Here is a 143,197-nt window from a genome sequence, read left to right on the forward strand (position 1 = left end):
TAGGAGACATTGGGGGTGGGGCCAGGAGCAAAGTTGAGACAAGCACAATTGAACTCCAAAGGGAGTTCTGGCCATCACATTGAAAGGGATTAATAGGAAGCAGAGAGTGAGTATAAACGGGCAGTCTTCGCAGTAGAGGATGGTAAGCAGTGGGGTGCCACAGGGTTCAGTACTGGGTCCCATGCTCTTTCACTTGTTCATTAATGATTTGGAGTTGGGAGTAAGCAGTGAAGTGGCCAAGTTTGCAAATTACACTAAATTGTTCCGGGTGGTGAGAACCAGAGAGGATTGTGAGGCACTCCAAAGGGATCTGTTGAGGCTGGGTGAGTGGGCGTCAACATGGCAGATGAGGTTCAATGTGGCCAAGTGCAAAGTAATGCACATTGGGGCCAAGAATCCCAGCTACAAATACAAGTTGATGGTGTGTGAACTGGCAGAGACTGACCAAGAGAGAGATCTTGGGGTCATGGTAGATAACTCACTGAAAATGTCAAGACAGTGTGCGATTGCAATAAAAAATGCCAACGCCATGCTGGGAATTATTAGGAAGGGAATTGAAAACAAATCAGCCAGTATAATAATGCCCCTGTATAAATCAATGGTGCGGTCTCATTTGGAATACTGTGTACAATTTTGGTCACCGCACCTCAAAAAGGATATTATAGCACTGGAAAAAGTCCAGAAAAGGGCAACTACAATGATTAAAGGTTTGGAACACTTTCCCTATGAAGAAAGGTTAAAACGCTTGGGGCTCTTTAGCTTGGAGAAATGTCAACTGTGGGGTGACATGATAGACGTTTACAAGATTATGCATGGGATGGAGAAAGTAGAGAATGAAGTACTTTTCTCCCTTTCTCACAATACAAGAACTCGTGGGCATTCAATAAAATTGCTGAGCAGTCAGGTTAGAATGGATAAAAGGAAGTCCTTCTTCACCCAAAGGGTGATTAACATGTGGAATTCACTGCCACAGGAGGTGGCGGCGGCTACAAGCATAGACAACTTCAAGAGGGGATTGGATAAAAATATGGAGCAGAGGTCCATCAGTGGCTGTTAGCCCTAGTACATTATTGGAACTGTCCGGGGGCAGTGATGCTCTGTATTCTTGGTGCTTGACGGCGGGGGGGGGGGCAAAGTGGAAGGGCTTCTAGCCCCACTTGTGAACCTTCTGATGGCACTAGGGTTTGTTTGTTTTTTTGCCATTGTGTGACACAAAGTGTTGGACGATGGGCCATTGGCCTGATCCAACATGGCTTCTCTTATGTTCTCTTATGTTCTCGTGACTGCACTCCTTTAAAATGCCTTCCCTCCACTGGAAATAATGAAGGATAGGGGCACCTTCTTTTGAGGCTCATAGAATTGGACCCCCTGGCCCAATCGTTTTGAAATTTGGGGGTTGTTTTGAGAAGAGGCACTGGATACTATGCTGCAAATTTGGTGCCTCTACCTCAAAGAACACCCCCACAGATCCTCAGAAACCCACGGATCAATTCTCCATTATTCCCTATGGGAATCAGTCTCCATAGAGAATAATGGTGTGCTCAGCAGACATTTCTCTCTCCCCCTCCCCACTTTCTGATGACCCTGAAGTGGGGGAAGGGCCTTCAAACTGGGGGATCCCCTGCCCCCACCGGGGATTGGCAACCCTAAGCAGTAGAACAAAGCAGGAGTCAAGTGGCACCTTTACAGCCGACCAAGTTGTATTCAGAATGGAAGCTTCCGTGTGCATGCAGGCTTCTTCAGACGAGGGAATGTGGGGCAACTCAGTGAAGCTGATTTAGCAGTAAAGGACAAGGCAAAAGGGCGTCGTTCATCAAGCAAGCAGGACTTAGCGCCACGAGATGGAGCTGATGGCCACCAGCCTTGATAGCTTTAAAAGAGGACTAGATAAATTCATGGAGGGCCGACAGCTATTAGCCGTGGCAGATAAATGAAACCTCTAGGTATAGAAGCAGTCTATCTGTGAACGCTGGTTGCTGAGAGAGGCCTGCCCTGATTTTTCTGTCCGTGGGCCTTCCAGGGGCATCTGTTTGGTTACTGTGTGAAGACCACGGGTGGCCAAACTGCAGCTTAGGGGCCACGTGTGGCTCTTCCACACATATTGTGTGGCTCTTGAAGCCCCCACCACCCCGTTGGCTGGCTTGGAGAAATCATTTCACTCTTTAAATTACATAGCCAAGCCAAGTCAGCCGGCAGCTTGAGGAATGCATTTAAAGTTGCTTTCTTTCTACTTCTCCCTCCCCAAATCTATTTTCCTTCCTTCCTTCCTTCCTTCCTTCCTTCCTTCCTTCCTTCCTTCCTTCCTTCCTTCCTTCCTTCCTTCCTTCCTTCCTTCCTTCCTTCCTTCCATGCAGCTCTTAGATATCTAGCATTTATGTCTTGTGCCTCTCAAACATTTCTTCTATGTGGCTCTTAGGTTAAGCAAATTTGGCTACTCCTGGATTAGATAGACCACTGGTTTCATTTGTTAAGGTAGGGATACCTCCCTGTTTCTCTCTTAAAGCTCATTGTGTAGAAATGGGATGTATTTTAGAGGGAGGGGGATGAAAACCGCAGTTACTTGACTGTGTGTCTTGATTCACAGAGGAGATTGCTGGCCGGTCATTCCCCATTTCTACCTCTTCCCCCCATACAGACCGTCCTGTTCTTCTCTCTGTCCCGCCACGGATTCTGTTCATTACTGCTGAGCTGCTGAAATCTTACCTGGCTTGCCTGTCATCTCCCTGGGCGTGTGAAATGTGTCAGGCTGGCAAGTCCCCGAGCAGATTGCGGCAACCCCTCAATATTTTATTACTCCTTCATTAGCGAATGTTCATGCAGATTCCGTCCCCTCCCCTGGTCTCACTGAGCGCAACGAAAAATCACTGTGAAGAGGCAACGGGGGCGGAGGGGCAGAGCTCTTCGTGCCCCGCTTGGCTGCCTGTCAGCTGTCACCCAAAGGCCCACAAAGGCTGTGCCACCTCCTCCGCCAGGGAGCAAGTTAGAAAAAGCTCTTGGGAAGGTTCTGCCCAGGCAGAGCACAGCTGGCCAGCTGGGAAGCCAAGTGATACAATCAGAGGACCTCTAAGCAAGGCCCATAGCACCCCATGGGGCCCAAAGCACCCAGCCTCCTGGTGGATTTTATGGGCCCCCTCCCCAAGCCTTGGCTCCCCCCAATCCCCTCAGCACATGCAGCAGGTAGCAGCACTGGCAAGCTCTCCCCTGAAGCACTCTGAGCAGTGTTGGGTTTGGGCAGAGTCTGAAAGTTGGGTGGGTAGGTGGGCAGCCAGCCCCACCCCCTGCTCCCAGCAGCCCTGAAGAGCTGGGGGCTCCATTGCTGCCTTGTTTTCCACCCCCATGAGCCTGAACGGTCAGTTCTTGGGTGGGTGGGAGGAGAGGCCCCTCGATTGCACTGGCTGCAAGGGCAGCTGGAGTCCTTTCCGGGTGGGGAGGGAGGGAGGAGGCGGCCAGTGTGTATAAGCTGTGCATGTTCCCTGCTGCTCCCGGTTGGGGAAGGGCACAGGGCAGCAGGGAAATGGGGAGGGAGCGCAGAGCTACAAATCAGCCTTCTTTTGAACTTCGGAACTGGAAGCTGCTCACTGCAGGCTGAGCTCCAGGAAAGGCAGAAGGGGAATCATGGAAGCTGACATGCAATTGAAATCACACTGGAGGGGGGAGGGAGAGGGGTGGGCTCTGGCCTCTCCATAGGGTTGAAAAGTCCAATCCAAGAAATATCTGGGGACTTTGGGGGTGGAGCCAGGAGACTTTGGGGGTGGAGCCAGGAGGCATTAGGGGTGGAGCCAAGATCAAGGCTGTGACAAGCATAATTGAACTCCAAAGGGAGTTCTGGCCATCACATTTAAAGGGACAGCACACCTTTTCAATGCCTTCCTTCCATAGGAAATCATGTAGGATAGGGGCACCTTCTTTTGGGGCTCATAGAATTGGACCCCCTGGTCCAATCTTTTTGAAACTTGGTGGGTATTTTGGGGAGAGGCACTAGATGCTATACTGAAAATTTGGTACCTCTATCCCAAAAAACAGCCCCCCCCCCAGAGCCCCAGATACCCACGGATCAATTCTCCATGATTTTCTATGGGAATAAATCTCTATAGAGAATAACAGAGTTCCTAGCAGACATTTCCCTCCCTTCCCCCCGCTTTCTGACGACCCTGAAGCAGGGGGAGGGCCTCCAAACCGGGGGATCCCCTGCCCCCACCTGGGGATTGGCAACCCTACCTCTCCACCTTCTTGCTCTCACCCCCATGGCCCCCCTCCTACGCCCCCCACCCCCGTGGCCCCCTCCTTCTTTGGCTCTTAGCGGGGCTGCCTCTGAGCAGGTTCAGGCTGCTTCCCTCCTGCTGCTATCTCACAACATTCAGAGGTTCCTCCTGCCAGGAAATATTCTGAACCGTTGCAACCTTTCCGTAATGCTCCCAAGAGAGTTGCCAAGTCCAATTCAAGAATCATCTGGGGACTTTGGGGGTGGGGCCAGGAGACTTTGGGGGCGAAGCCGGGGGCAAGGTTGTGACAAGCATGATTGAACTCCAAAGGGAGTTCTGGCCATCGCATTTAAAGGGACCGCACACCTTTTCAATGCCTTCCCTCCACTGGAAATAATGAAGGATAGGGGGCATCTTCTTCTGGGGCTCATAGAATTGGGCCCCCCCTCCGGTCCAATCCTTTTGAAACTTGGGCAGTATTTTGGGGAGAGGCACTGGATGCTACGCCGCAAACTTGGTATCTCTACATCAAAAAACAGCCCTCACAGAGCCCCAGATACCCATGGATCAAATCTCCATTTTACCCTATGGGAATCGGCCTCCACAGGGAATAGTGGAGTGCCTGGCAGACATTTACCCTCCTCCCTGCTTTTCTGATGACCCTAAACTGGGAGGAAGGCCTCCAAACGGGGGGATCCCCTGCCCCCACCTGGGGATTGGTAACCCTAGCTCGCAAGCTGCTCTGGGACACGCTTCGGTGCTTGGCTGTGCTGTTGTCCGGGCCAGCGTGGTCCAGTCAGCCAGCTGAGGGGCAGCAAGAAAAGCTTCTTGCAGGCTGTTCCAGTCGTCCTTGTGTGTGCAGCCTCTCCTCTCCTCCTTTTGGAATGGCTTGCATCCTCCCCTCTCTGGGCTTCTTCAGGGAAGAACATTTGCAACTGGAGTCTATAGTGCCTCTGAACTCGCATAGAATGCCTTTCTGTCACCATTGTTCAGCTGCAGTCTGCCCCGTCCGCAGTGGGGTTCAAACTGAGCCACATATGGGGTGGCTCTCGAAGCCCCACTGCCCTGTCGGCCAGCTTGGAGAAGGCTTTTCTCCCTTTAAATCGATTGTCCAAGCCAAGAGGCTTGGAGAATGCATTTAAAGTTGCTTTTTTCCATCTCTCCCTCCCTATCTATATTCCTCCCTCCCTCCCTCAAACCTCTGATGTTCATGTCTTATGGCTCTCAAAATGTTGACATATATTCTATATGGCGCTTATATGAAACAAGTTTGGCCACCTCTGGATTTAAGGAACACAAAGCGCAAAGGCTTCTCTGTTGATCTGAGCCCTGGAATCTCTTGGCTCCATGGCATCAGCGCTGTGTACATCCCCTCGTTCCTGCCCAGGTTTACCTGCCCTCCCAGGTGCTTCTGGCCAGAGAACACAGCTCCCATTTCAGGTCTACCACCTTCTTTCCAAGCAGGGCTCGGATGCCTTTTATCAGCTGTCAGGCAGAAATCCAACTGATCTGCCTTTCCTCCTCATTTCTGCCCTCCCATCTGTATAGCTGCTTGTTCTTCTCCTGCTAAAGAGAGCCAGTTTGGTGTAGTGGTTAAGTGTGCAGACTCTTATCTGGGAGAACCGGGTTTGATTCCCCACTCTTCCACTTGCACCTGCTGTAATGAGCCAGTTTGGTGTACTGGCTAAGTGTGCAGACTCTTATCTGGGAGAACCGAGTTTGATTTCCCCGCTCCTCCATTTACAGCTGCTGGAATGGCCTTGGGTCAGTCATAGCTATTGTAGGAGTTGTCCTTGAAGGGGCAGCTGCTGTTAGAGCTCTCTCAGGCCCACCCACCTCACAGAGTGTCTGTTATGGGGGGAGAAGATATAGGAGACTGTAAGCCGCTCAGAGTCTCTGATTCAGAGAGAAGAGCGGGGTATAAATCTGCAATTCTTCTTCTTCTAGAGAGCCAGTTTGGTGTAGTGGTTAAGTGTGCGGACTCTTATCTGGGAGAACTGGGTTTGATTCCCCACTCCTCCACATGCACCTGCTGGAATGGCCTTGGGTCAGCCAGAGCTCTGGCAGAGGTAGTCCTTGAAAGGGCAGCTTCTGTCAGAGCTCTCTCAGCCCCATTCACTTCACAAGGTGTCTGTTGTGGGGGAGGAAGATAAAGGAGATTGTGAGTCACTTTGAGACTCTGAGATTGGGAGTGGAGGAAGGGATATAAATCCAATATCTTCTTCTTCTAAAGCTACAGAAGTCGGGGGGGGGATGCCTTTTAGTGCATCAAGAAAAGAGCAAAAAAAAAACAAAAACCCTCCACCCCTCCCAGCATGAAATGTCATCCCTGGACTGTCGCCTTCACAGTGCAGGGAAGAGGGAAAAGAGCAGTGTATGTGTGTGTGTTGGGGGGGGGACTGGCTTCCCCTTCCCCTTCTGCAGGATTCTGTTTCATTGATTTGACTCATTGGAAAAACAGCAAACAAACAAACAAAGGCAGATTGACGAACAGACGGCAGGAACAGCCGAAAAGACGGCCGATGAATCAAAGCCGGCTCTCCCAGGGCAGGCTGGAGCAGCCAGGCGCGAGGCGAAAGTCAGCCATTGCCAGTTCCTGAGGAGGGGCCGGTGGGCTGGCACCGCAGAGGGATGCCCTTGGCTTTTGGCTGCCAGCTCTGGCTTCCAAAGGGGCCCTTCTGTCCCAGAGCGAGCGCAGGGATAGCAGCATTCACCCCACTGCCTGAGCAAAATCCCAGCTCCCTGGGAAAGGGCCGTGCGGATGAAGAGGGCCAGGGCTTCCGTGCAGCCCCTCCCACTGGGGCCTTTCTCATGCTCAGCCGTCAGGGACCCGCTTTGTGTGGTGGCAGGCAGGGCTTCACTCTCGCATCCAGGACACTTGGAGTCAAATCTCTCTTCAGACTTGAGCAGACTTGCTGAGCAGCACCAGACCACTTCTTCTTCCTCTCTTTCCTTTCAACTTAGCCTACCTCGCAAGGCTGTTGTCAAGACAAAGCAGGGTCATCTTTAGGCATCCTGCCCTGAGCTCTGTGTTTAATAAGAAGTGTTTAATAAATCAATGCTGGAGACTCTGGAGAGCCAACCTAAGTCCTTTCCCCCCCTCCAATTAAAAGATTTATTGAGAATGAGCCTGGCATTCTTCCTCTGTTTGAGGAGGAGGAGGAAAAGGAGAAGAAGAACATAGATTTATACCCCGCCCTTCTCTCTGAAGCAAAGTCTCAGAGTGGCTTACAATCTCCTTTATCTTTCCCCCCCACAACAGCCACCATGTGAAGTAGGAGAGGCTGAGAGAGCTCTCCCAGAAGCTGCCCTTTCAAGGACAACTCTTGCGACAGCTACGGCTGAGCCAAGGTCATTCCAGCAGCTGCAAGTGGAGGAGTGGGGAATCAAACCCGGTTCTCCCAGATAAGAGTCGCACACTTAACCACTACACCAAACTGGCTCTCAGGAGAAGTTCCCAGTGGGCTGTGCCCCCAAGGGCTGGAGCTGCCAGTCCCCTCTGCTCCTTCTCTTGAACACATAAGAACATAAGAGAAGCCATGTTGGATTGGGCCAATGGTCCATCCAGTCCAACACTCTGTGTCACATAAGAACATAAGAGAAGCCCTGTTGGATCAGGCCAGTGGCCCATCCAGTCCAACACTCTGTATCACATAAGAACATAAGAGAAGCCCTGTTGGATCAGGCCAGTGGCCCATCCAGTCCAGCACTCTGTGTCACATAAGAACATCAGAAAAACCATGTTGGATCAGGCCAGTGGCCCATCCAGTCCAGCACTCTGTGTCACATAAGAACATCAGAGAAGCCATGTTGGATCAGGCCAGTGGCCCATCCAGTCCAACACTCTGTGTCACATAAGAACATAAGAGAAGCCATGTTGGATCAGGCCAGTGGCCCATCCAGTCCGACACTCTGTGTCACATAAGAACATCAGAGAAGCCATGCTGGATCAGGCCAGTGACCCATCCAGTCCAACACTCTGTGTCACATCAGAGAAGCCATGTTGGATCAGGCCAATGGCCCATCCAGTCCAACACTCTGGGTCACACAGTGGCCAAAACAAAAACAAAAACCCAAGCGCCATCAGGAGGTTCACAAGTGGGGCTAGAAGTCTTTTCACTTTGCCCCACGCCCCCAAGCACCAAGAATACAGAGCATCACTACCCCAGACAGACCCAACAATATTCTGCGGCTAATAGCCACTGACGGACCTCTGCTCCATATGTTGATCCAATCCCCTCTTGAAGCTGTCTACGCATGTAGCTGCCACCACCACCTCCTGTGGCAGTGAATTCCACATGTTAATCACCCTTTGGGTGTAGAAGGACCTCATTTTATCCGTTCTAACCCGACTGCTCTGCAATTTCATTGAGTGCTTACGAGTTCTCGTATTGTGAGAAAGGGAGAAAAGTGCCTTTAAAGGGGCACTTGACAAATCCACTTCTCTGTCCAGGCTGTGGGTCTCTGTTTCCCCTAGAGGCAGAGCAGCTTTGGAGGCAGACTCCAGCCATTCCCCCTCCCACACACAGATGAACACAGATGAAGCTGCCTTATACTCAATCTCAGACCATCAGTCCATCCATCAAAGTCAGCACTATCCACGCAGACTGGCAGCCGCTCTCCAGGGTCTCAGGCAGAGAGAGGTCTTTCCCATCCCTTCCCGCCTGGTCCTTTGAACCAGACCTACCCGGGATTCAACCTGGGACCTTCTGCACGCCAAGCAGAGGCTCTGCCAGTGAATAAAACATGTATACCTGAATACCTAAAACTGCCTTCTAGTGAATCAGACCCTTGTCCACCAAAGTCCGTCTTGTCTACTCCGACTGGCAGCAGCTCTTCAGGGTCTCAGGTTGAGAAGGGTCATTCACATCACCGCCTGCCCGATGCTGATACGACTGGAGATGCTGCTGGGGATTGAACCTTTGCCTTCCTGCATGCCACTGAGCCACTGCCCCCTCCCCTAGCTCTTAACAGCACCCAGAAGACCCCTTTCCTGGAGCCAGGGCTGCTGTTGTGGTTGGAGGGGAGAGACCAAGCACCAGCGGATCAAAAGGGACTTTGTGGCTAGTGCAAATGCCCCTCCCTCCCACAGCCTCTGCAGTCTAAGCACAAACAACGTGGAAATCACAGCCAGCCGGAGTAGGTCAGGATGAAGCCTGGGGTCAACAGCTTTAAGAGAACATAAGAGAAGCCATGTTGGATCAGGCCAGTGGCCCCTCCAGTCCAACACTCTGTGTCACACAGTGACCAAAAAACCCCAGGTGCCATCAAGAGGTCAATCAGTGGGGCCAGGACACCAGAAGCCCTCCCACTGTGCCCCCCCAGCACCAAGAATACAGAGCATCACTGCCCCAGACATAAGAACATAAGAGAAGCCATAAGAGAAGACATGATAGAGGTTTACAAGATAATGCATGGGATGGAGAAAGTAGAGAAAGAAGTACTTTTCTCCCTTTCTCACAATACAAGAACTCATGGGCGTTCGATGAAATTGCTGAGCAGACAGGTTAAAACGGATAAAAGGAAGTACTTCTTCACCCAAAGGGTGATTAACATGTGGAATTCACTGCCACAGGAGGTGGTGGCGGCCACAAGTATAGCCACCTTCAAGAGGGGTTTAGATAAAAATATGGAGCACAGGTCCATCAGTGGCTATTAGCCACAGTGTATGTGTGTATATAAAATTTTTTGCCACTGTGTGACACAGAGTGTTGGACTTGATGGGCTGTTGGCCTGATCCAACATGGCTTCTCTTATGTTCTTATGGATCTGGTCAATGGCCCATCCGGGCCAACACTCTGTGTTGCACAGTGGCCAAAACCACCCAGGTGCCATCAGGAGGTCCATCAATGGGGCCAGGACACCAGAAGCCCTCCCACTGTGCCCCCCAGCACCAAGAATAAAGAGCATCACTGCCCTAGACATAAGAATGTAAGAGAAGCCATGTGAGATCAGATCAATGGCCCATCCAGGCCAACACTCTGTACACACAGTGGCCAAAAAACCCAGGTGCCATCAGGAGGTCCATCAGTGGGGCCAGGACACCAGAAACCCTCCCATTGTACTCCCCCACAGCACCACGAATACAGAGCATCACTGCCCCAGACAGAGAGTTCCATTTACACCCTGTGGCTAAGAGCCACTGATGGACCTCTGCTCCATATAGATAGATAGAGGTGGGCAGCCTCTGCTCCAGATGTTTATCTAATCCCCTCTTGGAGCTGTCTATGCTTGCAGCTGCCCCCACCTCCTGTGGCAGTAAATTCTGTGTGTTAATCACCTTTTGGGTGAAGAAGGACTTCCTTTTATCTGTTCTAACCCGACTGCTCAGCAATTTCACTGAGTGCCCACGAGTTCTCGTATTGTGAGAAAGGGAGGAAAGCACCTTTAAAGGGGCATTTGACCGATCCATTTCTCTGTCCAGACTGCAGGTACTGTATCTGTTTCCTCTAGAGACAGAGCAGCTCTGGAGTCAGACTCCGGCAGCCCCAACCCCGCTCTCTTCCTTATCCAAACACAGCTGTCTCTGGGCCCTGCCCCCCCCCATCTTCAGGAACATCCCAGGCCCCTGCTTGTGCCCCATCCAGAGGCAGCCGGTAGGCCGGATGTTAGGGTTGCCAACCTCCAGGTGGGCCCTGGAGTTCTCCAGGCTACAGAGAGCATTTCCCCTGGAGAATATGGTAGTTTTGGAGGGCAGTGTTTATGGCATTACATCCTCCCAAGGTCTCTTTCCTCCTCACACCTGGCAGGCAGTCCCCCGGCTCCTCACACCTGGCAGGCAGTCCCCCGGTTCAGAAATTTCCCAGCCTGGAATTGACAAGCCTAGCTTGGGTTAGAAACCCCCTCCTCTTGCCCAGGTGGGCTCTTCTGATGCTCCAGTTCTCGAGTGCCCAAGGATGAATGTGGGGGGGGGGGGTGAATTACTGACCTGTTCTGGACAGGTACTCTAGGGTTCTCCCGCTGCCAATAAATACACCTGGTGGTGGTTTTGCCATGCGAGATAACAGATCGGGTAGCTTTCCAGGACGGCACAATTCATTTTTATATAGGAGCTTCATTGTCAGGATGGTAAAAAATATTTCACAGCGAAGTCCATCATTCACAAAGGTGTGTGTGTGTGGGGGGGCGGTTTAGAGAGAGAACAAAGGCGGATTTCAAGGGGAGGATGTTTTATGGGTGCTTCAGGTGAGCGAGATCTGCAAACATGACAGCCCTTTTATCTCATAGGAAACCATTTGGGCCGTTATCAATTTACTGCGCGGTGTAAATAATGTTGCTGGGGAAAGGCCAGGCAGGGCTGAGCCAATGAAGTTTTCCTGCATCAACTTTTCAGTGACAAAACTTGGAACCAGAGGTGGGAGAGTGGTGGCACAAACGGCTTTTTCTGAGCATCGCAATGTTTGTTCCAGAAATTCGTGCTCTTGTATTAGAATAGTCCTCACTCCATTCAGGGTCGGTGCTAGGGTTTTTGGTGCCCTAGGTGAGCTGCCCACTAGTGCCCCCCTCAAATTTAAAAAAACCCCAGAGAATTGTAGGTGAAATGAAGAAACATGAATATTTTGTATTGGACTAGATGACCCTGGAGGATCCTGGAGAGCAGTTTGGTGTAGTGGTGAAGTGCGCAGACTCTTATCTGGGAGAACCAGGTTTGATTCCCCACTCCTCCGTTTACAGCTGCTGGAATGGCCTTGGGTCAGCCATAGCTCTTGCAGAGGTTGTCCTTGGAAGGGCAGCTACTGTGAGAGCCCTCTCAGACTCACCCACCTCACAGGGTGTTGTGTGTGTTTGTGGGGGGGTGGGAGGAAGGTAGAGATTGTGACTGCTCTGAGACTCTGAGATTCAGACTATAGGGCAGGATATAAATCCAATATCTTGTTGGTGTAGTGGTTAAGTGTGCAGACTCTTATCTGAGAGAACCGGGTTTGATTCCCCACTCCTCCACTTGCACCTGCTGAGATGGCCTTGGTTCAGCCATAGCTCTTGCAGGAGTTGTCCTTGAAAGGGCAGCTGCTGTAAAAGCACTCTCAGCCCCACCTACCTCACAGGGTGTTTGTTGTAGGGGGGGAAGGTAAAGGAGACTCTGAGATTCCGAGTATAGGGCGGGATATAAATCCAAAATCTTCTTCCAACTCTATGATTCTATTTACATTTTTAATTTACAGGATTTTTTATTTTAAATTTTATTTTTTAAAAAATATATATATCGTGAGATTAAGCATTAAAAATTGTGAGACTGCTACTTGATCCTTTTAGCTGGAGGCGCCAGGGACGAGACCTTCACATGGTCATTTCAATGTGATCCTTTGAGTTGGAGGTGCCGGGGCCAAGACCTTGTGCATGCGAGACCGATGCGCCCCCACTGAGCTAGGGCTCCCACCCCACGGCTCTGTGAAGATAGATGATAGATAGATGAATTTATTGTCATTGTTCTCAACAAAAAGAGAGCAACGAAATGAGGTGCTCTTCCACAAACATACCAACACATCAAACACACATATTCATAAACCATTTAAATACATCTGAAACCATTAAACCATTTAAACCATTAAAACCATTTAAATACATCTAAAACGGATAAACATTCATAAAACCATTAAAACCATTTAAACCCTTAAATAAACATTCATAAAACCATTAAACATTCATAAAACCATTAAAACCATTTAAACCATTAAATACATCTAAAACAGATAATCCTTCATAACCCTGCATTTAACCTAACCACAGCACTTGGATAGAAACTGTCCTTAAATCTGTTTGTCCTAGCCTTCAACACTCTATATCGTCTACCTGACGGTAAGATCTCAAAAAGCAAATGGCCCAGATGTGTATGGTCCCTTAGGATCATTTGTATCTTCCTTTTACATGCCATATTATACAGATCCACCAATGAGGGGAGAGAACATCCACAAATCTTTTGTGCTCTTCTCGTCACTCTTTGGAGCACCCTTCTCTCTGCTTCCGTGCAGCTCCCAAACCACGCGCAGAGGCAATAAGATAAAATGCTCTCAATGGAACTACGATAAAAGGCAACCAGCAGACTCCCTGACAGTTGTAGTGATCTTAAGAGTCTTAAGTAGTATAGTCGTTGCTGGGCCTTTTTCTCTAGAGCTAAAGTATTTGCCCCCCATGTTAGATCCTGTTTCATGGTAATTCCCAGAAACTTCCATTCTGTCACCTGTTCTACCATAACACCATCAATAAACAACGGCTGGGTGTCCAAACTACTCTTCCTGTAATCCACTATAATTTCCTTCGTCTTATTTATATTTAAAATAAGATTATTTACTTTACACCAAAGGGACAGCTGTTGAACTTCCCTCCTGTACGCAGACTCATCATCTTCAGAGATGAGCCCTACCAACGAGCAGGAAAGTCGAGCAGGAAGGACGAGTGGCCGCAGACAATGGCAACAGGAGCCAAGTTTTAGAAACTGTCATTGGCTCTTCTTCAGCTTTTGCAATTGGTTAATTTATCCTTGCCGGGCTCCAAGGGGCACGCCGCGCAGACCCGGGGGACGCAAAACCAGCCAGGCAGCGTCTGCACTCCTTGCAGCCTGCTTTCTATTGGAGAATGCAGCCTCCAAGGAGTACACACGCTGCACGCTGGGGGAGGGGGCACCTGGCACCCTACGCAGCTGCCTACCTGGCTTGCTCCCACGCACCAGCCATGGTTCCACTTAATAATTCTAGGAAGCCAGCTTGGAATGAGTCAGACACCAAATGCTCTCTCTCAGTGCTGGCCCTTCTGCCTGGCAGTGGAGACTCCAGAGCTTGGGGCAGAGAAAGGTCCGTCTCACCTGCTTGCTGTGATCCCGGGAGATGCCGGAGGCAGGCTGGCACCTGGCTCTGCTGGATTCCTAAGCCAGAGTCCCTCCCCTTGGCTCCTCCCCACTCACTGTCCTCGTCATGGTTACAAGTAGGGTTGCCAGCCAGCTCTGGGTTGGGAAATCCCTGGAGATTTTTTCGGGAGGGGGGAAGTCTGGGGAAGGTGGGGTTTGAGGAAGGACCACAGTGGGGTCTGATGCCCCGCAGCCCCCCTTCCGAAGCAGACATGGTCTCTAGGGGCAGAACTGTCTCTTGCCTGCTGCAGACATTGTCTCCAGAGGCCAAGGGGCGCAGCCGATCGTGACAGAGGGAGGGAGGCACCCCTGTGGGAGCCGGCGCCCTAGGCTGTCGCCTAGTTCACCAACTCCCACGCACCGGCCCTGAGCATAAGTTAGCTGTAACCAAATTTTAAAGTATCCTGGTGCGGGGAATTTCACACACTCCCCTCCGTGGCCAACTGTGCCCTTCTCTCCTTCTTTCCTACAAACGCCAAAGTGGCACATGAACCCAAAGGTACGCGGCTCTTGCCCCATACTTTTCCACAGGGCCGGCACAGGCAAACTTCCCCTGGGGATTGTGTCCAGCGCTGCCAATTCAACACGTGCTGTCAGCATCTCTCCTGTTCTACGGAGACATGAAAAAGAGAGAGGTCTGTGTGCGTTTGTCGTTGTCCAGTCACACAGTCAAGTCTGACTTTTTGCGACCCCCTGGACCAAGTCATGCCAGGCCCTCCTGTCTTCCGCCATCCTGCGAAGTCTGCTCAGATTCATGTTAGTTCCATCAGTAATGCGGTCCGGCCATCTGGACAACTGGAGAGCCAGTTTGGTATAGTGGTTAAGTGTGCAGACTCTTATCTGGGAGAACCGGGATTGATTCCCCACTCCTCCACTTGCACCTGCTGGAATGGCCTTGGGTCAGCCATAGCTCTGGCAGAGGTTGTCCTTGAACGGGCAGCTGCTGTGAGATCCCTCTCCAGCCCCACCCACCTCACAGGGTGTCTGTTGTGGGGGAGGAAGGTAAAGGAGATTGTGAGCCGCTCTGAGACTCTTCGGAGTGGAGGGCGGGATATAAATCCAATATCTTCATCTACCTCACAGGGTGCCTGTTGTGGGAGAGGAAGGGAAAGGAGATTGTGAGCCCCTTTGAGACTCTTCGGAGTGGAGGGCGGGATATAAATCCAATATCTTCATCCACCTCACAGGATGTCTGTTGTGGGGGAGGAAGGGAAGGGAGATTGTGAGCCGCTCTGAGACTCTTTGGAGTGGAGGGCGGGATATAAATCCAATATCTTCATCTCATCTTTTGCCGTCCCCTTCTTCTTTGGCCTTCTGTCTTTCCCAGCATCAGGATTGGCATGTGGATTGCTGGCCCTATAATGGAAGAGACGCCACACACACACACACACACACACACCCTGTGCACTCCCTGAATTGATATTCAAGCCCTTGTTTTGCATTAGGCTGAGATGAGTGCTGGTCAAATAGAATTACATTCTATTTGCTTCTGTTTGAAGAGAGTCGATCATAAAATGAGCTTCCAGAAACGCCCTCCTGGGTGGGTGCAAAGATGACCCCCCCTTCCTTTCCAGTCTGTTAGGAGGGCTGCCTCTTCTGCTAGCAGACAAGCCACTGGAGCCAGGGAAGCAGCCGGCTGAACTCTGGTTTCACATTCCAGATTGGCTGTGCTGCAAAGAGGGTTGCCAGCTCCAGGGTGGGAGATCCCTGGAGATTTGGGGGTGAAGCCTGCAGGAGGGCAGGGTTTGAGGCGTGGGGAGAACTCAGCGGGGGATAAAAATGCCATGGAGGGCATGTGCCAAAGAGACCATTGTCTGCAGGGGAATTGATCTCTGTTGCCTGGAGAGAAGTTCTAATTCCAGGAGATCTCCTGGCCCCACCTGGGGGTTGGCAGCCATAAGTGAAAATGAAGGGCCTGAACAGTGCAAGCCTGTCACGTGACAGATCTAAATTTGCCAAAAGGGTCCATGTTCAGCGGCATATTGGGTGGACACTATTGAACATATGAACATATGAAGCTGCGTTATACTGAATCAGACCCCCCTGGGTCCATCAAAGTCAGTCTTTTCTACTCAGACTGGCAGCAGCTCTCCAGGGTCTCAAGCTGAGGTTTTTCACACCTATTTGCCTGGACCCTTTTTAGTTGAAGATGCCGGGGAATGAACCTGGGACCTTCTGCTTACCAAGCAGATTCTCTACCACTGAGCCACACAGCCCTTCCCCATGAAGCTGCCTTCTACTGAATCAGACCCTCCTTGTTCCATCAAAGTCAGTATTGTCTACTCAGACTGGCAGGGGCTCTCCAGGGTCTCAAGCTGAGGTTTTTCACGCCTACTTGCCTGGATCCTTTATAGTTGGAGATGCCGGGGATTGAACCTGGGACCTTCTGCTTACCAAGCAGATGCTCTACCACTGAGCCACCGTCCTTTTCACTGTTGTGTATGAGGACTCATGCTTATGTTCCTTTACCAGTGTAAAGTGGAGCCTTTTGGACTGAGCTTGGGGACTCAAGAACAATGAGCAGTAGGATCCAAATCCCTGCTGCCCTGGTCCAATCAGAAGCCCCCCGCTGGTTCAAACGATCCAATGATGTCCTGGCACAGGAACCCAGGACTGTATATACTTGGCCCCATTGGCCAAGTTCAGCAGTCTTCTAATCCAGTGATTAAAAAAGGTCAAGGTAGTCCCCTGTGCAAGCACCAGTCATTTCCGACTCTGGGGTGACGTTGCATCATGACGCTTTCATGGCAGACTTTTTACGGGGTGGTTTGTCCTTGCCTTCCCCAGTCATCTACGCTTCCCCCCCAGCAAGCTTTTACCGACCTCGGAAGGATGAAAGGCTGAGTCAACCTCGAACCGGCTACCTGAAAACCCAGCTTCCGCCGGGATCAAACTCAGGTCCGTGGCACGAGGCTCTAAAGGTCATGGTAGTCCCCTGTGCAAGCACCAGTCGTTTCCGACTCTGAGGTGACGCCGCATCACGATATTTTCATGGCAGGCTTTTTATGGGGTGGTTTGCCATTGCTTTCCCCAATCCAGTGGTCACTATGCTGCAATCGATAAAGAGAGCTACGATCGCCGCAACCGCGTCTCCTTCATGCATTGAACCCACTATATGATAGACACGTACTGCAAACCGGGGTTTGTGGCACCAGAATGTGTGAAAGGGTACTTACTGATGCACCATGAGACATGTTAATCACCCAAAGGGTGATTAACATGTGGAATTCACTGCCACAGGAGGTGGTGGCAGCCACAAGTATAGCCACCTTCAAGAGGGGTTTAGATAAAAATATGGAGCACAGGTCCATCAGTGGCTATTAGCCACAGTGTGTGTGTATATATAATTTTTTTTGCCACTGTGTGACACAGAGTGTTGGACTGGATGGGCCGTTGGCCTGATCCAACATGGCTTCTCTTATGTTCTTATGTGACACAGAGTGTTGGACTGGATGGGCCGTTGGCCTGATCCAACATGGCTTCTCTTATGTTCTTATGTGACACAGAGTGCTGGACTGGATGGGCCGTTGGCCTGATCCAACATGGCTTCTCTTATGTTCTTATGTGACACAGAGTGTTGGACTGGATGGGCCGTTGGCCTGATCCAACATGGCTTCTCTTATGTTCTTATGTGACACAGAGTGCTGGACTGGATGGGCCGTTGGCGTGATCCAACATGGCTTCTCTTATGTTCTTATGTTCTTAATATCGGCGTTCCTGCAGATATTGAAAAGTCAGGCCTAAGAACCACAGTTCCAGGCCAAGGGTCAGTTCTGGGAAAGGAAGAGCTATTCAGACAGAGTGACCGGCCACAAATAAAAACTTGCTAGTCTTTAATAATAATAATTAAAAAAAATATTTATACCTCGCCCTCCCTGCCTAGGCAGGCTCAGGGCGGCTTACAGGACATGGTATAAACCATGTTATAACAATAAAAACAAGATAATACAATTACAATACAATTCATAAATTAATATTATTAAATAAATAATCTAAAACCAGTATAACTTAATTGTGCCACAATCTCAATATATACAAAGATGGCTTGATGTTACTACCAGGTTCTATTTTAGAAAGCTAGTTGGAAGAGGGTGGTTTTACAAGCCCTAAGGAACTGATTGAGATTCTGCAGGGCCTGTACCTCCTCCGGTAGCTGGTTCCACCGTTGGGGTGCCTGTATCGAGAAGGCCTGCTCTCTAGTTGTTTTTAATTTGGCCTCCTTTGGCCCAGGGATTTCCAGAAGATTTTGTGAACTAGATCGCAGTGCTCTCTGGGGAAGATATGGGGAGAGGCGGTCCCTAAGGTAGGCAGGTCCTCGGCCATATAGGAACTCCGCTGTCCCTCGTGGCTTGAGCTAACCTGATCTCATCGGATCTCAGAAGCGAAACAGTGGATGGGACGTCACCAAGGAAGGCAATGGCAAACCGTCTCCATAAGTCTCTTGCCTTCAAAACCCTACATCAGGGGTGTCTTCTTCTCTCACTGGGTAGCATCCTTTGAATCTATTCTGGTGAAGGTGGTGCTTTGCCCTGACATGAAAGGCAAATAAAGGCTTGTTGCACAAAGGGAATGTGCCCCTGTTACCAGAACAAATCTGTGGGATCCATCCCATCATATCGGGAGTGGGGGGGTGGGAATGAATTATGTTGCTTTGGGGGAACAGTAGGGATGTGGCCAAATTTCATGATAAAAGTTCAAAAGTTCTGGTTTTGTTTTGGGTCTCTCCGGACTCAGCATGAATCCACAACCAAATCCTACTAATAAAATCCAGGAGAAATACTGGCATTAAAATGGTCACCGGCAGGTTGCATATAAATAGTGTTAAGACGGTATTAAAAAAGGGCATATTGTATAGAGATGGCATAATGTAAATGAATGAAAACGGAAGACTTGCGGGAGAAAATAATTGGAGCAAAACTAGCCTTGCTAGCCATGCATTCAAATTAAAAGGGATTGACCCCTCCTCCACATTTCTGTATCGTGGTAAGCGCAGTCAAAAGAAACCACTTTATCATCCAACGTATAATTAACGCTGAGAGTTCATGACTGCCAGTGGCGGTGGCAGCCATTCGCTTAGTGGCTTTTCAGGAAAGGTAAGACAAACTCATTAGACATTTGGTCAACCAGGGGCTCTTACCTGGAACAACCAAAGTGGCACCTTATTGGGCCAAAACAGTGTGATTCCCCACTCCTCCTCCACTTGCAGCTGCTGGAATGGCCTTGGGTCAGCCATAGCTCTGGAAGAAGTTGTCCTTTTTTAGTTTTAAAACAATGTTATTGGTAACATATGGTAATAAATCTATATCTTACATCTTTTAAAAAACCTTCTTTTATCTACCCCATATATTACTTTCTACCCACCCCTCCCCCCGTTACTTGACCCCCGCTGGTGTTATTTACTTAAAATGCAAATATTTAAAGGTACCCTTAACTTTTTAAAAAAACTTAAAACTTCTTTTTAAAACTTAATCATTATCAAAGATTGTCCAATGTCCTTTTATTTTCCACTCTTTTTCTACATATCTTCTAAATTTTTTCCATTCCATCTTAAAAACTTCTAAATCATAGTCTCTTAATATTCTTGTTAATTTGTCCATTTCACTCCATGTCATAACTTTTATAATCCAATCCCATTTCTCTGGTATTTTTTCTTGCTTCCACAACTGCGCATACAATGTCCTAGCGGCTGAGAGCAAGTATCAGATTAAAGTTCTATCTTCTTTTGGAAATTTTTTTATTTGTAATCCCAACAGAAAAGTCTCTGCAACTTTGTTAAACTCATATCCCAAGATCTTAGAAATCTCTTGCTGAATCATCTGCCAAAACATTTTAGCTCTTTCACAAGTCCACCACACATGGTAGAAAGAACCTTCATGCTTTTTGCATTTCCAACATCTGTCTGACATCTTGGTATTCATCTTTGCCAATTTTTTAGGAGTCATATACCATCTATACATCATCTTAAAACAGTTTTCTTTACTACTTTGACATGTTGAAAGTTTCATAGAGTTCTTCCACAAATATTCCCACGTTTCCATCTGTATTTCTTTATTTACATTAATTGCCCATTTAATCATTTGCAATTTCACTACTTCGTCTTCTGTAGACCATTGTAGAAGTAATTTATATACTCTTGAAATTAATTTATCATTGTCTCCAAGCAGAACTTTTTCCAATTCTGTTTGCTCTTTCCTTATTCCTTCAGTTCTAATATCATTCTCCACCAAGCTCTTTATTTGTTGCATTTGAAACCAATCATATGTAGCTCTTTATGGTCAGGGACCTGCATATCTATGGGACCGCCTTTCCCCGCATATCCCCCAGAGAGCACTGCGTTCAGGGGCAAAAAACCTACTCTCGGTCCCCGGACCAAAAGAAGCCAGGCTATGCAAGACAAGATCTAGGGCTTTTTCAGTGGCAGCACCAGAGCTTTGGAATGCTCTTCCAGAAGCCATACGGGCCCTGCGGGATCTGTCTGCGTTCCGCAGGGCCTGTAAGACCGAGTTGTTCAAGCAGGCCTTTGATGCTTGACGAAAAGATGGCTGCCACCGGACATCACACAGAAAGCCGGTGATCACTGCTTGGAATTTAACGCCGCTTATAATATATGGATTCAGCACTATATAATGGTTTTAAAATTTGTAATTGTAATATGCTTTTAAACTGGAAAATGTAAATTATGGTTTTATATATTTTATTGGTTTAATTGTGTAGATAATACTGTGAGCCGCCCTGAGTCCGCTTGCGGAGAGGGCGGGGTATAAGTCAAATGTAATAAATAATAAATAAATAAATTTATGATTAAACTCTTCAGCAGTTTTCAGTTCTATTTTGCCACTTTGTATTTTTAAAAATTGATTATATGACAACCACTTTTCTTCGCCTCTCTCAGCCGTTATTTTTATTACTTCAGCTGGCACTATCCATAACAGTCTTCTCTCATCTCCATATTTCTTGTATTTAATCCATGTATTTAGCAAATTATTTCTTATATAATGGTGAGAGAAAAAACCGTCCATCTTCTTTTTTCCATAATACAAATACGCGTGCCAGCCAAATTTATTTCCTGGAAGAAGTTGTCCTTGAAAGGACAGCTTCTAGGAGAGCTCTCTCAGGCCCATCCACCTCATAGGCAGCCTGTTGTGGGGAAGGAAAGTAAAGGTGATTGTCAGCCGCTCTGAGTCTCTGAGATTCATAGTGAAGGGTGGGGTATAAATCCAATATCTTCATCTTCTTCTCCTTCTCTACCTGGAGAAGAGCACTAAAAGTGTTTCAAATAACTTTACTGAGAGCCAGTTTGATGTAGTGGTTAAGTGTGCAGACTCTTATCTGGGAGAACCAGGTCTGATTCACCACTCCTCTGCTTGCAGCTGCTGGAATGGGTCAGCCATAGCTCTAGCAGAGCTATCCTTGAAAGGGCAGCTGCTGTAAGAGCTCTCTCAGCCCCACCCCCCTCACAGGGTGTCTGTTGTAGGGGAGGAAGGGAAAGGAGATTGTGAGCTGCTCTGAGACTCTGAAAGGCAGGGTATAAATTCAATCTCCTCCTCCTTCTTCCATGCTGGATGCAAATGAGAGGAGATAGACAGAATCTCTTTGCTTAAGAACATGCCTCAAACATCCAGCTGTTCCTGAGAAAATGTCAAACTTAGCACCTTGGACCTGATCCAGCAAAGGACCTTCCCATAGGTTTCCTCATCACAGAGCAATCCTGGCACATCTGGGATTGACATCTTCCTTGTAGACCCTTGGACCACTGATTTGTTAATTAATGTCACCAAGCATAATAAAAACATTCAGGTTTTTTTTTTTTTAAATAGTCCTATTCTTACGAAAATTATACCTTGTGCTCAATGGGAACACCTTTTCCTATAAAAGGCCATGTTGTCAGGGGCCAGCATACGATAAAGCCTCCTGTTCCTTTTCCAAAAATAAGAATTATGGTGGTCGTCATACATTCTGTGACCAGTTGGCTTTCCCAGAACGTTGAGCTCAATATTTCAGAAAGAATTGTGGGAAGTCTGATGTGAGTGAACACATTAAACCGCAATATGCATTAGTAATAAGAGCCTCAAAAATGAACGGTACTTATCATTTATGGATGGAATAATTAAAGATAACGGACTTCAATGTGTTACAGGGTGCTTTTTTAAAAAGCAGAGCCTTGTAAATTGCAGTCAACGGGAAGAGAGGGGTGCCCCACATTTCATGAGTCCGCCTGGGAAGCGTCTAATGGGAAACTCCTTGTCTCTTTTAGTAGAAATTCTTGACGGCACTGACTCTTGGATGGACACCAGACTGTGGGAGGTTTTCATTGGGGGAGCCACAATGAAACAGAAGGGCCCCACTGCCCCCTGCAAAGCCCTGGCGAAAATGACCTGTTAGGAAGAAGGGTTGGGGAACAGTGGCTCTCCAGATGTTTTTTGCCTGGCCAATGGCTGGGGCTGATGGGAGTTGTAGGCAAAAAAACATCTGGAGAGCCACTGTTCCCCCCCCCCTTGGGGGCATGGAACCAGAGAAGTTGAGCTGGAGGCTGCAAGTACAGTAACAGGCCAGCAGAGGGAGCCGAGAGGCTGCATTCTGCCACACTGCCCAGGGTCGCAGGTGGTGCACCTGAGTACCCAATCAGCTCTAGAGGAGTCAGGTGACACAAAAGGCCAATAGGGTTCCACATGGTCCTATAAAGCTGGAGAAACTGGGCCGATTCCCCAGATTGCTCTGTGTCTGCTTGTTGTGGAGGTTTTCTGCTTGGCTTTTCAAAAGTATTCATGGGCTCTTTGGTTCTTGTTTTTGGTTTTGTAGCTTTTCTTTTTTTACTGCATGGGTTGGATCTTGCTTTGAACCTACCTGGCCATTAAGATAATCTCTAGGGACCCTTTGTCAGGTGGCCTTATTGTCTGAGTCTAGAAAGGTAGCAGCAGCCTGAGGAATGGTCTTCTCAGCTGTGGCCCCAGTATTATGGAATTTGTACCCAAACTGTGTAGTGGTTAGAGTGTCGAGGTTCTAGAGAAGGGGTGTCAAACTCATTTGTTATGAGGGCCAGATCTGACATAAATGAGACCTTGTTGGGCTGAGCCATGTCAGGCCAGGTCATGTGTGTACCTATTTAAGATTAGGTAGCAAAGATATAAACTTTATAAAGGACACAAACAAACATAATTGAATATTTTTTTAAAAAAACCCTTAAAATAAAACATGCTTAAAACATTAGTACTCATTGGTCTTATAGGTGCTTCTTTGTATTTCTCCCATGGCATTCAGGGAACTGGGCAATGGAAGCTCTGGCTCTTTCCCTCGCCCAAGAGACCAGGAGTGGGGAACCTCAGCCAACAGAAGGAAGAGAGGCTTGGCTCAGTAGCTTTGCTATGTGATTGAGAGAGCCTGGTAAAGCAAGCTCTGCCATCCCTCCTCCTCCTCCCCCCCAAGTGAGGAGCCTCAGACAATGGAGAAAATAGAGGTTTTGCTCTTTAGCTCCTGTGCGATTGAGCAAGCCTGGCCAAGCAAGCTGTGATGCAGAAGGAAGCAAGAGAGAGGGAGAAGGAAGCAGGTGACAGCCAGTTACTTGGGGGCCTGACAGGAGCCTTCCAATGGCCTCATTCGGCCCCCGGGCTGCATGTTTGACACCCCTGTTCTAGAGGACCCTGGTTCAAGTCTCCAGTCTGTCATGCAAGCTTGCTGGGTGACCCTGGGCCACTCCACCTAACCTACCTCACAGGGTTGGTGTGACTATGAAATAGAGGAGAGAAGGAAGCTGTTTTGTTTCTTTCTTGTGGCGAAAGCTGGGCTGTAAGTGAAGTGAATAACAAAAATGGCTGGAGATGGGGAGGCAGCTAAAAGGCAGGCTAGGTGGTAGATGGGGAAGAGAGCAAGAAGCAAGGAGAGGTGAGGCAAGAGGGCTTGCCAGCGGGAGCAAAGGAGGACATAGAGGGGGGAAGGGAAGGGGAGCTGCCTCCACAAGTCCTTGTGGGTAACTGAGCATGGCCTGGGAGTTGTCACAAAGAAAAAGGAACTAAAATATAGCTATGCACATAGTGCTAATGTACAAAATATCATATATAATTTACTTATACAATCAAAAGTGCTAAAATATCATTTAAAAACCACAATCCCATGAGTCTGCATTTGAGTACCTAATTCTAATATAAAGACAAATGTCTAACCTTGTAAGTGCAGGTTAAAAGGTACAAATTATATCCATGTACAAGAACCGAAACCAAATGCATTACACCTAAAAGCCTTCCTCAGTGGTAAAATTCAAACTGAGCACCCCATAAATTTAACAAAAATAGACATAAAACTCAACACTCTTCACAGCAAATCTGACTTTTGAAGAAAAGATTCTTCTGGATCTTCATGTTGGAGACTCTGGTGTCAAGAGGTCTGACGGAAGAAATTGATTGGCCGTGTGTCTGATGGACTTGGCTGCTCTTTGGCTCGAGAGGTGCAAAGAGGCTAATGCAATTTTCTTCTCCCAGGTGTTGCTGATTCCCTCTGGGTCATTCTCTCTCTCTCTCTCTTATTGCATCACATTTTCCCCATCCTCATCTTTTCCATATATTCGGGGGAGGGGGGGGACTCCAGGTCTCTCACCCTGGAGTTGCCTAAAGTTCTAAAAAATGTCCACCCTTGTTTTCACGCCAGTCTCCTAAAATGCGACCCTGGGCCCTTGTCTTGGCATCCCCCATCGAACCCTCTGCCTCCGACCTTAGTACGGGGACAGATTCACCATGAGGTTCAAGCCATCCTCGACTCCAAGTGGAAAAGGAGCAAACGGTACTACCTGGTGAAACGGTCGCATTTCCCAATCAGCCAGGTGGAATGGGTGAGAGCCACAAGGTCACCGTAAGTCAGAAGTGGAAAAGAAAGCATGACTGTTCCTGCAACTGAACATTTGAACACATGAAGCTGCCTTCTACTGAAACAGACCCCCCTGGGGCCATCAAAGTCAGTCTTGTCTCCTCAGACTGGCAGCGGGTCTCCAGGGTCTCAGCTGAGGTTTTTCACCCCTACTTGCCTGGACCCTTTTTAGTTGGAGATGCTGGGGATTGAACCTGGGACCTTCTGCTTACCAAGCAGATAATCTACCACTGAGCCACCGTCCCTCCCCAGCATATATGAACATATGAAGCTGCCTTCTGCTGAATCAGACCCTCCTTGGTCCATCAAAGTCAGTCTTGACTCCTCAGACTGGCAGCAGCTCTCCACCTACTTGCCTGGACCCTCTTTAGTTGGAGATGCCAGGGATTGAACCTGGGACCTTCTGCTTACCAAGCAGATGCTCCACCACTGAGCCACTGTCCCTCCCCATATATATGAATGTATGAAGCTGCCTTTTACTGAATCAGACCCTGGGTCCATCAAAGTCAATATTGTCTACTCGGACTGGCAGCGGCTCTCCAGGGTCTCAAGCTGAAGTTTTTCACACCTACTTGCCTGGACCCTCTTTAGTTGAAGATGCCGGGGGTTGAACCTGGGACCTTCTGCTTACCAAGCAGATGCTCTACCCCTGAGCCACAATCCCTCCCCTAACTGGCAGCGGCTCTCTAGGGTCTCAAGTTCAGGTTTTTCACACCTATTTGCCTGGATCCTTTTTAGTTGGAGATGCCGGGGATTGAACCTGGGACCTTCTGCTCAGCAAAGCAGATGCTCTACCACTGAGCTACAGCCCCATTCATGGCTCTCCAGGGTCTCAAGCCGAGGTTCTTCAGGCCTACTTGCCTGGACCCTTTTTAGTTGGAGATGCCGGGGATTGAACCTGGGACCTTCTAATTAGCAAGCAGATGCTCTACCACTGAGCCATCACCCTGTCCCAACCACGTCCCTCCCCTACTGTGACGGGCCGGGATGATCCAGTTCAGATAGGATCAAATCTGTGGTTCCCGGCTGGCACGTGTGAATGCAACAGTAGACTCCAGGCTGACTCCCATAAGGCTAATCTGGTTCCAGTGCAGACAGGAAGGGGCACTGGGAGGCCTGGTGCGTGCGCATTTAAAGAACAGCACAACTGTGAACTCGACAGCAAGGAGCATCTTCCCGGATTGCCCCCTCTTCCTCTGAAATGCTGTCGGCATGGCAACCGGGCAGGTGAGACTTGTTCAACCTAATCCTCGAATTAAGAACTACCTCTCCAATTGCTGTAATTGCTTCGGGGACTCAGTTAACCTCTCATTACAAGCACAGGACCATTTTCTTCTCTTTGGCTGGCTGTGTTGCCTCCCGCCCTCTTCCAGCTCCCTCTCTAAGCCAAAGGCACAAGTGCTGTTCGCTCCGACGGGCCCGGCAATCCCCCCTTTCGCTCTGAGGCCGGGCCTCCTCTTCCGCTCAGGCACCCTCGCATCCCCACCATGAAAGCAAGGACGGTTGCCATGGCAATTAATCATTCAATCCCACATCAGCAATTTTTGCCAAATGTCACCCTGCTCTTGATCAAATGGGGGAGAATGAAATGAAAGGAAGCCTTTCAACGCCCTGGCTGGCATCTCTGTGTTGGTGAGGCTTCTCCCTCTGAAAACTTCGATGCTCCACGATCCCAAATCCACACACATCAGACCCTCTAGTGGTTCACAGGTGAAAAGAGGGGTGTACTTGAAACACCCCCTGTTCTCATGCATGAGCGCCTCTGCCCCGTCCCCCTCTCCCCTGACACAGTGCTGAAGAAAGTAGGAGTCCGGGAGTACCTTTAAGACCAACACTGTGCAGGGGGTTGGACTAGATGACCCTAGAGGTCCCTTCCAACTCTATGATTCTAAGATCCTGTGAATTTAGGCAGACCTATTTGTGAGTTTCCTGCATTGTGCAGGGGGTTGGACTAGATGACCCTGGAGGTCCCTTCCAACTCTATGATTCTAAGATCCAGTGAATTTAGGGGGAGGTGTTTGTGAGTTTCCTGCATTGTGCAGGGGGTTGGACTAGATGACTCTAGAGGTCCCTTTCAACTCTATGATTCTAAGATCCTGTGAATTTAGGGAGAGGTGTTTGTGAGTTTCCTGCATTGTGCAGGGGGTTGGACTAGATGACCCTGTAGGTCCCTTCCAACTCTAGGATTCTAAGATCCTGTGAATTTAGGCAGAGCTATTTGTGAGTTTCCTGCATGGTGCAGGGGGTTGGACTAGAAGACCCTGGAGGTCCCTTCCAACTCTAGGATTCTATGAAGTTTTATTCAGAACGTCAGCTTTCGTATGCATGCAGACGTCTTCAGACGAAGGAATGGGGTACAGTGAGTAGAGCTACAGAGAGCTGGTGGGCAGTGGTTTAGAATGCAAAATTGTACAAATGTAAAATCCAATGGCAAAACAGTGTAATTAACAAGCTGAAAGAACATTTTGTCTGGACAGCATTTGGTCTGGATAGCATTTGCGTGGGAAAGTAATAAAAGGTAGACCCAGGTGGGCAGCCGTGTTGGTCTGAAGCAATGGAACAAAGTAGGAGTCCAGGAGCACCTTGAAGACCAACCAAGTTTTATTCAGACCGGAAGCTTCTGTACACATGCATGCTTCTTCAGACACTGCTGAAAAGTTTGTGCCTTCCTGAGTTTTGGTGCATGCCTAGACTCAACAGTAAGTTGTCTTCTGCTTTTGAAGGCTTGTGGGGGGGGTGGGGGGAATGTTCTTTGGTTTGAAGGACAGAATTGTCCTGCAGTGGTTCAAAACGATCCGCTGCAGCTCCTTGGTGTAAAATGGCAGGGTGTGCATGTGCCATGCCTCAGAATTCGCACCTGCGCATTGACAGGCCTGTGTGCTCCAGGTGAGAGAGACTGCAGCTGTTCCCAATTTGGGATTAAACAGCTAGCCATGTGTGCCAACTGGATCTTAAGAAGGCATCCTCAAAAGGCAACAACGGGGACACAACAGATGAAGTTAAATTCCCAGTTCCTTATTTTCACGTCTCTATGATTCTACCCTGGCTGGACAAAGGGAATCAGAACATCCTGGCCCCTGTTGAGGACACACCCATGGTTTTGGCAATGGAAGCAAAGGTACTCAGCCTGCGACAGGCAGAACTCATCCAAAAATAAAACATTTGAAAGCCAGCCACCCAAATCAGGATGATCTTGAAAGTTGCAGTGCCAAAAATGAAGGGAACCGGGGCATCCTGGACCAGATTATCTCCAGAGAATCTCAGTGCTCTTTGCAAGGGATGCAAAAGTTTACTTGGGAGTAGCCAGTAAGGTGAAGGCAGTAGAGACAGGAAGGCCTCCTCCTCTTAAAGTGAGGGGAGAGTTAAAACTTCTCTGAGCTGTCAGTGTGATCGAGGAGGGGAGCTAGATTTCAGTCCTGAAGCTTCTGGGATACCAACAAGATTTTCATCATAAAAACTTTAGACAGTGAAGGGTCCCTCCATCAGAAACATGTCAGAATGATAATCTCCAAGTTCTTCTCTCCCGGTCAGGAGGTGGGAAGGCCAAGAGGAGCTCAGGATCCAGAGGTATGAAGATTAAAACACTGGGGGAAGCTTCACCCTATATTTGTTTGTTTGTTTGTTCGTCCGTCCGTCCGTCCATCCATCCATTCATTCTTTCAAATTTATATCTCACCCTCCTCTAACAGGCTCAGGGCAGCTCACAACCTCTAAAAACAGACATAAAATTTTAAAACAAGCTGTACTGTGAAATCATTTCCAAACATTTTACAATCGTTACGTCCAAGATGCACGTTGAAATTCTGATTGTTCCCATGTTTCTGGTTTCAGTTCTTTCAATTCAGTGCGATTGCCAGCGATATGGAATAGTAGCCGCCTCTCCTTAACTGTTGAAAGCAAGTTTAAACAATTTGGTCTGACAGGCCCTGCGGAACTTTGGCAGGTCCTGTCTTCGGGGCGGGCGTTCCACAGACCAGGGGCTGGTTCTGGTGACAGATAATCGAGCTTCTTTCGGCCTGGCAATCTTAAAAGAATTTTGGGACCCTGACCGTAGTGCTCTCTGGGGTACATATGGGGAAAGGGTCCTGAAGATAGACAGGCCCCAGGCCTCATAGAGCTTTAAAGGTTATAACCAGCACCTTGAAACAAATCCAGAATCGCTTGGGACTCTTTAGCTTGGAGAAACGTCGACTGCGGGGTGACATGATAGAGGTTTACAAGATAATGCATGGGATGGAGAAAGTAGAGAGAGAAGTACTTTTCTCCCTTTCGCACAATACAAGAACTCGTGGGCATTCAATGAAATTGCTGAGCAGACAGGTTAAAACGGATAAAAGGAAGTACTTCTTCACCCAAAGGGTGATTAACATGTGGAATTCACTGCCACAGGAGGTGGTGGCGGCCACAAGCATGGCCACCTTCAAGAAGGGTTTAGATAAAAATATGGAGCACAGGTCCATCAGTGGCTATTAGCCACAGTGTATGTGTGTATATACAATTTTTTGCCACTGTGTGACACAGAGTGTTGGACTGGATGGGCCGTTGGCCTGATCCAACATGGCTTCTCTTATGTTCTTATGTTCAGAATGCCACAAAATAACCTTTGGCTCACCCTGAATTGCACACCCCAAACTGCGGAGACTGCCCCCCCCCCCAGGAGAACATGCCCAGGTGTCCAGAAAGAAATAAGTGGGGATAAGGAGCTGGGAAGCCCCCTTCAGCCTCCCGTGCAGTTAGTGCACAATGTGGGACAAGCAGGTCTCTCCCAAGGGCCACATCTAGACCAGGGGTGGCCAACGGTAGCTCTCCAGATGTTTTTTGCCTACAATTCCCATCAGCCCCAGCCATTGGCCATGCTAGCTGGGGCTGATGGGAGTTGTAGGCAAAAAACATCTGGAGAACTACTGTTGGCCACCTCTGCTCTAGACCATGAGAGCTTCTCTTCCAGCCCTGAAGCTGCTCCGTAATGTGTGGGGAGCACTGGCCCACCAGACCACAGGCTCAGCCTGTCTAATACATCCATGGGCATTTGGGGCGGCGGAATGGAAAAGGGCGTTCAGCTGCTTGCGGGAGCTCCAGACTGGATGCCAGCTCTTCCTCTTGGCAGTGCCCCCTGGAATCCTGAGAAGTGGGGCCAGTCCCAGGGCAGAAAGGTTTGGCCAGCTCTGGTTGACATTCACCACTGTGGAGAGAGGCCCGGCTGTTCACTTCTACAGGCTCAGGAAAGGAAAGGAAAGGAAAGGAAAGGAAAGGAAAGGAAAGGAAAGGAAAGGAAAGGAAAGGAAAGGAAAGGAAAGGAAAGGAAAGGAAAGGAAAGGAAAGGAAAGGAAAGGAAAGGAAAGGAAAGGAAAGGAAAGGAAAGGTCCCCTGTGCAAGCACCAGTCGTTTCCGACTCTGGGGTGACGTTGCTTTCACAACGTTTTCACAGCAGACTTTTGATGGGGTGGTTTGCCCTTGCCTTCCCCAGTCTTTTACAGGCTCAGACTCTGCATCAAATTGGGCTCCTGGTCTGCAAAATTACTACACTGGACTGATGCAGGTGGGCAGCCGTGTTGGTCTGAAGCAGTAGAACAAAGCAGGAGTCAAGTTTCACCTTTAAGTCCAAAATAAAAGTTTGTTGGCCTTAAAGGTGCCACTTGACTCCTGCTTTGTTCTACTGGACAGAAACATAAAGGCGCTCTTATAGGTGTTGCAGTACTTATTCTGTTAATTATTTGGAGGTGGAAATCGGGAAAATACAGTTGTTACGGATGGGTTTGTTTTCTTTGCAAAGAATTCTTCTATCGCCACGCCAGCAGTTCAGGCTTGCTCGAAGGACCTCCTTGTGGTTCCCTTCCATCCTCTGATTTATCGTCGGCCATCCTTTTCAGAAGATACCACAGAATCCCCCGCAATCTTAGACGATGCCCTTGTAGTCAAGGAGTCATCAAAACGGTCCCTCATGTTCTTTTGGACTGCCCTTTTTATAGCAGTCCACGTGCAAGATATCTAGATGCACTGTTTTCTGACCATCAAGACCTTTCTGACAATGCCAAGGTTCGTTTTTTACTCCACAGGAAACACAACTTTGTCACTACTTACGTTGCTTGCTTTTTACAGGTTGCGATCCAAATCAGAGAGGCTTTTACTCATGCATAGCCTACTGCTATTTTATGTCATTTAACTTTTGCTGGTTTTTTAAGGTTTTATTATGTTCTATAGTGTCACTGTTGGTTTTAAAGTATACTGTATTCTTGCATTAATGCCAATAAAGGTCTACGGTATGGTGATTTATCTGCGCATGGATGTTCCCTTCCCTTGCACTCTTCAAAATCTTCTCCTCCTCTCTTTGGAATGCTGTGTTTGGTGTTAACACCCAAAGCGATATATTTGGAAGTGCCGCTGACTTCACGGCTTGATACATTCCGTATGTGTTTGACGGCAGGGACGCTGCAGTCGCCCCCCTCCCCCCCCGCCTGGTTGCAAGTGGGCTTGTCATTTGGGGAGAGGGGAGAAGGGAGGTACGAAACCCCCTTCCTCCTCTGAGGTCAGCTGCTCCCACCCAGGCACCGAAGTCTCAGGGCTACTGGGTGCCTTGCCTTTATAGGGTGAGGCATAGCTGGGTGAATATTAAATATGATTTGGGAAAGCAACTGAGTTCCTGTGCGCTCCTGCTGGGGGGAAAAAGGTCCTGGTTACCTGGAGAAATCATAGCCGTGATACTGACTTCATTCAGGGACTGATATAAAGCTTTCCAACCAACCTGGAGAATGTTGCTTTGTCTGGACCAATCAGGGCCTGTGGGAATGGATGCTGGACCAACGGGGATGGGCTTGGGGAGGTCCCTTATGCTATTTTGCCAGGTCAGCATCTCTCCCTAGGGAGTGGGAGACTGGAGGGTGGACAGCTGCCCAGTTGTGACCCCAGACTTTTGTGGTGGGGGAGGGGAGAGGGCCATTTCTTCGGCAGAAGGCCACGGGCAAGAAGTGTGGCTGGTGTTGCTGCTCCTAGCCAGAGAGCCTTGTGCCCTCCTGGGGGTGTCCTTTGTATTCAAGACCTTCTCTCTGGCAGTAGCTGCAAGCCGGAGCAGAGTTGATCTTGTTCCACATAATTACCAGGGAAAGAGGGGGGGGGGAGTTACACAGCGACTCAATTACAGGAAATTGTAGAATTGCATTAGGGAAGGTGGTGTTTAAAGGCTGATGCGTTTGGACACTTGGTCTCTTTCTGGCTCTGGGGAATTGATTAGCCATCAGCTGCCTTTCCAGGATGGGCCTCTCCCCCCCCCCACACTTTCCCCTGATATTTGGGTCAGCCACAGCCTTTGCGGATCCAAGGCAGGAGGGGTGGCTTCGGTGATGACAGAAATGTATTTATTTATTTAAAGTGCTTTGTGGAAGGACACAAAGCAGGTGACAGCCTGACAATCCACACTAAATCATAGGTACATTAAAAGCAGATTGAAAGACAGAGCAAAAAAGGAACGTCCTATGGAATAGGAAGAAAATATTTATTGAGTGGGCACGCCAACCGCCAGGCAGGCTGCTACCAATGCCCCAGGAGGGGGGGGGTGTCCTGCCATCCCTGAGTCTTCCTCTTCTTCCCCCCCTCCACTGATGGGGTGAGGCGGGGGGGTGCAGCTAGGTTCCCCTCCTCATCCTGTGGCCCAGGGAAATTCCTTGCGGGTGGGGGGAGCCTTGCACCAATAGAATCCTACAGTTGGAAGGGACCTCCAGAGTCATCTAGTCCAACCCCCTGCACAATGCAGGAAACTCACAAATACCTTCCCCTAAATTCACAGGATCTTCATTGCTGTCAGATGGCCATCTAGCTTCTGTTTCAAAACCTCCAAGGAAGGAGAGCCCACCACCTCCCGAGGAGGAAGCCTGTTCCACTGTGGAACCGCTCGAACAATCAGGAAGTTCTTCTAATGTTGTGCCGGAAATCCTTTTGATTTAATTTCAACTCACTGGTTCTGGTCCTACCTTCTAGGGCCACAGAAAACAATTCCACAGCATCCTCTATAGGTCAGCCCTTCAAGGACTTGAAGATGGTGATCCTATCACCTCTCAGCCACCACCTCTCCAGCTAAACATCCCAGCTCTTTCAACCTTTCTTCATAGATCTTGGTCTCCAGACCCCTCACCATCTTCGTCACCCTCCTCTTAACCCGTTCCAGCTTGTCTATATCCTTCTTAAAATGGGGTGCCCAAAACTGAACACAATACTCCAGGTGAGGTCTTACCAGAGCAGAGCAAAGCGATACCATCACTTCACATGATCCAGACACTAGACTTGTTACCTCTTGCTGTTACTTTTCTACTTGCAAGGAATTCTTCTTCTAAGGAACAATTTTTTAAAAAAATACTTGCTCCCATGGACCGCTTGCAGTCCTTCATTCCACTTTACAGCCTCAGGAATTCTCTCGCTTCATTCTGCTTCCTTTATACACCACGGAAGAGTGTCTGCATAACCAAAGGATCTTCCAAAAGGAAGTTGGGGGGGGATGGATTGATGGTGCTGAGAGACACACACACCTCCAGCCTAGTGCCAGCATGACCCTCACCCACCCGCTACCACCTTGATTAATGTCCAGAAGTTTGCAGGGCAAATTGGAGTAATCAGAGCGACTATTGCTAATGACAGACTTCACATTTCTGGGATCCAAGATCACTGCAGATGGTGACTGTAACCATGAAATTAAAAGACGCTTGCTCCTTGGGAGAAGAAGAAGACATTGGATTTATATTCCGCCCTCCACTCAAGAGTCTCAGAGCGGCTCACAATCTCCTTTACCTTCCTCCCCCACAACAGACACCCTGTGAGGTGGGTGAGGCTGAGAGGACTCTCACAGTAGCTGCCCTTTCAAGGACAACCTCTTCCAGAGCTATGGCTGACCCAAGGCCATTCCAGCAGGTGCAAGTGGAGGAGTGGGGAATCAAACACGGTTCTCCCAGATAAGAGTCTGCACACTTAACCACTACACCAAACTGGCTCTCTGGGAGGACAGCTATGGGGAACCTGGGCAGTATAATAAAAAAGTAGAGACATCACCCTGCCAACAAAAGTCCGTATAGTCAAAGTGATGGTATTCCCAGTAGTAATTTATGGCTGTGAGAGCTGGACCATAAGGTAGGCCGAGCGCAGAAGAATAGATGCTTTTGAGATATGGTGCTGGAGAAGACTCTTGAGAGTCCCTTGGACTGCAAGAAGATCCAATCAGTCAGTCCTAAGGGAAATCAACCCAGACTGTTCCCTGGAAGGTCAGATGCTGAAGCTGAAGCTCAAATCCTTTGGCCACCCAATGAGAACGGAGCACTCCCTGGAGAAGACCCTGATGCTGGGAAAGACAGAAGGCAAAAGAAGAAGGGGACGGCAAAAGAGGAGATGGCTGGACAGCGTCACTGATGGAACTAACGTGAATTTGAGCAGACTTCGGAGGATGGTGGAAGACAGGAGGGCCTGGCGTGACTCGGTCCAGAGGGTTGCAAAGACAATTAGAAAAATTTCCAAAAGAAGACAGGACTCTAATTTGGTACCTGCTATCAGCTGCTAGGACATTATACGCGCAGCTTTGGAAGCAAGAAAAAGTACCGGAGAAATGGGACTGGACCATGAAAGTTTTATCGTGGTGTGAAATGGACAAACTAACTAGAACACTAAGAGACTATGATTTAGAGATATTCAAAAGGGAGTGGAGAAAATTTAAAGGATATATGGAGAAAACTTGGAAAGTAAAGAAACATTGGACAATTTTTTAGTAGTAAGAATATATACATTGAACTTTGAGCAGTTAGAAGTGCCTTTAATATTGATTTTGAATTTATAACCTCGGGGAAGTCAACATTGGAGGGAGGGGGGATGGAAATGTCATATGGGTTAATGCGGGAAAAAAAATTAAGAAATAGTTAAGTTTTGTAACCATATGCTACCAATAAATTGTTTAAACACGCAAAGAGTCAGACTTGACTGTGCTTAACAACTACAACAACAATACTAATTGGGGCATAGCATGCTGACAGATTGATTTCTTTGAGTGAATTTGAGGCCATTCCTGGCCACTAGGAGGGTGTGACCAGCAGCCCCTGGAGCTCAGGAGGGGAATGGGGATGTTTAGCCTGGAGAGGAGGTGGCTGAGAGGTGATAGGATCACCATCTTCAAATACGTGAAGGGCTTTCCTATAGAGGAGGGTGCGGAATTGTTTTCTGTGGCCCCAGAAGGTAGAACCAGAACCAAGGGGTTGAAATTAAATCAAAAGAGTTTCTTGCTCAACATTAGGAAGAATTTCCTGACCGTTAGAGCGATTTCTCAGTGGAACAGGCTTCCTCGGGAGGTGGTGGGCTCTCCTTCCTTGGAGGTTTTTAAACAGAGGCTAGATGGCCATCTGACAGCACTGAAGATCCTGTGAATTTAGGGGGAGGTATTTGTGAGTTTCCTGCATTATGCAGGGGGTTGGACTAGATGACCCTGGAGGTTCCTTCCAACTCTGTGATTCTATGAACTTCCTGAGCGTTAGAGCGATTCCTCAGTGGAACAGGCTTCCTCGGGAGGTGGTTGGCTTTCCTTCCTTGGAGGTTTTTAAAAAGAGGCCAGATGGCCATCTGACGGCAATGAGGATCCGGTGAATTTAGGGGGAGGGGTTTGTGAGTTTCCTGCATTGTGCAGAGGGTTGGGCTAGAGGTCCCTTCCAACTCTATAATTCTATGAACATTGGGGTGACCTTGGGCAGGGCCAGGGTTCTGGAATAGCTCTTGCAAACCTGGAAAGCGGCAGAGAGTGCCTCTGAGTATCTGGTGACGGCTTCTCTTTTGAGTCATTGCTGGTTTGTTACTTAGACATGAGAAGCTCCTCAGTCACGGAATCCCAGAGCCATCTAGTCCAATGCCCCTTGCTTCACGAAGGATCCGCTTAAACATCCCTGTTGAGTGTTTGTTCAGCCACTGAATGAAGACTGCTAGTGTGTGTGGGGAGGGGGGGGGAGCTCACCACCTCCCTGGAACCCCAAGTGAGCCCCTTTTCAAATGCCTTGCCTGTCCCTTCTGCCCCCTCCCATTTGGATGGCACCCTGGGTTACCATCTCAGAGGTAGGAAATTCCTGGAGACTTGGGGGTGGAAGCTGTGGAGGGGGAAGGACCTCGGGTGGGGGGGGTATAAAGCCACCATGTCCACTCTCCAAAGCAGCCACTTCCTCCAGGAGAACTGATACCTGGCAGCTGGAGATCTGTTGCAATCCCAGGAGCTTGCCAGACTCCACCTGGAGGTTGGCACCTATCTGTGCTGTAACATTAATCATCCCTCAGGGCCCATTTACTATGCCCCGGTCCAAACAGGGAGCGTCATCAGACCACAGCAGCCGGAATCGCCACCATCCATCAAAGCAGGAATTTACAGGCCCCCTTGTGGATTTTACAGGCCCCCTCCCCAGGCCTTGGCTCCCCCCTCCCCCTTGGGATCCCTCACCCCGATCGCCTCAGCACATGAAACAGGCAGCAGCACCGGCAAGCTCTCCCCTGAAGCACTTTGAGCAGAGTTGTGTGGGCGGGTAGAGTCTGAAAGCTGGGTGCGGAGATGGGCAGCCAGCCCCACCCCCTGCTCCCAGCAGCCCTGAAGAGCTGGGGGCGCCATTGCTGCCTTGTTTTCCACCCCCATGAGCCTGAAGGGTCAGTTCTTGGGTGGGTGGGAGGAGAGGCCCCTCGATTGCACTGGCTGCAAGGGCAGCTGGAGTGCCTTCCGGGTGAGGAGACAGGAGGGTGTCCAGGCCATGTCTCCCCCCAGCCAGCGTGTACAAGCCCTGTGCGTTCCCTGCTGCGCCCGGCTGGGGAAGGGCACAGGAAAGCAGGGGAGTGGGGAGGGAGCCCAGAGATACAAATCAGCCTTCTGATTTGTCAGAGCCAGTCTGGTGTAGTGGTTAAGTGTGTAGACTCTTATCTGGGAGAACCAAGTTTGATTCCCCATTCCCCCACTTGCAGCTGCTGGAATGGCCTTGGGTCAGCCACAGCTCTCACAGAGCTGTCCTTGAAAGGGCAGCTTCTGGGAGAGCTCTCTCAGCCCCACCAGTTTGGTGTAGTGACTAAGTGAGCAGACTCTTATCTCGGAGAACCGGGTTTGATTCCCCACTCCTCCACTTGCACCTGCTGAGATGGCCTTGGGTCAGCCATAGCCCTGGCGGAGGTTGTCCTTGAAAGGGCAGCTGCTGTGAGAGCCCTCTCCAGCCCCACCCACCTCACAGGGTGTCTGTTGTGGGGGAGGAAGGGAAAGGAGATTGTGAGCCGCCCTGAGACTCTTCGGAGTGGAGGGCGGGATATAAATCCAATATCTTCTTCTTCTTTTGAACTTTGGAATTAGAAGCTGATCACTGCAGGCTGAGCTTGAGTATGTTTCCTCATGGTCTGAATAGTAATTGGGATTTGACATGTTTTTTATAAAATATACTGTTGGCATGTGCTTTGGATATCTGCTCATAATAAGTTCTTAGCATTACTGTAGCTGGGCACTCTGTAACTTTAAGGAACATTTTGAATGGTTGCACCTGCTGCATATAAGCCATTTAGCGTGATTCAATGTAGCACCTTGTAGGTGTTTGTTTAAATATGCTGGCTGCTTGGCCTAATACTTAAGAGCAATTGCTAAGAGGTTTGCTGATTTTATTCAGGGTTTAAAATGTTTTTATGGCTTGCGCGCACACGGTGTTATTGTATATTATTGTGTATTATTTATGCCATTTAGGATTGTTGCAGCTTGAAGAAATTCACTTGCTAAGAGGATTATTGCAGCTTGAAGAAGCTCATGCGAAACAAGGGTTGAGTACGGCCTTGTCCTTGGAAACTTGGATTATTGGCTGCATTTTTTTGACAAACATTAAACATCTGGAGTACGACACCAGGGTTTCATGGAATGAGATGGGAAGTTTTACCACAGGATGAAAAGAAGGACTCTTGGTGCTATTGCTTCCTTTTGCATTAAGGACTAAAAGTTATGGTTGTTTTGTCATTTATGAGGGTGGAATTTATATGAACATAAGAACATAAGAGAAGCCATGTTAGATCAGGCCAATGGCCCATCCAGTCCAACACTCTGTGTCACACAGTGGCAAAAAAAAATTGTATATATATATATATATATATACACACACACACACACACACACACACACTGTGGCTAATAGCCACTGATGGACCTCTGCTCCATATTTTTATCTAAACCCCTCTTGAAGGTGGCTATGCTTGTGGCTGCCACCACCTCCTGTGGCAGTGAATTCCACATGTTAATCACCCTTTGGGTGAAGAAGTACTTCCTTTTATCCGTTTTAACCTGCCTGCTATGAGTATGTTTATTTTTGTTGACTTTGTATAATTCAATAATAGAAGCTGGTTTTCACGGTGGGTTATGTACCTTTATTTTTTTGAGCTCCAGGAAAGGGAGAAGGAGCATCATGGGAGCTGACATGCAATTGAAATCACACTGGAGGGGGGAGGGAGAGGGGTGGGCCCTGGCCTCTTGCTCTCACCCCCATGGCCCCCCTCCTATGCCTCCCTCCCTCTGTGGCTCTTAGCTATGGGTCTGCATCAAAGACTTGGCAACGAAGGCCTCCTGGTCCCTGCTTCGGTGGGGCAGGCCATGGCCTCCCTCTGTTCCTTCCCCTGGTCTGATGCTTTTAGGCTCTTTGAGGCCGTGCTCTTCAATTAGACAGCTGTGGATAATGGATGCTTCAGACAGAGCACACACTCCTCTGTTCCCAGAATGCTCACTGAAAACAGGCGTATTTTCTCCTCTTGCGACAAAATTAAAACAAATAAAACAGAGTTAATTGCAACAGCTCTCCCCCTTTGCCCCACATTTCCACATAGATGCTAAAAGCATGGGCACTGAAACTGGGAGGGGGGAGAAATCCCACAATCCTCTTTGCTCGCTTGAAGTGGGAGAAAAAATGGAGAAAATTAGGGACAGCCGTAATTACTGTCATCAAGCTAATCATCGGCTGGGGAAGGGAGGGCTTCAAAGCCCTTTCCCTCTTCACCTGAGAAGGCTTTTAGGCTAAATATTTTGCCCTTCTCTTCATGGGCACAAGAGCTGCAGGGGTGACTGGGGAAGTGGGGCGGAGGGAAGAAGGCTTGAGAGCGGAGGCTGGGGAGCAGAGTGCAGGGGTTTCCCTGTGAAAAGTGGTGGGGAGCAGAAAGCAGGACTTTAAATGGCTCTGAACCATTTAAACCCCTACTTTCTACTCTTCTCAAATTGCCACAGCAGTTTGTGGCAATCTGTGGAATCTTGAAATCTGTGGAAGTTCCTGGCGGCTCTTCAGTTCGTGAACTTTGGTTCGTGAACCACAAACTGGCCAAAATTCATCACGAGCTTACATTCCTGAGCTGGTTCATGCCCATTATAAGAACATAAGAGAAGCCATGTTGGATCAGGCCAATGGCCCATCCATTCCAACACTCTGTGTCACACAGTGGCCAAAAACCCCCCCAGGTGCCATCAGGAGGTCCACCAGTGGGGCCAGGACACTAGAAGCCCTCCCACTGTTGCCCCCCCCTAACACCAAGAAAACAGAGCATCACTGCCCCAGACAGAGAGTTCCAATAATACAGTGTGGCTAATAGCCACTGATGGACCTTTGCTCCATGTGTTAATCCAATCCCCTCTTGAAGCTGACTATGCTTGTAGCCACTACCACCTCCTGTGGCAGCAAATTCCACATGTTAATCACCATTTGGTTGAAGAAGGACTTCCTTTTATCCGTTCTAACCCGACTGCTCAGCAATTTCATTGAATGCCCACGAGTTCTTGTATTGTGAGAAAGGGAGAAAAGTCCTTCTTTCTCTACCTTCTCTATCCCATGCATAATCTTGTAAACCTCTATCATGTCACCCCTCAGCCGACGTTCCTCCAAGCTAAAGAGCCCCAAGCATTTTAACCTTTCTTCATAGGGAAAGTGTTCCAACCCTTGAATCATTCTAGTTGCCCTTTTCTGCACTTTTTCCAAAGCTATAATATCTTTTTTGAGGTGCGGTGACCAGAATTGTACACGGTACTCCAAATGCAGCCGCACCATCGATTTATACAGGGGCATTATGATATACCCTACTCGTGACATTTCCACATACCCTTAAGAGTGGCACAAGCTCGTGGCACATCATTTTGTCTGCCGCTGTCCCTGGCCTGTCAGGTCCCAACATCTCTCTTCATGCGATGATGTCCCACAGTTGTTGAGGCCCTGCCTTCCGGAGAAGTCCCCTCGACCAACCTGATGCTCGTGCTGTCAGCATCCAAGTGCACTCTGGGGTCTGCCTCTGCTGTTTCTGAGTTGTTGACAGCACTGTAAGCTTTGTCAGAACTGGCTAGCTCAAGCTGACCCATGACACTCCAGGTTCGAATTGCATGCATCTGTTTGCCAGGTGCACTTGAACATTGGGAGTTAAGCCAAAGGTTCCAAAGAAGAGGTGGATTTTAAGGGAGGAGCATGATGCTCCATTCCCATGCAGCATGCAGAAGGCCCTGGCATCTCCCATCACAAGGAGCTGAGGGTCACTGAAGAAAGATGAAGATGAAGATATTGGATTTATATCCCGCCCTCCACTCTGAAGAGTCTCAGAGCGGCTCACAACCTCCTTTCCCTTCCTCCCCCACAACAGACACCCTGTTGTGGGGGAGGAAGGGAAAGGAGATTGTGAGCTGCTCTGAGACTCTTCAGAGTGGAGGGCGGGATATAAATCCAATCTCTTCAACTACCTCACAGGGTGTCTGTTGTGGAGGAAGAAGGGAAAGGAGATTGTGAGCTGCTCTGAGACTCTTCGGAGTGGAGGGCGGGATATTAATCCAATCTCTTCATCTACTTCAAAGGGTGTCTGTTGTGGAGAAGGAAGGGAAAGGAGATTGTGAGCCGCTCTGAGACTCTTCGGAGTGGAGGGCGGGATATAAATCCAATATCTTCATCTACCTCACAGGGTGTCTGTTGTGGGGGAGGAAGGGAAAGGAGATTGTGAGCCACTCTGAGACTCTTCGGAGTGGAGGGCAGGATATAAATCCAATATCTTCATCTACCTCACAGGGTGTCTGTTGTGGAGGAAGAAGGGAAAGGAGATTGTGAGCCGCTCTGAGACTCTTCGGAGTGGAGGGTAGGATATAAATCCAATCTCTTCAACTACCTCACAGGGTGTCTGTTGTGGAGGAAGAAGGGAAAGGAGATTGTGAGCTGCTCTGAGACTCTTCGGAGTGGAGGGCGGGATATAAATCCAATCTCTTCATCTACTTCAAAGGGTGTCTGTTGTGGAGGAGGAAGGGAAAGGAGATTGTGAGCCGCTCTGAGACTCTTCGGAGTGGAGGGCGGGATATAAATCCAATATCTTCATCTACTTCACAGGGTGTCTGTTGTGGAGGAAGAAGGGAAAGGAGATTGTGAGCTGCTCTGAGACTCTTCGGAGTGGAGGGCGGGATATAAATATACCTCACAGGGTGTCTGTTGTGGAGGAGGAAGGGAAAGGAGATTGTGAGCCGCTCTGAGACTCTTCGGAGTGGAGGGCGGAATATAAATCCAACATCTTCATCTTCTTCTAACCACAATCTGGCAACCCTGCCTCCAGTGGCTGGGGGTGGGGGGCTGACAATCTGAAAGCTCAGCCTTGAGATATAGCAGCTTCAAGTATGGAGTTGGCATCCCATCGATGTTCTAGGAGGGGGATTCCAGGGGGCACCACAAGGGAAAGTGGGAGGAGCATGTTCAGAGAATAGAGGATTTGGGGGCAGCTGAGTTCAGAGGGCACGAAAACCTGCAAAGTCCACACTTGCCTGCCCCAAAGAAATCCCTGCCCTTGTTTCTGTGCCCAGGGAGCCCTGGATCCTGCAGCCGTTTGCTTCCGACTTGGCCTCGTTTCTTCTCCTTCCAAGAACTGCCAGCGTGTTTGCAGTCTCCATCTGGGATTTTCGCAACAACATGACTATTTCAGAAACAGGCAAGATCCCGGTGGAAATCCCGCCAGGCCCTTCTGGAGCTGGCTCCCCTTCTTCTCTCTCAGCCCCACCCCCCCAACCGTGAAGGTGCTTTCCGAAGGAAGGAGGAATCAGCGGCACAAATGAGGCTGGTGTTAAAATATACATGGCTTCCTGGGCCGTGTAAATATTCAATTGGAGGAGCAAAATGCCACAAGAACGACACGAGAATGGCATTAGCAATATTTGGGTCAAACTGCTGTGCGGGGAATTCTGACTTTCAGGAGCTGGGAAGGGGGGGGGGGGAGTTGCCAGGATTGCTGGTGAACAAAGGAAGGAGCCTCCTGCCAGGGTCTTGCTTTTGTCCCGGCTGGAGGCACCAGTTTGGTGTAGTGGTTAAGTGTGCGAACTCTTATCTGGGAGAACCGGGTTTGATTCCCCACTCTTCCACTTGCACCTCCTGGAATGGCCTTGGGTCAGCCATAGCTCTGGCAGAGGTTGTCCTTGAAAGGGCAGCTGCTGTGAGAGCCCTCTCAGCCCCACCCACCTCACAGGGTGCCTGTTGTGGGGGAGGAAGGGAAAGGAGATTGTGAGCCGCTCTGAGACTCTTTGGAGTGGAGGGCGGGATATAAATCCAATATCTTCTTCTTCTTCCATAGTCCAGGGTGTCCTTCAACTGTGCAAACTGAGTTGTATATCACTGGAGGCCAAACCTGGGACTTTCTGCCCTCAGGCCCTCTGTGCTCTGCCCCCCCCTTCCCTCTGTAACTGGCCCTAGCCTTTCCCCAGTGAAGGGGCCTTCCTTCACTAAAGCCCCCTTAATTTGTGTGCCCCCTCCCACCTGTGGAGCTCCCTCCTTCCTTGGCTGGGGACAGGCTGCTGCTGGGGCTTGCAACAGGCTGGGATGTCAGAGTGATTGATGGGGTGGGGCAGAATGGCCCCTGGGGGGTCCAAGGGTCTGCACTGATGCTCAGATAGGGTTGCCAGCCTCCAGCTGAGGACAGGAGATCTTCTGGAATTAGAACTGATCTTCAGGAAACAGACATCAGTTTCTCTAGAGACAATGCCAGCTTTGGAGAACATCGGAAGAGCACTGCTGGGTCAGACGAGTGAGGGTCCATCCAGTCCAGCCTCCTGTCTCACACCGTGGCCAACCAGCTCCTCCGGAGGGCCAGCAACAGGGCAGAGAGGCCAGGGCCTTCCCCTGAGAAGAACATCAGAAGAGCCCTGCTGGGTCAGACCAGTGAGGGTCCATCCAGTCCAGCCTCCTGTCTCACACCGTGGCCAACCAGCTCCTCTGGAGGGCCAACAACAGGGCAGAGAGGCCGAGGCCTTCCCCTGAGAAGACCCTCAGAAGAGCCCTGCTGGATCAGAGCAGTGAGGGTCCATCCAGTCCAGCCTCCTGTCTCACACAGTGGCCAACCAGCTCCTCTGGAGGGCCAACAACAGGGCAGAGAGGCCGAGGCCTTCCCCTGAGAAGACCCTCAGAAGAGCCCTGCTGGATCAGACCAGTGAGGGTCCATCCAGTCCAGCCTCCTGTCTCACACCGTGGCCAACCAGCTCCTCTGGAGGGCCAACAACAGGGCAGAGAGGCCGAGGCCTTCCCCTGAGAAGACCCTCAGAAGAGCCCTGCTGGATCAGACCAGTGAGGGTCCATCCAGTCCAGCCTCCTGTCTCACACCGTGGCCAACCAGCTCCTCTGGAGGGCCAACAACAGGGCAGAGAGGCCAAGGCCTTCCCCTCATGTTGTTTCCCGGATCTGTGATTCAGAGGATTAGTGCCTCTGAATGTGGCTAGTAATAATAATAATAATAATAATAATCTTTAATTTGTATCCCGCCCTCCCCGCCGAAGCAGGCTCAGGGTGGCTAACAAGACATGGTTTCCCATGATTTACATAAGACAATTTTAAAATACAATTGATACATACATTTAAAAACAGTTACATAAGGTTAAAACTACATAAAAGTTAAACTACCATAAATTAGGTGCTATTCAGTAGATATTTTTCGATGGCAAGGTATCGTTTTCAGGACTCCTTATATGCTTGCATAAAGAGGGTAGTTTTGCAAGCCCCGCAGAACTGACTAAAGTCCCACAGGGCTCGCACTTCCTCCGGTAATTGATTCCACCAGTGGGGGGCCATTACGGAGAAGGCCTGCTCTCTTGTTACTTTCAGTTTGGCCTCCTTTGGTCCAGGGATCCTTAAAAGGCCTTGGGAGCTAGATCTTAGTGCTCTCTGGGGAACATGTGGGGAGAGGCGGTCCCTAAGGTAGACAGGGCCTCGGCCATATAGGGCTTTAAAGGTAATAACCAGCACCTTGTAGCGAACTCGGAATATAATTGGCCACTGGTAGACCTCTCCTCCATGAATCTGTCAAATCCTCTTTCAATTGTCTATGCCTGTGGCCTTCACTACATCCTTTGCAGCGAATTCCACATTTTAATCACTCTCTGTGTCAAGCAGTGTTTCCTTTTGTCTGTTCTGGATCTCCTGCCCATCAGCTTCGATGGATGCCCTTCAGTTCTAGTATTTTGGGAGAGGAAGAAAATTTCTCTTGAAACGAAGGCAGTGCAGGGATTATTAGAGGAATGGACAAGGAGGCCTATATGTGAGATTAACAGGTCAAATCAGCCATTGTTCCTCAGCAGAATTCATGGGTGGGGGGGAGGGGGCAGATGAATTTCATCAGGCGCATTTCACTCTGGCAGCTGCTTTAGATTTAGCCCAATATCGTCGGATCTCAGGAGCTAGGCAGGGTCAACCGTGGTTAATGTTGGGATGGGAGACCACCAAGGAAGTGCAGGGTCGCTATGCAGAGGCAGGCAATGGCAGAATTACCTCTGAGCACCTCTTGCCTCGGAAACCCTCCCCGGTTGCATTAGGTTGGCAGTGACTTGAAGCAGTTTTCCACCACCTGCCCTGACACGGGGGGCTCAGGATAACCCTGGAAGCCCAGCAGGGTAACCCCAACTAGAACTCTCTTGGATGGGAGAGACCATGGAGAAAGTCCAGGGTTCCTGCATAGCTACCTTTGCACTTGGCCACATTGAACTGCATCTGCCATGTTGACGCCCACTCACCCAGCCTCAACAGATCCCTTTGGAGTTCCTCACAATCCTCTCTGGTTCTCACCACCCTGAACAATTTAGTGTCATCCGCAAACTTGGCCACTTCACTGCTCACTCCCAACTCTAATCAAAGCGATGGTATTCCGAGTAGTAATGTATGGCTGTGAGAGCTGGACCATAAGGAAGGCCGAGCACAGAAGAATAGATGCTTTTGAGATGTGGTGCTGGAGAAGACTCTTGAGAGTCCCTTGGACTGCAAGAAGATCCAATCAGTCAGTCCTAAGGGAAATCAACCCAGACTGTTCCCTGGAAGGTCAGATGCTGAAGCTGAAGCTCAAATACGCCAAATGAGAAGGGAGCACTCACTGGAGAAGAGAAGATCCTGATGCTGGGAAAGAGAGAAGGTCAAAAAAGAAGGGGACGGCAAAAGTTGAGATGTCTGGACAGCGTTACTGATGTAACAAACACGAATTTGAGCAGACTTCGGAGGATGGTGGAAGACAGGAGGGCCTGGCGTGACTTGGTCCATGGGGTTGCAAAGACTTGGACTCCAAGCCAGTTTGGTGTAGTGGTTAAGTGTGCGGACTCTTATCTGGGAGAACCGGGTTTGATTCCCCACTCCTCCACTTGCACCTGCTGGCATGGCCTTGGGTCCGCCATAGCTCTGGCAGAGGTTGTCCTTGAAAGGGCAGCTGCTGTGAGAGCCCTCTCAGCCCCACCCACCTCACAGGGTGTCTGTTGTGGGGGAGGAAGGTAAAGGAGATTGTGAGCCGCTCTGAGACTCTTCGGAGTGGAGGGCGGGATATAAATCCAATATCTTCTTAACTGTGCGACTACATAACAACAAATAGATGGAACTCTCTATCTGGGGCAGTGATGCTCTGTATTCTTGGTGCTTGGGAGAGGCAACAGTTAGGAGGGCTTCTAGTGTTCTGGCCCCACTGATGGACCTCCTGATAGCGCTTGGGGTTTTTGGCCACTGTGTGTACAGAGTGTTGGACTAGATGGGTCATTGGCCTGATCCAACATGGCTTCTCTTATGTTCTTATGAAGTCCAGGGCTGCTATGCAAAGGCAGGCTATGGCAAATCACCATAGTTCATCTCTTGCCTTGAAAACCCTATGGGATCGCCATAACCCTATGGGAGAGCCAGCCTGGTGTAGCGGTTAAATGTGCAGGAGAACTGGGTTTGATTCCCCACTCCTTCACATGCACCTGCTGGAATGACTTTGGGCCAGTCATAACTCTTTCAGAGGTGTTCTGCTCAAAAGCAGCTTCTGTCATAGCTCTCTCAGACCCACCTACCTTACAGGGTGTCTGTCGTAGGGAGCCAATCTGAGACTCCTTTGGGTAGTGAAGGGTAGGGTTTAAATCCAATCTCCTCTTCCTCCTTCTCCTCTCTTCTTCTTCTTTGTTGGGAAATACGATTGAATTCAGAGGTGTGGAGTGGCAGTAATTGGAGATGAGGCTTAAGTTTAGCAAAAGAAATAAAGTTTACTAGAAAAACATCAGGAAAAGGTACTTGGGAGAAAAGAAATACAACTTAGCTTACTAGAATGGCATGTAGGAATCCTACATACTACTTCTTCTTCTTCTTCTTCTTCTTCTTCTTCTTCTTCTTCTTCTTCTTCTTCTTCTTCTTCTTCTTCTTCTTCTTCTTCTTCTTCTTCTTCTTCTGTCTGAGGGCACTTTCTACCACTGCTTGGGGTGTGTGGAGGAGTTCTGAGGCACTTTATAGACCAGCAAATGGCTCCTCTGTTTCTACAACAAGAACAGGTGCCCCAAGGCCTCCTCCTTTGTTTCAGAGGTGTTTGGAAGGGGCTCGCCCTGAGGCCAGCCGCCCATAAAACAGTCTTCAAAGTCTGGCCGGAACTCCCCTTTGTGTTTTGGCAGGAAACTTCAAAGACCCCCTCCCCATCAAAGAGCACATAAAGCTGATTGGGGCTGCTCGGCTTTATGGCCACACAGGAGGTGAGAAGCACTCGACGGAAGCGATGGAGTCGGCCACCACCACCACACTCGCTTTTATCCCTTGGACCTCTTGAGTTGATTGGCAGAGACCCAGCAGGGCGTTTTTCTGTCTTCCCATCCAACAGAATTGAACTGGGAATTCTGGGGATAGCACCTGAGAGCCAGACACAAAGCATTTTGTAAAAAAGGAAAAAAAGAGAAAAAGCTAAAGGTAGTCCCCTGTGCAAGCACCAGTCTTTTCCGACTGTTGCTTTCACAGTGTTTTCACAGCAGACTTTTTACTGGGTGGCTTGCCATTGCCTTCCAACAACGGAGCTGTGGTGCTGGAGAAGACTCTTGAGAGTCCCTTGGACTGCAAGAAGATCCAATCAGTCAGTCCTAAGGGAAATCAACCCAGACTGTTCCCTGGAAGGTCAGACGCTGAAGCTGAAGCTCAAATACTTTGGCCACCAAATGAGAAGGGAGCACTCGCTGGAGAAGACCCTGATGCTGGGAAAGACAGAAGGCAAAAGAAGAAGGGGACGGCAAAAGAGGAGATGGCTGGACAGTGTTACTGATGTAACAAACATGAATCTGAGCAGACTTTGGAGGATGGTGGAAGACAGGAGGGCCTGGCGTGACTTTGTCCAGGGGGTTGCAAAGAGTCGGACTCGACTGTGTGATTGAACAACAAATTGCCATTGCCTTCTCCAGCCATCTACACTTCCCCCCAGCAAGCTGGGTACTCATTTAACTGACTTGGGAAGGATGGAAGGCTGTGTCAACCTGGAGCCGGCTACCTGAACCCAGCTTCTGCTGGGATTGAACTCAGGTTGTGAGCAGAGAGTTCAGACTGCAGTACTGCAGCTTTACCACTCTGCGCCACGGGGCTCTTAATTTCTGTAAAAAGCTGCCTCTATTTGGAGGCCAAGCGAGTTCCAAACCAAGGGGTTGGTTTTCAGGAAGATGCAGGCAACGGCTTCCTCCTCCCCTGCCACAGTAGTGCCCTTTCCAGCTTCTAACAGCTGGATCTCATAGGCTGGGCACACACAGGGCAGGGTCCAGTGGTGGCTGTTCACACCTCCCTGAGGAGGAGAGCAACAGTGAGCAAGCTTCCTCAAAGGGCCATTTGGCCGCAACAGGGAATCTTTGCCATCAGGGTGCATTGGAAGGACACCCTGATTTCCTGCACTGAGAGGCCCAACAGCATGGAACAATGCCTGAAAATGGGCTTGTGCCTCTGTTCCAACCCAAAGGGGTCCCAGGGTGACCTCAGCATACAACATAGGAGGAACCCTGTTAGATGGGACCACGTAGTTCCCCAGCATTCTGTTTCTGGAGAGCCAGTTTGGTGTAGTGGTGAAGTGTGCGGACTCTTATCTGGGAGAACCAGGTTTGATTCCCCACTCCTCCACTTGCACCTGCTGGAATGGGCTTGGGTCAGCCAGAGCTCTCTTATCTGGGAGAACCAGGTTTGATTCCCCACTCCTCCACTTGCACCTGCTGGAATGGCCTTGGGTCAGCCAGAGCTCTCTTATCTGGGAGAACCGGGTTTGATTCCCCACTCCTCCACTTGCACCTGCTGGAATGGCCTTGGGTCAGCCAGAGCTCTCTTATCGGGGAGAACCGGGTTTGATTCCCCACTCCTCCACTTGCAGCTGCTGGAATGGCCTTGGGTCAGCCAGAGCTCTCTTATCGGGGAGAACCGGGTTTGATTCCCCACTCCTCCACTTGCAGCTGCTGGAATGGCCTTGGGTCAGTCATAGCTCTCTTATCTGGGAGAACTGGGTTTGATTCCCCCCTCCTCCACTTGCAGCTGCTGGAATGGCCTTGGGTCAGTCATAGCTCTTTTATCTGGGAGAACTGGGTTTGATTCCCCACTCCTCCACTTGCACCTGCTGGAATGGCCTTGGGTCAGCCAGAGCTCTCTTATCTGGGAGAACCGGGTTTGATTCCCCACTTCTCCACTTGCACCTGCTGGAATGGCCTTGGGTCAGTCATAGCTCTCTTATCTGGGAGAACTGGGTTTGATTCCCCCCTCCTCCACTTGCAGCTGGTAGAATGGGTCAGCCAGAGCTCTCTTATCTGGGAGAACCGGGTTTGATTCCCCACTTGCACCTGCTGGAATGGCCTTGAGTCAACCAGAGCTCTCTTATCTGGGAGAACCGGGTTTGATTCCCCCCTCCTTCACTTGCACCTGCTGAAATGGCCTTGGGTCAGCCATGGCTCTCTTATCTGGGAGAACCGGGTTTGATTCCCCACTCCTCCACTTGCACCTGCTGGAATGGCCTTGGGTCAGCCATGGCTTTCTTATCTGGGAGAACCGTGTTTGATTCCCCCCTCCTCCACTTGCACCTGCTGGAATGGCCTTCAGTCAGCCATAGCTCTGGCAGAGGTTGTCCTTGGAAGGGCAGCTGCTGTGAGAGCCCTCTCAGCCTCACCCACGTCATAGGGTGTTTTTTGTGGGGGGGGGGGGGGAAGGTAGAGACTGTGACTGCTCTGAGATTCAGAGTATAGGGTGGGATATAAATCCAATATCTTCTTGGTGTAGTGGTTAAATGTGCAGACTCTTATCTGGGAGAACCGGGTTTGATTCCCCACTCCTCCACTTGCGCCTGCTGGAATGGCCTTGGGTCAGCCATGGCTCTGGCAGAGGTTGTCCTTGAAAGAGCAGCTGCTGTGAGGGCCCTTTCAGCCCCACCCACCTCGCAGGGTGTTTGCTGTGAAGGGAGAAGATAGAGGAGATTGTAAGCCGCTCTGAGTCTCTGATTCAGAAAGAAGGGCGGGGTATAAATCTGCAATTACTACTTCTTGTCCTTCTTCCATGAGTGCCCAGCAGGGCTGGCCCTAAACTGTTTTGGCACCCCCTTCTGCACTGATAACATCACTCAATCACATGGGGGTGCCCAGTTTGTACCCCCAGAAGGCTGGTGCCCTAGACAATCACCTAGTTTACCCAGGCACATGCCTCTGAGGCGGGGGGGGGGGTCCACAAAACCTTTCCCCATAGTTAGGGCATATCAGTGGTAGACTGTGACTGCATTTGGAGGCTCCATTTAGCTAACCTAACTAATCGCCATCAGAATATACTTATCCTCTCTGAATGTGCTTTATCCTTGTTTTTAGAGCCCTTTTCGCTAGCAGTCATCACCCGGGCTTCGTAACAGTGGATGTACCAGGGTTCTGGTGCTGTACTGACCGAATGACAAATGATATCAGGGATCCATAATTAGATCCCTAGACAGGTGTCTACTTATTCAAAATGTTTATATGCCTTTTTACCACTGTCAAATGGCGTCGTGTAATTGCAGTCAGCAGTAGACGGTGGCTAGGAAAGGGGCAGAGGAAGGCTGCCTTGGGAAATGGTCCCTTCAGCCTGCTTTTAGCCCCTGCACAGAAAACCAGCAAGCAGTAAGGTTAAGTTGGGTCACCCCATTGGTCTGAAGTAAACAGAACTAAGTCTGAGATCAGTGGGAAAGTTTTATTCTGGATATAAGCTTCCATATGCATGCCCACTTCTTTTGTGCACGCACACAAAAGCTTATACCCAGAATTAAACTGTATTGGTCAGGAGTGGCTAAACTGTGGCTCGGGAGCCACATGTGACTCTTTCACACATACTGTGTGCCTCCATAGGCTGGCATGGAGAAGGTGACTGCCCCATTAAATCACTTCTCCATGCCAAGCCAGCTGGTAGCTTGGAGGATGCATTTCGACCTCTCCCTTCCAGCCCCATCGATTTTCCTTCCTTCCTTACTTCCTGAGAGCCAGTTTGGTGTAGTGGTTAAGTGCGCGGACTGTTATCTGGGAGAACCAGGTTTGATTCCCCCACTCCTCCACTTGCAGCTGCTGGAATGGCCTTGGGTCAGCCAGAGCTCTCTTATCTGGGAGAACTGGGTTGGATTCCCCACTCCTCCACTTGCAGCTGCTGGAATGGCCTTGAGTCAGCCATAGCTCTCTTATCTGGGAGAACCAGGAGAAAGGTTGTGACACTCATAATTGAACTCCAAAGGGAGTTCTGGCCATCACATTTAAAGGGACCGCACACCTTTTAAATGCCTTCCCTCCACTGGAAATAATGAAGGATAGGGGCACTTTCTTTAGGGGCTCATAGAATTGGATCCTGCAGTCCAATCTTTTTGAAACTTGGAGGGTGCTTTGAGGAGAGGGACTGGATGATATGCTAAGATTTTGGTGCCTCTACGTCAAAAACCAGGCCCCCCAGAGCCCCAGATACCTGTGGATCAATTCTTCATTACACCCTATGGGAATTGGTTTCAATAGGGAATGATGGAATGCCCAGCAGACATCTCCCCCCGCCCCCGCTTTCTGATGACTCTGAAGCAGGGGGAGGGTCTCCAAACTGGGAGTTCCCCTGCCCCCACCTGGGGATTGGCAACCCTAGAAATCACCCGTCTGAGGGTCTGGCCATAAATACACAGCTTGAGTTTCCTCCTCCCAGCCCCACCCACATTTCCGCCATGCCATGAGAAGAAGAAGATATTGGATTTATATCCCGCCCTCCACTCTGAATCTCAGAGTCTCAAAGTGGCTCACAATCTCCTTTATCTTCCTCCCCCACAACAGACACCTTGTGAGGTGGGTGGGGCTGAGAGGGCTTTCACAGCAGCTGCCCTCTCAAGGACAAACTCTGCCAGAACTATGGCTGACCCAAGGCCATTCCAGCAGCTGCAAGTGGAGGAGGGGGGAATCAAACCCGGTTCTCTCAGATAAGAGTCTGAATACTTAACCACTGCACCAAAATGGCTCTCAGAAGACACCCTGTGAGGTGGGTGGAGCTGAGAGAGCTCTGACAGAAGCTGCCCTTTCAAGGACAACTCCTGCATGAGCTCTGGCTGACCCAAGGCCATTCCAGCAGCTGCAAGTGGAGAAGGGGGGAATCAAACCCAGTTCTCCCAGATAAGAATCCACGCACTTAACCACAACACGAAACTATCTCTGAGAAGACAGACACCCTGTGAGGTGGGTGGAGCTGAGAGAGGTCTGACAGAAGCTGCCCTTTCAAGGACAACTCCTGCAAGAGCTCTGGCTGACGCAAGGCCATTCCAGCACCTGCAAGTGGAGGAGGGGGGAATCAAACCCAGTTCTCCCAGACAAGAGTCTGCACACTTCACCACCACACCAAACTGGCTTCCCAAGGCAGGGAGTGCTGTTTTTCTTCTGGTCGGCTCTTGCATGAGGTCTGCTGGCTGCAGATTTAGCTGGGCTGCCTGAGATGCTGCTGAGAGGAGGACTGGAAAGGCGCTGCCTGCTCAGTCCTGCCCCTCTGGATGAGGCGCTGGTAGCAACCTTGTGGAGGGAGGGCGAGGGGTGTTCCCCCCTCCCCGCCTCTCTGCCTAATTGCAGCGGCCTGACCTGATGGAAATCACTCTCTAGGTAATACATGCAGATAAGCCCCGTCCCAAATGGAAATGCTATAATGGCCTTTAAATTGTTTTCAAGGCAGAGCTTAATTGGGACGGGGCACTGGGGGCTTTTGTGCAGTTGCAAAAGAGATAATTGAGCACCTTGAAGGGGGAGTGGGGCGTCTGTCTGTGCATGCACCAGTTTCAGCATTAACTCCCCCTTCCCAGCCCTGCTTTTTTTCCTTTAAAAATGATAATGTTGATCATGGAATGTTAAGTGTGGCATTGAGTTCGTCAGCTCTGGGGAAAGGAGAGGGAAAAAATATCCTTGGCTTTAATTCTTTTCTGGGGGGGGGGGGGAGTAAGTTTCTAGCCAGCATAATGGTTATGGAAAAGAGTTGAACAGTGTGCCCTCAGACAGTTTCTGTATGATTGTTTTCAAAGTTTTTTGCTTCAAAACAAAACAGAGAGCTTCCCACCTCTTGAGCCCTGAAAATATCCGATGCTTTCCCCCAATTTCCAAACCGCATGAGACAACAGCCCCACAGGGCAAGCCTCCAAGATTCCCTTTGGCTTCTCCAGGGAACATAAGAACATAAGAGAAGCCATGCTGGATCAGGTCAATGGCCCATCCAGTCCAACACTCTGTGTCACACAGTGGCCAAAAAACCCAGTTGCCATCAGGAGGTCCATCAATGGGGCCAGGACACTAGAAGCCCTCCCACTGTGCCCCCCCAAGCACCAAGAATACAGAGCATCACTGCCCTAGGCAGAAGAACATAAGAGGAGCCATGTTGGATCAGGCCAATGGCCCATCCAGTCCAACACTCTGTGTCACATAAGAACATAAGAGAAGCCCTGTTGGATCAGGCCAATGGCCCATCCAGTCCAACGCTCTGTGTCACATAAGGACATAAGAGAAGCCCTGTTGGATCAGGCCAATGGCCCACCCAGTCCAACACTCTGTGTCACATAAGAACATAAGAGAAGCCCTGTTGGATCAGGCTAATGGCCCACCTAGTCCAACACTCTGTGTCACATAAGAACATAAGAGAAACCATGTTGGAGCAGGCCAATGGCCCATCCAGTCCAACACTCTGTGTCACATAAGAACATAAGAGAAGCCATGTTGGATCAGGCCAATGGCCCATCTAATCCAACACTCTGTGTCCCACAGTGGCCAAAAAATCTAGGTGCCATCAGGAGGTCTATCAGTGGGGCCAGGACACTAGAAGCCCTACCACTGTACCCCCTCAAGCACCAAGAATACAGAGCATCACTGCCCCAGACATAAGAACATAAGAGAAGAATGTTGGATCAGGCCAATGGCCTACCCAGTCCAACACTCTGTGTCACACAGTGGCCAATATATATGTGTGTGTATATATATATATATATAAACACAGAGACATATATATATATATATATATATATACTGTGGCTAATAGCCACTGATGGACCTCTGCTCCATATTTTTATCCAATCCCCTCTTAAAGCTAGCTCTGCTTGTAGCCGCCACCACCTCCTGTGGCAGTGAATTCCACATGTTAATCACCCTTTGGGTGAAGAAGGACTTCCTTTTATCCGTTGTAATCTGACTGCCCACGAGTTCTTGTATTGTGAGAAAGGGAGAAAAGGACTTCTTTCTCTACTTTCTCCATCCCATGCATTATCTTGTAAACCTCTCTCATGTCACCCCGCAGTCGACGGTTCTCCAGGGTGTGCTCCCTTCTCATTTGGTGGACGAAGTATTTGAGCTTCAGATTCAGCATCTGATGGGGGAAGTCACTTTGCTAGAAGAACCGCAGGTGACCAGGAAGCGAGAGTGGCAGAAAGTACTTCTTCTATGGCTGGGAGAGATTTTATAGTTGAGTGGAGGTGGAGGACATGGGGGAGCGTCAAGTGATGCTTCGGTGAGATCACAGAAGTGGGGGGGGGGGACCCCACCTGCAAGGAAAAGGAGGATGCCTTGGCCAAATGGAAGTCTAAGGGGGAGCACTGCTCGAAAGGCAGAAAGTGAGGAGGACCTAAAGAACCTCTTGTTGAGGGTGAAAGAGGAGAGCTCAAAAGTAGGCTTGAAACTCAACATCAAAAAACCTAAGATCATGGCATCCGGCCCCATCACACCTTGGCAAATAGAAGGGGAAGACGTGGAAGTAGTGACAGACGCCAAGGTTATACCCCAATTAATGTATGGAGCTGAGATTTTCTTGTATAACAAATTAACTAAATTGGAGACGGTTCAATCGAAGTTTGTACGATGTATCCTACAGGTGCCAAAATATGCCTCATCTATTGCAATTAGGCTGGAAACGGGGCTTCCAAGCCTCTCCACATTAATGTGGATTAGAGGCTTGAGTCTCCTTTTAAGGGTGCTGGCGAACCCGGGCAAAAGCAATTATCAGAGACCGATTACTGAAATTGGAGGTGAAACAATCTCTGGCCAAAGTTGGGGGGACGTATATCCCAACCCTCTTTACAAGTGATCTTAAAAGTGCCAGGTATCTAGGAAAGATACAGCCAATTAAGATCAGGCGGATGCTGTCCTTGGCACGCTTGAACATTCTGGACACAGCAGTTCTGAGGGGCCGTTTCCATAAGATTCCGCTAGAAGACAGGATCTGTCCGTGTGGCCTGGAGGAGGTTGATACTGTTCCCCATCTTATTCTGAACTGTCTTTTCCATACAGAGGTAAGGTACAAACTTCTGCGGAACCACTTAATCTTAGCTGAATCTTTAAATCAGGCCCAAGTCTTGCACTTCCTCCTAGGGGACGGGTGTGATCAACTTTCCCTGGATCTTGCTAAGTTCCTATATGTTTCCGACCTTGACAGGAAGAAATTTAACACTGCTTGTATTTGAAAGAAAGTTGCCCTTAGTTAAGTATTGCCTATATCAGAAAATTTTATTACTACTTTGATGGTTGTACATAGTTATTATATTGTTTTGTGATATTTTAGCTTGGTGTTGTGTTGTTGTTGTATTGTTATCGATGTGTTGTGTTGTTGTTGTTGATTGGCCTAGAGCCGTATTAAACTGTCTGACTGACTGACTGACAGACTTCACATTTCTGGGATCCAAGATCACTGCAGATGGTGACTGCGGCCATGAAATTAAAAGACGTTTGCTCCTTGGGAGGACAGCTATGGCAAACCTATGCAGTATAATAATAAAGTAGAGACATCGCCCCGCCAACAAAAGTCCGTATAGTTAAAGCGATGGTATTCGCAATCATAATGTATGGCTGAGAGATTTGGATCATAAGGAAGGCCGAGCACAGAAGAATAGATGCTTTCGAGATGTGATGCATATTTTTATCTAAACCCCTCTTGAAGGTGGCTATACTTGTGGCCGCCACCACCTCCCGTGGCAGTGAATTCCACATGTTAATCACCCTTTGGGTGAAGAAGTACTTCCTTTTATCTGTTTTAACCTGTCTGCTCAGCAATTTCATCAAATGCCCACGTTCTTATATTGTGAGAAAGGGAGAAAAGTACTTCTTTCTCTACTTTCTCCATCCCATGCATTATCTTGTAAACTTCTATCATCTCACCCCGCAGTCGACGTTTCTCCAAGCTAAAGAGTCCCAAGCGTTTCAACCTTGCTTCATAGGGAAAGTGTTCCAGCCCTTTAATCATTCTAGTTGCCCTTCTCTGGACTTTCTCCAATGCTATAATATCCTTTTTGAGGTACTGCGACCAGAACTGCACACAGTACTCCAAACCATCGATTTATACAGGGGCATTATGATACTGGCTGATTTGTTTTCAATTCCCTTCCTAATAATTCTCAGCATGGCGTTGGCCTTTTTTTATTGCAAAACGCACACTGTCTTGACATTTTCAGTGAGTTATCTACCACGACCCCAAGATCTCTCTCTTGGTCAGTCTCTGCCAGTTCACACCCCATCAACTTGTATTTGTAGCTGGGATTCTTGGCCCCAATGTGCATTACTTTGCACTTGGACACATTGAACCGCATCTGCCACGTTGACACCCACTCACCCAGTCTCAACAGATCCCTTTGGAGTTCCTCACAATCCTCTCTGGTTCTCACCACCCTGAACAATTTAGTGTCATCCGCAAACTTGGCCACTTCACTGCTCACTCCCAACTCTAATCAAAGAGATGGTATTCCGAGTAGTAATGTATGGCTGTGAGAGCTGGACCATAAGGAAGGCCGAGCGCAGAAGAATAGATGCTTTTGAGATGTGGTGCTGGAGAAGACTCTTGAGAATCCCTTGGCTGCAAGAAATCCAGTCAGTCAGTCCTAAAGGAAATCAACCCAGATTGTTCCCTGGAAGGTCAGATGCTGAAGCTGAAGCTAAAGCTCAAACACTTTGGCCACCAAATGAGAAGGGAGCACTCCCTGGAGAAGACCCTGATGCTGGGAAAGACAGAAGGCAAAAGAAGAAGGAGACAGCAAAAGATGAGATGGCTGGACAGTGTTACTGATGGAAAAAACACAAATCTGAGTAGACTTTGGAGGATGGTGGAAGACAGGAAGGCCTGGCGTGACTTTGTCCATGCGGTCTCAAAGAATCAGACTCGACTGGGTGACTGAACAACAAGAAAAGGGGGAGCAAAGGAAATTGCTTCTCTACAGCACCCCCAAGGGAACCGCTGTCCAGACACTTTTCTGTTGGTTCAAAGGGACTGCCCCTCTCCTCTCTTCCGCTCCAAGGGTGCCCTTTGAACCACCAGGATAATAACCATGGGCCCCTTGCACCCAAGACCTTCTTAGAGAGCGAGTTTGATGTAGTAGTGAAGTGGGCGAACTCTTATCTGCAAGAACCAGGTTTGATTTCCCACTCCTCCACTTGCAGCTGCTGGAATGGCCTTGGGTCAGCCAGAGCTCTCTTATCTGGGAGAACCGGGTTTGATTCCCCACTCCTCCACTTGCAGCTGCTGGAATGACCTTGGGTCAGCCTGAGCTCTCTTATCTGGGAGAACCGGGTTTTATTTCCCACTCCTCCACTTGCAACTGCTGGAATGACCTTGGGTCAGCCAGAGCTCTCTTATCTGGGAGAACCGGGTTTGATTCCCCACTCCTCCACTTGCAACTGCTGGAATGACCTTGGGTCAGCCAGAGCTCTCTTATCTGGGAGAACTGGGTTTGATTCCCCACTCCTCCACTTGCACCTGCTGGAATGGCCTTGGGTCAGCCAGAGCTCTCTTATCTGGGAGAACCGGGTTTGATTCCCCCACTCCTCCACTTGCACCTGCTGGAATGGCCTTGGGTCAGCCAGAGCTCTCTTATCTGGGAGAACCGGGTTTGATTCCCCACTCCTCCACTTGCACCTGCTGGAATGACCTTGGGTCAGCCAGAGCTCTCTTATCTGGGAGAACCGGGTTTGATTCCCCACTCCTCCACTTGCACCTGCTGGAATGGCCTTGGGTCAGCCAGAGCTCTCTTATCTGGGAGAGCCGGGTTTGATTCCCCACTCCTCCACTTGCACCTGCTGGAATGGCCTTGGGTCAGCCAGAGCTCTCTTATCTGGGAGAACCGGGTTTGATTCCCCACTCCTCCACTTGCAGCTGCTGGAATGACCTTGGGTCAGCCTGAGCTCTCTTATCTGGGAGAACCGGGTTTTATTTCCCACTCCTCCACTTGCAACTGCTGGAATGACCTTGGGTCAGCCAGAGCTCTCTTATCTGGGAGAACCGGGTTTGATTCCCCACTCCTCCACTTGCAACTGCTGGAATGACCTTGGGTCAGCCAGAGCTCTCTTATCTGGGAGAACCGGGTTTGATTCCCCACTCCTCCACTTGCACCTGCTGGAATGGCCTTGGGTCAGCCAGAGCTCTCTTATCTGGGAGAACCGGGATTGATTCCCCCACTCCTCCACTTGCACCTGCTGGAATGGCCTTGGGTCAGCCAGAGCTCTCTTATCTGGGAGAACCAGGTTTGATTCCCCACTCCTCCACTTGCACCTGCTGGAATGACCTTGGGTCAGCCAGAGCTCTCTTATCTGGGAGAACCGGGTTTGATTCCCCACTCCTCCACTTGCACCTGCTGGAATGGCCTTGGGTCAGCCAGAGCTCTCTTATCTGGGAGAACCGGGATTGATTCCCCCACTCCTCCACTTGCACCTGCTGGAATGGCCTTGGGTCAGCCAGAGCTCTCTTATCTGGGAGAACCGGGTTTGATTCCCCACTCCTCCACTTGCACCTGCTGGAATGACCTTGGGTCAGCCAGAGCTCTCTTATCTGGGAGAACCGGGTTTGATTCCCCACTCCTCCACTTGCACCTGCTGGAATGGCCTTGGGTCAGCCAGAGCTCTCTTATCTGGGAGAGCCGGGTTTGATTCCCCACTCCTCCACTTGCAGCTGCTGGAATGGCCTGGGGTCAGCCAGAGCTCTCTTATCTGGGAGAACCGGGTTTGATTCCCCACTCCTCCACTTGCAGCTGCTGGAATGGCCTTGGGTCAGCCAGAGCTCTCTTATCTGGGAGAACCGGGTTTGATTCCCCCCTCCTCCACTTGCACCTGCTGGAATGGCCTTGGGTCAGCCAGAGCTCTCTTATCTGGGAGAACCGGGTTTGATTCCCCACTCCTCCACTTGCAGCTGCTGGAATGGCGTTGGGTCAGCCAGAGCTCTCTTATCTGGGAGAACCGTGTTTGATTCCCCCCTCCTCCACTTGCACCTGCTGGAATGGCCTTGGGTCAGTCAGAGCTCTCTTATCTGGGAGAGCCGGGTTTGATTCCCCACTCCTCCAATTGCAGCTGCTGGAATGGCCTTGGGTCAGCCAGAACTCTCTTATCTGGGAGAACCGGGTTTCATTCCCCCCTCCTCCACTTGCACCTGCTGGAATGGCCTTGGGTCAGCCAGAGCTCTCTTATCTGGGAGAGCCGGGTTTGATTCCCCACTCCTCCACTTGCAGCTGCTGGAAAGGCCTTGGGTCAGCCAGAGCTGTCTTATCTGGGAGAACCGGGTTTGATTCCCCCCTCCTCCACTTGCACCTGCTGGAATGGCCTTGGGTCAGCCAGAGCTCTCTTATCTGGGAGAGCCGGGTTTGATTCCCCACTCCTCCACTTGCAGCTGCTGGAATGAGCTTGGGTCAGCCAGAGCTCTCTTATCTGGGTGAGCCGGGTTTGATTCCCCACTCCTCCACTTGCACCTGCTGGAATGACCTTGGGTCAGCCAGAGCTCTCTTATCTGGGAGAACCGGGTTTTATTCCCCACTCCTCCACTTGCAGCTGCTGGAATGGCCTTCTTGGGTCAGCCAGAGCTCTCGTAGGAGTTGTCCTTGAAAGGGCAGCTTCTGGGAGAGCCCTCTCAGCCCCACCCACCTCACTCACAGGGTGTCTGTTGTGGGGGGAGAAGACAGAGGAGATTGTAAGGCGCTCGGAGTCTCTGATTCAGAGAGAAGCGGGGGGTGGGGCGTATAAATCTGCAATTCTTCTTCTCCTTCTCCTCCCCAGAGGCACAGTTGGTCAGTAGCCCAGGAGGCCTGGAGTGGCACATTTCAGCCTCAGGATGTGCTCCCTTCCAGGCTCCCCCCAGATTGCCTTGGTGTGTGTCGAAAGATTCCTTTGGGTCGTTGCTCCTTTCCAGCTCTTGCACTACCTTTGTGTTGCAATGTGCTGTCCTAGCTGATCGGGCATTGCAAAAGGGTGGTGATGATGTCATAGCTGCATATTGCCATGCTGGGACTCCCTGAGTGAACTAGATTTGGCTACCAGGCGACAGCAGAGTCAGATCAGTCCCAGAGTCAATTCAGGACCAGCCCAACGGTCCCCTGCCCCGGCTGTCAACCATCGATATTTTGCAATAATCAAGCGTTTGTTCTTTAATCAAAGACTTGCTCTATTGTAAAACTCCGTAGCTTGATCCAAGGACGGATTCCTTGGAAGTAATGGCATACATAGTATTGAATAGTATCTTATAGGCAAACTTCAAAAGGCAGGGTTACAGATAACTTCAAAAGAATAACATAAAGATGCAAATTGCGTTGAAGGTTCAAAGGCTACTCACTAGTATCTCTTTTATGGCTGAGGAATGTTAGCTAATGTTAACATCTCGGTTTCTCACACATTCTCTGCTAGCTGATAAAGCATGGCTGTGTGAATCGGGGAGGGGAGAGCCATTCTACACCGTTCATACAAGGTTACACGAAACATCCTGGGTCCAGATGGATTTATTATGCATCAAAGGGGGGGAGGAAGAAGAGGAGGGGGGAGAAGAGGGAAGGGGAAAGACAAAGGTGATTCTCTGCTTTAACTCTGGTCTGTTTACTAGGTGCAGTGATTAGAAACAGCTTGCTTGACACTAGAACGGACAAACCCTTCCAAGCTTGTTCACAATCCCCTCTCACCTCCCCCCCCAATATCTCAGCTGTAAGCAGCTCACAAAGTCATTTAAAGAATACCTTTTGAGTCCAGCAGCAGCTTTAAGACCAACAAAGTTTTATTCAAAGTCTGGACTTTCGTGGACTTGTGTGGGCGCACCCACTTCTTCGGATATCTCAGAAGTGTGTGTGTACACAAAAGCTTATACCTTGAAAGAAGAAGAAGAAGTAGATATTGGATTTATATCCCGCCCTCCACTCCGAATCTCTGAGCAGCTCACAATCGCCTTTATCTTCCTCCCTCACAACAGACACCCTGTGAGGCAGGTGGGGCTGAAAGAGCTCTCGCAGAAGCTGCCCTTTCAAGGACATCTCTGCAAGAGCTCTGGCTGACCCAAGGCTATTCCAGCAGCTGCAAGTGGAGGAGGGGGGAATCAAACCCGGTTCTCCCAGAGAAGAGAGCTCTGGCTGACCCAAGGCCATTCCAGCAGCTGTAAGGGGAGGAGTGGGGAATCAAACCCGGTTCTCCCAGAGAAGAGAGCTCTGGCTGACCCAAGGCCATTCCAGCAGCTGCAAGTGGAGGAGTGGGGAATCAAACCCGGTTCTCCCAGAGAAGAGAGCTCTGGCTGACCCAAGGCCATTCTAGCAGCTGCAAGTGGAGGAGGGGGGAATCAAACCCGATTCTCCCTGATGAGAGTCCGCGCACTTAACCACTACACCAAACTGCAACTTTGTTGGTCTTCAAGGCGCCCCTGGACTCAAGCTTCAGACCAACACCTGAATCTAATGTCATTTAAAAACACTCCCCTCTACCCCCTTTTGGATCAGTTATCAGGAGCAGGTTCACTACAGCCCTTGAGAGTCAAACCTCCTTTCATCATCCCACCCACCTCTCCAATACTGTGGGTCTCAGGTGCTCCTGGGGTGCGGTCACACTCACCATTAAATCCATCTGCAATGCGCCTCTATTATAATCCGCACAACCAATTTCCCGATCAGACAACAGCCAGGCTACCGTTCTATCCCATGTGGGTCCCGTCGCTGGTCGATCAGAGTGCTCAACCGGACCTCATTTTTTGAGATGGCATTCCACACTTGTGCAAGCACAGTACCATGGGATATCATGCTTGGCTTTGTTTTTTTAAAGGTGCCAGAAAAGGTGGGCGATCTGGCTTTCATCCATGCCCATCTCGTCAGTTTATGTGCGTCTGACCTCGGCCCTGGACTTGAATCTAGCTGTTTTGCTGCATATCAACACAGCCACCCTCTGAATTGGGCTCAAGGCGATGGGGAATCATCCTTGTTCAGTTACCTGGTTTCCCACCTCCAGACCATAAATTCCTCCTGGCCTGCAAAAAGCTCCTCATTGACACATGGCGACATGGTGGGGGTGGAATGCAAGAGACCAACGTGCTGGGAACCCCACCCAATCCGTCTTCATCAGGGCGACCGCCTCTTCTCTCCCTCTGACCTTTCCCACATTAGGAAAGCCGGCCTGCAGACTTTGCCCTACACCTGGTCTTCCCCAAAGAGGATTTATGGCAAATGCGAGCATCCATCACTCAGCCCTGCAACCGCTCATAAATGGGATACATCTTCATTAATCTTCGCCGTGCGTTCTGGGTCGCTGGGAACAATGCCTTGGAAACGGAACCCTGAGCACTTGATGAGGAACGGCGGCGGCCTCCATTCGTTTCCATTAGACCCCAAGTGAGGGAGCTCCAGGCAGAGCCAGGGAGACGTTTCCTGCTGCAGTCGTTTTAGGAAAGAGGCTGGGAGATTGTATCCTGCTCTTTCAGCCATGACTGGGGCCAGAGATAGCTGCAGGCTGACCCACAGCCGCTCCTGGGAATGGCTCATGAAAGAGACGCATTACACTGCTATGGAGCGTTCAGTGGTCCCTCATCCAGCTTCATTTCAAAGCAAATTGGTGGGATTCACTGACGCAGGATGCTCTGATCAGGGCCTTCTCAGTGGCAGCATCATCTTCGTTGCCCTCCTCTGGACCCGTTCCAGCTTGTCTATATCCTCCTTAAAAGGTGGTGCCCAAAACTGAAAACAAGACTCCAGGGGAGGTCTTACCAGAGCAGAGTAAAGCGATACCATCACATCACAAGATCTGGACACTATACTTCTGTTGATACAGCCCAGAATTGTATTTGCCTTTTTAGCCACCGCATCACACTGTTGACTCATGTTCAGCGTGTGATCCACTAAGACCCCGAGATCCTTTTCACACATACTACTGCTAAGAGAAGTCTCCCCCATCCTATAACCATACATTGGATTTTTCCTACCTAAATGCAGAGCTTTGAGCCAGCATCAGAGAGCCAGTTTGGTGTAGTGGTTAAGTGTGTGGACTCTTATCTGGGAGAACCAGGTTTGATTCCCCACTCCTCCACTTGCACCTGTTGGAATGGCCTTGGGTCAGCCATAGCTCTAGCAGAGGTTGTCCTTGAAAAGGGCAGCTACTGTGAGAGCCCTCTCAGACCCACCCACCTCACAGGGTGTCTGTTGTGGGGGAGGAAGGGAAAGGAGATTGTGAGCCGCTCTGAGACTCTTCTGAGTGGAGAATGGGATATAAATACAATATCTTCTTCTTCTTCTTTACATTTATCCCTGTTAAAATTCATTTTCTTGATTTTAGCCCAGTTTCCCAGCCTGTGAAGGTCATCCTGTATCCTGTTTCTGTCTTCTTCTGTGTTTGCAACCCCTCCCAATTTAGTATCATCTGCAAATTTCATAAGCACTCCCTCTATTCCTTCATCCAAATCATTGATAACGATGTTGAACAAAGCAGGTGCCAGGACAGATCCTTGAGGCATTGTAGTGAACCTGCTCCTGATAACTGACCCAAAAGGGGGTAGAGGGGAGTGCTTTTAAACGACATTAGATTCAGGTGTTGGTCTGAAGCTTGAGTCCAGGGGCGCCTTGAAGACCAACAAAGTTTCAGTTTGGCGTAGTGGTTAAGTGTGCGGACTCATATCTGGAAGAACCGGGTTTGAGTCCCCCCTCTCCCACTTGCAGCTGCAGGAATGGCCTTGGGTCAGCCATAGCTCTCGCAGAGATGTCCTTGAAAGGGTAGCTTCCGTGAGAGCTCTCTCAGCCCCACCTGCCTCACAAGGTGTCTGTTGTGAGGGAGGAAGATAATGGAGATTGTGAGCTGCTCAGAGATTCAGAGTGGAGGGCGGGAGTTGGGGGTTCAGGTCAAATTGGGCTCTCAGTCATACCCTATTTGGGGCCAGGACAGATTTCCACCCCCCTGCATATTATGACTATGGATCCCCTCCCACCCCAGTTCTCTGCAAGCATCAGGAATTTTGGCATCTACAGGCAGGAAGCTGGACAGCATAGAAAGACAAATCTTAGTTTTTACTTTTATTAAAATTAATTTCCTTCCCTTCGAGACTTGCAGCAGACGTAAGAGGCGTGTTTTCAGTGATGCTGCTGACTGATTCAGCAGACTGTGGATTAAGAAGCCCGCATTTTAACAGCGCAATCCGAAGCAGAGTTATGGCCTTCTAAGCCCACTGACTGCAATGGACATACAAGGATGCAACTCTGTCTAGGATTGCAGTGCCTGTTTTCTTGCCTGTCACCTCCGATGTGGGGGAGGGAGGTTTGGGGAGGAACTGAGTAATGAACTTTCCCTGGCCCAGTATCCTCCCTTTGCGTGCCCTTCTCTGCTGGCCCCATTTTTCCTCGGGGGGGGGGGGGCGTTTCTCAAACGGCATGTCTCTCTGTAGTATCATTAATGCAAGAGGTTGCACACGGCCTTTGAACAAACACAACCTGCTTGGGGGGGAAGAATGAAGCGCTCAAAGCACTTGCTGAAATAAGCAATTCCCCACTCCCTCCCCTCTCTTCCAAATGTCAGCAAGCCCAGAGTGGAAAAGCACAAGAGCAGAAGGTGAAAGAAAACCTGGCCACAGTGAGGGCGGGGGGCCTGTGGGACTGATGAGGAAAGGCAACAGATCTCTCTCCTCCTAGAAGTGCTCTTAGCTGCTTACCCAGCATGCTCCGAGACTGGTTCCAGCTCATGTCCTATTCATCAGTTGCAAACAGAGAGCCGAGGGAAGGGCTGTGGCTTGGTGGTAGAGCATCCGCTTGGCATGCAGAAGGTCCCAGGTTCAATCCCTGGCATCTCCACTTGAAAGGATTAAGCAGGAGGTGATGGGAAAGACCTCTGCCTGAGACCCTGGAGATAGGGTTGCCAATCCCCAGGTGAGGGCAGGGGATCCCCCGGTTTGGAGACCCTCCCCCCGCTTCAGGGTCGTCAGAAAGCGGGGGGAGGGGAGGGAAATGTCTGCTGGGAACTCTATTGTTCCCTATAGAGATTTATTCCCATAGAAAATCATGGAGAATTGATCCGTGGGTATCTGGGGCTCTGGGGGGGGCTGTTTTTTGAGGTAGAGGCACCAAATTTTCAGTACAGCATCTAGTGCCTCTCCCCAAAATATCCCCCAAGTTTCAAAACGATTGGACCAGGGGGTCCAATTCTATGAACCCCAAAAGAAGGTGCCCCTATCCTTCATTATTTCCTGTGGAAGGAAGGCATTGAAAAGGTGTGCCGTCCCTTTAAATGTGATGGCCAGAACTCCCTTTGGAGTTCAATTATGCTTGTCGCAGCCTTGATCTTGGCTCCACCCCAATGTCTCCTGGCTCCACCCCCAAAGTCTTCTGGCTCCACCCCCAAAGTCCCCAGATATTTCTTAAATTGGACTTGGCAACCCTACCTGGAGAACTGCTATCAGTCGGAGTAGACAAGACTGACCTGGACGGGCCAAGTAGAAGGCAGCTTCATGTGTTATGAGGGCACCTGGGTGCCAACCACAGGAGCAGGAAGGGGGTGGAAAGCAGGGCACAGGGCATGTGGGGTGCAGGGCATGTGTATGCCGTCCCTGCGGGCCTCAATCAATGTACATTTGACCAATGAACCTATCTGGCACATTTGTGGTATTCCCACAACAACGGGAAAACCCACAGGGCAACCACAGAAGACCTACAATAAATGTGAACATGAATCCCCCCCCCCCCATCTACCTTTTATCAACAAACTAATGGGAAGGGGGAGCATAGCAGGTGCCAGAACTGTACTCTTGAGGGAAGCAGGAATCTTTTCCAGTCATATGAAGCTGCCTTCTACTGAATCAAACCCTCCTGGGTCCATCAAAGTCAGTATCATCTACTCAGACTGGCAGCGGCTCTCCAGGGTCTCAAGCGGAGGTTTTTCACGCCTGTTTGCCTGGGCCCATTTTAGCTGGAGATGCTGCGGATTGAACCTGGGACCTTCTGCTTAGAAAGCAGATGCTCTACCACTGAGCCACCGTCCCTCCCCCCTAGTTGCTTTCTTCCTTAATGCTATTTCTGTGGGATTTAAACATATCATGTGTGTCTCACACACACACGGTCCTCAACTTTACAGGGCGTTTATGCTGACCTGTTTTAATGTTCTCCCATCTATGGTGCTATAGGGGAGATTTAAGAAAATTTCACGTTCAGACAGGTTGTGTCCATGTGGGATGAAGGAGATTGAAGATAATGATCATGTTCTCTTGCATTGTAAATTTTATGATGATCTTGGTGTTGTTTTTTTAAGAGCCTTTCCTGCAACCTTTAGAGCAGTGGTGTCAAACATGTGGCCCAGGGGCTGAATCAGGCCCTTGGAGAGCTCCTATCAGGCCCCCAAGCAACTGGCTGTCATCAGCTGCCTTCTCCCTCTCTCTTGCTTCCTTCTGCATCTCAACTTGCTTTGCAAGGCTTGCTCAATCGCACAGGAGCAAGAGAGCAAAACCTCGGGGTTTTTTTCCATTGGCTGAGGCTCCTCCCCCTCCTGGTCCCCTGGGGAGAGAGGGAAAGAGCCAGAGCTTCCTTGACCCAATTCCCTGGATCCCATGGGAGAAATACAAAGAAAGCACCTTTAAGACCAACAAGTGCTAATGTTTTAAGTTTTAAAAAAAATCTTTAGCCATGTTTGTCTGTGTCCCTTAAAACGTTTATATCTTCTACCAAACCACATGGCCCGGCCCAACAAGGTCTCATTTATGTCAGATCCAGCCCTCATAACAAACACCCCTTCTTTAGAGGGTCGATCTAGAGATCCTAAGATCTTCTTTCTTTTAGCCTCAAAGAAGTGCGACAGCATTGAACCTGCAGCAAAATGCCTTTCCTCTGCTTCTAGGAGTAGCTGTTCCTTTTGTCCATAGATTCTATTGCAATCCATCGGGATTTGTGCTGTTCTGCCAATCAAGATTGCGTGGTGTGATGTGAGATGTGTCTCTCACACACGTGCAAAATAGGAATTTAAGGCTGATTTATTGGCACATAAATAGCATTTGCACTTACATCTTATGGGGAAAATTAGGAGAACAGAAACCAAAATGACAGCAAACCGGATTTGTGGGTTCTGCACATCATGGGGTAACTAACTTCCAGAAGGGTCGGAGGAGAGCCTGCCCTCCAGCTGACCTCTGGGCCACATCAGTTACTTCCACTTGGTCCCTCTGCAAGACAGAACCGGCTTTATACCCTCTTGGAGGACACCCAGAGTGCTCCACTCTTAAAGGGCAATTACTCCTTTGCCTAAAGGGAGTCTTATGTGGAGCAGAGCCATAATTATCATTCATAATGAGAAAATGGGTTGGCAGAGAGCCAAGCTGTGCTCTGTTTGTGCAACCCTTTCAGAACGGTGGGGGGGGGGGGCAACAAGGGTGGAACGGACAAAGACCTGCATGAAGCCAGGAAATGGGACACCCCTTCTTCCCTGCCCCTTTCTCCCTTTCCACCGTGCGGGCGATCACAGGCCCTTGGGAAGAACTCGGTGGATGCAGCGGCACGCGCCAGGGGGAAGAGGCATTGCCAGTCTTTACAAACCTTTGGCCCACAATCAGCCTTCATTTGGAATCAGGGAGGCCACTGTGAAGATTCCCCCCCCCCGCCCGCCCAATAGATCTATTTCTTCCTCTCCCTGTTCCTCTAGCGGGTAACGGGGATGCATAAGACAAATTTTAGTGGAAAAAGCCATTGCAGGGGAAGGACTTAAGAAGCACCTCTTTCCAAACATGCCAGCTTCTGAGGCTGCATTACCGCCCCCTTCCCCCCCAAAAAAACGATTCACATGCCTGTCTTCTTTTTAGAACCCTTTATATTTTTAATTTAGCAGACATTCCATTCAATTTCATTCTGTAGCTTGACCCTCCTTTCTTCCTTTCTGCTCTTCCTCTTGCCGTCCTTTTCCTCCTCCTTTCTAGAAGCCTTATTTATTATGTATTTATTTTAGTATATTTCTCTTCCGCCCGTTCCCCCGTAGGGCTCAGGGTGAAGTGCGACATGGCATAAAACCAGAAAAACATTTTATAAACAAACAACTCAACAGCACCCCTCAGCCTTCTAAAGCAGGGGTTGAAAGGGCTGCTTCAACACAGGGGAAGGTCCTGGAACTTACTACATGCGGTTTGGTGTGCAGCCGCCACCTCCTGGGTCATAGAATCCTAGAGTTGGAGGAGACCTCCAGGGTCATCTAGTCCAGCCCCCTGCACTGTGCAGGAAGTTCACGACTATCCCCCCCCCCCCATACACACCCAGTGACCCCCTGCTCCGACCCCAGAAGATAGGAGAAACAAAAAAAAAACACCTCCAGGATCCTTGGCCAAGCTGGCCTGGAGAAAAATTGCAGCCTGACGCCAAAATGGCAACCAGCATTTCCCTGGGGGTGTAAGAGGGGGCCACGAGAACTAAGCCCTGCTGCAGCCCTTCCTGCCGTCCCTCTCATGATCTGCCGAAGTTCACAGGATCATTCTAACCATGGATTCCGAGATGCAGGAGAGCAATGCAACCTTGCCAAAAAAAAACCTTCTCCAGGTTATAAGCCACAAAATGTGAAAACAGACTGATGCTTCAGAAGAAGAAGAAGAAGATATTGGATTTATATCCCACCCTCCACTCCAAAGAGTCTCAGAGCGGCTCACAATCTCCTTTACCTTCCTCCCCCACAACAGACACCCTGTGAGGTAGATGGAGATATTGGATTTATATCCTGCCCTCCACTCTGAAGAGTCTCAGAGCGGCTCACAATCTCCTTTCCCTTCCTCCCCCACAACAGACACACTGTGAGGTAGATGAAGATATTGGATTTATATCCCGCCCTCCACTCCGAAGAATCTCAGAGCAGCTCACAATCTCCTTTCCCTTCCTCCCCCACAACAGACACCCTGTGAGGTAGATGAAGATATTGGATTTATATCCTGCCCTCCACTCCGAAGAGTCTCAGAGCGGCTCACAATCTCCTTTACCTTCCTCCCCCACAACAGACACCCTGTGAGGTAGATGGAGATATTGGATTTATATCCTGCCCTCCACTCCGAAGAGTCTCAGAGCGGCTCACAATCTCCTTTCCCTTCCTCCCCCACAACAGACACCCTGTGAGGTAGATGAAGATATTGGATTTATATCCCGCCCTCCACTCCGAAGAATCTCAGAGCAGCTCACAATCTCCTTTACCTTCCTCCCCCACAACAGACACCCTGTGGGCTAGATGAAGATATTGGATTTATATCCCGCCCTCCACTCCGAAGAGTCTCAGAGCGGCTCACAATCTCCTTTACCTTCCTCCCCCAAAACAGACACCCTGTGAGGTAGATGGAGATATTGGATTTATATCCTGCCCTCCACTCCGAAGAGTCTCAGAGCGGCTCACAATCTCCTTTACCTTCCTCCCCCACAACAGACACCCCATGAGGTAGATGAAGATATTGGATTTATATCCCACCCTCCACTCCGAAGAGTCTCAGAGCGGCTCACAATCTCCTTTCCCTTCCTCCCCCACAACAGACACCCTGTGAGGTAGATGAAGATATTGGATTTATATCCCGCCTCCACTCCGAAGAATCTCAGAGTGGCTCACCATCTCCTTTACCTTCCCCCCCCGCCCCCGCCACAACAGACACCCTGCGAGGTAGATGAAGATATTGGATTTATATCCCACCCTCCACTCCGGGGTGTCTCAGAGCGGCTCACAATCTCCTTTACCTTCCTCCCCCACAACAGACACCCTGTGAGGTAGAAGAAGATATTGGATTTATATCCTGCCCTCCACTCTAAATTTCAGAGTCTCAGAGTGACTCACCATCTTCTTTTCCTTCCTCCCCCACAACAGACACCCTGTGAGGTGGGTGGGGCTGGAGAGAGCTCTCCCAGAAGCTGCCCTTTCAAGGACAACCTCTGCCAGAGCTCTGGCTGACCCAAGGCCATTCCAGCAGGTGCAAGTGGAGGAGTGGGGAATCAAACTTGGTTCTCCCAGATAAGAGTCCATACACTTAACCACTACACCAAAGAGGAAGGAATGCACCCTGTGCTGGACCTTGGGGGCACGGGTGGGAGGCAGCAGTCACTTCACCTTCAGATTGACACCTGTCGCTGCCCCCTGCCAGTTCAGACACCAGATGCACCTGGGCTAGGCAAGTCTGTTTCGACAGGTGGCAGCATGCCAGGCTCTCCCGGAGAGAAAGAACTTTTCTGCTCCTAGAAATCCATTACCTGGAGCTGCCGGGGGATGGGGGATGGGGGGTGGTCTGTGCTGGGGTCCTCCGGCGTGCAAAGCAGAGGCTCTAGTGCTCCCCCCCCCAGCCCTTTTGCTCCCCAGGGCTTTGCAGCCCCGAGCTCCCCCTTGCTGGCAGGATTACAAGAGGGCTCCTTTTCCCCCCGCCCTGTCGCGTTTCCTTCCTCTGGAATGGAATACGGCTCCGTGCTCGCCTGCTGACAAAGAGCCCCTTATAATGGGGCCTATCCAGGATATGAAATGTATCCCTGGGAGATAAGCTGCAATCCCCCGTCAGTCATCCCCCTATCTCTCGAGCATCAAAAGGCTCAGCTGCAGCAGCAGCAACACACAGTAGGCAGGCTCTCCTCTCCTCTCCCCTCGCCTTTCTTCTCCTTGTCCCTTGAATCCCCCCCCCCCTCCTCCCCAGCATTAGATATAGGTTCAGGGAGAAACAAAACGATAATAAAAGCCACCAACACAGCCAGTCCTTCAAGGTCACAGGCAATGGCTTTCCTGGCCCAGCAGGTCTTCTCCGTCACTTGATCCTAGATGACCCCAGAGGTCCCTTCCAGCTCTTCTATGATTCTAGGAGATGCTTCTGGGGATTGAACTGGAGACCTGCCGCATCTGGTGGCACCATCCATTGCCCGGGCAAAGATCCCCTCCAGCAGTGGGCACGGCCTGGTGGGGGCGCCCTGTGGGCTGTCTGTGGAGCAGTTCCTTGCTCATAGAGCTGTGGGATCTCTCCAGGACTCAGCTGCAGAAGGAGCTGAGCACCCAGCCCCAAAGGGACATAGTCGTCACCCCACCCCCCACCCCAGATCTCCATGTATTTCACAACCCAGTTGGAGCTCCCGTGTCCAGAACCAGTTTGCCCTCTGCAGCCAGTATGCCTCTTCCTGTTCCCCTGCTTTTGGACTTCTCTTAAGCAATTGTGGGGAGCAAACAAGCTGCTGGAGTAGATGAATTATTGTCGTTTTACTTAAAACGAGGAATAAGGCCCGTTGTGAAGAAAAACACAATGGGCTCTAGAAAGAGGCTCTGGGCGAGTGCCCTCCCCTTGCTGTCTTCCCACGCCGCCCAAGTGAAAGCATTCAACTCCCCCCCCCCACCAACACCTCCAGGGGAGCTGATTTCTGCCATCTGGAGAGCAGTTGTAATTCTGAGTGATCTCCATTCCTCACCTGGAGACCTGGCAACAATAGTTCCCAAGGGAGGAAATGGCTGATTTGGAGGGTCAAGCCCCACTCTTCAAATCCATCCTCTCCAGGCTCCCCCCTCAAATCTCCAGGAATTTTCCAGCCTGGAGTTGGCAACTGCTAAATCACATTGGCTGTCCTGGGGGGCTGCTGCTGTACAGGAGCAAGCAGCCAGGCCTAGTTAAGTCAGGGCATCAAGTCACCCAGAGGGTGCTGCCATGTCTAGGGTAGCCAACTTCCAGTGGAGCCTGATGATCTCCTGGGATCACAACCTGAACTTCAGACAACAGATCTCTCTCCCCATCCTGGAGAAAAGAACTGATTTGGAGGGTGAACTCTATGGCATTATATTCAGCTGAGGCTTTTCCTTTTACTGCCTAGCAACAGCCTCAGACTAGCAGCTTCCCCAGTGGGCCAATTCTCATCTGTCCTGGAGTGAGGCTAAGGGGAGGAGGAAGGGGAGGGAGTGACAGGAAATAGGCAGCAGCCACGGCTTCTGAGGAAATGCTTTATGAGGCTGCAGTAGAGCATTAGCCCTTTCTGAGGCTGGTTCATGAAGAGGACACAGAGAAGTGTCAGAGATGTGTCTGTCTCTGAGATAAGAGTGTTTTGGCGGTTTGTTCAGCGTTCCCAGAGTTGCAGGGGGGAGACAGGGGAGTTAGCCAATGGTAACCCAGAGGTGGTGACTGACACATGATGGGCCAATGGTTTGTTGAGTTCACCTGTCAGCCAAGGGGAGTGCTGTATTTGGCCACCCACCATTAGGGAATTATTAGCTATAATATTTTTTGCTCTTTATATGTTCTCACCTTCATTAAAAGCCTGAGACGTTCTTGCACATTACTGTCACATTGCATGATGGGATTCAGAGTATTAAAGCTGCCCAAAGAGCGAGTTGTTCCCTAGCAAGTGCATTTTGCTCCAGAACAGAGACTGGTTGGTAGTGCACGAAATGGTTACATATTACAAAGAGCCCTGATTCCCGTCCCCCCATCAGTGGTCAGTCAGGAGATGCTATTAATTAAACTCCCAGCAGCTGGAAGGCCTGCTTGGGATGTTTGCTCCTGGCATCGTGTCCTTCAGCTGATTGTTTTCTCTGCCAAGTGTGGGAAGGGCAAGAAGCGCTGATCCCCACCTATCGATGGCTGAGCAAATCAATGCTATCTTCCTTTTTCCACACTGAGGTGCACATTGATTTTCGGTGCTGTAGCTGCCTGCCTGCTTATGTAATGTCTGAACTTTCTGCAAACTCAACCGTTTAGTGTGCAGAAAAGGAGGCCCTGTTGCCATGAAAACAGATCTCCGGATGACAGCGTAATGCCACGTTATCCCTGTTTCCTTGGACCACACTGAATGCATTTTAACCTTGATAAGTCAATAACTTTGTACAAAAGGAGCCACAGCTGATGGGGCTTAGAATGCATTTCAATGGGAGGGGGAAATGCCCCCTGATTTGTAATCCACAGGAAACCACTCCAGTTGTGCAGACCAATCACTTTCTGAAAAACAGGTTGACATTTTGAACAACAAAGCGCTGCCTGGACAAGGTCCCTGAATTCTGCTGCCATCGTTCAAAAAGAATTGGAGAGGCCTCCAGAAGGATTGGGTGAGGTGGTGCTCAGAGAGCGCCAGGGGGCTCTGCTGACCATGTGACAGCCGTTGTTGTTTGTGCAACCTGGTCTGAGCGGGAGAAAAAAGGAACTTTGGCCTCTCTCTGAAGCAGGGGTGTCCAACGATGTCGGCCACAAGACCATTTGATTTATTTTAGTTATTTATTTAGTAGGCCCTTTCCCGAAAACGGGCTCAGGGCGGATCACAACGTATAATAACAATAAACAACCTACAGATCAAAGTTTAAACACTACATTAACATTAAACAGTAAATCAATAAGGCAGCAAACAGAGTGCAGGGAAGGGCACACCAGTAGGCTTCCCAACCCTCCCGCCCTGGCGGGGGGACCCCAGGATTTACAGCCTCTTTCCCCCCGCTCTCCAAAAAAACGGAAGCGGGGGGGAGGGGGAAACGGCACCAAGGAGCGTGGCGAGCTGCCCCATCTCGAAGGAGCAGCTAAGGTGAACCGGAGAAGAGGCGGCAGCAGCGCAGCGGCATCGCCCGCTCCGCTCCGCCTCTGAGGTGAAATCAGAGAAGGGGAGGGTGGAGGGAAGGAAGACTTTTAAAAAGGTGTGCCGTCCCTTGAAATGCGATGGCCAAAACTCCCGTTGGGATTCAGTGATGCTTGTCACACCCTTGCTCTTAGCTCCACCCCCCAAAGTCCCCAGAGATTTCTTGAATTGGACTTGGCAACCCTACACACCAGACAGGTAAACAGTTATAGGCCCCGATTAAATGATGGTAGTAGTAGTCGGACAGCACTGCAGCAGGGCGCAAGGTCCCCACAAGGGAGGGCAACGGATGGAATAAAAGCTGGAATAGGACACCCGCTGCCACAGCCCAGAAGCCTCGAGAACAGCTCGGTCTTGCAGGCCCTACGGAATGGCAATAGCTCAGGTAGGGCCTGGATCTCCATACGGCTGAAAAGACCCTGGCCCTGGCTGAGGCGAATCAGACATCCTTAGGGCCAGGAGGTGTTGCATTAGGGTTGCCAAGTCCAATTCATGAAATATCTGGGGACTTTGGGGGCGGAGCCAGGAGACTTTGGGGGCGGAGCCAGGAGACTTTGGGGGGGGGTGGAGCCAGGAGACATTGGGGGTGGAGCCAGGAGCAAGGGTGTGACAAGCATAATTGAACTCCAAGGGAGTTCTGGCCATCACATTTAAAGGGACAGCACACCTTTTTAAATGCATTCCTTCCATAGGAAATAATGAAGGATAGAGGCACCTTCTTTGGGGGCTCATAGAATTGGACCCCCTAGTCCAATCGCTTTGAAACTTGGGGTGTACTTTGGGGAGGGGCGCTAGATACTATACTGAGAATATGGCACCTCTACCTCAAAAAACAGCCCCCCCAGAGCCCCAGATACCTGCAGATCAATTCCTCATTATACCCTGTGAGAATCAGTCTCCACAGGGAATAATGGAATGCCTAGCAGACATTTCAAGAGCCCCGTGGCACAAAGTGGTAAAGCTGCAGTACTGCATTCGGAGCCCTCTGTCACGACCTGAGTTCGATCCCAACGAAAGCTGGTTCAGGTTGACTCAGCCTTCCATCCTTCCAAGGTTGGTAAAATGAGTCGCCAGCTTGCTGGGGGGTGGGAATGTAGATGACTGGGGAAGGCAATGGCAAACCACCCCGTCAAAAGTCTGCTGTGAAAACGTTGTGAAAGCAACGTCACCCCAGAGTCGGAAAGGACTGGTGCTTGCAGAGGGGACTACCTTGACCTTTAGCAGACATCCCCCCCCCCCGACCCTGAAGCAGGCGGAAGGCTCCCCGCCCCTCAACTGGAATTTATACAGAAAGAGATGAGTATTCAGAAAAGTGATATTGTAGCAAAAGGAAAAAAACTGTATAAAAATAACAACTGTTGGATACACATTTTGGCTTGCTACTGTATATTTTGAAACAAACAATTTATTATCAGTATTATTGACGGAAACACTACACACGAGGTGCCAGATTTTTAACAACGTTGGCAACATTACAATAGAGGGTTGATGTTACAGCAGTAGCAATGGATTGCCTAGGTGACTAACCATTTCCTTCGCCTTCTTCAGGCTGCAGTACACTAGGTAAAGCCTTGAATTCAGTAATAGAAATGCCCAGTATTTCCTTCAAATTTATATTTAGACCCTCTCCAGCTTGTACAATTGTTGCATAGACGGTTGTAGTTGGAGCCTCAGCTTAGCACAGAGCCATTTTGAATCTGACAAAGGGAAGACTGTTGATCACTGATATTGATAATCAATTGTTTGTTTCAAAATGTCCAGTAGCAAGCCAAGACTTGGGTCATATGAACATATGAAGCTGCCTTATACTGAATCAGACCCTTGGTCCATCAAAGTCAGTATTGTCTTCTCAGACTGGCAGCGGGCTCTCCAGGGTCTCAAGCTGAGGTTTTTCACACCTATTTGCCTGGACCCTTTTTTGGAGATGCCAGGGATTGAACCTGGGATCTTCTGCTTCCCAAGCAGATGCTCTACCACTTGTTCCTTTTCTAGTTTTTTCCTCAACTGGAGAGGCAGAAAAAAAATCTTTGTTGGTCGTAAAGGTGCCCCTGGACCCAGATTCCGTTCTACAGTCAGAGAGAACAGTTTCGTTTTCACACAGAAGCCGTTCAATGCCAATAGGGATCGTGGACTACAACTCCCGGCGCTCCTCGCTGTCGCGGTGCTTGCCGGTCCTTGTAGTCTCCTGGGCGCGCCGGCGCTCCTCTTCCCTCCTCTTTCGCCGCTTCGAATTTTGCCGCGAAGGCGCCGCGTGGCTCCAGAGGCCCCGCCCATTAGGTGCGGGCGGGGCCGCGAGGCAAAGACGCTTCGTGGCGTCGCCGGGGCAACCGCGGCCCGGGGATAATGGGGGGCGTGGCCCGCGCGCGGGCCCTGCTTGGCTCCCCAGGAGCGGGAGCGCTCCGGGGCCGCTGCTGGCCTCGCCTCCGCCCGCCGCGGAGGGAGGCAGCAGCGCCGGAGCCTCCCGCTCTGGGGAGCCAGCCAGGCCCGCGCGCGGCCACCGGGGACGCCGCTCCTTTGCAGGCCTGGGCGGGGAGCGCTTCTGCAGCCCTCTGGATCGGGGGCCGGTGAGCCGCGCGTGGTGCATTGAGTCGATCCCCGCGGCTCTGCCTTTCCCCCCTGCGCCAAGCCGGAGCTGCTGCCTCGTCGCCGGCTTGGATTGCGCTTTTCTTTGCACGCTCCGGCTCCTTCTGCGGCGGCGGCGGGGGACGTTTGCGGCGCTCCTGACCCGCGCGGCTCGCCTTTCTCTGCGGGCGCCGCCGCCACCCTCTCCCCCCGGGCGGGGGCACTGGAGGAGCCGCGTCGGTGGCCCGGATTCTCTCCCGGCGAGCACACAAAGGGAGGGAGGGCAGGCAGAAGGAGGAGCCTCGCGGGCGGGCGGGCTGGCTTCGGCGTCCCCGCTCCGGGCGCCGCCAGGATGTGAGCCGCTTTGCAGCCCAGGCGAGCGCTGCAGAGCCCCGGCGGGCGGCGGAGGATGCGGCTGGCCTGCCGGCCCGGGCGGCGCTTGGCTTCCTGCTGGATGCAGCGGCGGCGGCTCTGACGGGCGAGCGGGCGAGCCTCGCCGGCGCCTGGCTGGGATCTTTCGGCGGTGCCCGCTGGACTCCATGGCTCGGCGGACGAGGCGGCTCCCGGCGGCGGCGGCCTAAAGACGGATCCAAGCGGCGGCGGCGGCGGCATTGCCTGGCTGGTAAATGCAGGGGGGGGGGCGGGCGTCTGTGTTCCTCCCTCCCCCACCCGCGGGGCAGCCGCCCCTCGCCGCCTCCCGTTCCCCTCCTGGGCCGCCAGGGGGGAGGGGGCTTGCAGAGCTTCCCAGCCCCCCCCCGGGGCGAGTTTCGGGGCCGGGGGGCAGCAGCGAGCCAGCCGGGCCGAGCCCTCGGAAGCAGGCAGCTGCGGCGCCGGAGGTTGCCGGCGAAAGCGTTCTGCCTTCGAGGCGAGGGCCTGGCCTGCTGCCAGCCTGCTCCCGCTGTGCCGTCGGGGCGGTCGGAGCAAGCGCTTGCAAGGCGGCGGGGGGGGGGTCGGCTGGCTTGGCGGCGAGGCGCACTTCCCGTCCTTGTTTGGGGGCGAGAGGACGGAGGAGAGGCTGTTGGAAGGGGGGGGCGACGAGTGGCCCTTTTCCGCTGATGCGGGCCAGGAAATGAACGGAGGAGGCGTTTGGGTCGGCGCGATGGACCCTCCCAAGTTCAGAGGCAGTCTGCTTCCAAAAAGCACCTGCTGCCAGCAGAGGGAGGCTTCCGGCGGCGGGGGGGGGGGGGGCACCTGACCGGCCTGTTTCTGGAACCGGGTGCGCTGCTTTCGGAAAGTTCTGGGCCAGCAAAAGGAGTTTTCCGTTCCTACAAACCTTCCTCGAGGGCAAAAGAGCCTCCATCTACAGAGGCAGTATACCTTGGAAGCACTGGTGCTGAAGCAGCAAAGGAGGCCTTTTTTGCGGGCCGGCCTTCCCGAGGCCGCCTCTGGAAGGTTCTCCCGTTGCAAAGCAGAGCTTGTTCTGCAGGCTGTGGGGTTGCGTCCTGTTGGGGCTAGCAGCAGGTAGGTCTGGATAAGGAAGGGATGGAGTCACAGATTTCCTTGCCTCCCCCCCCCCCCCACCGTGTCCTCCTGGAACCCCAGGTCTCTGATGGTCGCCCTGGTAGTGCATGGAGCGTATTTCGAATCTGTGACCAGGCGGTGGGATGAATTGCAGCGTGGTAGTGCGGATGGCTTTTGGAGGGGGAGGAGGTACAGAGAAGGATGGTGCAGAGGCAGGGAGAAAGAGGTCCACCCTTTCCGCAGGGACCTTCCTGTTGCTTTTAGCTCTGGGGTGGGCACGTTTTTTAGGCCCCGTGGGTCTCGGCCTATTTTAGAAGCTTCCAGGTGGACGCTGGCTCCCCCTTTTCCGGTGCTGGATGGTGAAAACTGAAATGCAGTGCGTGCTCTCTCTCTCTCTCTCTCACATGCCTCAGACCCTCCAGCTGTTCAAGAAGTTTTGGGAAGGACTGGCGGGGTCTGCTCCTTGTTAAGCATCTGGAGGGCTGGATGACAGGGGACCCCCAGCTGTGATTCCCCCGCATCTGCGCTGCTTGCATCTGTTAACCTGCCAAAGGAAATGAAAGGAGGTGTGAAAGCAGGGGGGCCTGCCTTGGTTTGCTTTGCAGGAGGGGGTGGGGCCTGGAAGAGCTATGTTGACAGGGGCCTTCACAGCCGGTACCACCTCCCCCTTAATTCCCCCCTCGGAGCTGGTCCCTGTTCCTTTTACGCGGCTGGGAGTGATGGAGCACAAACTTGGCCTTTGTACCTGAGCTGGCTGTCAGGTCTCATGGCAAAGAAGATATGTTGCCTGCCCTGGTGAATTAATCTTGGACCCCAAGGGCATGGGGGGGGGCTTTGCAGGCTACTGCCTGGATGAGTGTCTGAGCTCCCAAGCAGAAATTGGGGGGGGGGGGAATGCTCTTACTTGTAATCCAAAGGAGGAGTCTGTTAAGTTTTGTTCTTTCTCAGAGCGGGAGTGGGGAAGAAGGCTGGGCCTTGCCCCTTGAATGCTAAGGGGTGGAGTGGGGGGTTAAGGAGGTCTTTTTGCGAGGGCACAACTTTTGGTTTCTGCAGACTTGGTGGGAAACTGGGTGAGAGACTTGAATGACTGCGGGGTGGCAGTACCGGGTTCATTTGGGAGGTCCTTTCGTCGACTTAGGAAGATGGTCTTCTCTCTTGAACTTTTGCATTTTAAAATGGCTGCAAGGACTTGGTGGTGGCTGCTGTCCTCTCCTCTCCCCCCCCCCCCCCCGTACAAAAATCCATGGCTGGCTGAGCAGGTCGATGGAGCTGCATTCAGAGCTGTGTTTGTGGGTTTTGCTGCGAGGTATTTTGAGGCTCTGCAGGGAGGGCTGTGGAAGCTGTAAGCCTGGAGGTCCTTGCGTGGTTCACCTGGGCTGAAGGGAGCTCAGCCGTGGATTGAGGTGGTTGACCTGGCGGCTGCCCCCCCCCTCAACAACCGGTGGCATCTTGCAGGGCCTCCCACCCCTTGCGCAGGGAGGAGGAACTTGGATGCTCTCCCAGAATGTTTGTGGATAATAGCCAGCCCCCACCGGACCTGGTTACTGTAAAGCTTTCCAGTCGAAGCTGTTCCAAATTCATTAATACTGTTTTAATAACGGCTCCTGTATGGCCCAATCTCTGCCCAGGCTGGGCCCTTGGCAGGCACTGCGTGAATCCACTCTAGCGACGGACGGACGAACACCGGCTGGGACCTCAACGTCCCAGGAGCTGGAAATATATAGACGGAACAAATTAAAGATTGAACCCATTTGTTTAGAACTCCGAATGCCCTTCCTGTTGAGAGATCACAGCTTGGCGGATAAATGGGTTTCTGCCTTCGTACATAATCTTCAGGTCTCATGTACAGTCTTCCCGGAGGCGGCTGGTGCCTCTAATCTCACTCAGTAGCCTTGGGAAAGTACTCGACTTCAGGTTTTTTCCTAGACACTCATGACCTCATTCCTGTCCTCCTATCTCTGACGATCAGACCTGTGCTGCGTTTATTCCAAACACTTCCCCTCCTCATCTCTTCTAAGGACTCGAAGCGGCTTTCAGAGTAACGTCGTTGAAGTCACAATATTAATTAAATTGTGTTTTTAAAACAATGCCCGCGTCGTGACTGCCGGAGCCGAAAGGAATGGTACTCGGAAGGCTCTGTGCCCCCTGCCAGCTGCGTGGCCCGGCTTTTCTCTCGCTCAAGATGTATGTCTTGTTTCTCCAGCATAGCCGTTTGCAGCAGCGCTGAGAAGGATTGAAAATGGCAGCATGCACGCTTGAGCTAAAATGCAGAAATCAAACAGGAATGAAACTGTGGCAGCCTTCTCTTAGAATAGTGAAAATCGGGGCTTTTTTTTTTTTTTAGCAGGAATGCAGTTCCGGCTGGCTTGGTGGCAGGGGTGTGTGGCCTGATATGCAAAAGAGCTCCTGCTTGATTTGTTTTGGTAGACATCAGGGTGTGGCCTGATATGCAGATAAGCTTCTGCTGGGGTTTTTCCTGCAAAAAAACCCTGGTGATAATCTATTTATGGCAATTCCCCCCCCCAAAACAGTTTTGAATTCCTAGTCTTTGTGGATGACTGGAAGTCAGGCAAAAAAAGTAAGTTCTGAAGCCATCTGCTGGGCCTCTGGTCTCCCTTTCTTGGCTTTGGAGCGCAGACGGAAGTAAGGCGGGTTCCGCGCTGCCCAGAGCTCCTTCCCTGTGCTCTTCAGTAACTGCAGTTAGCTCTGGCTGATCAGAGGTAATTAAAGGGCATCTCCTTGCAAAAGGCTCCCTTTGATCGCATGCAAATGTGTTAAGCAGGCTCTTGTCTTTTGTGCCTGTGGAAACAGCTCTGCTCTGGCCAACCTGTTATGTCAAATGTGAATGACAAATTGCACACCGGGTTCTTCACGCAGGCAAGAGAGAGAGACAGGGACAGAGGACATTTCTGCTTTCTCTCCTGCCTGGCACATTCTTCGGAAAAAGCTAATATTCGCGCGAGGTAATTCAATCAAGCAGTGATTCCTGTCGGCGAGCACACTGGGAACAGAGAGGCAGGCGCACAAAAGCCCTGCTGTATTACCTCCCGCTTGCCCCAGAATTGCTTTTCTCCCTCGAGTGAGCCAGCTAAAGCTGGCTTTATTGTGTTAACCTATTTGCGTGTCAGGAGCTATTGTGCCGCTCCATATCTGTTTGTGTTTGCTTGGCGCTGTGAAGAAAAGGGCGAGGGGGGGGGGGAATGGCCGGCCGGTCAGTGCCTGGCACTCCAGGGGCAGTGCTCGGTTGCTAAGTGACTTGCGTCCCCGCGAATCGCTTATCTCCCAAGGAGTTGTCCTCCGTAATTATGAGCTGGCTGACATCTTTTGAAAGCTGCCTAACTGCGTGTGTGTGAAATAAGCACTGAGCAGAGGGGACGGGGCTGTATCTGTGTCTGTGTTCTGCAGCTAAGGAAGAAAGGGCCTTGCGCGGAGTTGGACCGCTGGGCCAGAACTGACTGGTGGTGATTCTGCAGCAGATGGAGGTGCCCACTGCTGCCCCTTCAGATTTGGGGGGTGAACCCAGGATTGTCTGCATTGGGGTAGCCAAACTTGCTTTACGTAAGAGCCACATAGAATAAATGTCAGATGCTTCAAGAAGAAGATGAAGATATTGGATTTATATCCCGCCCTCCACTCCAAAGAGTCTCAGAGCGGCTCACAATCTCCTTTACCTTCCTCCCCCACAACAGACACCCTGTGAGGTAGATGAAGATATTGGATTTATATCCCGCCCTCCACTCCGAAGAGTCTCAGAGCGGCTCACAATCTCCTTTACCTTCCTACCCCACAACAGACACCCTGTGAGGTGGGTGGGGGTGGAGAGGGCTCTCCCAGCAGCTGCCCTTTTAAGGACAACTTCTGCCAGAGCTATGGCTGACCCAAGGCCATTCCAGCAGGTGCAAGTGGAGGAGTGGGGAATCAAACCTGGTTCTCCCAGATAAGAGTCCACACACTTAACCACTACACCAAACTGGCTCTTCAGAACCACAGGACATAGAATCATAGAGTTGGAAGGGACCTCCAGGGTCATCTAGCCCAGGGGTGTCAAACTCATTTGTTATGAGGGCCGGATCTGACATAAATGAGACCTTGTTGGGCCGGGCCAGGCTGGGTTGGGCCAAGTCCTGTCGGGCCATGTGTATACCTATTTAAGACTGGGTAGCAGAGATATAAATTTTATAAAGAACACAGACGAACACAAATGTGTATATATATATATATATTAAAAACTTAAAACATGCTTAAAACATTAGCAGTCATTGGTCTTAAAGAGGCTTTCTTTGTATTTCTCCCATGGAATCCAGGGAACTGGGCAAAGGAAGCTCTGGTTCCTTCCTTCCTTCCTTCCTTCCTTCCTTAGGAAGCCTCAGCCAATAGAAGGAAGAGAGGCTTGGCTCAGTAGCTCTGTTGTGCAATTGAGAGAGCCTGGCAAAGCAAGCTTTTCCTCCCCCCTCCCTTCTCAAGGGAGGAGCCTCAGCCAATGGAGAAAACAGGTTTTGCTCTGTAGGTTCTGTGCAGTTGAGAAAGCCTAGCAAAACAAGCTGAAATGCAGAAGGAAGCAAGAGAGAGGGGAGAAAGAAGCAGATGACAGCCAGTTGCTCGGGGGCCTAATTTGTCCCCCGACCAGCATGATCTGGTCCAACCCCCTGCGCAATGCAGGAAACTCACAAATACCTCCCCCTAAATTCACAGGATCTTCATTGCTGTTAGATAGCCATCAACCGCTGTTTCAAAACCTCCAAGGAAGGAGAGCCCACCACCTCCTGAGGAAGCCTGTTTCACTGAGGAACCGCTCTGACGGTCAGGAAGTTCTTCCTAACGTTGAACCAGAAACGCTCTTGATTTATGAACATCAGATGTTTGAGAGCTACAAGACAGGGAGGGAGGGGGGTGGAAAGAAAACAAATAGTGGGGGAGGGAGAGGTGGAAAGAAAGCCACTTTAACTTTAAATGCATTCTCCAAACTGCCAGCTGGTTTGGCTGGGAGAAATGATCTTGGGAGGCTTTCAGTGCCTTCTCCAAGCTGGCCAATGGGGCATCGGGGGCTTTGGGGGCCACAGAATATGTGTGAAAGAGCCACAGTTTGGCTATCTCTGGTCTCCATGCTCTGCTGCTCAGCTCTGTCCCCTTCTTGAAGCCTCTGCTGCTGCCTTAGGGGGAGCCCCACAGACCCGCCTGGAGCTCACAGCATCCCGGGCAGAGGGTCTTTCCCGGGTTCCTGTGCACGCCGAACGCACGCTTCTCACTTAATTTTATGTAAAACGTTTCTCTGCCACCTTTCAACCCATCCCAGGGTCCCCAAGGCAAACCCCGAGTTGGGTTGGAAGGCTGCATAGGAACGTTTTTAAATAGATGAATGCTAATCCTTAGTGATATTCCGTCTCTGCGCGCGTGTGAAGCGGCTGACAGTTGGACAATTAAAAGAGCAGTTGTGATAAAATCGCAGTCATTACTAGCAGAATGACAGTCGGCTTCTTCCAGTCTGCGACTCCGGCACATTTACCGGGTTGTGTTTTGATCTCTTCTTCCCTGCCCCCCTTCCTCCAAGTGCAGGCAGGGAGTGTGTGGATGGATCTGGGTTTGATCCCCCAGCAGTGGTGTCTTTTGCTTTCACCTGTGCCCTATGCATGAAAGCAACCTGGCCCTCTGCACCCCTTTCACCTGTGCCCTATGCATGAAAGCAACCTGGCCCTCTGCAAATTTTGTGTAAAAAAAAAAAAAGGTAGTCCCCTGCGCAAGCACCAGTCGTTTCCGACTCTGGGGTGACGTTGCTTTCAGAACATTTTCACAGCAGACTTTTTACGGGGTGGTTTGCTATTGCCTTCCCCAGTCCTCTACACTTCCCCCCCAGCAAGCTGGGGACTCATTTGATCGACCTCAGAAGGGTGGAAGGCTGAGTCAACCTGGAGCCGGCTACCTGAAACCAGCTTCTGCCAGGATCGAACTCAGGTCGTGAGCAGAGAGTTCAGACTGCAGTACTGCAGCTTTACCACTCTGCGCCACGGGGCTGCTAAATTTTGTGCATTTGACCCCAAAAGAGCGCAACAATATTTTAAAGCTTCTTCTTTTAATTTAGCACTGGTTTACATTTCATGCTTTTTTTTCTTCTTGCGGGCGGGGGGGCTCCATTGCTTTGCCAACTGTTTGAACCCCTCCCCACACCTGTTTTGGGTTGTTTTGTGGGTATCACTGGAAGGATGTTGCTGTGATTTCACTCTAATTTGGGCGGCGGGGGGGGGGGGGTTAAATTCTTCACTGCTAAGGTGTTGAATGTCAGCAGCTCCCAGTGGGGGTGTGTGTGTGTGAGAGAGAGAAAACTTGAGGTAGGAGCTACCTGCTGTATTAGTTGACTGAGGAGGTTTCATAGCCACTGAGGATTTTTTTTTTTTTAAAAGAATTCTTGGTGGTCTTAGCAAGTGGAAGCAAAACAGAAGTGAAAGATGTGAGACTGCAAAGAAAGCCAACCTGAGAGGGAAAGAACCTGGTCTGCGTGGTCCGTATCAGATACATTTTGATCCCTGAAAGGAGCTAGCCCTGTTTCTTAGGTCTGTTTGATTCTGGTCCCCGAATACTGAAGGGCTGACCTGTTCCTCAGGTATGGCTGTGTGTTGTTCCGCATACACTGGCGCAAAAACGGATTGTGGCGACTATAAATGTGCTTTGAAAGCATGGCAAAGATCCATCCGGGTGCTTGAGAGAAGGGGATTAAAAGGTGTAACTAGTCCACCTTAAAGCTCTTGGCCTTTGTGCCATAGAATGGACAGATAAGCATCTTTTGATCATACTTATAGACTCTTCTCGGAGGGAAGTAATTTCCTGGCTGCTGGGAAAAGCTAGGAACTGACTCACAGAAGAGGCTGCCTGCCGCGTCTCTGTGTGAGTCTAATTACTGTGGCCTGGCCTATTTATTTATGTATTTATTTTTCACACTTATATCCCGCCCTCCCCGCCGAAGCAGGCCCAGGGCAGCTTGGTGCTGCTGCAGAAAGAAACTTCAGCTTGGTGCTGCTGAGCAATTTGATGAAATTGCTGAGCAGACAGGTTAAAACGGATAAAAGGAAGTACTTCTTCACCCAAAGGGTGATTAACATGTGGAATTCACTGCCACAGGAGGTGGCGGCGGCCACAAGTATAGCCACCTTCAAGAGGGGTTTAGATAAAAATATGGAACACAGGTCCATCAGTGGCTATTAGCCACAGTGTGTGTGTATATATAAATTTTTTTGCCACTGTGTGACACACAGTGTTGGACTGGATGGGCTGTTGGCCTGATCCAACATGGCTTCTCTTATGTGACACAGAGTGTTGGACTGGATGGGCCGTTGGCCTGATCCAACATGGCTTCTCTTATGTTCTTATGCTGCAGGAGCAGCAGGAATTCTGTCACCTGTTTGGGATCAGGTACAGCAGACTTGTGCTGTCCCTCTAAATGTGGCAGATTTATGAGACCTTTTGAGAGGTACCTTCACAACAGAGAATCATGCAGAGATACATACAAGGATAGGATCCTTGGTGAGTGAGGGCCTTCTGTATTCTTGGGATGTATGAGTGCAGGTTATTCTAGTCTTCAGAGAGCTGGACGGTTCTAATGCAAAGATGGCGTATTGCAATTTCTTTTCTGTTGATACTTTATTCTTTTCTACCTCACTTTTCTCAGCGTGGCTTATGACATTCTCCCCTTCTCCAGGTTACCGTCACCCTCTGAAGTCAGGTGGGCTGAGTGGGTTTGTTATAGAAAAGCCCACTTCTGCAAACACCCCTCTCCTGTATGCATCTCTGCTGAGGTGTGAGTGACGTTTCAGGTCCTCAGGAAGGGAAGGACTCATTTAAGGTTTGCTCCAGAAGTCTGTCTGACCAGGAAGAAACATTAGGAAGAACTTCCTGATTCTTAGAGCGGTTCCTTAGTGCAGCGGTCCTCAACCTTTTTGGCACCAGGGACTGGTTTTGTGGAAGACAATTTTTCGAGGGGGAGGGGGAGGGATGGATTCGGGATGATACAATTTTGCACTTTATTTCTATTAGTTTGGTGTGGTGGTTAAGTGCACAGACTCTTATCTGGGAGAACCAGGTTTGATTCCCCACTCCTCCACTTGCAACTGCTGGAATAGCCTTGGGTCAGCCACAGCTCTCCCGAAGCTGTCCTTGAAAGGGCAGCTTCTGGGAGAGCTCTCTCAGCCCCACCTATCTCAGAGGGTGTCTGTTGTGGGGGAGGAAAGGAAAGGAGATTGTGAACCGCTCTGAGATTCTGAAATTCGGAGTGGAGGGCAGGATATAAATCCCAATATCGTCGTCTCCTTACTATTACTACATTGTAATATATAATGATTATACAACTCACAGCCTAGTTGCTAACAGGTCACGGACTGGTACTTCTCCAGAGACCATGGGTTGGGGAACCCTGCCTCAGTGGAACAGGCTTCCTCCTTGGGAGGTGGTGGGCTCTCCTTCCTTGGAGGTTTTTAAGCAGAGGCGAGATGGCCACCTGACAGCAGTGAGGATCCTGTGAATTGGGCAGATCATGGGAAGGAGGGCAGGAAGGGCTTCCTCAGTGCTTGGTTCTCAGAGCCCTTTCCTGCACACCCAGGGAACTGCTGTTTGCCACTTTGGGGGTCAGGCAATGACGGAAAAGATACTCTCCGTGTTACAAAACAATATCAAAATCTAATTACAATATTTTCCATTCACCAACATAGTATGCCGATGTAAATTTCAGTAACAGGAACGCAATGAAATGCTGAAAGATGGAGAAAGAACAGTAGTGTTCTAGTAATGAAATACATTAGAGAAAGCCTGGAAAACAGTGTGTAGTAAAGAAATAAGGCACCATCAGACTACCGTATTCAAAATCAATAAGACGGTCCCAGAGGAAGGATCAAGGATCCGAAACGAGAACGGACCGGTCTTGCGTCGTTGGACTGTATTGTTTGGAAAGAGCTTGATATCGTCTTATGGGCAGTAGTGAAGTTGTGTGCTTTGGATGGTATCTGTCTCTGGATTTGTTACTGAAATTTACATTGTAATACTACATTGTGAATGGAAAATATCGTAATTATATTTTGAGATTGTTTTGTAACACGAAGAGTGTCTTTTCTGTCATTTCCTGATTGTTAACCTCTGTGGTCCCACATTGTTTGACTTCGCGGCTAGGCAGCAATTTTTCTCTGGGCCAGTTTGACCAGGGACCCTGGAGGGATGCTTTTTTGTCATCTTCTGGGCATGGAGCAGGGGTCGTTTGGTGTGTGTGTGAGGGGGTGGTATTTGTAATTTGTAATTGCTTGTAAATTTCCAGCATTGTGCAGGGGGTTGGACTAGATGACCCTGGAGGTCCCTTCCAACTCTTAGGATTCTAAGGTTGTGCTGGGCTAGAGAGAGGAGAGTGGATTGAAGGCAGCCCCTCCCTCCAGGATTGCCTCTTGCTGCCTGGCCCCTTGGCCTGGCGACTCCAGCAGGGCTCCGTCTTGCCCCTTAACTCCTTAAAATCTGCCGGAAACTTCTGCTGAGGGGATCTGGAGATCTGGGGTGGGCTGCCACCGATATGCAGATGACATTCAGCTCTGTCTTGGGCTTCCAGCTGATCCCAGGGAGGCTGTAGAAAGAAAACCCTGAACCTCTGCCTGGAGACAATTTGGGAAGGAATGCAGGAGAATAAAGGGAGCTTCATACCAACCAGGTGGAAGGGCTACTTGGCCTGGGATCTAAGGGGCCCCTTGTTGTGGATGGGGCTGCATTCCCCTTGGAGGGTGAGGTCTGTAGTCTGGGGATGCCCTTCGACCCAGGCCATCTGCTGGGCAACCAGGTGGCAGCTGTGCCCAGGGGTGCCTTTAACTAGCTTGCCTATCTGGGCAGAAGGGATCTGGCCCCTCTGGAGCAGGCCCTGGTTATTTCCAGACTGGATTCCAGCGATGCACTCTGGGTGGAGCTGCCCTTGAGGGGGAAGAAAGCTTTGGGGTGCAGAATGCTGCAGCCCAGATGCCGATTGGAGCAGGTTGTAGGTACCACCATTTCACTTCCATCTGGGCCCACCTCTTCTGGCTCCCAGTCTGTTTCTGGGCATAATTCCGGTGCTGGTCTTGACTTTCAGAGCCCTTAAATGGATCAGGACCAGCTTACCTGAAGGGACTGCTGACCCCTACCCAACTGTTGCGATCATGGTAGTGATTCTGCTTTGGGTGCCCCTCGGGCCTTCTGAGAGCAGGCAGCCTGGGAGAAGGAGGGCCTTCTTGGTCATGGCACCCACTCCAGGGAAATTCACCTTCTCTTGCTGTGAGTGAAGACTTTTTTTGTTTTGTCTGATGTTCCCAGAGTGACCCCCTCCTTCCTGCCCTGTTAAGAACATAAGAGAAGCCATGTTAGATCAGGCCAATGGCCCATCCAGTCCAACACTCTGTGTCACATAAGAACATAAGAGAAGCCCTGTTGGATCAAGCCAATGGCCCATCCAGTCCAACACTCTGTGTCACATAAGAACATAAGAGAAGCCATGTTGGATCAGGCCAGTGGCCCCTCCAGTCCAACACTCTGTGTCACATAAGAACATAAGAGAAGCTCTGTTGGATCAGGCCAATGGCCCATCCTGTCCAACACTCTGGGTTACATAAGAACATAAGAGAAGCCAGGTTGGATCAGGCCAATGGCCCATCCAGTCCAACACTCTGTGTCACATAAGAACATAAGAGAAGCCCTGTTGGATCAAGCCAATGGCCCATCCAGTCCAACACTCTGTGTCACATAAGAACATAAGAGAAGCCATGTTAGATCAGGCCAATGGCCCATCCAGTCCAACACTCTGTCACACAGTGGCAAAAAATTTTTATATACACACACACACACACTGTGGCTAATAGCCACTGATGGACCTCTGCTCCATATTTTTATCTAAACCCCTCTTGAAGGTGGCTCTGCTTGTGGCCGCCACCACCTCCTGTGGCAGTGAATTCCACATGTTAATCACCCTTTGGGTGAAGAAGTACTTCCTTTGATCCGTTTTAACCTGTCTGCTCAGCAATTTCATCGAATGCCCACAAGTTCTTGTATTGTGAGAAGGGGAGAAAAGTACTTCTTTCTCTACTTTCTCCATCCCACGCATTATCTTGTAAACCTCTATCATGTCACCCCGCAGTCGACATTTCTCCAAGCTAAAGAGTCCCAAGCGTTTCAACCTTTCTTCATAGGGAAAGTGTTCCAGCCCTTTAATCATTCTAGTTGCCCTTTTCTGGACTTTCTCCAATGCTATAATATCCTTTTTGAGGTGCGGCGACCAGAACTGCACACAGTACTCCAAATGAGACCGCACCATCGATTTATACAGGGACATTATGATACTGGCTGATTTGTTTTCAATTCCCTTCCTAATAATTCCCAGCATGGCGTTGGCCTTTTTTATTGCAAACGCACACTGTCTTGACATTTTCAGTGAGTTATCTACCACGACCCCAAGATCTCTCTCTTGGTCAGTCTCTGCCAGTTCACACCCCATCAACTTGTATTTGTAGCTGGGATTCTTGGCCCCAATGTGCATTACTTTGCACTTGGCCACATTGAACCGCATCTGCCACGTTGACGCCCACTCACCCAGCCTCAACAGATCCCTTTGGAGTTCCTCACAATCCTCTCTGGTTCTCACCACCCTGAACAATTTAGTGTCATCCGCAAACTTGGCCACTTCACTAGTTCTGTTTTAGTTCTTTATGTTTTGTGTATGTATTTTACCTTGGTTTTGATTGTTCTAAATGACGTATTTTTGCTTCGTTTTAATGGTTTTTGAGACCTGTTTTTATTATCCATGCTCTTAATGTCTTTGCTGCTTCGGTGGCCCTGATGAGGCCTTGAAAGGCAGTGTGTAAATTTTGTAAAATAAGAATAGGTAGAAGAGCGTTCACCTTTCCCGTTTGGATCTGAACTTGCCTGTCAGGAGCAGCTGATGTCTTGCTACAGGGATCTATCTGGAGAGGCCTCTTTAATTCTAAATAAACTTGCCGAGAATGAAAACTGAAATATGAGTGTCTTTGCAAGGGTTTTGAAGGAGGATTTTTGTTGTTGTTGCAGCTGACCCCCAAAAGATAAATCATCAGAGTTACTGTGAACGGCACTCCTCGTTTCCAGAAGGACTTGATTCCATCCTCTTTCTTTGGAAAGTGAACATCCGAGTACATGCTTTGAGCCCCCCCCCCCCCCCATGGGTGGAATACTTGTTCTTCATTTGTGTTTTTGTCCTGCTGGTTCTTGACACTGTTGCAACTGTGTTGTTTTAGAAGAAGAAGAATTGCAGATCTATACCCCGCCCTTCTCTCTGAATCAGAGTCTCAGAGCAGCTCATAATCTCCTCTGTCTTCTCCCCCCACAACAGACACCCTGTGAGGTCGGTGGGGCTGAGAGGGCTCTCATGGCAGTTGCCCTTTCAAGGAAAACCTCTGCCAGAGCTCTGGCTGACCCCAGGCCATTCCAGCAGCTGCAAGTGGAGGAGTGGGGAATCCAACCCGCTTCTCCCAGATAAGAAAGCCATGGCTGACCCAAGGCCATTCCAGCAGCTGCAAGTGGAGGAGTGGGGAATCAAACCTGGTTCTCCCAGATAAGAGAGCTCTGGCTGACCCAAGGCCATTCCAGCAGCTGCAAGTGGAGGAGTGGGGAATCAATCCCGGTTCTCCCAGATAAGAGTCCACGCGCTTAACCACTACATCAAACTGGCCAGCCTTGCAAACAAATCTGCACAAGTTACTAGTTCATAGTGTGTGTGTGTGTGTTTTAATGTTCATGCTTATCTAGGCTATTGCTTCAATTTGGATGATCTGGAAAGGGTCTCTCCCCTGTCCCCACTTCCCGACAGCATTGTAGTGCATGTATGTCCCACTGGAAATTTCCAGAGCTTTTCTTTAGTCTTTCTCAAACCCCCTTTGCTCTGGATGGCTGCCCTGGGGGTGGGAAGGTTTGGATTGTTCTGCCTTCACGGTGCAATGGCCTCTCCTTCCCCTGCCCTTGAGGTGTGTGTGTGTTTTAAAATGGTTCTAGCGCCCATTTTAATAGTTGCACAACTCTTCCGGCTAGGCAAGGGGGTGGCAGATATTGGGAGACTAGAGTGAGGAAATAGGGAAACCTGCCCCCTGGAAGCCCTGTTTCCACCGTGCTTTTCAGCAGCCACACCATCAATGGGGAAGCTGCTCAAGCCTGCCCCCTTTATGGAAACCACCGTAGTTAACCATGGGGTGAGAGAAACTGCTTTTCAGAGGGCTCAGTGCCCAGTCACTCAAAGCCAGATTGGACTCACCCCAGGAGAGCTTACTTTAAGCGTGGAGCTTGCGGAGTGGCCTCGCTACGACCTGGCAATATTTTTGTTCATCCCTGTGTGTGTGTGTGTGTGTGTGTGCGGGGGGTGGGGGGGATGGTGGTTTTGTGTTTTCCAGCCAAAATATTAGCAGAAGGGAGTGGGCCAGAAAGGTCTGTCCTTGTGGAGGAGAAAAAGGGTATCTGGGTGTTGGTCCTGCCTTGACAGATGGGCAGGGCAGAAGCAAAGTCTGGGAGTCAGAAATCATGACTGGTGCTCCAGACGGATCCCTCCTCCTTCCCTTGTCTTGGGCTCAGTTTCCCCCCTTCACGGTCTCGGTGTGGTTTTTCTGCAAGAGAGGCGCACAAATGCATCTCTTTATGGCCGGCTGTAAACAAGCTTCCAATAAAGGCAAGTTAATGACCTGCAACTGACAAGAGCCTGCTGGGAATTTTTTATGGCCTTGGAGACTCCTCTTGCCAAAGAGGGAGAGAGAGGAAGGGAGAGACTCTGGCATTTGAATCCCCAGGCAAGCTGTGTTTTGCGCTGCCCCCCAAGTCCTTCAGCGCCCAAGCTGAGGCCCAGTGGGGCTGGCTCAGCCTGTTTGCTCTTCCTTGGTGGAAATGGGTTTTGTTGCCCTCTGTATCTTGAGGTGGAGAGCTGGCTCTGCTTGTAGGATGTCCTCACTGTGCCCCCCCCAAGCCCTCATGGGCAGCTTGGCTGGAGAAATTTGCAATATTCTACCAGAGAATCTGCCTTTCCCTCCAAGGCCACATTGCTTTCTGGGTCTCCAGGTGAAATTTGCAATACTCTACCAGAGAATCTGCCTTTCCCTCCAAGGCCGCGTTGCTTTCTGTGTCTCCAGGCTGCGCAGAACTTTTCCTCTGTCGGATGTGTCTGCACATCTTCACTGTGTATTTAGGCACTGCTGGTTTAGACATCTGCTGCAGATGCTTTTGGGTGGTGGTTGTGGCTTTTCCCGACCTTTGCAAAGTCCCCCAAGGCAGCCTTCTGCATAGAAGTTTTTGATTGTGGATTATACACATCTTTGGTGGGAGTGTTCTAAGGTGACTTAAGTGTTGGCAAAAGATCTTGGAAAAGGTGGCGGAAGTATGCAAGGTTAAAGCGGAGTTAACAGGGAAAGTGTTATTTATGGGAATTTTGGGGAACTAAAAAAAAGATAAATCCTATCAGGATCTATTTAAAGCTGTGATTCTGGCTGCCCATGTGGTTATAGCATTTGGCTGGAAAGATGCTACAAAATGGACTGTAGACAGATGGAATGGATATTTATATGAATGGATCCAGTCGGACATATTATCGATATTAAAACAGGAAACGTTAGGTGAGGGTAAGATTGTGGAAGTTAAGAAGAGGTGATCTGAGTATATAAGATGGGTATAAGCAGGAGAGGCTAATAATGATATATTGGCTAAACTCCAAAAGGTGTGCTTATGGCTACAGATATAAAATAAGGTATTATTACTGGTCGTTTTGAGGGGGGGGGAGGAAAGAAAAAGGGGGAAAGAAGCATTTGATGTATCAAAGATTTCAGGTTTTCACGGCTGGTAACATTAGGGTTTGTAGAATCTTTCGGGATCAAGTGCCATGTTCTACTGGAGAAAGTTTTCCTTCCAGACGTTTCGTTCTCAGCTGCGGAGAACATCCTCAGTGGCGTTGCAGCCGGAGCAGGCGCTCAGACCTTCTTGGCTGCTGTGCATTGAGTGATGCTGGTTTGAAAAAAAAGAGAGAGGTTTTTGGTTGTGGGATTAGGCAGAGAGAGTGTGTGACTACTCTGGGGTGAAACAAGACTTTGGTTCTGCAGGCTGCCTCCTGCATTTGAGGCCAGGCTGGAGTGGGAAGCTCTTGTGGGCTTGGCTCTGTGAGCTGGACCTACCTTACAGGGTGGTTGTTCTTGTCGAAGCGGGATAGGCTTACACTGCTGCGGTTGGGTGAGCTCCTTCCGGATCAGTTTGGAAACCTCTCCGTGTGCGGCTGCAGGAAAGGCATTTCCCTTTTCCCGCTCGAGCTCCCAGCTGCCTCGTCTTTGAAAAGCCTTGCGCTTGAACAGGCCGTCTTTTTCAAGATGACGGCTGCCCTCCGGCTGGAAGCGGAGCCTGCCTTTGTTGTTGGGAACCAAGCACTAATAAAGCTTTCATACCTTCCCGGAGTGCTTTGCTCAAAGTGTCTCGCACATCCAGACTGCTTTATTTCCCCGTCTGCAGCCGCATCCGTGCGAGATCCTCACGGCACTCACTTTTGGAGGGCAGCTGATGGGATGAGGCTGTTGGCCTTGGGCTTTGTGGAAATGCCCGGTGTGGTGTGGTATGCTGCAGTGGTAATTCAGAGTACAGGGGTGTCGATCTCATTTGTTATGGGGGCCAGATCTGACACAAATGAGACCTTGTTGGGCCGGGCCGGGTGTGTCATAAAATGTAATGCCAGGTAGCAGAGATAAACTTTATAAAGCACACAAACAAGCACAATTAAAAACCCCCTTAAAACATGCTTAAAACATTAGCATTCATTGGTCCTAAAGGTGCTTTCTTTGTATCTCTCCCTTCATGGGATCGAGGGAACTGGGCAAAGGAAGCTGTGGCTCTTTCTGCCCTTCCGCAGGGGCCAGGAGGGGCAGGAACCCCAGCCAATAGAAGGAAGAGAGATTTGGCTCAGTAGCTCTGCTGTGCGATTGAACATATGAACATATATGAACATATGAAGCTGCCTTATACTGAATCAGACACTTGGTCCATCAAAGTCAGTATTGTCTTCTCAGACTGGCAGTGGCTCTCCAGGGTCCCAAGCTGAGGCTTTTTCACACCTATTTGCCTGGACCCTTTTTTGGAGATGCCGGGGATTGAACCTGGGACCTTCCGCTTCCCAAGCAGATGCTCTACCACTGAGCCACCGTCCCTCCCCTGAGAGAGCCTGGCAAAGCAAGCTCTGCCTCCCCCCTCTTTCCCAAGGGAAGGAGCCCCAGCCAATGGAGAAAATAGAGGCTTTGCTCTGTAGCTCCTGTGCGATTGAGCAAGCTGTGATGCAGAAGGAAGCAGGAGAGAGGGAGAAGGAAGCAGATGACAGCCACTTGCTCAGGGGCCTGATAGGAGCTCTCCAGGGGCCTGATTCATCCCCCAGGCCACAGATTTGACACCCCTGGTCTAAGAGAACGAGGTTAAAATCCCTGCTCTTCCGTGGAAACTCACAGGGTGACCTTGGGGCAGTCAGCACACTCAGCCTAACCTGCCTCACAGGGTTGTTGTGAAGATACAAAGGGATGTTTGTGGAGAATGGTGTTGTAAGCGGTCTCGAATCCTCCTCAGAGAGAGCAGGATGTAGGCTAAAATGCACCATGAACTGATTCATGACTCGAACGAGTTACAAGAGGCAGAGTTTTTCATCCTTGGACTTTTAAAAATCTCAGTTGGTGGCCCTTAAGGCAGTGGAAGGAGGATTCAGGCAGTGTCTGGTGGTGGGGGGGCATGCATGTGTTGGGAGGGGCTTGAGATTTCTGGGCAGGTCGTGTTTCCCTCTGTAAGTTTGCAAATCTGTGCGGCGCCTGAAAGTTCCCTCAAGTCGCAGCTGCCGTAATGGTGACCCTGTGGGATTTTAGGTAAGAGAAATATAGACGTGGTTTGCCTTGGCCTGCCTCTGGGTACCAACCCTGGACTTCCTTGCTGGTCTCCCTTCCCTGCTTAAACCAGGGCCAGTCAAGCTTCGCTTCCGAGATCTCACCAGATCGGCCAGGCCAGCCTCACCCATCCAGGCCAGGTCAAGCGAGTGTATGCACCGGTGTTTACTTGGCACAATTTCTTCACGTTGCAGAATTTGCTTTTCTGCTGTGAATGTATAGAAGATGGTATTGGATTTATATCTCGCTTTATACTCTGCATCTCAGAGCAATCACAATCTCCTTTACTCCCCCCCCCCCCCCAACAACAGACACCCTGTGAGGTGGGTGGGTCTGAGAGGGTTCTCACAGCAGCTTCCCTTTCAAGGACAACCTCTGCCAGAGCTATGGCTGACGCAAGGCCATTCCAGCAGCTGCAAGTGGAGGAGTGGGGAATCAAACCCGGTTCTCCCAGATAAGAGAGCTCTGGCTGACCCAAGGCCGTTCCAGCAGCTGCAAGTGGAGGAGTGGGGAATCAAACCCGGTTCTCCCAGATAAGAGAGCTCTGGCTGATCCAAGGCCATTCCAGCAGCTGCTAGTGGAAGAGTGGGGAATCTAACCCAGTTCTCCCAGATAAGAGAGCTGTGGCTGACGCAAGGCCATTCCAGCAGTTGCAAGTGGAGGAGTGGGGAATCAAGCCCAGTTCTCCCAGATAAGAGAGCTATGGCTGACCCAAAGCCATTCTGGCAGCTGCAAGTGGAGGAGTGGGGAATTCAACCCGGTTCTCCCAGATAAGAGAGCTACGGCTGACCCAAGGCCATCCCAGCAGCTGTAAATGGAGGAGTGGAGAATCAAACCCAATTCTCCCAGATAAGAGAGCTATGGCTGACCCAAGACCATCCCAGCAGCTGTAAACGGAGGAGTGGAGAATCAAACCCAATTCTCCCAGATAAGAGAGCTATGGCTGACCCAAGACCATCCCAGCAGCTGTAAACGGAGGAGTGGAGAATCAAACCCAATTCTCCCAGATAAGAGAGCTATGGCTGACCCAAGGCCACTCCAGCAGCTGCAAGTGGAAGAGTGGGGAATCCAACCCGGTTCTCCCAGATAAGAGTCCGTGGACTTAACCACTACACCAAACTGGCTCTTTATACCAAACTGGCATGGGAACTGGTGACACTCGTTGCAAATGGAATTGATGATCTGCCCCACGTGTATTGGTGGTGGTGGGGGGGGGAGAAGACGGTTTAATCCTCTTGGCCTTGGGTCACATTTTGAGTGGGTAACTTTGCATGGCTGCCTCTGTGGACGAGTGACACGGAGAGTTGGTTTTGCGAGGAGCCTTTTCGGCCATGTTTTTGGGACCCGTTTTGACTGAGCAGCCCTGTCCCAATCCGTGCTTCGTCCCTCTTTCCCCCAGGGAGCGTCTGGGACTCCTGCGACTCCCGTTGCACAGGGTGGGTGGGGAGGATGAAGGATTAAGGCGAGCGCCCATTTTTCTAACTCAATAACGGAGAAGACAAGCCGGAGTCTGCAGTCCGGAGATATAATTAGTTTGCAGCCGCTGTGCTTCCTTGATTTAGCTTCCTCGAGCTGAACAAGACAGGCCTGTTAGACCCAATTAGCAGGAACATCCCCAGAGTGCCACGATGGGCCGGATAAAAACCGTTTCTAAGCCGTGGAGGGGGAAAGATGGCACATGGATTTTTTTGGGAACCGGTCCTGTGCATCAGAGGAGATGTGGAAAGTTTCCTGTTCTTCCGGTGACCAAGATATGTCTGTTAATCCCAAGTAATAAAAATGTGGAGGAGGGCATCTTCTGGCTGACTGCACACAGAATAGTGTCAGCGGGTCACCCCCCAGCATCCTGTTTCCAGTAGGGATTAGCCGGGCATTTCTGGGAAGCACAGAAGTGGGACCCAGGGGCGGCTGCCTGGCGTGCCTGATGTTTCGTGATAGACTGCCTCTGGATTTGGAAGTCCCATTTAGCTGTCCTGCCTTAAAGCCATTGGTAGACCCCCAGGCCTCCTCTGATTTTCCTAATGTTGAACCAGAAATTAAATCAAAAGTGTTTCTAGTTCAACATTAGGAACTTCCTGACCGTTGGAGTAGTTCCTCAGTGGAACAGGCTTCCTCCTCGAGAGGTGGTGGGCTCTCCTTCCTTGGAGGTTTTTCAACAGTCTAGATGGCCATCTGACAGCGATGAAGATGCTGTGAATTTGGGGTAGGTGTTTGTGAGTTTCCTGCATTGCAGATGACCGCGGAGGTCCCTTCCAACTCTAGGAGTCTATGGTCTGTTCTTTTATAGCCCTGTGACTAGTTTGCTCACATGGTAGCAAGGTGTCCTCCTCAGGGAATTGCATTTTCTCTTTACAAAACAAACAGCTAAGCCTTGTCTTCTTGGTCCCTTGTGTCAGTTCTGTGAACCTTTGGAATCTGCACACCTCAGGTTAGATTTAACATGTGGCTTTAATGCTTGTGTTCTGCACCAGGAGCAGGGCTGGCTAAACCCGGTCACCTAAGAAGATAGAACTTGACATGCTCATGAAGCTGCCTTCTGCTGAATCAGACCTTTGGTCAATCAAAGTCAGCATCCTCTACACAGGCTGGCAGCTGCTTTCCAGGGTCTCGGGCAGAAAGAGGTCTTTCCCATCCCCTCCTGCCTGGTCCTTTTAACTGGAGATGCCGGGGATTGAACCTGGGACCTTCTGCTTGCCATGCAGGTACTCTGCCACTGAGCCACGGACCCTCCCCAGCAACCATTAGTCAGGAGGAAAAGCACTCTGTAAGTGCTTGGTGCTGTTAATTGTTTAGCAGAAGGGGCAGCAGCTCATATGAACCTATGAAGCTGCCTTCTACTGAATCAGATCCCCCTGGGTCCATCAAAGTCAGTCTTGTCTACTCAGACTGGCAGAGGCTCTCCAGGGTCTCAAGCTGAGGTTTTTCACGCCTACTTGCCTGGACCCTTTTTAGTTGGAGATGCCGGGGATGGAACCTGGGACCTTCTGCTTACTAAGCAGATGCTCTACCACTGAGCCACTGTCCCTCCCCAAATATATGAACATATAAAGCTGCCTTCGACTGAATCAGATCCCCCTGGGTCCATCAAAGTCAGTATTGTCTACTCAGACTGGCAGGGGCTCTCCAGGGCCTCAAGCTGAGGTTTTTCACGCCTACTTGCCTGGACCCTTTTTAGTTGGAGATGCCGGGGATGGAACCTGGGACCTTCTGCTTCCCAAGCAGATGCTCTGCCACTGAGCCATTGTCCCTCCCCTTAGCTCAAGTGAGGGGAGGAAACATTTCTTTAGGATGCTGAGAAAAGGCTGAAGAGTCTGGGAATTTTCAGTTGAGAAAAGAGATGAGTAAGTGGGGGACATGATAGAGGTTTATAAAATTATGCCGGGGGTGGAGAGAGTTGAGAAGGAGACGATGTTCTCCCTCTCCCAAAATACTAGACCTGGAGAGCATCCAATGAAGCTGAGGGGCAGGAGATTCAGAACAAATAAAAGGAAATAACTCTTTGCAAGAGAGAATGATTAAAACATAGAATTTGCTGACAGAGGATGTAGCGATGGCCACAGGAATAAGGTACAAGGTAGTCCCCTGTGCAAGCACCAGTCGTTTCTAACTCTGGGGTGAATCGTATCATGATGTTTTCACAGCAATGGTTTGTCATTGCCTTCTCCAGTCATCTACGTTCCCCCCAGCAAGCTGGGGACTCATTTTACCAACCTCGGAAGGATGGAAGGCTGAGTCAACCTTGAGCCGGCTGCCTGAACCCAGCTTCCGCCGGGATCGAACTCAGGTTGTGAGCAGAGAGCTCAGACTGCAGCACTGCAGCTTACCACTCTGCGCCACGGGGCTCTATGGCCACCGGAATAACCAGCTTTAAAAGGGAATTAGATTGATGGAGGATGCGGGTGAGTCTATTAGTGGCTACTAGCCCTGGTGACTGAGAGGAACCTTCACATTCAGAGGCACTAATCCTCCAAGTCCCAGAGCCAGGAGCCAACCTCAGGGGAAGGCCTCGGCCTCCATTCCCTGTTGTTGGCCCTCCAGAGGAACTGGTTGGCCCCTGCGTGAGACGGGAGGCTGGACCGGATGGACCATAGACTCACAGGTGACCTTGGAGGTCCCTTCCAGCTCTGTGGTTCTATGACCACTGATTTGATTGGGAAGGCCGCTTTTCATGTTCTTATGGGAGGGGAAGGGGTGGCGTCTGTGGGGCCTGGGCAAGCTCCGTCTGCCTGGCCAGATTTCTCCCCCCTTTTCCCCACCTCCTCTCTCTATGGCAAATCGGAGGCAGCAGGGCTGGCGTTTTGAACCGCTTGCCGCCTCTGAAGGAGACCAGGCGTGGCATGGGGGTGGGGTGTTCCTTGGGCACCCACTGGACTGGATAATTCACAGAATCCTAGACTCATCGAAGGGACCTCCGGGGTCATCTAGTGCAACCCCCTGCAGAATGCAGGAATCACAAACACCTCCCCCTAAATTCATGGAATCTTCATTGATGTCAGATGGCCATCTAGTCTCCAAGGAAGGAGAGTCCACCACCTCCCGAGGAGGAAGCCTGTTCCACTGAGGAATCGCTGTAATGGTCAGGAAGTTCTTCCTCATGTTGAGCCGGAAACTCTTTTGATTTAATTTCAACCCACTGGTTCTGGTCCTACCTTCTGGGGCCACAGAAAACAATTCCACACCCTCCTCTATATGACAGCCCTTCAAGTACTTGAAGGTGGTGATCCTATCACCTCTCAGCTGTCTCCTCTCCAGGCTAAACATCCCCAGCTCCTTCAAACTTTCTTCATAGGTCTTGGTCTCCAGACCCCTCACCATCTTCATTGCCCTCCTCTGGACCCGTTCCAGCTTGTCTATATCCTTCTTAAAATGTGGTGCCCAAAACTGAACACAAGACTCCAGGTGAGGTCTTACCAGAGCAGAGTAAAGCGATACCATCACATCACGCGATCTGGACACTCTACTTCTGTTGATACAGCCCAGAATTGCATTTGCCTTTTTAGCCACCCCATCACACTGTTGACTCATGTTCAGCGTATGATCCACTAAGACCCCAAGATCCTTTTTGCACAGACTGCTGCTAAGACAAGTCTCCCCCATGCTATAACCGTGCATGGGATTTTTCCTGCCTAAATGCAGAATTGGGTCAGTTATTCTGCTTTGTAGGTTGGGAGGGGCAGTCTTGTAGAGGCAGTTTCCCCCCTGCTGCTGGTTATTAACGTGACATTAAAAAGATGTTCTGTGCAGCCACATGGGGGGTGGGTTTTATGAGTCCATAAAAATCGGCTCTGGCATTGTGGGGAGAAAAAAAACAATGGTTTTGGCTCCTCTCTAGAGCTGCTGGTCAGCAAGGATTGTGGCTGCATTAGTCTTCCACTTCCTCCCCCCCCCCCTTAGAGTCACAAAACAACATGCATTTGCCAGTTTGGTGTAGTGGTTAAGTGTGCGGACTCTTATCTGGGAGAACCGGGTTTGATCCCCCACTCCTCCACTTGCACCTGCTGGAATGGCCTTGGGTCAGCCAGAGCTCTCTTACTTGGGAGAACCGGGTTTGATTCCCCACTCCTCCATTTGCACCTGCTGGGATGGCCTTGGGTCAGCTAGAGCTCTCTTATCTGGGAGAACCGGGTTTGATTCCCCACTCCTCCACTTGCAGCTGCTGGAATGGCCTTGGGTCAGCCATAGCTCTCTTATCTGGGAGAACCGGGTTTGATTCCCCACTCCTCCACTTGCAGCTGCTGGAATGGCCTTGGGTCAGCCAGAGCTCTCTTATCTGGGAGAACCGGGTTTGATTCCCCCTTCCTCCACTTGCAGCTGCTAGAAAGGCCTTGGGTCAGTCATAGCTCTTTCAGAGTTGTCCTTGAAAGGGCAGCTGCTGTGAGAGCCCTCTCAGCCCCACCCGCCTCAGAGGGTGTCTTTTCTGGGGGAAGAAGATAAAGGCGATTGTAAGCTGCTCTGAGTCTCTGATTCATAGAGAAGGGTGGAGTATAAATCTACAGTCTTCTTCATCTTCTACTACTGCTACACAGGGAAGGATCACATGGGGAAGGGGGGAATGTGTGGATCATGGCCAGCAGTTTAACTCTTTGGTGCCCATGGACTGCTTCTCTGATGAAAAGGGTCAGATGGGGGGGGGCTGTCTTTTCTTCACTGGGGCATAAAGCAGGGTAAAGTGGGAATGTTCTCCATCAGGGAAGAGTACAGGTGCGTACCTTTCCCCAGCACTGGTGTGGATTGAGCCTTCTTGTGCTTGCTGGAGATAAAGTGTAGATGGCTGGGAAAGGCAATGGCAAACCACCCCATAAAAAGTCTGCCAAGAAAATGTTGTTATGTGATGTCACCCCGTGGGTCAGTAATGACTCGGTGCTTGCACAAGGGACTACCTTTACCTTTTAATGCTGCCTTTTCCAGCTAGTGCTGTAAATGCAAAACAATCACCAGAGTAAAACAACGCTTTAGAAAGATAACAGAATGTCTATATTACATGAAGTCAAAGTTAAACAAATAATATACTTGCAGCTACAAAGAGTCTGTCCACAAACGACAGCTTCCGTCGTTTTGCAGGTTTCTGTCTCTGAAAGGACCAACAGTTCCAAGCCACAGCTTCTGTAGACTAGAAAGTTCATCTTCTTTTGAGTCATAAAAATTTCAATTACGTAGAAAAGAGACAGAACGCTCACGACAAAATAAATCCAAAAGAAAAGGAGAGAACTCGCCACGTCGAGAACTTGCTGGCGGTTTCGAAGCCTTCCTCTGCTCTTTCTCTCTTATGAGTATGTAATATTTTCACGGGCCACAGTGTAAACATCAACTGCTGAGCCTGTTGCAGTGAAGAAAGGATATGACGCTTTGTTTAATGGCTGTTTAAACTGCGCCTCTGTGGAAATACTGCATACTCATAAGAGAGAGAGAGAGCGCAGAGGAAGGCTTCGAAACCGCCAGCAAGTTCCAGATGCGGCGAGTTCTCTCCTTTTCTTCTGGATTTATTCTGCCGTGAGCGTTCTGTCTCTTTTCCGCGTAGTCATAGTCTTTATGACTCAAAAGAAGATGAACTTCCTTGTCTACAGAAGCTGTGGCTTGGAATTTAAAGTGGGGACCGCTGGTCCTTTCAGAGGCAGAAACCTGCGAAACGACGGAAGCTGTCGTTTGCGGACGGGCTCTTTGTAGCTGCGTGTATATTATTAGTTTAACTCGGACTTCATGAAATATAGATATTTTGCTATCTTTCTAAAACGTTGTCTTACTCCGGCGATCATTTTGCATTTACAGAGCTATTTCTACACCGGTTGCCGTTTTGATTCTGTATACTGCTGTGACAGCACCTTTTCCAGCTCAGCAGAATGTCTGAGGCTGCCACATTTTGCACCATTTGGCCCTGATGATTCCCCCTCCCCTCTCTGCCCCACCCTCCGGTGTTTGGTGCTCAAGAAATGCCTGCAGGTGCTGACCCTCGGCCTGTTCCAGCTGTGGAATTTGTTATTGCAGTAAAAGCCAAGAGGTTGTTAAAGGATGTCAGAGATATAAAGTGCCTAGTAAAGTTCTCTGTCGAAGCCTTGGATTGTAGGAATCTCGGTTTAATTGCCTCTTGGTGGGATTTATGTTGGTTATTCGCTCTTTATTTGGTGTGTGTGTTTCAGTTCTTTTCCTCCCTCTTTTTCTTATTGTTTCAATGTGGCTGCCATGGGGGGGGGGGTGGCTTGGGGAGAGGGCTGCCCCAGGGAGGGAGGGAGGCAGGAGCAACCTGGTCTGTGGGCCAGCGTTCATTGAAACTTGCCCACCCTCAGGACTGGACATGCATCATCATTCTCAAGGGAGTGCAGGAGAGCCCCAGCTAATGTTCCCTCTAATTCCGCCCCCCATCCCGGGCTGAGGTGTTCACACCCTGAGCAAGATGTAAAACTGCTGTCATCTTCCAGTGGGCTGTGGGCACTTCAGGACCCTGCGTGGCTCCAGGCTGCTGCTGAGTGTTCTTTCTGTGTTCCTCAGTGACTGCTCCAAGTCCAGAGAAGGGCAACTAGAATGATTAAAGGGCTGGAGCACTTTCCCTATGAAGAAAGGTTGAAACGCTTGGGACTCTTTAGCTTGGAGAAACATCGACTGCGGGGTGACATGATAGAGGTTTACAAGATAATGCATGGGATGGAGAAAGTAGAGAAAGAAGTACTTTTCTCCCTTTCACACAATACAAGAACTCGTGGGCATTCGATGAAATTGCTGAGCAGACAGGTTAAAACGGATCAAAGGAAGTACTTCTTCACCCAAAGGGTGATTAACATGTGGAATTCACTGCCACAGGAGGTGGTGGCGGCCACAAGCAGAGCCACCTTCAAGAGGGGTTTAGATAAAAATATGGAGCAGAGGTCCATCAGTGGCTATTAGCCACAGCGTGTGTGTATATATAAAAATTTTTTGCCACTGTGTGACACAGAGTGTTGGACTGGATGGGCCGTTGGCCTGATCCAACATGGCTTCTGTTATGTTCTTCTGCTCGCCTGCACACCTTAGAGCAGTGGTCCCCAACCTTTTGGCACCAGGGACCGGTTTTGTGGAAGACTATTTTTCCACAGACTGGCATAGGGGGTGGGGGGGCAGTGGTTCTAGGATGATACAGTTGTGCACTTTATTTTGGTGTGGTGGTTAAGTGTGCAGACTCCTATCTGGGAGAACCAGGTTTGATTCCCCACTCCGCCCCTTGCAGCTGCTGGAATGGCCCTCAGTCAGCCATAGCTCTGGCAGAGTTGTCCTTGAAAGGGCAGCTTTTGGGAGAGCCCTCTCAGCCCCACCCACCTCACAGGGTGTCTGTTTTGGGGGAGGAAGATAGAGGAGATTGTGAGCCACTCTGAGATTCAGAGTGGAGAGCAGGATATAAATCCAATGTCATAGAAGCTAGTTTGGTGTAGTGGTTAAGTGCGTGGACTCTTATCTGGGAGAACCGGGTTTGATTCTCCACTCCTCCACTTGCAGCTGCTGGAATGGCCTTGAGTTAGCCATAGCTCTCATAGAAGTTGTCCTTGAAAGGGCAGCTGCTGTGAGAGCCCTCTCAGCCCCACTCACCTCACCAGGTGTCTGTTGTGGGGGGGAGAAGACATGGGAGATTGTAAGCCGTTCCGAGTCTCTGATTCAGAGAAAGGTGGGGTATAAATCTGCAATTCCTCTTCTTCTTGGAAGGGACCTCCAGGGTCATCTAGTCCAACCCCCTGCACAATGCAGGAAACTCACAAATACCTCCCCCTAAATTCACAGAATCCTCATTGCTGTCAGATGGCCAGGTGTATTATTATAATAATAAATGTATTATTGTAATAATAAATGTATTATTATTACATTGTAAAATATAATGAAATAATTATACAACTCACGGCCCAGTTGCTAGCAGGTCATGGACCAGTACCGGTCCACGGACCAGGGTTTGGGGACCCCTGTCTTAGAAGGAATGCTGTCCTCAACATGGTGTTTAGCTTGCTGAAAAAACAGGAAGTAGGACCACAATCCTTAAGATGGCACGGAAGAGTTTGGGCAGGGCTTTCTTTGTAGCAGGAACTCCTTTGCATATTAGGCCACACCCCCTGATGTAGCCAGTCCTCCTGGAGCTTACAATAGGCCCTGTACAAAGAGCCCTGTAAACTCTTGGAGGATTGGCTACATCAGGGGGCATGGCCTAATATGCAAAGGAGGAGTTCCTGCTACAAAAAAAGCCCCGAGTGCGTGTGGGCAAATCCAGGCAAGGCTTCAGGAGTCAGCAGGGTTGTTGGGGCACCCTCGGGCACCTTTTTAATCCAGGTGGCGGTAAGAGAGGAGGGGACGCCTCGCAGCCCTTCTGTTGCCGTCGTTTCTTGAAGAAGGGCCTTTGCTGGGTCCATTTCCTGCCGGGAAGCTGTGAGAGGCTGTGCTTGGTTGGCTGGCAGAATGCTGGCTGGCTTGGCTGGCACATTTTCTTGGCGCCCCTGATTTGTGCTGGCAGCGTTGGCTCGGCATATGCCACCAGTCTCTCTCCCCCGCCCTCCCCGGGGGCTGCAGTTGCCAAAAATGCATCTGATAGAGTCGAAGTTGTTTGCTCTGGCCATGCGCAGCCATTGGGGGAAGGGGCCGGGTCGGGAGGTGCCTGTGGGAGGAGCCATGCAGAAGAAGGCCCTTCTTGGGGGTCCTTCCACAGGGAGAGGCTGTCTTGTTGACTCCTGAGTGCATCAGATGCTGGGCTAGGAGAGGGAGGCTTCTGGACAGTCCTGCACAGGGGTTGTTTTGTAGAAAAATAGGTGGTGGAGCTCATTAGCATAGCTCATTAGTATATGCTGCCCACCCCCAGTCAAAAGCAACCCGATGCAAGAAAGGAGAGCCCCGGGCAAGCGAGGCCTGCTTGGACTGGCTGGAGATCCAGCCAGCTCAAGAAGGCCTTGCTCTCCTGGGCTGCTGCCCCTCCCCAGTCAAAGGCCAGCAAGCCACCCGCTGCCCAAAATCACATAAGTGGAGAAAGGGTGTTGTGGGCTTCTCCATGGGTTAATGAGGGCTGCTGGGGGCGTGGCAAAGTCCCTGGTGGCTGGCTGGCTGCCTGCCCCCTCTCCTAATCCAGGGATTGTTATGCAGCTGCACCTCCTATTCAATGGACAAGTTAGATGGGGAGGAACAGGGGGAACCATCAGAAAGGTTCAAGAGCTGTGCTCCTCTGAGCTCCTGCTGAATCTGAGGCCTGGTCCTGCAGAGAAAGGGGTGATATGTGCTCCCTCCGCTCTGCGAGTAGGTCTTGCAAGATATTTTGGCTTTGCGCCTAAAGCACTGGGCTGGGTTTGCAAATTTTTCTCTGGATGATCTTGTAGAACAGGGGTGGCCAAACTCGCTTAATGCAAGAGCCGCAAAGAATAAACATCAGCTATCCGAGAGCCGCAAGACATAAAGATTAGATGTTTGAGAGCTGCAAGACAGGAAGGAAGGAAGATAGATAGGGAGGGAGGGAGATGTGGAAAGAATGCAACTTTAAATACATTCTCCAAGCCACTGACTGGCTTGGCTTGGAGAAGTGATGTAAAGAGACAAATGCCTTCTCCAAGCCTGCTGACGGGACAGTGGGGGCTTTGAGAGCCACATGTGGCTCCCTAGCCACAGTTTGGCCACTTCTGTTGTAGAATAACGGAGTTGGGTCGCCGATCCAGGTGGGCAGCCATGTGGGTCTGAAACAACAGAACAAAATCCAAGTTCTGCGGCATCTTGAAGACCAGCCAAGCTTTATTCAAAGTATACGGGGGGATATAAATCCAATATCTTCTTCAATACCTTCTTTGCAGTTGGGAGGGAGAATGGCTGGCCTGGCATTGGAGGGTGATTTCACTCACTCCAGGTGAGCAGCCAGCTGCAAGACTGTCTCGGCAGAAGCTGTGGAGGCCAGAATGGGTTGCGAAGAGGAGGCAAAGGGCACCGGTTTGCTGGCAGGAGGAGGGGTGTGCGCGCAGCCGGCTGCCTGTGACTTTCTTTGTAACCTGGATGGCGAGACAAGCCTTATGCTTCTCTTGGGATGCTGAGATTTGCCCAGGCCTGGTCTTGGTCTTGGTTTGCCCTGTGCTTGCGAACAGGACGTGTGCATCCTCTCTCTCACCTCTTTCCCTCTTTTGCGAATGAAGTTGGGCATTCAGGCGAGGGTGCCTGCAGTGGGAGATGCCTGGGGTGGGAGGTGGGGGGCTTGGGTGCTGTTGTGTGCACAAGCACAGCTGGGGGAGGGACGGCCCATCCCGGGACAGCCGCCCGCCCGCGCAGCTGTTCCCAGGCTGTTAATGTGCGGTGCTGATCACGGTCTCCTGTTGTAATCATTAAAACTATTAGAAGGGAAACGTTCGCTGGAAGCGAATGTCGGCCTCTCTCTGTTCTGCTTTGCAAACGCTCACAATTAATGCCAATCAGGAGCCAGGAAAGAGCCAACTTGAAATCGCGTCTGTTTGATCTCATTTGTCAGCTGTTGCGGTTCCGTGTTGTACATTTTCATACAATTGCTATAAACATAAAAGGGGAGAGGAGCGGGGGGGCAGGGAGAAATGCTGCGTTTTCCCAGGGAATGCTCGCCATTGTTCTGTGTGTTCGTTTTAATCATTTTGCTTTTCTCTGCCTGTCACCTGGCCCTCTTCAAAGAAGGCAGTCTCTGTGCAGCAGACACACAAGGGCTGATAGAGGCCTCCTGTTCTGATCCAGCGTTGAGGCTAGCTTGGATGATCTGCAGATAAAGAAGGAAGGCTTGTTCCGATTTACCTCTTTGGCGTGAGCTGTTCTTTTCTCTCTGCAATTAAAAAAAAGGCAAAGGTTGTGCAAGCACTGGTCGTTTCCGACTCTAGGGTGACGTCGCATCTCAACATTTTCACGGCAGACTTTTGACGGGGTGGTTTACCATTGCCTTCCCCAGTCATCTACACTTCCCCCCAGCAAGCTGAGGACGCCTTTGACCGACCTCAGAAGGACGGAAGGCTGAGTCAACCTCAAGCCAGCTACCTGAAAACCCAGCTTCCCTCGGGGATCGAACTCAGGTCGTGAGCAGAGCTTAGGACTGCAGTATTGCAGCTTTAACCCTCTGCACCACAGGGCTCTTCAAAAGAAAAGGTCCCCTGTGCAAGCACCAGTCGTTTCCAACTCTGGGGTGACGTTGCTTTCACAATGTTTTCACAGCAGACTTTTTACGGGGTGGTTTGCCCTTGCCTTCCCCAGTCATCTACACTTTCCCATAGCAAGCTGGGTACTTGTTTTACCGACCTTGGAAGGATGCAAGGCTGAGTCAACCTGAGCCGGCTACCTGAACCCAGCTTCCGCCGGAATCGAACTCAGATGGTGAGCAGAGAGTTCGGACTGCAGTACTGCGCTTTACCACTCTGCGCCACGGGACTTTTATCTACCTTCTCTATCCCATGTGTAATCTTGTAAACCTCTATCATGTTCCCCCCTCGGTTGATGCTTCTCCAAGCGTTTTAACCTTTCTTCATAAGGAAAGTGTCCCAACCCTTTAATCATTCTAGTTGCCCTTTTCTGCACTTTTCCCAGTGTTCTAATATCTCTTTTGAGGTGCAGTGACCAGAATTGCACACAGGACTCCAAATGAGGCCGCACCATCGATTTATATCGTGTCCCCTCCTGGAGCAGAGCCCACCCATTATTTCTCCTCTGTCGATTCCAGTCTGAGTAAGGTGTTCTCTGCAATGTTCCCTCTCCGTCCCTTGAACGTTTTTGTTGTTGCAGCCAATGTTACCATCCTTTGGCTTAACCGTCAGACGTCTCCAGTAACCTCTGCCCACTTAACTCCTTTCTCATTCGGAGCGAGAGGGCAGCCCGGAGAGATCTTTGTGTTGCAGAGCGGAGGTGATGGACAGCCAGCCGATGGTAACCCGATTAGGCAGGGCGGCTTGGAAGCTATTCTTCCTGGGAGTCCTGAAAAGGAGCCCCATCTGTCACCTGGTAAATCCTTTTCTTCTCTCCATGTGTTTCTCCTCGGCCTTCAAAAGAGCCATCCTCTCTTGCCCCACATGGAAGAGGGGGGAGGCGTCCCCAGGCTGGGCTGCTGCGAGACCAGAGCTGTGGCTCTCAGTTATGGAGACCTATTGTGTCGGTTCCTCCCATGTGGGGTGAATCCCAACCCCCCCCCCCAGATGACAGGGGTGAAAAATGGGCATCTCCATGGAGCTGCCAAAGGAGACCGTCTGCTAGCGTCCAGTAAAGGCAAGCAAACTGGCTGCAGGGAAAACTGGCAGACAGTCATGGCTTTTTTTGGGGGGGGGGGGTGGAATTGTCACGGGGCTTTCAAGAGGTCCTTTCTGCATGGACAGACCCCTACATTTCCCCAAAGGGGTTTATTTATTTATTTATTTTTCACTTTCAACTTTATCCCGCCCTCTCCTCAAGCGGACTCAGGGCGGCTAACAAGCAAATTCAAACAATACGATTGAAGTTTAAAACAATAAAATACAGTTTAAAACATTTGTGGTGCTGTTTCCTTCAAAAATAGGCGGGATCTTTCTTCCCCGACTGTGATCCTGTGGTGATCGTCGTTCCTAAGCAGCGCAGGACGTCAGTCCTTCCCCAGTTAGGTGTTAAAGGCCTGTCAAAATAATTCGGTTTTACAGGCCCTGCGGAATTGAGAAAGGTCCCGCAGGGCCCTTAGGGCCTCCAGGAGAGCATTCCACATTTCTGGTGCTGCCACCGAGAAGGCCCTGGCCCGTGTAGAACACAGCCTGGCCTCCCTTGGTCTGGGGAGAGACAGTAGATTTTGTGTCCCTGAACGCTGTGCTCTCTGGGGAACTTATGGAGAAAGGCAGTCCCATAGATAAGCAAGCCCCTGACCATATTGGGCTTTAAAGGTCAATATCAACACCTTGAAGCGGACTCGGAACGCAATAGGTAGCCAGTGCAGCTCTTTCAACACTGTCCGAACGTGCTCCCATTGAGGGAGCTGCAATGTTCTGCAGCAGCTGTAGTTTCCGAGTCAGTCAGGGGTTTAGCATATGTGTGAAGCGCATGTACATGGCTCACACTGGGCACAAGCTGACATGTAGCTCTCATTGTGTGCTTGCTCAGCACTCCGATGTGCGTTGCGGGGGAATGTTGGCCATGCGGGAGGGCATGCAGCCTTTCAGGGGAACTTGCCCCACTGTTACAGGTCATCTTACTGGACAGTCCCAAGATGGGGGCCATGGCTCCATAGCAGAGTGCCTGTTTTATATGCAGAAGGTCTCTGACCCGTCCAAGTACAACAAAATAGGAGTCGATTGCACCTTTAGGAACAACTTAGTTTTATTCAGAACACAAGCTTTTGTGTGCTCTAAGCACACTTCTTCAGACGAGGAATGAGGTACAGTAAGCAGAGCCACATATAGCTGGTGGGCTTTGGAATGCCAAGTGGTAACATAGTTAAAAACCAATAGCAGAATAATAAAATTGACACATTCAGAAAACCTCCAAGTACAGGATTTCTATTTGCACCTCCTCCCTCCAGGCTAGAGGGACCAGGAGTTGGATTTCATGTAATGCCTTGTGGGTTTCTGCAGGCAGCGTTTGAGCTGGTGCTGGGCGGCCTAAAGGCAGTCAGGCTTGTAGTGGGATCTCTCCTTGCAGGAGACAGAACTCATGGGGCGATCTGGAGTACAGAGCAGGCCTGTCCAAATTTGCTTCATGTAAGAGCCACATAGAATAAACATCAGAGCCACAAGACATGAACGTCAGATCTAGGAAGGAAGGGAGGGTGGAGGAGGGAGAGGTGGAAAGAAAGCAACTTTAAATGCATTCTCTAAGCTGCTGGCTCGCTTGGCTGGGAGAAGTGATTTAGAGAGAGAAACGCCTTCTCCAAGCTAGCCAACGGGGCGGTGGGGGCTTTGAGAGCCACGCAATATGCGTGAAAGAGCCGCAGTTTGGCCACCCCTGGTCCAGAGCGTCTGCTCTTGGTGGTTTGGAGGCTGGTGGCCTGGGCTGGGAGACTCGAACCAGGCGCAGCCAGGAGGAGGCTCATTAGCAAAGATATCACAGGTCCTGCCCCACATTTAACCCTCTCGGAAGAGTTGTATTTTGTTTCCCTGCGCCGAATGAAACTCCAGAGACCGTGGGCTGAGTCTGTGGCTCCGTGGAACTAGCGGTGGCCCTTCCTTGCCCTGCAGGGAAGAAGAGCTTTCCTTTGTTGCGATGGGGGATGCCTCTTTGCCATGAATAATAATAATAATACTTTTTATTTGTATCCCGCCCTCCCCGCAAGGGCAGGCTCAGGGCGGCTCACAACATATGAATACAATACAATAAAATTATAAAATTATACATAGAACTTACATTTATAATTATAAAATTGACATAAATCCATTTACAAGTTGTATTAAAATTAATTGTGGTGCTATAACTTAGATCTTAATACATTCTGTGGCTAAAAACATATCCAGCAACACTTTCTTAGCTCAGCATTAGGTGAAGGCTATTTTGAAGAGGTAGGTTTTACAGGCCCTGCGGAATTGATCTAAGCATCGCAGGGCCCGCACCTCCTCCGGGAGTTGATTCCATAATAGTGGGGCTGCAATTGAGAAGGCCCGATCCCGGGTGGTCTTCAATCTGGCCTCCCTTGGCCCGGGGATATTCAGCTGGTTCTTCCCTGCTGACCTCAGCGTTCTCTGGGGCTCTTATGGGAAGAGACGGTCCCTCAGGTAGGCAGGTCCTCGGCCATATAGGGCTTTAAAGGTAATGACCAGCACCTTGTAACGGACTCGGTACACTACTGGCAGCCAGTGCAGTCCGCGCAGCCCCGGCTGTATGTGCTCCCATCTTGGGAGTCCCAATAACAGCCTAGCCGCCGCATTCTGCACCAGCTGCAGCCGCCGAGTTCGGCACAGGGGCAGCCCCATGTAGAGGGCGTTGCAGTAATCCAGTCTCGAGGTGACCGTATCATGAATCACCGTTGCTAGGTCTCAACGCTTCAGGAAGGGGGCCAGTTGCTTCGCCCGTCGAAGATGAAAAAATGTGGACTTGGCAGTGGCCGCTATCTGTACCTCCATTGATAATGAAGGCTCCAGAAGAACCCCCAAGCTCTTGACCCTGTGGGCCACTTTCAGCGGCACACCGTCAAGGACCAGCAGGGGGATTTCCCCTCCCAGAGCACCACGGCCCAAGCAAAGGATCTCCGTCTTCATTGGGTTCAACTTCAGCCCACTCAGCCTGAGCCAACCTGCCATGGCCTGCAATGCCAAGTCCAGGTTTTCTGGGATGCAGTCAGGTCAGCCGTCCATTAGTAGATAGAGCTGGGTGTCATCTGCATATTGGTGACACCCAAGCCCAAACCTCCGAGCAATCTGGGCAAGGGGGTGCATGTAGATGTTAAACAACATTGGAGAGAGAACTGCCCCTTGTGGCACCCCACAGGTTAGTGGGTGCCTCCGGGACAGCTCTCCCCCAATTGCCACCCTTTGTCCCCGCCCATCAAGGAAGGAGGAGAGCCACTGTAAGACCAACCCCCTAATCCCTGCGTCGGCGAGCCGGCGGGCCAGTAGCCGATGGTCGACCATGTCGAATGCAGCCGACAGGTCTAACAACATCAGCACCGCCTTGCCGCCTCGATCCAGATGCCGCTGGAGGTCATCCACTAAGGCGACCAACACTGTCTCTGTCCCATGGCCCGGAAGGAAGCCGGACTGGTGGGAATCTAAGGCGGAAGAGAGGGGCGCTTGCCCCGTTAGCATCCCTGCTCGGTGGGAGCTCATCTGGTTCCCTAAATTCAGATCAGGGCCTCGCTAGCTGCATCCGCGGAGAGCACATGGAGCGCTCGTTCTGCTTCTCTTCTTCAGCAAGCAAAATAAAGTTTTGGCAACTGTGCTGGACGCATTGTGCCGCACCAGTGGGTCACTCTCCGTTGGGCGTTTCCGTGAGTCAGCAGAGCCTTGTGTCTCTTCACCCAGCTGGCGGTGCTCCAGGAGTGGGGTGGGGGGCATTTTGTTCCCGCCTGTTCCGTGCCGGTTGCCACCAGCCGGCTCCTCGTCTGTCTCTCTCTTCCCCCCTCCCCCTGGGCTCTGGGTTCAAAACAGAGTTCTGTGCTTGGATGTTCTGAATTCTCTCCTTGTGTGGCAGCATTGCACACTGAGGAGATTTGCAGCAGTGTGGGGACTCTCAGTGTGCCCTGGGCTACAATTGGTGGAGCTGCTGTGACATCACGGAGCACATGCAGGGAAGTTGGACTGCTGGCGAGTGGAGGGGGGGAGTGGCTGAGAGGAGGATGAGTTGGGTGTTTCCCAGCCTCCGCGAAGGAAGGCGGAATTGTCAGTTTGGCTGGTCCCCAGGAACAGAGGGGGCAGAGAGGTCCTGGGGAGGTGAGGGGGAAAGAGGGAGGGAGGCTGGGACAGCCAGCACCTTGGGAGGCTAGTGAAAGTGATTCAGCAGTGACCAGACCGCTTGTGAGAGGCAACCAGAGGGAATTTTTTGGCAAGTCACGGGGTGGGGATGCTACCACAGAGAGAGCCCTGCAGTATGTCTGTGTGCATCTGACCGTTGCTGATTGTGTTGAGAGCCAGTGTGATGTAGTGGTTCATTGTGCAGACTCTTACCTGGGAGAAACAGGTTTGATTCCCCCTCTCCTCCACTCGCAGCTGCTGGAATGGCCTTGGGTCAGCCGTAGCTCTTGTAGGAGTTGTCCTTAAAAGGGCAGCTTTTGGGAGAGCTCTCTCAGCCCCACCCACCTCACAAGGTGACTGTTGTGTGGGGGGGAGAAGATATAGGCGACTGTAAGCTGCTCTGAATCTCTGATTCGGAGAGAAGGTCGGGGTATATATCTGCAGTCATCTTCTTCCCCACTCCTCCACTCACAGCTGCTGGAATGGCCCTGGGTCAGCCATAGCTCTTGTAGGAGTTGTCCTCGAAAGGGCAGCTTCTGGGAGAGCTCTGCCAGCCCCACCCACTTCACAGGGTGTCTGTTGAGGGGGGAGGAAGGTGAAGGAGATTGGGAGCTGCTCTGAGACTGATTCAGAGAGAAGGGCAGGGTATAAATCTGCGGTCGTCTTCTTCAGAAAGCAGGTTGGCTTGCAGATCTCAAGGTGGGGAAACTTTTGGGGTACCCTGTCAGGGGAGGGCAGGATACAAATATAACAAAATAAAATAAAAATAAAAAATAAAGATCAAAAATGTCCTGGATCCCAGGCAGACCTAGGTCAGGGTAATCTGGTCTCTCCTGGGCTCTCTACAGACAACCTCATGGACATGGAAATCAACATGTTCTGAGGGGGTGGTGCAGATGTGAGCGCTCTGACCCCACGCGTGATGATTAAAAAGTGTACATTGTGCTTAGGGTTTGTCCGGATGGCAGGGGACACGGGTTTTTCTCCTGATCGTGAGGGCAGAGCTTGTGTGCATGGACGTTTGTGTCTGAAGTCTCTGCTCACGAGGGTGGTGGAACCAGCAGAGGGCGCTCCGTTCTTGCCCCGCTTTGCGTAAATGGAAGCTTTGAGCTGGTCTTTTAAGCAGCATTTTGCAATAGGGGTTGCTGTAGACAAAGTGCAGACTGAGTTATGTGCGGATGGGAACTTCTTGGGGTAAATCACTTGGGTTCCCTGCAGAAAGTCCCCAGTTTGATTCCCAGACTCTCCAGTTGCAGAACTTTCTCTCCCTGGAGAGCTGCTGACAGTCCGGTTAGATCATAATGTCCTAGGAATTGGTTGTGTAAACGCAGTTTTTTTCCATTTAGGAAACAGGCCCTCACTCCAGGTGGAGTGTCTCCTTTAGGTGCCCAAGGTGTCAGACACCATCCCCAGCACCTCCAGCAGAATCCGGATTTGAACCCACAAGAACCTGCCTTTATGCGTCTGTTTCCAGCGTTTCCATTTCTTCTGATGGGCAGCGGCTCTGCAGGGTCCCTTGTAGAGGTCTTTCCCATCACCAGCTACCTGACTGAACTGAGGGTTTCCTGTACACCAAGCAAGCGGTTGGGCTGATGAGCCCCCAACTCCTCCTTGGGTTTTAGACAAAGTCTTGAACACATTCAAAGCTGGATCAGACCCCTTGTCCATCAAAGTCAGTAATGGCAGCTCAGATGCGCAGTGCCTCTCTAGGATCTGCTACTTTAGTCCTTTTTAACTGGAGATGCTGTGGGGGATTGAACCTGGGACCTTCTGGACGCCAAGCAGGGGCTCTTCCATTCAGCCAGAGCCCCTCTTCTCCCCTCCTCCTGCAAGGATCCTGGAGAGTTGCTGCCAGTCCGAGCAGAGAGCCACGTGGGTGGGGGTACTTTTGCTGTTCAGGGCATTAAAGACCAAAAACATCCTGGATACCAGGCAGGTTTAGTGGTCTCTCTCCAGCTAGAAGGTCATTTCATGTTGTGGCAGAACAAAGTAAGAGTCAAGTATCATCAAAGATTTCAGGTTTTCACGGCTGGTAACATCATTAGGGTTTGTAGAATCTTTCGGGCTCAAGTGCCGTGTTCTACTGAAGAAAGTTTTTCTTCCAGACGTTTCGTTCTCGGCTGCGGAGAACATCCTCAGTGGCGTTGCAGCCGGAGCAGGCGCTCTGACCTTCTTGGTCAAGTATCACCTTTAAGGCCAACAAAGTTTTATTCAGACTCTAAGCTTCCATGTGTGCACGCACACTTCTTCAGACGAGGAATGGGGCACAGTGAGCAGAGCTACATAGAGCTGGTAGGCAGTGGTTTAGAATGCAAAATGGTACAAATTTAAAATCCAATGACAAAATAGTAAAATTAACAAATGGAGCAAACCTTTGATCTGGGTAGCATGAGCGTGAGAATCCAATGAAACCGTAACATGTCAAAATGTGAGGATGTCTGTTAATCACTCTATTGTTATAAGCCCGGGCCAAAATGAGGACAAACTCTCTGAACTGGACATTATCTATCATGCTGCGGCAGTTTCCCTTCCGGCCTCCAGTCGATCCGAGTCAGCAGCTGACCCTGGCCCATCAGCCAGAGAGTTTAGCGCATGGAGCCCCTCTTCCCGCCTGTGGATTGGTCCCTGGCCTTATTTTCCCCCCTTTGGTCTGAGGATCGCTGCTCATTCGCGTTTCTGGATTGCTCAGTTCAGTCTGGCTGCACTTGCAGCCGTGGCGTCGGATGGCGGCCCAAGGCGCCCCCCCCCCAGCCTTCCGGTCGTGTGAGAGGGGGGCTACTGCAATCTCCTGCCTTGCAGGCTTTTAATTTCCTGTTTGGCAGTTTTTAAAAACGTCCCCTCCAAAGGCGAAGCTGCCAAGCAGCGTCTTTGTCCTGGCTGCCCAGGCAGCCGTTTCCGTCCAATTGTTATTGACCTGCCTTAGAGCAGCTCCGGCTCACGCCTAAAATTAGCCCTCTAATCGCTTGCCACAAATAGCTTCGGGGGCAGGAGGCCTCCTTTCCAAGCAGGGGCAGGCGTGTGGACACCCGCAGCCGCCGCCTCCTCCCTGTGCGGAGTTGGATTGTGCGCCCCCCACCCCTCCAATATTGTTCTGTTGCCACATACTGGCCTGATGCTCTTCAGTCCGCCTCTCATATCCTTTGCAATGTTCTCAAGTCAAGTCAGCTGTGCTCCGATTCAGTTCTTGCCGCCTCAGATGATGTTTAGGGACCTGGGGGGGGGGTGCTGGGTTTGGGGAAGCACTGGTGCGGGGGTGTCAAACTCATTTGTTCTGAGGGCCGGATGTGACATAAATGAGGCGCTGTTGGGCCGGGCTGTGTCAGGTTGGGCTGGGCCATGTGTGCACTTATTTAAGATTAGGTAGCAGGGATATAATGAGCCCTGTGGCGCAGAGTGGTAAAGCTGCAGTACTGTAGTCAGAGCCCTCTGCTCATGACCTGAGTTCGATCCCAGCGGAAGCTGGTTCAGGTGGCTGGCTCCAGGTTGACTCAGCCTTCCATCCTTCCGAGGTTGGTAAAATGAGTCCCCAGCTTGCTGGGGGGGGGGGAGTGTAGATAACTGGGGAAGGCAATGGCAAACCACCCTGTAAAAAGTCTGCCCTGAAAATATTGTGAAAGCAACGTCACCCCAGAGTCGAAAATGACTACCTTTACCTTTTGCAAGAGCCTCGTGGTGCAGAATGGCAAAGCTGCAGTACTGCAGTCGAAGCCCTCTGCTCACGACCTGAGTTCGATCCCAGCGGAAGCTGGTTCAGGTAGCCGGCTCGAGGTTGACACAGCCTTCCATCCTTCTGAGATCAGTAAAATGAGTCCCCTGCTTGCGGGGGGGAAAGTGTAATGACTGGGGAAGGCAATGGCAAACCACCCCGTCAAAAGTCTGCCATGAAAACGTTGTGAAAGCAACCTCACCCCAGAGTCGGAAATGACTGGTGTTTGCACAGGGGACTACCTTGACCTTTTTAGCAGAGGTATAAACTTTATAAAGGACACAGACAAACACAAATAGTTTTTTAAGAAAACTTTAAAACATGCTTAAAACATTAGTTCTCATTGGTCTTAAAAGTCCTTTCTTTATATTTCTCTCATGGGATCCAGGGAACTGGGTAAAGGAAGCTTTGACTCTTTTCTTCCTTCCCCAGGGGGTGGAGGGAGGAGCCTCAGCCAATAGAAGGGAGAGAGGTTTGGCTCAGTAGCTCTGCTGTGTGATTGAGAGAGCCTGGCAAAGCAAGTTGTCCCTCCCCCCTTCCTCTCCAAGGGAGGAGCCTCTGCCAATGGAGAACATGGATGTTTTGCCCTGTAGCTCCTGTGCGATTGAGCAAGCTTGGCAAAGCAAGCTGTGATGCAGAAGGAAGCAAGAGAGGGAGAAGGAAGCAGATGACAGCCAGTTGCTCGGGGGCCTGATAGGAGCCCTCCAGCCCCCGGGCCGCATGTTTGACAGCCCTGCACTGGTGGCTTTGTCTTGAGAACAGTTATACGCGGGGGTGGAGAGAGTTGACAGAGTACTTCCCCTCCGTCTGCTAAAATACCAGAACTCAAGGGCATGTAACGAAGGCACTGTGTGTGAGTTGCCTATTTCTTCTCCCATGCCCCCTGTTTCTTCCCCCTCTGAGAAGCTGCTGCTGCTGCTGCTTAGAGAAATGCTGAAGCCAGATCTCTGAAGTGAAGCCAGTTGGGTGTAGTGGTGAAGTGCGTGGAGAACCAGGTTTGATTCCCCACTCCTCCACCTGCAGCTGCTGGAATGGCCTTGGGTCAGCCAGAGCTCTCTTATCTGGGAGAACCGGGTTTGATTCCCCACTCCTCCACCTGCAGCTGCTGGAATGGCCTTGGGTCAGCCAGAGCTCTCTTATCTGGGAGAACCAGGTTTGATTCCCCACTCCTCCACCTGCAGCTGCTGGAATGGCCTTGGGTCAGCCAGAGCTCTCTTATCTGGGAGAACCGGGTTTGATTCCCCACTCCTCCACCTGCAGCTGCTGGAATGGCCTTGGGTCAGCCATAGCTCTCTTATCTGGGAGAACCAGGTTTGATCCCCCACTCCTCCACCTGCAGCTGCTGGAATGGCCTTGGGTCAGCCATAGCTCTCGCAGAGGTGTCCTCAAAAGGGCAGTTTTTCTCAGAGCCCTCTCAGCCCAACCCACCTCACAGGGTGTCTGTCGTGGGGGAGGAAGATAGAGGAGATTGTGAGCCGCTCTGAGATTCGGAGTGGAGGGCGGGATATAAATCTATCATCATCATGGTGTGTGGTGTGGGCTTCATGTTCCTTCCTCAGTGCACTTGGCATAGGGTGGCATTCGTTCGAATCCCCGGCATTCCTGGGAGGGAGGCATTCTCTGCAGGGTGCCTGCAAGTGCTGCGGTGGCTTCCTGGGAGGGCAGGAGGTGAATCCGCACACGGGAGCCTCCGTGCAGGGTGGCTACCACTGTGCCCTCGGGTCGGGACTGCACGTGCCCAGCAGGGTGCCAGGAGTCGCCTGGGCTGGTAGGAACTGGTGGGCGAGCCTTTGGCCAGGAGAGCAGCTTGATATAAATCAAGGTGACTTTTCTCATTTGATTCAAGTTACCTGTTTAAATAAGCAAGAACAAAAACCTGGTTGGGGAAGAGCTTCCCCCATTTTGAAGGGAAGGTGGTGTCTGGCCAAGCGCGCACACTGCCTGGTTGCTAGACCAGTTCTAAAGCTCCGCGGTTGGCGGCAGAACAGAAAAGCTGTGCAAACTTCCAGGAGTATCGCTGCAAACCTTTGGTTGTGTGCCCCCCCCCCCCCCAGTACCTGCAGAACTGCATCTTGCATGATTAACTCTTGTCCTGGCCCACCTACTGTCCTCCAGAGTCATCTAGAGTCAGAGGGACCTCCAGAGTCATCTAGTCCAACCCCCTGCACAAGGCAGGAAACTCACAAACACCTCCCCCTAAATTCACAGGATCCGCATTGTTGTCAGATGCCATCTAGCCTCTGTTGAAAAACCTCCAAGGAAGGAGAGCCCACCACCTCCCGAGGAAGCCTGTTCCACTGAGGAATCACTCTAACGGTCAGGAAGTTCTTCCTAATGTTAAGCTGGAAACTCTTTTGATTGAATTTCAACCCACTGGTTCTTGTCCTACCTTCTGGGGCCACAGAAAACAATCCCACATCATCCTCTATAGCAGGGGTGGCCAACGGTAGCTCTCCAGATGTTTTTTTTTTGCCTACAACTCCCATCAGCCCCAGCCGTTGGCCATGCTGGCTGGGGCTGATGGGAGTTGTAGGCAAAAAAACCCAAAAACAAATGGAGAGCTATCGTTGGCCACCCCTGATAGGTCAGCCCTTCAAGGACTTCACTGGTATCCTCCCACTTTTCTCCCATCATGGCCCTTTAAGGCATTATTGAGGGGGGTGGGTTCTCCGGAGAGCTCCCATCTGGCCACAGACCGCCCTTGCTCCCCCCTTTCCTTCAGGTTGGTTGCTGGCACCTTGAAGGGCATCTGGGAACATTGTGCTGTGTTGTGTGTTTCTGGTGCCAGTTATGCACACAGGGGGCCAGGCTTGGGATGATGGGAAGAGAGGAGCCAATGAGTACTTTTACACCAATTCTTGTTTGAATCAAGGGAGCTCTCCCCCCACCCCCAACACAGAGCCTCTCCTATCCTTAAAGCAACCTGATACCACAGGTGGGGTGGGTGGGGAGAGAAGCAAGGCTTACCTTCCTTCACCGAGTGCTCCATTAGTGTTTTGAAAGGATTCTCTTGATGTTGATTCCTCAGTGGAACAGGCTTCCTCGGGAGGTGGTGGGCTCTCCTTCCTTGGAGGTTTTTAAACAGATGCTAGATGGCCATCTGACAGCAATGAAGATCCTGTGAATTTAGGGGGAGGTGTTTGTGAGTTTCCTCCATTGTGCAGGGGGCTGGATTAGATGACCCTGGAGGTCCCTTCCAACTCTAGGATTCTATGGATGTGCACATGTTGATACGCAGCGCCTGCTTTGGTCTGCCGCTGCCTTGATCACCTTGGCTGTGAAAGGCATTGCGACTCTACCTTGGAAGCTGTAGACTTGCTCCTGAGAAGAAGATGATATTGGGTTTATATCCCGCCCTATACTCTGAATCTCAGAGGCTCAAAGCATTCACAATCTCCTTTACCACCCCCCCACACACACACACAACAGACACCCGGTGAGGTGGGTGGGGCTGAGAGAGCTCTAACAGCAGCTGCCCCTTCAAGGACAACTCCTGCAATAGCTCTGGCTGACCCAAGGCCATTCCAGCAGGTACAAGTGGAGGAGTGGAGAATCAAACCCGCTTCTCCTGGATAAGAATCCGTGCACTGAACCACTACACCAAACCCCAGTCACTGCCCATGTGTTTCCAGATGTTCCTCACAACCATGAGGGCCAGCAGCTTGTTTTAAAAAACAAAATTATGGGATGGCTACATCCCAGGCCTCTTGACCCCGTACCCTGCTCACCTTGAAGAACTGTGAACAGATTGCGGCTATGAATCCAGGGTTTACCTCTGGGTGGCTCCCCTGTCTTCCAGTGTTGCAGTTGCTTCTCTTGCAAGCCGGGGAGCTGGGCTCAAGTCCCTTCTCTTTCCTTTCCAGCAGGGAAAGAGGATTTGCAGAAGGAGAAGCAGAGGAGACTCTGCTTCGGAAAACAGAAGGCAGAGCAAACAGATGGGAGTCCCTGTCAGATGCCTTCGCGGCTGTGCTGGCCTTTGTGAACCGGCCACTCCTCACTTCCTCCTGTCAAATTCTGAGCTGGACCTTCTTGCCGAGGAACTAGGACAGTAACGCCTGGCTGCATGAACTTGAACTGTAAGGGTGGGTGCGTTAAGACCATCAGAAGAGCCCTGCTGGATCAGACCAGCAAGCATCCAGTCTCAACAGAGAGGGCCTGCAACAGGGCAGAGAGGCCGAGGCCTTCCCCTGATGAGAAGTAAGAAGAGCCCTGCTGGATCAGACCAGGGAGGGTCCACCTAGTCCAGCCTCCTGTCTCACACAGTGGCCAGCCAGAGGGCCAGCAACAGGGCAGAGAGGCTGAGGCCTTCCCCTGATGAGAAGTAAGAAGAGACCTGCTGGATCAGACCAGGGGGGGTCCATCTAGTCCAGCCTCCTGCCTCACACAGAGGCCAGCCAGTTCCTCTGGAGGGCCAACAACAGGGCATGGAGGCTGAGGCCTTCCCCTGATGAGAACATAAGAAGAGCCCTGATGGGTCAGACCAGTGAGAGTTAATCTAGTACAGCATCCTGTCTCACACAGTGGCCAGCCAGTTCCTCTGGAGGGACAACAATGGGACAGAGAGACTGAGGCCTTCCCCTGAGGAGAACAACAGAAGAGCCCTGCTGGGTCAGACCAGGGAGGGTCCATCTAGTCCAGCCTCCTGCCTCACACAGACACCAGCCAGTTCCTCTGCAGGGCCAACAACAGGGCAGAGAGGCTGAGGCCTTCCCCTGAGAAGAACATCAGAAGAGCCCTGCTGGGTCAGACCAGGGAGGGTCCATCTAGTCCAGCATCCCATCTCACACAGAGGCCAACCAGTTCCTCTGAAGGGCTAAAAATGGGCCATGGAGCCTTCCCCCAACGTTGCTTCCTGGCTCTGGGATTCAGAGGTTGACTGCCTCTGAACATGGAGGTTCCCCTCAGTCATCATGGCTAATAGCCTTGATAGACCTCTCCTCTATGAATCTGTCCAATCCCCTTTTAAAACTGTCCTTGCCTCTGGCCATAGCTGCATCCTCTGGTTGTGAATTCCACATTGTCACTCAGTTGTGTCAAGAAGTCTCTTCTTTGGTCTGTCTGGAATCGACTGTCCATCAGCTCTCGTTAGAATCCTGTTTGTCTCTGAGGTACTGCTGGACTCGAATCAAACTTTTAATGTGGAGCTGCACACAACCCTCTGAAAAAAGGGCGCATGACCTTTAAGCAGTTTGCAGCTTCATTGGCCCATTAACCAATGCAGCCCGCTGGAAGGTCGATGTGCCAGGAAGTTAAGTGGGTTAGAGGGCTGAGCATCAGAGCTCATGGTAGGCAGATGTGTGCCCGGCACCACCACCTAGAAATCTGAGAACTCTTTGGAAGCCTAATGTGAGCTGATCAGAGCACTCCAGGATAATAAGAGCAGCCATGTTGGATCAGGCCAATGGCCCCTCCAGTCCAACACTCTGTGTCACATAAGAACATAAGAGAAGCCATGTTGGATCAGGCCAATGGCCCATCCAGTCCAACACTCTGTGTCACATAAGAACAGAAGAGAAGCCATGTTGGATCAGGCCAGTGGCCCATCCAGTCCAACACTCTGTGTCACATAAGAACAAGAGAAGCCATGTTGGATCAGGCCAATGGCACCTCCAGTCCAACACTCTATGTCACATAAGAACAGAAGAGAAGCCATGTTGGATCAGGCCAATGGCCCATCCAGTCCAACACTCTGTATCACATAAGAACAAGAGAAGCCATGTTGGATCAGGCCAATGGCACCTCCAGTCCAACACTCTATGTCACATAAGAACAGAAGAGAAGCCATGTTGGATCAGGCCAATGGCCCATCCAGTCCAACACTCTGTGTCACATAAGAACAAGAGAAGCCATGTTGGATCAGGCCAATGGCACCTCCAGTCCAACACTCTATGTCACATAAGAACAGAAGAGAAGCCATGTTGGATCAGGCCAATGGCCCATCCAGTCCAACACTCTGTATCACATAAGAACAAGAGAAGCCATGTTGGATCAGGCCAATGGCACCTCCAGTCCAACACTCTATGTCACATAAGAACAGAAGAGAAGCCATGTTGGATCAGGCCAATGGCCCATCCAGTCCAACACTCTGTGTCACATAAGAACATAAGAGAAGCCCTGTTGGATCAGGCCAATGGCACCTCCAGTCCAACACTCTATGTCACATAAGAACACGGGGGCAAAAAACCAGGTGCCATCAGTGTGGCCAGGACACTAGAAGCCCTCACGCTATGCCCATCCCCCAGCACCAAGGATACAGAGCATCACTGCCCCAGACAGAGAGTTCCATCAACATGCTGTGACTAATAGCCACTAATGGACCTCTCTGCTCCATATGCTTATCCAATCCCATCTTGAAGCTGACTATGCTTGTAGCCACTGCCATTGTTTATGGCAGTGAATTCCATGTGTTAATCAGCCTTTGGATGAAGAAGGACTTCCTTTTATCAGTTCTAACCCGACTGCTCAGCAATTGCATTGAAAGTTCACGAGTTCTCATTGTGTGAGAAGATGAAGATATTGGATTTATATCCCACCCTCCCCTCCAAAGAGTCTCAGAGCGGCTCAGAATCTCCTTCCCCTTCCTCCCCCACAACAGACACCCTGTGAGGTGGGTGGGGCTGGAGAGAGCTCTCACAGCAACTGCCCTTTCAAGGACAACCTCTGCCAGAGCTCTGGCTGACCCAAGGCCATTCTAGCAGGTGCAAGTGGAGGAGTGGGGAATCAAACCAGGTTCTCCCAGATAAGAGTCTGCACACTTATCCACTACACCAAACTGGCTCTCTATTAGAGCTATGGCTGACCCATGGCCATGCTAGCAGGTGCAAGTGGAGGAGTAGGGACTCAAACCCAGTTCTCCCAGAAAAGAGCCCGCACACTTAACCACTACCCCAAACTGGCTCTCACACTTAACCACTACACCAAACAGGGGACTTTCCCTTTCCTTGTAGCTGATTCCAGTGCAGAAGAGAGAGGTGTGGGACTTGGATCTCTTGCAGTGATTGGAAAGAAATCGCGAAAGCTTTGATTGCAGAACCGGAGAGAAATTTTAAATTAAAAACGAGCTAAGCTGGGTGGAAAGAGCTCCCCCCCAAAACCCTCCTACCCAGCATCGTCTGTGGGCCCCCCCCCCCACCCCGGTTTTAATCTGCAGAGCTGGTGTCACTTTAAGATCATTGGGCTTTTAAAGATCACAAGAGGGGTGAGAGAAAATTACCCTTGACTCTTACATGCTAATATAATCTCTAACCACATCTTCAGGACTGCAGCTAAAATTGCTTTTTAGATTAACATTTAATTATTAACAGGGTGAGCTCTCCCTCCCTCTTGCCTGGCAGGCCTGAGGCTGGTGAGCGCCAGGGAGGGGAGGGGTAGCAGCTTCTCTCCCCCCCCCCCCCAATGAATCAGGCAGATCTGATGGAGACATTTGCAAGTGGGGGGGGGGGGGAGTCAGCGGGAGGGAAGGTCACCGCATGCCTCCTCCGACTCGGGGTGGGCCTGCTTTATTGCAAGCCTTTGGCAAGGTGCAGTTTGAACTTTCCTCTTTGGATTTTTATTTTATATTTCCCATAATTTACCGAGGGGTGACCTTTCCCCAGATTAACTCATTTCACCACCCAAACTGTCAGCTTTGCTAATTGACTCGAGGCCCCTCTTTCTGCTCTTCAAGGTTGAATGTAAATTACTCAGTAGTTTGGGAAGGGGGGGGGCAGCAGGGACGGGGGGGGGAACCCCGCTTCAGGGGACTGATTCTAGAGCTAAGGGCTCTGCCCTGGGACGAGGGAGGGAGGCCGGTGGTTCTGAGCATGTGCAAAGTGCATTGATGCCCCTCACTTCCACAAAGCTGGGGAGGGGGTGTGTGATAGCATGTGGTTTCCAGGCAGTCTTGATCCCCGATATCCTTTGCATAGCTTGGTTTGGAGGCATTCAGCCACTGCTGCAGCCAGAGCAGCAGCTCTCAAGGGAGTTTAGGTTGTGGGGGGGCGGGGAATGGTTCTTCCTGCCTTGAAGGGTTTGGTCTAGGAAGGACCATGTTGTTGGTCCCGGAAGGGGGGGGGGGCACTGATCCAGAATTGGGAGCAGCTCCCCTTCTGGCTGAAATTGAGGTCTCCTGCTTGTCCTTGGCCAAAGGAGCAGACAGGCCGTGCCATGAAGGCAGCACCTCAGGTAGCAAAAGCACCTAGAATTGGCAAGGTTCCAGTGATTAGAGGATTGGGCTTGGACTGGAGCAGGGGGGGGGTCCAAATAGAGGCTCGGGAAGATGATGATGATGATGATATTGGATTTATATTCCTCCCTCCACTCCGAAGAGTCTTAGAGCAGCTCACAATCTCCTTTATCTTCCTCCCCCACAACAGATACCCTGTGAGGTGGGTGGGCTGAGAGAGCTCTTACAGCAGGTGCCCTTTCAAGGACAACTCCTACGAGAGCTATGGCTGACCCAAGGCCATTCCAGCAGCTGCAAGTGGAGGAGGGGGGAATCAAACCCGGTTCTCCCAGATAAGAGACCTCTGGCTGACCCAAGGCCATTCCAGCAGCTGCAAGTGGAGGAGGGGGGAATCAAACCCGGTTCTCCCAGATAAGAGTCCGTGCACTTCACCACTACACCAAACTGGCTCTTTCACACATATTGTGTGGCTCTTGAAGCCCCCACAACCCTGTCAGCCAGCTTGAAGCAGGTATTCGCCTCTTTAAATCACTTCGCCAAGCCAGCCGGCAGCTTAGAGAATGCATTTAAAGTTGCTTTCTTTCCATCCTCCCTCCCTTTATCTTCCTTCCTGCCTTCCTTCTTACCTATCTACCTCTGACATTCATGTCATGTGGCTCTGAAAATCCCCTCTAGCAATTGGGCTCATGGAGAGAAACTTGGACTATAATAATAATAATAATAATAATAAAATTTTATTTATACCCCGCCCTCCCTGCCGAGGTAGGCTCAGGGCGGCTTACAAGGTATGGCAAAGCCATATTGAACAATAAAACAGTTATACAATTCAATAAAATTTACCATTAAATTTTTACATAATCTAAAACAATCTAAAAACAGTCTAAAGTAATCTCTACTCGCTGCTATCTCAGTTATTAATATTAGTGATGGCGTGATGTTTATTTCAAGCTCCTTCTTGAAAGGCTAGCCGGAAGAGGGCGGTTTTGCACGCCCTACGGAATTGACTAAGGTCCCGTAGGGCCCGCACCTCTTCCGGCAGCTGGTTCCACCATTGGGGTGCTTTTATAGAGAAGGCCTGTTCTCTGGTTATTTTTAGTTTGGCCTCCTTTGGCCCAGGTACTTCTAGGAGATTTTGTGAGCTAGAGCGTAGTGCTCTCTGGGGAACATATGGAGAGAGGCGGTCCCTAAGGTAGACAGGTCCTCGGCCATATAGGGCTTTAAAGGTAATAACCAGCACCTTGTAACGAACTTGGTAAACAATTGGCAGCCAATGCAGCTCCCGCAGCCTAGCCTGCACATGTGCCCACCGGGGTAGGCCCAATAGCAGTCTGGCTGCTGCGTTCTGCACTAGCTGCAGTTTCCGAGTTTGGCACAGGGGCAGCCCCATGTTGAGGTCATTACAGTAGTCTAGCCTCGAGGTGACTGTTGCATGAATCACTGTTGCCAGGTCACTGCGCTCCAGGAAGGGAGCCAACTGCCTCGCCCGCCTAAGATGAAAAAAGGAGGATTTGGCAGTGGCTGCTACCTGGGCCTCCATTGTCAAGGAAGACTCCAGTAGCACTCCCAAGCTCCTGACCCTGCGCACTGGTACCAGTGACACACCGTCAAAAGCAGGAAGGGAGATCCCTCCCTCCGGAGCACCGCGCCCTAGGCAAAGGACCTCTGTCTTCACTGGATTCAATTTCAGCCCACTCGACCTGATCCAATCTGCCACAGCTTGCAGCGCCCGGTCCAGATTTATAGGAACATCGGCAGCCCGGCCGCCCATCAATAGATAGAGCTGGGTGTCATCCGCGTACTGGTGGCAACCCAGCCCATATCTCCGGGCAATCTGGGCAAGGGGGCGCATGTAGATGTTAAATAACATCGGGGAGAGAACTGCTCCCTGAGGCACCCCACAATTAAGTAGGTGCCTCCGGGACAGCTCCCCCCCAATTGCCACCCTTTGTCCCCGACCCTCCAGGAAAGAGGAAAGCCACTGCAAGGCTAACCCCTGAATCCCTGCGTCGGCGAGGCGGCGGGTCAGCAGCTGGTGGTCGACCATATCGAATGCAGCCGAAAGGTCTAACAACAGCAATACCGCCGCACCGCCTCGGTCCAGGTGTCGCTGGAGATCATCCATGAGGGCGACCAGAACCGTCTCTGTCCCATGGCCCGGGCGGAAGCCGGACTGGAATGGATCCAGAGTGGAAGCGTCATCCAGGAAGCTCTATAGTTGCAGCACCACAGCCCTCTCTATAACTTTGCTCAAAAAGGGCAGATTTGAGACTGGCCAGTAATGAGCCAATTCTGCCGGGTCTGATGTAGCTTTTTTCAAGAGGGGGCGGACCACTGCCTCCTTCAGAGGGGTTGGAAAAGAACCCTCCAAAAGAGATTATGATGTCCCGTATAGGACATCTTGGCTCCTCCTGGCAAGCTGTAATTAGCCAGGAGAGGCACAGGTCCAGATCGCAAGTTGTTGGGCGTGCAGTAGAGAGGATCCTGTCAACCTCCTCTAGGTTGAGTGGGTCGAAACGGTCCAGAGTCAAACCGGAAGACAGGCACGGAGCCTCGAGTTCACATACTGTATCTAATATGACGGGGCAGTCGCGGCGGAGCGACTGGACTTTGTCTGCAAAGAAATTCGCAAATGCCTCACAGCCTATCTCTAATTCCTTAACATTTGGTTTGCCTTGTGGCAATATGGTAAGGTTCCGAATTATCCTAAACAATTGTGCCGGGCGCGAATTTGCAGATGCAATCTTAGCCGCAAAGTATGTTTTCTTTGCGGCCTTGACTGCCATCTCATAGGACCTCATAAACTCTCTATAAGATGTTCTGGCCGCTTCATCACGAGTACGTCGCCATTGCCTCTCTAGCCGTCTGAGGCCCTGTTTCAGCTGGCGTAGTTCCAGGGTATACCATGGCACCAGCCTAGTTTGGGGTCGCAGAGGGCGTCGGGGTGCGATCTCGTCAATGGCTCTGGAGAGCCAGCTATGCCAGGTCTCAACCAGGTCATTGAGTGAATCGTCAGAGGGCCAGGGATCCCGCAGAGCCATTTGGAACCATTCCGGGTCCATCTGGTTCCGCGGGCGAGCCATAATGCGCTCGTCGCCTAGACGGGTTTGGCATGGGGCATCCACACGAGCCCTAAGGATGAGGTGGTCTGACCATGGCACCGCTTTTGCGATTATATTGTCCACCATAACCCCGGCCGCAAAGATCAGGTCTAACGTGTGCCCGGCCTGATGCGTGGGAGCTGTAACAAGTTGAGAGAGCCCTAGTGTTGCCATGAATGACACTAGGTCCGTCGCCGAACTGGAGGCCGGGTCATCAGCATGGACGTTGAAGTCACCCAGGATCACCAGCCTTGGGTGCTCCAACACCCAGCCTGTCACCGCCTCGAGCAGGGACGGTAAGGCACCGGCTGGTGTGCTAGGTGAACGGTACACCAGCCAGATCGCCAACCCCTTTCCAACATCCCACGCCAGACCGGCACATTCAATACCTTCGATCTTTGGGGCCGGGAGTGCCCTAAAGGAGTAAGCCTCTCATATGAACAACGCCACTCCTCCCCCCCGCCCGCTAATCTGCGATTGGTGGAAGACTGAGTAACCTGGGGGAGCTGTTTGTGAGAGGGCCACTGTTATCTCCCTCTCGAACCCAGGTCTCAGTCACGCAAGCCAGGTCCATGTCCTGCTCGAGTAAAAACTCTCGGAGGACAGAGGTCTTATTATTGATGGACCTGGCGTTGCATAACACCAATGACGGAGGCAGGTCATCTAAACTGGCACCACTACCTGTCACCGTCGGGATGGGACGCAGGCTGGAAGGTAGTCGAGCACTAACTGGTCTCAGCCTCCTTCCCCTATGTCGTTGCCTGTTCCCACCGCCGTACCTCACCCTCCCCAGGAGCACTGGAATCCCTGGGCCAATCATCTCCGGTGGTGGAGCCGTTGTCAGTAGTCACCGCCTTTAGTGCCGACTAGTCACAAAAGGGCTGCAAGGGCCAAATCCTCCCCCCCGCCACCCTGCTTGTTAATAGGCACCTCTTGGGTGGAGAATCGGGGGCAAGTGGACGGTTTCTCTTATCTTTCAAGCTCTCCTGCAGAGCCTGCCCCGAAACTCCTTTGTTGTGTGGGTCTGCAAAGCTGAGTAGTTCCCCCTGCCCTGCCTTGAGTTCCTTGGAGAAGGGTGGGCAGGATGCAAATGTGATAATTATTAAAAGCCAGTGGGATTAAGTTTCACTTTTGGGGGTGCTGTTGTGAAGTTGGGGGCGCGAAGGCTGCAGGCAGAGAGACTTGCAACAAACAAACCTGAGTCATCTCTTATTAACTTTTGGATGCACCCCCATAATGCTGACGGCACTGCTTTCAGCTCTCTTACATTTGTCTGACTTACCTAAGTTTAAAAATGCATGTCTCTGCTGCTGCTTGCTGTTTAAACTTGATTTGTTTAAAAGACTTATTAGCCACCTTTCTCCCTTATGGCGCTCAAGGCAGCTTACATCAAAAACATAAGAACTGTTTAAAATTACAACTCAGAGCTGCTGATAAACTTAAGTAACTCCGGTCCTAAGGGAAACCATCTTTAACTGCCTACTAAACATCGACAGTGAGGGGGCCAGACGCACCTCCCTGGGGAGGTTGGCCCATAATTGTGGGGCTGGCACTGAAAAGGCCCTCTCCTGTGCACCCACCACCTGTACTTCTTAGATTGAAGGGACAGCTGAGAGGGCCTGTGATCTTAAATCCCAGTCAGGAGCACATGGGAGAAGATGGTTCTTCAGACAGGCCGATCCCAAGTCATGTAGGGCTTCAAAAGCCAAAACCAATACCTTGAGTTGGTTTCAGGAGTGGATTGGTAGGCAGTGTAATTGCTGTAATATTGAGGTCACGTGTTTCCTGATATCTGGCCTCGATCAGCAATGTAGCTGCAGTTGCCAAACACTCGTCAAGGGTAGCCCCAAGTAGAGCATGTTGCAGTAGTCCAGCCTAGAGGTGAATTTGCATGGAACTTTAACAAACCCACAGACACCTGCTCCACCAGTCCATTCTGACGGACAGTGGATAGGTTTCTGCAAACTGCTTTGGGATGAGGTGTTTTTGTGGTAGCTCTCTGGCCGGGCTGAGAAATTAGGCTGCAGTTCCTTTCATGCAGCGATACCTTCATGGGTGTTGTGTGGCTGTTGTTAAGAGGGGTTTGCATGGGTGGACATAGACTACAACTAGTGCAGAATGCTGGAGCACGAATGCCGGAGACTACAACTAGTGCAGAATGCTGCGGCACGACTGTTAATGGGGCTGCCGCGATGGGAGCACATTCAGCCAGTGCTGAGGGAGCTGCACTGGTTGCCTGTTGTGTTCCGAGTTCGCTTCAAGGTGTTGGTATTAACCTTCAAAGCCTTTTATGGTCAGGGACCTGCCTATCTACGGGACCGCCTTTCCCCATATATCCCCCAGAGAGCACTGCGATCAGGGACAAAAAATCTGCTGTCTGCCCCTGGCCCAAAAGAAGCCAGGCTATGCGCAACAAGATCTAGGGCCTTCTCGGTGGCAGCACCAGAACGTTGGAACACCCTCCCAGAAGCCATAAGGGCCCTGCGGGATCTGTCTGCATTCTGCAGGGCCTGTAAGACCGAATTGTTTAAACAGGCTTTTGCGGTTTGAAAAAGGGCTGCCACCGGACATCTTACAGAATGCTGGCAATCACAGTCGAGAATTCAATACCACCTATACAGTACTGAAATAGCGCCATAGAATGGTTTTAAAGTTGATATATGTAAATTATGGTTTTATATGTTTTATGGATTGATTGTATTTTATGATGTTGTAAGCCGCCCTGAGTCTGCTTGCGGAGAGGGCGGGATATAAATTGAAAGTAATAATAATAATAATAGACAAAGGCAGGGTAGGTTGCAATCAGGAGGAAAACTCGGGTGGGGTGTGGGGTCACAGAATCCTTTCAGTTACTGTTCAGAAGAGCTTCCTATAAAACAGGGGTGGCTAAACTTGCTTAATGTAAGAGCCGCATAGAATAAATGTTAGATATTGGAGGGAGGGAAGGAGAGGGAGGGAGGGAGGGAGGGAGGGAGGAAGGAAGGAAGGAAGGAAGGAAGGAAGGAAGGAAGGAAGGAAGGAAGGAAGGAAGGAAGGAAGGAAGGAAGGAAGGAAAAAATAGATGGGGGAGGGGGAAGGAGGGAGAAGTGGAAAGAAAGCGACTTTAAATTTAAAAGCATTCTCCAAGCCAGCCAACGAGGCAGTGGGGGTTTTGAGAGCCACACAATATGTGTGAAAAAACATATGTGACTCCTGAGCCAGTTTGTCCCTCCCCCCGCCCCATAGAAGGTGGTGTTGAAGGTTGCAGTTCTGCCTACACTTCCCCCACCTTGGACTGTAAGTCTGAACCCCCTTCATGCCCCCCCACAGTTAATTAGCCTACTAGTGGTTGCCGCTAACCATTCCTACTGGCCGCCGCTGATTGTCCCACTTTTTTGCTAGACAAGAGGCCTGGTTTTGACAACTGTCTTTATTGCTGTCCCTCTGGCTGCAGAAATCCTTCATCCCTCCCCTCTCTTCAGTCCCCCCACACCTCGGTCCCATTTCCCTTTTATTGCTCAGCCTTGCCTATGAAAAGGCGGTATCGACAGCTGCGCGGCACTTATCTCGCCAGAGAGACCTTCATGGAGGCTCACGTTGGAGATAAAGCCCGTCTTATCGGGCGCTGATGTCAGAGAAGGTGCCGAAGCGTTCTATCATTGGCGCATTAGGCGGAGGGCAGCTTAAAAAAATTATTAAAGTCTCAAAGACCTTGGGCTTATAAATAGCCCTGATTTTAGCGATAGGCTTTCAAAATTAGCAGGCGTTGGAGAAAAGGCTGTGAAATGGAACTCATAAAGAGGTGGCGGCTGCTGCCATCGTATGACTTAAAGAGCTGCTATTTTTGAAACCTGGAGAGCGGAAGATGCTGGATAAGGTGCCCTGTTGTGTGCTGGAGACCTACAGCAAACGGTCGGATCCGGTGGTTTGTGTTAGTCATGAGATCCATGTCTCCTCCTTTGACCTCCGGCAGGATCCAACTCCCCCTGTGTCTGCAGGCGCAAAAGGAGGGGGCGGGGTGTGTTTTCCATCTCCTCTTCTGCCTCTGGGGCTCTCTGGGGCTACAGGCAGCCCAGAACTTGATGTGGTGTGGCCCAGGGGTTTCCAGTGTGGTGCCCGCCAGCATCTTTTCCGGTGCCTGGCAAGTGTGCTGAGGAAGTGGGTGGTGTCAGTTGGGGCTCTTGCCCAGCAAGGCTTCTGATTGGCCACTGGAAAGCTGATTGGCTGTGGAGAGCTTTAGAACCCTGCTTTGGCAATAGCTTTCAGCACAGCCCAGGCATCTTGGCTGCGTGACGGAGGGGAAGCTGTCGCAGTTCTTTTCTGACTGGCCCCGCCTCCTGGGGCAGCCATAAGAACATCAGAGAAGCCATATTGGATCAGGTCAATGGCCCATCCAGTCCAACACTTTGTGTCACACAGTGGCCAAAACCACCCAGGTGCCATCAGGAGGTCCACCAGTGGGGCCAGGACACTAGAAGCCCTCCCACTGTGCCCCCCCCAAGCACCAAGAATACAGAGCATCACTGCCCCAGACAGAGAGTTCCAATAATACGGTGTGGCTAAGAGCCACTGATGGACCTCTGCTCCAGATGTTGGTCCACTCCTCTCTTGAAGCTGGCTATGCTTGTAGCCGCTGCCACCTGTGGCAGTGAATTCCACATGTTAATCATCCTTTGGGTGAAATAGTACTTCTTTTTATCCATTCTAACCCAACTGCTCAGCAATTTCATGGATTGCCCACGAGTTCTCTTATTGTGAGAAAGGGAGAAAAATACTTCTTTCTCTGCCTTCTCTATCCCATGCAGAATCTTGTAAATCTCTATCATGTCACCCCTCAGTCGACGTTTCTCCATGCTAAAGAGTCCCAAGTGCTTTAACCTTCCTTCATAGAGAAAGTGTTCCAACCTTTTAATCATTCTAGTTGCCCTTTTCTGCACTTTTTCCAGTGCTGTAATATCTTTTTTGAGGTGTGGTGACCAGAATTGCACACAGCACTCCACTGTGCTGGGTCAGTAGTGCCGGTGTGTCTGCAGGCTCAAAAAGGGTGGGGGCTGCCCTTTCACGAGCTTCTCCTTTTGTTGTTAGTTGTTCAGTCATACAGTCGAGTCCGACTCTTTGCGACCCCCTGGACCAAGTCACGCCAGGCCTTCCTGTCTTCCACCATCCTCCAAAGTCTGCTCAAATTCGTGTTTGTTACATCAGTAACACGGTCCAGCCATCTCCTCTTTTGCCGTCCCCTTCTTCTTTTGCCTTCTGTCTTTCCCAGCATCAGGGTCTTTTCCAGTGAGTGCTCCCTTCTCATTGAGTGGCCAAAGTATTTGAGCTTCAGCATCTGACCTTCCAGGGAACAGTCTGGGTTGATTTTCCTTAGGACTGACTGATTGGAACTTCTTGCAGTCTGAGGGACTCTCAAGAGTCTTCTCCAGCACCACAGCTCAAAAGCATCTATTCTTCTGCGCTCGGCCTTCCTTATGGTCCAGCTCTCACAGCCATACATTACTACTGGGAATACCATCGCTTTGACTATACGGACTTTTGTTGGCAGGGTGATGTCTCTACTTTTAATTATACTGCCCAGGTTCGCCATAGCTGGCTTCCCAAGGAACAAACGTCTTTTAATTTCATGGCTACAGTTACCGTCTGCAGTGATCTTGGATCCCAGAAATGTGAAGTCTGTCACTACTTCCACGTCTTCCCCTTCTATTTGCCAAGGAGTGATGGGGCCGGATGCCATGATCTTAGTTTTTTTGATGTTGAGTTTCAAGCTAACTGAAAGAGGGCTGCCACCAGACATCACATAGAATGCTGGTGATCGCTGTTCAAAAATTCAAAGCCGCCTATATTGTACTGATGCAGCACCACAGAATGATTTTTAAAAATTGAAATATGTAAATTATGGTTTTATATGTTTTATTGGTTTAATTGTATTGACATGATGTTGTGAGCCGCCCTGAGTCCGCTTGCGGAAAGGGCGGGATACAAGTCGAACGTAATAAATAAGCCTACTTTTGTGCTCTCCTGTTTCACCCTCAACAAGAGGGTGTTGTTGCCCCCCCCCCCCCCCCGTATTTCCCCCTCTCTCTGACCCTAGTGGCAGGTATGCCCCAGTATTCGGTACAAATTCTGTATGTGCTGCAGGATTGGTCCATGCTTTGTGCAGCTGAAGACCAGCCAAGACCTGGAGCCATGGGCTGACGCAATCTTGCCTGCCAACGGGCCTCATTCTCCCTCCCCCCCTTTTTTAAGGAGGGGGGGCTGAAATGCTCCAAGAATCAGGTGACATCAAACCATCATTCCAGGTTCAGGTGGGTTTTGCGGCTAATTAAGAGTGACGTGACCTTTACTGCTGAAACCTGTCAGTAGAATTTGTTGCGTGGGAGGGGTGATGCCAGCGCCAGGAGCACCTGTTACCTGCTTCTCTTGTCACGAGGGCACTGACCCAGAGAAGGACAGCTTTGGTGCTCTGAAGCTTAGGGAACCCAAAGAGGAGAAGGCCTCCCCGGCATGCCCTTGGTTGCAGGAAGCATTTGACAGCTGCCTGCCATGCAAGAAGGCAGTGTGTGCTGCTTTCACGGGGTGGGGAGCTGCTGTTTGGGCGTTGCTGTCCTGGGTGGGATGCAGCAAGCAGCCCCCTGGATCGTGCCTCGCTCAGCCCTCCCTACAAATCTTCTTGCCAGGAGAAAGAGGCAAAGGATGTCTGTGTGTTGTGGATTGTGGGAATGTACCCTGCATGTACCCCAGAGAGCACTTCGGTCAGGGTTACAAAATCTGCTCTCGATCCCCAGCACCAAAGAGGCCAGGCTCAAAACGACCAGAGCCAGGGCCTTTTCTGTTGGGGCTCCTGCCTGGGGGAACGAGCTTCCGGAGGAGGTTAGGGCCCTGCGAGAGCTCTCACAGTTCCGCAGGGCCTGCAAAATGGTGCTCTTCCGCCAGGCATTAACAAATTAAAATCTATGGCAACAAAAAATAGATATTACACCATCTGCCCCAAAAGAAATAGGCATAAGAACATAAGAGAAACCATGCTGGATCAGGCCAAAGGCCCATCCAGTCCAACACTCTGTGTCACACAGTGGCCAATATATATATGTGTGTGTGTGTGTGTGTGTGTGTGTATACACACACACACATATACATACATTACATACTGTGGCTAATAGCCACTGATGGATCTCTGCTCCATATTTTTATCCAATCCCCTCTTAAAGCTGGCTATGCTTGTAGCCACCACCACCTCCTGTGGCAGTGAATTCCACATGTTAATCACTCTTTGGGTGAAGAAGTACTTCCTTTTATCTGTTTTAACCTGACTGCTCAGCAATTTCATTGAATGCCCATGAGTTCTTGTATTGTGAGAAAGGGAGAAAAGGACTTCTTTCTCTACTTTCTCCATCCCATGCATAATCTTGTAAACCTCTATCATGTCACCCGCAGTTGACGTTTCTCCAAGTTAAAGAACCCCAAGCGTTTTAACCTTTCTTCATAGGGAAAGTGTTCCAAACCTTGAATCATTCTAGTTGCCCTTTTTTGCCCTTTTTCCATTATTTGGCCCACCTCGAATACTCCATTGCGACCTGGGATTTTTAGCTTATTACACTAAACTACGACGACTGAACAGGCAGTTACCCGCCATTATTAATACAATCTACTGAAAGATCAAATAGCACCTACCATTATTTATAATACTATTTTATATGTTTTTGCTTATGTTGTATTTTATATTCTTACGATGCGGCTTATGAATACTGGTCTTTATGACCTTTTAGTGTGAGCGCCCTGAACCTGCTTCGGCGGGGAGGGTGGGATATAAGTCAAATAAATAAATAAATCGTCAATATGGGAGCCAGAACTTGCTGGCAGCCAAGTCACTTTGGACCTCTAAAAGGTCATCTCATTCACAGCCTTGCTCAGGTGTTGCAAACGGATTGTCTTTTGCAAGGTCCCTTGTCTTCTCATGATGTGACCAAAATATGTTCAGTCATTTTAGCTTCTAGGGAATTTCTGGAGCCTGTAAACTTGGTCTTCTTCTTCTTCTTTTTTTTTTTTTAAATAGAAATAATTTTTATTTAAGCTTATGCTTTACATGCAATACCAAAACAGTATGCCAATCCATTGAAGAAGAAGAAGATATTGGATTTATATCCCGCCTTCCACTCCGAAGAGTCTCGGAGCGGCTCACAATCTCCTTTACCTCCCCCCCACAACAGACACCCTGTGAGGTGGGTGGGGCTGAGAGGGCTCTCACAGCAGCTGCCCTTTCAAGGACAACCTCTGCCAGAGCTGTGGCTTACCCAAGACCATGCCAGCAGGTGCAAGTGGAGGTGAAGAAGAAGACTGCAGATTTATACCCCGTCCTTCTCTCTGAATCAGAGACTCAGAGCAGCCTACAATCTCCTATACCTTCTCCCCCCACAACAGATGCCCTTTGAGGCAAATGGGGCTGAGAGGGCTCTCACAGCAGCTGCCCTTTCAAGGACAACCTCTTCCAGAGCTCTGGCTGATCCAAGGCCATGCTAGCAGGTGCAAGTGGAGGAGTGGGGAATCAAACCCGTTTCTCCCAGATAGGAGTCCGCACACTGAACATATGAACATACGAAGCTGCCTTATACTGAATCAGACCCTTGGTCCATCAAAGTCAGTATTGTCTTCTCAGACTGGCAGCGGCTCTCCAGGGTCTCAAGCTGAGGTTTTCACACCTATTTGCCTGGACCCTTTTTTGGAGATGCCAGGGGTTGAACCTGGGACCTTCTGCTTCCCAAGCAGATGCTCCACCACTGAGCCACCATCCCTCCGAAGCACTACACCAAACTGGCTTTCCAGAAACAGTTTATGGAATGACAAATAAGATATAGATAAGGAATGACATGTATTAGAAAAATAACAAAACCCAATAGTAAGCCTTATTGGGAACCACATTTTGCTGAGTCACAAGTGGTACCTTTAAGACCAACAAGCTTTATTCCTGGTATTATAAGCGTTCATGTGCAGGCACACTTCTGTATCTGAAGAAGTGTGCATGCACACAAAAGCTTATACCAGGAATAAAGCTTTGTTGGTCTTAAAGGTGTCACTTGGATTCAAGTTTTAAACCCCCCCTATTATTTATTATATTTATAGAATCATAGAGTCTGTTGTGTGTGGGGGGGGCGGGTAAAGGAGATTGTGACTGCTCTGAGATTCAGAGTATAGGGCGGGATATAAATCCAATATCATAATCATCTTCTCAGGAGCAAGTCTACAGCTTCCAGGGTGGAGTCGCAGTGCCTTTCACAGCCAAGGTGATCAAGGCAGCGGCAGATCAAAGCAGGCACTGCGTATCAACATGTGCACATCCATAGAATCCTAGAGCTGGAAGGGACCTCCAGGGTCATCTAGTCCAGCCCTCTGCACAATGCAGGAAACTCACAAACACCTCCTAAATTCACAGGATCCTCATTGCTGCCATCTAGCCTCTGTTTAAAACCTCCAAGGAAGGAGAGCCCACCACCTCCTGAGGAAGCCTGTTCCACTGAGGAATCACTTTAAAGGTCAGGAAGTTCTTCCTAATGTTGAGTCAGAAACTCTTTTGAACATAAGAGAAGCCATGTTGGAAGCCATATATATACCAGAATCAAACTTCATTCCATTGAGTTCTGGAGGCAAAATCTGTAGCAGACCGGGGGTGGTGGTGGTGGTATGGCTGTGGAAGGAGTTGCTCTCTGTTCATTTCTGTAAGGCAGAATTAACAGCGACTTGCCTATTGGGTGTCTGTTAAATTTCACATTGCAAAGGGATAGTGCAAAGGGGCTGGTGTGCGGATGACAACCCGTCTGCTTTGTGTTTTCCTCTGCCTCTGGAAGTGCAGAAGACATTTTGAACGGAAGTTTGGAGTTAGTCATGGGCTGCATGAGGCCCACGAAAGTGAAGCAAGCCAGATGAGGGGGCGATGCTGCTGCTAAGAGACTAGGTGGTGTCGCCGTTGTCTTGCGTGAGGTTGCATCCCCTATTTTAAGATTGGTGTTCCATTTTGGGGGGGGCTTCTAGACCAGGGGTGGCCAAACTTGCTTAGTGTAAGAGCCACATGGAATAAACATCAGGTGTTTGAGAGCCTCAAGACACGAATGTCAGATGTTTGAGAGAGAGAAGGAAGGAAGGAAGATGAAGGAGGGGAGGGAGTGGTGGAAAGAAAGCAAATTTAAATGCATTTTCCAACCCACCGGTTGGCTTGGTTTGGAGAAGGGATTTAAAAAGAGAAATGCCTTCTCTAAGCTGCCCAACGGGGCAGTGCGAGCTTTGAGAGCCGCACAATATGTGTGAAAGAGCCGCATGTGGCTCCCGAGCCAAAGCTTGGCCACCCCGTTCTAGAGGCAGCTTTGTAGCTGGGTGCTCGTGTCCTGCCCATCCGCCTTCCCACCAGCTGTGGCCTTTATTGGATGAAAATTATCTTGCCTGCTATTCAGGTTGGATTACTGTGACGAGTTGAGAAGAGGACAGGGCGGCCTTTGGGGGCTGTTTGGTTATCCAGAGTCCAGCCTGTTAACAGAGAGGGGTTCATTTCCTCAGCACTCAAAGCCTCTTCAATGGCCTCTGTGCAGACACAATTCTTTATGCTGCTGTTGGCCCAAAGAGCCCAGAAGAGTGTGGGGCCAGGCATCAGCCCAGCATCCATAGCCCTTCAGAAGTTAGGTGGGGAGCCGTTTCTGTGATGGACCCACCTGTACGTCAGGGAATACTTCCCCAGGCTGGGGGGAAATGGGAAAGAAGCCCTTGAGCTTTCTCTCCCCCTCAGTTTTTCCAACAGAAAACTTTTGGAGTTCTTGTGGGGGAGGGAATCCCTTATATTTATTATATTTATAGAATCTTAGAGTTGGAAGGGGCCTCTAGGGTCATCTAGTCCAACCCCCTGCACAATGCAAGAAACTCACAAACACCTCCCCCTAAATTCACAGGATCTTCATTGCTGTCAGATGGCCACCTAGCCTCTGTTTAAAAACCTCCAAGGAAGGAGAGCCCACCACATCCTGGGAAAGCCTGTTCCACTGAGGAATCGCTCTAATGGTCAGGAAGCTCTTCCTAATGTTGAGCCAGAAACTCTTTTGATTTAATTTCAACCCATTGGTTCTGGTCCTACCTTTATATCCCACCCTCCCCTGTCGGGCTCAGGGTAGTTAACAGCAGTTAAAATACATGATATTAAAGCAGAATACAATACATTCATTAAAGATAATTTCATACACGTATAATACATTTACAGTTACAATCCTGAAATCCAGGATAGCTTCAGTATTGTTAGTTCATATTTAGTGCTGCATACAATAATGTTGTTAAATATTGTTAGGCGCTCCATGTTTATAGCGTAATACTCTTTTTGTTTATTATTTATTTATTTGTTTAAAAAGATTTATTAGCCACCTGCTTTCCTTATGGATCTCAAGGCAGCTTACACATTAATAAAATACATTAAAAATGTAAAAACCAAGATTTAACATGGGATGAATTAAATGCTTTTTAAGAAGTTTACTCGGAATGTAGAGCATGAATACCTGTGTATACTGTTGATGTTTACAACATATTTTGAGAATATGTTTTCTGTTTAAATGTAAATAATTTTGGCAGCAATTAATATACTTTTATTTGTTTAAAAATATAGCATTATTCCCATTCGTTAATTTCAGTGTTATAAAGTTTAATTTGATATTCAGATATGCTGATTTTGTAACCGCATGATACATTTCTATCCAAATAATATACTTCCCTTTGTTTACTACAGAATTTGTTTTCTGTAGTCAACTTTTCCCTACCTCTCAAATGACAAAAATTAAGATACATATGCTAAAGTAATGAAGGGTTCAGCAGTTTGCAACTCTCAGGTGTTGGCTACGTAAACCGCTTTTCTTATATAAAAACGGCACCTGTACTTGTAAATTCCATAAATATACGAAATATTAGAATGGTAAATGCTAACTTAGCAGCCCCGTGGTGCAGAGTGATAAAGCTGCAGTACTGCAGTCCAAGCTCTGTGCTCATGAACTGAGTTTGATCCCGGCGGAAGCTGGGCTCAGGTAGCCGGCTCAAGGTTGACTCAGCCTTTCATCCTTCCGTGGTTGGTAAAATGAGTACCCAGTTTGCTGGGCGGAAAGTGTAGATGACTGGGGAAGGCAATGGCAAACCACCCCGTAAAAAGTCTGCCGTGAAAATGTCGTGATGCAATGTCACCCCAGAGTCGGAAACAACTGGTGCTTGCACAGGGGACTACCTTGACCTTTTTATATGCTAACTATAAATGATGCAGAAATTAAATATTGCATATATTTCTGTTTCCCTCCAAATTTCTAAAAAAAATTGCAGAAAAAGCAGTTGGTTTGTTTGTTTTGTTCTGTAACCTTACGGTTTCTGGAGATGTTGCCTCCCGGGGAGTGGCTGTTTCATTTCTTTGTTCCTTTAATCACACACGGCCGGAGGGCAGCAACCTCTTGTTGATTTCCTTGCCAGATTTTGTAAAGTTTTGTGTTAGTCAGTCCCTGCTTGTTATTTTTGCTTGGTGCCCTGTGTGCTTTTTGTGGCTGAAAGGTGGGATAAAAACCTTTCAATGTGTCAATAGGGACCCAGTGATCAGACTCCAGATAATGCGCTGCATTCTGTAAATCTAGTCTGCTGAGAACGGTGCTTTCTCCCGGCATCCTTGGCCTTCCTCTTCCAGCCTTTCGTGAGACAAGATGTGACCTCCTCCTTGTGCAGGAAGGATGCGCTGCCCACCCACCATTAGCAGAATGAATCCCCCAGACCCACCTCAATCTGTCCCTGTATATACACAAGCATTGTTGCATTTATTTCTGGGCCTCAGCACAGTGGAGAGAGCCTAAATTTCTCCCGGCTGGCAAAATACTTCTTCAGTTTTTCTTTTTTCAAAACGCAGGCCATCTGTCCCTGTGTTGCATATTTCTTTTAACATGCTGTGCGATTGCCTTTTTTAACGTCTCTTGTAAGTTGCTTCGAATATCCCAAAAAGGATAGGTGTGAAGGTATTAATAATTCGATAGCTGCTGCGGTTAGGCCAGCCTGCAGCTTTTACTTCACCCTGCCTGGTTCCATGGGAGTAATAATGCTGGTCTACTTTACTGGGTTGTAGGGGTGCCAATCACCAGGTGGGGGTAGGTTTGGAGGCCCTCCCCCCGCTTGAGGGTCATCAGAAAGTGGGGGGGGGGCAAGGGAAGAGGGAAATGTCTGCTGGGCACTCATTATTCCCTATGGAGAACAATTCCCATAGGAAATAATGGAGAATTGATCTGCGGGTATCTAGGGCTCTGGAAGGGTGGGGCTGTTTTATGAGGTAGATGCACCAAATTTGCAGCATAGCATCCGGTGCCTCTCCCCAAAATAACCCCCAAGTTTCAAAAAGATTGGGCCAGGGGGTCCAATTCTATGAGCCCCCAAAGAAGGTGCCCCTATCCTTCATTATTTCCTATGGAAGGAAGGCATTTAAAAGGTGTGTGGTCCCTTTAAATGTGATGGCCGGAACTCCCTTTGGAGTTCAATTATGTTTGTTACACCCTTGCTCCTGGCTCCACCTCCAGTGTCTCCTGGCTCCACCCCCAAATTCCCCAGATATTTCTTGAATTAGACTTGGCAACCCTACTGTGGGTTGTCTGTAAACGTAATCGAGCTAGACCTGGGAAAGCTTTTTGGGCACTGTGCAAACAGGATGGTTGTTTTTGCGTTGGGCAGTCAGGGTGGTGCCTCTGTCCGAGAGACAGTCTTTCTTCTGCCGGCTTTGCCAAGCAGAGACTCTGTTAGTGTGTGGGAGTCTTTCCCTTCTCTGCTTCAGGACAAGTGAAGAGGAACAAGAAATAATTTAGCCCAGTGATTTTTTTTGCACTGTGGGTCACATCCCACCCCCCCCCCAGCTGAAAGCCTGGCGCTCAGAGTGCATGCATGGGCAGGGGGGGCCTCTCACTTTCCATGCTTGCGGAGAGGAGTGTCAGGACTGTGAGGCAGTCACTTGGGGTGGGTTTAAATCTTTCAGAAGCCTCTACAAAAATAATACTGAAGTGCAGTAATTCACTGCTGCAGCTAATGCCAGCCCTTAAGAGCGGCTTTCCTGTAAAGAAGAAGCAGAGAGGGGAATTTTATTCCATGTGTCACTCTGTTGCTGGGTTTTTCCGCTGGATGTTAATAGCTCTCCGTCTGGTTTTAGATTTCGCTGCTTTGTTTTAGGGCCTGAACCATGCGGTGAGTTTGTCTGTGCTGTTCCCTGAAGTCTTTAGGCGGCTTTAAAAAACATATTGTTTTATGGCTGCACCGTGTAACAACTTTATGAGCCCTCTTGGGAGGTTTCTAATGGAGATCGAGGGGCGTAAAGTATATATTTTAAAACAACATAATATAAATATTAGAGCTTGCAGGGGAGCCAACCTGTGGATGTGGCCTGCAGGAGGTCTTCAAATGGCGAAGGCAGGCGGGGAGCATTTGTGGAATCTTTTGGAGTAGATCAGAGGTGGCTAAACTTGCTTAATCTAAGAGCCATATAGAATAAAATCAGATGTTTGAGAACCTCATGACATGAACATCAAATGTTCGAGAGCCGCAAGATGGAAGGAAGGAAGGGGGAGGGAAAGGGACAGAGAGGTGGAAAGAAAGCAACTTTAACTTTAAATGCATTCTCCAAGTCACAGGCTGAATTGACTTGGAGAAGTGATTTAAAGAGAGAAATGCTTTCTTCAAGCCGGCCAACAGGTACGGGGGCTGAAAGAGCCACATGTGGCTCCTGAGCCACAGTTTGGCCGCCCCTGGAGTAGATGCTTCCTGGTTCTTAAGGAGGGGCTGCACAGATTGGCATAGGGCGAGGGATGGAATCCGTGAGAGCTAAATGGTACCTCCACATCCAGAGGCAGGATATCTCTGAGTGTTGGGAGCAAAAGGGCCTGGCTGTTGCCATAGCATTCTGGTTGAGTCATGCTTCTACTAGCAACTCCTTTGCAGGTGGCAAAGAGGCTTGCCGGGAGAGAGATGAGCTGAGCTGAGCTGAGCGGTCTTCCTTCCCTGGCTAGAGGCAGCGGGGGGGGGGGGGGGGGGGGAATAAATCCTAGGTGATTGGGAATTAGTTCAAATGCAGATGGCACTAACTAAGCTAATGTTAAGCATTTGAACAGCTCAGTGTCCGATTCCCATCAGCTGATTCTCTGGCTGTTCTCTGCCCCCACCCCTTTCCTGGGCTTCAGGAGCCAAATGCAGTGGCGTAGGCAGGTGGCCACGAAGCTGCCGTCCTCCTTGGCTTATGCAGAGCGGGAGAAGGGGCTCCCGCCCTGCAAAACTGCTGGTTCAGGAATTAGTTTGGCAGGGTTAATCTCTTTGTATGTGGGACATACCTTGGCAAATAGAAGGGGAAGACATGGAAGTAGTGACACATTTCTGGGATCCAAGGTCACTGCAGATGGTGACTGTAGCCATGAAATTAAAAGACGTTTGCTCCTTGGGAGGACAGCTATGGCGAACCTGGGCAGTATAATTAAAAGTAGAGACATCACCCTGCCAACAAAAGTCCGTGTAGTCAAAGCGATGGTAATCCCAGAAGTAATGTATGGCTGTGAGAGCTGGACCGCAAGGAAGGCTGAGCACAGAAGAATAGATGCTTTGGAAATGTGGTGCTGGAGAAGACTCTTGAGAGTTCCTTGGACTGCAAGAAGATCCAATCAGTCAGTCCTAAGGGAAATCAACCCAGACTGTTCCCTGGAAGGTCAGATGCTGAAGCTGAAGCTCAAATCCTTTGGCCACCCAATGAGAAGGGAGCACTCACTGGAGAAGATCCTGATGCTGGGAAAGACAGAAGGCAAAAGAAGAAGGGGACGGCAAAAGAGGAGATGGCTGGACAGTGTTACTGATGTTGATGGACTCTATCTATTGATGGACGGCCAGCCGACCTGCGTCCCGGAAAATCTAGACCGGGCATTATATGCCGTGGCTGAATGGCTCAGACTGAGCGGGCTGAAGCTTAATCCTGCGAAGACAGAGGTCCTTTGCTTGGGTCGCCGTGGTCCGGAAGGGGGAATCCCCCTACCAGCCTTTGACGGTGCGCCGCTGATAGCGGCGGACAGGGTCAGGAGCTTGGGGGTGCTGTTGGAGCCTTCCCTAAAGATGGAGGCTCAGATAGCAGCCGCTGCCAAGTCCGCGTTTTTTTCATCTTAGGCGGGCAAGGCAGTTGGCCCCCTTTTTGGA

This window comes from Heteronotia binoei, chromosome 11, assembly GCF_032191835.1.
Source record: "Heteronotia binoei isolate CCM8104 ecotype False Entrance Well chromosome 11, APGP_CSIRO_Hbin_v1, whole genome shotgun sequence".
NCBI lineage: Eukaryota > Metazoa > Chordata > Lepidosauria > Squamata > Gekkonidae > Heteronotia > Heteronotia binoei.